The 113,549-nt window shown below is 36.2% G+C and overlaps 8 protein-coding genes and 1 long non-coding RNA gene across 15 annotated transcripts; 3 read left to right on the forward strand and 6 right to left on the reverse strand.

Annotated features, from left to right (window-relative positions):
• The first annotated feature begins 8,137 nt into the window (after positions 1-8,137).
• On the forward strand, positions 8,138-30,658 carry LOC131425097 (protein trapped in endoderm-1). Of its 2 annotated transcripts, none has more exons than XM_058586688.1 (6): positions 8,138-8,607; positions 22,602-22,747; positions 22,808-23,011; positions 23,070-23,272; positions 23,335-23,565; positions 30,486-30,658. In XM_058586688.1, exons 1-6 carry the CDS (start codon positions 8,532-8,534, stop codon positions 30,589-30,591), a joined length of 966 nt encoding a protein of 321 aa, XP_058442671.1. In that variant the 5' UTR covers positions 8,138-8,531; the 3' UTR covers positions 30,592-30,658. The 2 variants fall into 2 exon arrangements, with proteins under 2 accessions (XP_058442671.1, XP_058442672.1); XM_058586689.1 differs by lacking the exon at positions 8,138-8,607 and adding an exon at positions 8,663-8,975.
• A 137-nt stretch (positions 30,659-30,795) lies between these two features.
• LOC131425095 (dual specificity mitogen-activated protein kinase kinase 6) lies at positions 30,796-46,912 on the reverse strand. 4 transcript variants are annotated; one of them, XM_058586684.1, is made up of 8 exons: positions 46,593-46,862; positions 46,443-46,508; positions 46,183-46,369; positions 45,733-46,123; positions 45,539-45,671; positions 31,538-31,618; positions 31,359-31,480; positions 30,796-31,307 (listed from the first exon to the last, which is right to left on the reverse strand). In XM_058586684.1, exons 3-8 carry the CDS (start codon positions 46,251-46,253, stop codon positions 31,086-31,088), a joined length of 1,020 nt encoding a protein of 339 aa, XP_058442667.1. In that variant the 5' UTR covers positions 46,254-46,369; positions 46,443-46,508; positions 46,593-46,862; the 3' UTR covers positions 30,796-31,085. The 4 variants fall into 4 exon arrangements, with proteins under 4 accessions (XP_058442667.1, XP_058442670.1, XP_058442669.1 ...); XM_058586687.1 differs by lacking the exons at positions 46,443-46,508; positions 46,593-46,862 and adding an exon at positions 46,894-46,912; XM_058586686.1 differs by lacking the exon at positions 46,443-46,508.
• Positions 46,913-50,664: 3,752 nt separating this feature from the next.
• On the reverse strand, positions 50,665-51,735 carry LOC131426913 (uncharacterized). Its single transcript, XM_058589680.1, has one exon. The coding sequence runs from the start codon at positions 51,733-51,735 to the stop codon at positions 50,665-50,667; it is 1,071 nt and encodes a 356-aa protein (XP_058445663.1).
• A 3,835-nt stretch (positions 51,736-55,570) lies between these two features.
• Positions 55,571-56,641, forward strand: LOC131426919 (uncharacterized). Its single transcript, XM_058589695.1, has one exon. It carries the CDS (start codon positions 55,571-55,573, stop codon positions 56,639-56,641), a length of 1,071 nt encoding a protein of 356 aa, XP_058445678.1.
• Positions 56,642-60,155: 3,514 nt separating this feature from the next.
• Positions 60,156-76,747, forward strand: LOC131425098 (uncharacterized). 3 transcript variants are annotated; one of them, XM_058586693.1, is made up of 4 exons: positions 60,157-60,389; positions 60,447-60,743; positions 76,209-76,287; positions 76,351-76,747. In XM_058586693.1, the coding sequence occupies exons 1-4, from the start codon at positions 60,309-60,311 to the stop codon at positions 76,680-76,682; spliced, it is 789 nt and encodes a 262-aa protein (XP_058442676.1). In that variant the 5' UTR covers positions 60,157-60,308; the 3' UTR covers positions 76,683-76,747. The 3 variants fall into 3 exon arrangements, with proteins under 3 accessions (XP_058442674.1, XP_058442676.1, XP_058442673.1); XM_058586691.1 differs by having other exon boundaries at positions 60,156-60,389; positions 76,212-76,747; XM_058586690.1 differs by having other exon boundaries at positions 60,160-60,389; positions 76,209-76,747.
• On the reverse strand, positions 76,712-91,536 carry LOC131426924 (mpv17-like protein). Its single transcript, XM_058589708.1, has 5 exons — positions 91,495-91,536; positions 87,846-87,885; positions 85,408-85,541; positions 76,969-77,100; positions 76,712-76,907 (listed from the first exon to the last, which is right to left on the reverse strand). Exons 1-5 carry the CDS (start codon positions 91,534-91,536, stop codon positions 76,737-76,739), a joined length of 519 nt encoding a protein of 172 aa, XP_058445691.1. The 3' UTR covers positions 76,712-76,736.
• LOC131425099 (uncharacterized) lies at positions 77,387-83,800 on the reverse strand. The gene is made up of 2 exons (XR_009228942.1): positions 78,289-83,800; positions 77,387-78,188 (listed from the first exon to the last, which is right to left on the reverse strand). It is a non-coding gene; the product is annotated as an uncharacterized LOC131425099 (long non-coding RNA).
• A 78-nt stretch (positions 91,537-91,614) lies between the features above and the next one.
• Positions 91,615-104,832, reverse strand: LOC131425100 (mpv17-like protein). The gene is made up of 4 exons (XM_058586694.1): positions 104,522-104,832; positions 101,184-101,317; positions 92,050-92,181; positions 91,615-91,988 (listed from the first exon to the last, which is right to left on the reverse strand). The coding sequence occupies exons 1-4, from the start codon at positions 104,652-104,654 to the stop codon at positions 91,818-91,820; spliced, it is 570 nt and encodes a 189-aa protein (XP_058442677.1). The 5' UTR covers positions 104,655-104,832; the 3' UTR covers positions 91,615-91,817.
• Positions 104,833-109,456: 4,624 nt separating this feature from the next.
• On the reverse strand, positions 109,457-111,715 carry LOC131425101 (mpv17-like protein). The gene is made up of 5 exons (XM_058586695.1): positions 111,546-111,715; positions 110,979-111,141; positions 110,793-110,926; positions 110,133-110,264; positions 109,457-109,836 (listed from the first exon to the last, which is right to left on the reverse strand). Exons 2-5 carry the CDS (start codon positions 111,100-111,102, stop codon positions 109,657-109,659), a joined length of 570 nt encoding a protein of 189 aa, XP_058442678.1. The 5' UTR covers positions 111,103-111,141; positions 111,546-111,715; the 3' UTR covers positions 109,457-109,656.
• Between the last annotated feature and the right edge of the window lie 1,834 nt (positions 111,716-113,549).

The following is a 113,549-nucleotide window of genomic DNA, read 5'->3' on the forward strand; positions in this document are numbered from 1 at the left end:
AAGGGTTCTCACGGTTTGACATTTGCATTATGAATGTATGATGGGAACTCAGCAGGGCAACCAATTTATCACCATTGGTGCCAGTTTCACGGAGGACCGTAGATGTCCGCCAAAAAAAGTTCGTGACTGTCATGTCTGGAAATTCGTTTGTGGTACTACCCACCCGAAAATTCCAAAGGTGGGTAATAGCCCACCTGCAGTTTCAAGCGAAAAACAATGCTAATATTTGTATTGTTATATAAATAAGAATATTTTTATTGTAAATGAAATCAAAATTATATAGAATGCTAGTACTCAAGGTAGAGTAAGGGTTTGAAGATATACAACAGTAAGGTGAGACGTGACAAGGTTCATTTGAGCAAGCAGAAGTCGTTTGATAATTAAACATTCACCTTCTAATAGAGGAGTCAAGCTTAAGCGTCCGTACTCAATCATTTTTAACTGATTTTCGATATCATTATACATACTGCTTGGAAATGCATTAATATTGATATTATATAGATATAGAAACTTCAATTAATAACGAACCATGTCTAATTTTCTCTCTTTTCCAAACCATTGTCATTGGCTCCCATTTGGAAAAGACCATTTTGATGCCCAGATTTTCGCGTAAGATCGAAAAAGCATATTCTGTTGATGTGCTAACCATCTCAGCACACCTAATATCACGAACTTCGATTTTGCGTTCATTACGATTATCAAAATTTGCCTAATTTTTTCCGGATGACAGAAATCTTTCTTTTCAATGGATCCAAGTGCGAGTAACACTTCTCAACTCATTGCTGAGTGCTGGACTCTCCCTTTAAGAAGAAATATTTTATCAATACAAGGACTTCGTTATTTCCATGTTTTCGTAAATTAAATACGTACTTAATCCACCTAGCAGTGAGATGATACCTTTTTTTTATCAATCCGCATGTGTTTTTTGCATGAATATTCTAATATTCTAATGCCCGTATATAATAACTCTGTAATGTCGAAACTGCAAATCGGATCGAATTTGAATCTAAAAGTGTAACAATCGATTAAACATTCCATGATATGTCGAAGTAATTTCCACTTTAGAGTTTAGGGTAATTTAAGGTACTTCCAGAGCCTGTATTCAGAAACCAGCATAACCCAAACCGATTCGTATGGCCATACACAGAAAGAAATAATTAAATTTACACGAGATGTAAATCAATAGTAACATGGAATAGACATGAGTTGAATCGAAACTTTGATTGAAAACCTTCATCGATGTAAAAATAAATTGAATTGCATTGAATTTTCAATGAATATAACTGTATCTTTCAATTAACGCTTTTTTTTTTATTTCAAAGATATTTTTATTCAGGCCTATTTGCGTACAAGCTTTACGTGGCCGATTGAGCCGATTTTTTAAATAATTTTTTTTTTTTTTGAGTTGGATCTCGTTGTCACCCTTTTTCTAGGGGGAGAGGAGCTTCCATTTCCTCCTTCGTTCGTGGTTCGTCTCGTCATCCATTGCCGCATCGATGGTATTGTTGTAGGTTTCATTGCTAGTTGGAGATGAGCCTTGTTGTACATTATTTGCAGTTGCTGGTTGGTTGGATGGTAAGTTGTTAACTGCAGCTAATGTACTTTGTTATATAGGGGATACGTTGGATGGTTTCGTTGAACGAGATGCTTCATTGTTGTTGGCGGCTGTCAAAGGTGTAATGGGGTTGCTTTGAGTTGGTGTGAAGGAAGCACCGTTGTCCTTTGGTGTAGTTGTCTCGTTGTCCAGTTTATCACATGGCTTACCGTAGTGAACAGCTTTTTGGCAATATTGACATGTGGCCATCTGATTGTCATAAGTAACAAGTGATTTGCACGGAATTCTTGTATCTTGACCGAAAATCACATAAGAAGGCTTCTTCAAGTGTATGCGTAATAAAAAAAATTCTTCAACTTTTCTTTTTCGATAGAGAGAATCTCTCCGTATTGGGACATAGTTTTACGAATATAAGGATCGATGACGCTTGAGGGAAGATCATGCACACGCACTTATATAGCACTGTCTTACATATATTCTTGAATGTTGTACTTAATGCTCTCATGCTCTACATAATGCACACTATTATTGTCTTTTGCGAATTGAATTGCATCCAACTCTTTATAAAACTGGATGTAAACAACATTATTGGTCTTATTGCATTGAAGTAAATGCACACGTTTAATGTCAAGATGCATTTGCTCCTTAGGCCATCCTTCAAGTTCTCGTATCGAAGGTCAAATTTTGCACTACCTGAAGTCAACAACAATTGTATTCTTACGTGTCGGCGGTACCTTTTGTTCGTTTGGTTCACTCATTTTCGAGGTCTATTGTTCACTACACAATACAGTACTTGGTTTTTTTTCTGTCCCCAACGTAAGCGGTTTTGTTTTATCGACTGACTTGGATGAAATGTAAAACCGAACTGAAATTAACGCTTATTTTGCGATTAAATTGTATTGAAACGTAAATTGTAAAGTAATTTTATGTTTAATTAGCTGCTCCAAATATGTGCATGAAAATAGATGTAAATTCACAAAATATTTTTATCTGTGTATGACGAATAAATTGCAATATTTTTGAGTCCAACTTTAAAGCTTTTCGGGATTGTCATCTTCTACATCGCTTTGAATTTCAAAAATTCATCATCCTACAATTCCAGGATTGGAAGTCAGAATTGGATAAAATTGGATTTATTTTAAATTGAACTTTTGTTTCTGAAATTCGATTTGGCTTTTTTTGAGAAAACGATTGAGCTTTGACAAACGATTCGATACTGGAACCGGAATTCGAAAATCGGTGTAGCCGAAGTCAGACAAATTCACCTGAGTAGCTGTTATAGTTTACATTTGTTTCAAAATGTTTGAAAATCAATGTAGACATCTTCGAGGAATCGTAGTGCGAATTAAATTTTTGGGTACCTTTGGGTACGAAAACTGAATACAACCAAAAATGAAATAAGTTTATTTGGTTATCGACTATCCAAATATGCTAACCCGATAAACCTGATTAATTTATGTGAAATAGACACTTCTATACTAATCACCCTGTATCTCCGAAACCGGAAGTTGGATCTGACTGAAAAACAAAATGTTTTACAGAATCTTAAAACTTTTCATTTGAATCTTGGATGATTCTTAGATTTAATTTGAATCTTAGATCGGTTCAGCCATCTACGATAAAAATGAGATACACAGTTTTAATTTCGTTTCCCATATCATCCTGTAGTTCCGGAACCAGAGGTCGGAACCAAACATAATTCAGGAACCTTGTTTGGGAGAAAACCGAAAAAAATTAAGTGAAATTATTTGTCACACGCATTTGCTGATCTCGACGAACTGATTCGAATGGTATATGGCTGTTATGTTCTTCCAGCATTTATTGCTGTAAGTAGTTTAAATTAATATAATTTATAAATTGCCTTCAACTCTAAAATTCTGCCATTATCTGGTTTACATATGGCAAATTCGAATGATTATGTTGCCAAAAACGAACCGTGCTAAAATCGGTCCGAGGCAAAATATCATGCTGTACACAGTCTTTTGGGTACTTAGAAACAATTGTATGTTACAGTATAAAAAATCGTGTTTTATGTTGCTCCAAAGCATTTTTTTGCCAGGCAGCGCTCAAAACTTCTACTGCCGGAATAGGGGAAAAAGTCGCTTACACAAAAATTTCGATATCTCCGTTAAAAATGGACGGATTTTAACAATCTATGACTTGTTGGATAGGTATTACCGTGCGGAATCTAAGTCTGAAAATATATTCTGTTTTCAAGGTCAATTGTGACAGATACTGTCAAAAAAACAATTTTTGACATAAAAATTCGTATAACTCGGGGAGACCTTTCATTTGCGACTAGTTTGATCAAAATCGGTCCAGGCATCTCTAAGACCTCGACCTCTTAGTTGACAGCACACATGCAGACACACACGCATACACACACACGGACATTTGTTCAGTTCGTCGAGTTGAATCGATTGGTACATGACATTCGGCCCTCCGGGCTTCGGATAATTTTTCTAAAATTTGAGCGAATTCTATACCTATTTTTTATATTTATAAAAAAAGGTAAAAATAACGTAACTAACGTAAAAGTAACTTATATATCGGTAGGCTTAGTGTTTGTGGAACGATTGACGTAAAAATTTAACACATGAGATTGCTACTTTCGAAAAATAAGGTTTGTTTGACATCACAAATGTCATCTTTGGGTCAGTCCCGGGACTCTTTGAACAATGTGTTATGTGATTTGTTTCGTGCACCGCTCGATACGCACGAGATACATTTTGATCGAAAATCACCTATTTCTTCGTGTTTCGAGGAAATTCTCGATGGTTTCGATCATGGGTTGGCGGTTCAATGCATATGGCGCTGGTCTTACAAGCCAGTTATTGTTTGTTCGAGTCCCGACCTGGAAGGATTCTCATGGCGTTTTGCATTGAAAAACACTGGTGGCCAGAGTTGCCAGTTGATTTTTTCAAAAATCTGTCTCTGATTCAAAAACTACAAGGATCAGCCCCATGGGGTTGTTCGAGCCGTTGATGTGGAACAAGGCAACCAAAATTTCTAATGATCTACAATCAAATAGTTCAATCAATCGTCACACTTGAATTCGCAAATGCACGAGAGACTGCTCAGATTGATCTTTATTAGGAACCAAAACCGAACACGCGAACCCAGAATATAGACTCTATTTGTCGTGATTCGTATTTGTTCTGTAGCCGACGAAATTACATCAATAGCCCAAATGTATGCAATTATATGTTTGTACACTCTAGCGATACGGATATCGATATTTAAGCTTATTTTCGCCAAATTTGTGTTCAAGTTTTGTATGCAAGCAGTTATTTTTATAGCGTTTCTCTACCATTACTACCATTCTGCGATTTCGGTTGAAGCGATAAACTTTTTCTCATTATCAATCGAGTTCATCTTATATAAATTGGAAGTTAATCTTATGCACTCCAAATTTACCCTGCGGTAGTTGTCAATTTCTCAGGCGAAACGGTATAACATGGAATTTCATCCGAGCTTGCATAACACAAGATCAGAGCATACCAATTAAAGCTTCAAATTGTTTTATGGCACTTTTTGTCTTGCTGTCTAGCAACAACCTACCTCTAGCAAGCTACTCGTAGCACTGAAACGTTAGCTATAATTTCGCTTCTATTTACAGATTCGCGTGTTTTCAACAGCTTCGCTTTTGCATCGATTGACCAATCAGCGCGATGCATTCCCTTTGATATATCGCTCACTCCTTCAAAAGCGTCGTCTATGGCAGGGAAATCCGGAATGCAGGAGATTTTTTGCAGACAAAATAGGACACTGCTAGCTATTAATCAACATTTAAATGATATAAAATAAAAAAAATACCTGGCTATTAACATTCAAATCAATACGTAGAAATATTTCCAATCATATGGTGACATGATATTAATAATTGATACAAAATTGACTGAGCTGTAATTGTTCAAAACCTGACCACATTTCTACGTGTAGTTTTTCTTGAGTTTCTTATTTGCATCACTATATAGAAAAAAAAGATGTGTTCCACATCAAAATTTATCTGGATTTGTCTGGATCTACTATATACAAGGAAATTTTGACCGGGCTTCATTTTCAGCGAGCAAAAAAAGGTCTCACCACCTATCGTATAGAGGCCAAAACCCATAATGAACTGGAAAATCTGACAAAATCTGGCAAAAGATCTGGTTAGTTAGAGTGTCTGACGAAGCGAGAAAAATCTGGTGAGAACGCCAATAGAAATGTAATACCAAGGCATTACTTTTCGATTATGAAGTACTGGATCAGTGATTTTGAAACTAGTTATGTAGTCTTACGTCAACAGCTCGAACAACGCCACAGTAGTTTTAGGTCGTATTCGATCTTTAAATGCGCAATTTTGTTTCAAGACAAAATACCAAAAACGCTTCAGATTTCGAATTTTCGAGTCTCATGCAAAGTTACACCGAAACAAAATTTTAATCAAAAATCGACCTTTCCCTTTTAAAGGATAAATATAATTATTACTTTTACAATAATACTTCGAAATGGTGGGTCGTTCCCCCCGGTACGAAAAATTACCTACGATACTTACAGGTCGGGGCTCTTACATACGACAATTGGCTTGTAAGACCAGCGTTCCATGCATTGAACCACTAACCCGGGTTTGCGTTACTATAAATCGAAATAAAAGTAGTATCAAAATCGACCTTAATCGAAAAAAAACAGTATCAAAATGAAAGTAGTATCGAAATTGACCTTGCAATTAGTTTGCAAGACACTGTTTTATTCTTAAAAACAAACAAAAATGTATGATTTTAATAAACAAAATAGTTATTTTCGATAACTAATCGTTTTATATTAATTTATTTCAAATAAAAAGTAAGTTTGTAAATTTGAAGCACTACAATTATTTAACGTATCCAAAGTTCGTACATTAACAACTGATTTTTCAAGTTGAATTTGCTGTTTAACTGTTTCTCGACAAATTGCAAGAACGCACGACTAAAATATTAGTTATTTTTATTAAAATATTGATTGAAACGAACAAATAAACAGAGAAATATTTTTAATCTTGTTTTGTAGTTCAAACCAGATTTTCTTTGTTCACTATTCCAATAAAATAAATCGTTATTTCTACAAATCTTTTCTCTGCGTGTACGACTCAAGAAAACAATGAATGAAGCAAAGTTGATCATCAAACAAACATAATAATCTGTAAACGAGTGCACACATCTGGTGATTTATGCTTGGGGTCCTCGCACGCATAGTACTCTATACTGGTCAAAATAGCGCTCCTCACCGCATCTGAAAATGGCTTAATCATTCAAAGTTTTTATAACTAATGGTTTGCATGATATATAACGTACAAAGCTTGCGGATTTTTGGCAGAAAGGCGCGAATTGAATAAATATGTAGCAGTATGCTCAATTTGACTCCAGTATGATCTGGAGGCGATGAACAAATACAGTAAGTTTTGTAAGTTTTCAGCTTTAAACGTCCCTCTTAAATATACGCGAAGTAAATGACGTCACATGAACGAGGCGAAATTCCTCAAAGCAATTCGAAACGGGGCAATATGCACTTCGAATGTGAGTTTTCGTTAGAAGATATCCTAAATCTTTCAATACTTATATACTCAGTTCGCAAAAATGACAATTTATTTCGCATGAACTTTTTTTTTTATAAAAAAGTTAAATTTATTTTTGAATCATAATGAAACATGCAAGAAAGAAGTAAATTATAAATGAAGCACTGTACTAGATGTAATTCGTTATTGTATTATATTTAATTTAATTTAGTTAATATATTAAATATATTAGAAGTAATCTGCACATTGGAGAAGAAGTTACATATAACGACAATAATTAGTTGACAATGATTCACAGCAATGACTTGTTATAATGAACCTTCAGATTCTTTGAAGAAATAGCAACAATTTGAAATAACTTGACAAATGTCTGTTTTGCCTCAGATGTGCATAACTCTAGGCATTCACAGGAAGCAGCTGCACAATGAAAAAATGCTCTCCTCAAGCGTGCAAATTGTGCTAATCCTTGAATATGCTACTGCCTTCTTTACCTGTTATGCACACATGAAGGGACACCGTGATTTGAGGCTTCATATTTGAAGTTGAAAATTAGAACTTTTAGGCGGCTAGAAACTAATAACCGTCATGGACTCTATTTTGCAGAAAAAAGCTTGTAGGACGTTATTAGTTTTGTTATTCTAGGATCAAAAAATCTGACAGACAATTAGGTTTTCAATGCTACTACCACGTGTGCCCTTTAAAACGACACGCAGAAAATAAACTGTAAAAATTCACAACTTTCGGGTCATTTCAAAGATGGAAACGTGTATTTTAGATAACCGCATTGTGATTTAAATCTATTATACACTGCTTTGAAGCAACTTAACTTTGGTTCGATGAACAACTAATTGTTTTATCGTTTTAAATAAGCAGGATTTTTCTGCGTGCATGTGCTTGTTTTTATCTGATTCATAAATAAGAATCCCTTTTGATTTGGGTGGTGACGAATGGTTTACTCACCATCAAGCTGCACTGTGGTAAAAGTGTATAGGCACACACATCTTTAATTCCAGCGACCAAAACGTTTAGTCAGGCAGGCAGCCTAGTGTCATCAAGAACGTTCACCAGTTTCGTTCCGTATACCCATCATCGATGCAGCGGGGTGTGTACGTGGTTTAGTTTATGCACATACTGATAGACCATGCTAGGTCGCTCTGCGAAGGGAAACGCGTCTGGATTTGTTGCCTGTGCAAGCGCTGTTTCTCTGTGTGATTGGGGATGTTTGTGACGACCGAAGAGCGCGCGCAGCTCAGTTCAAAGCGATCGGTTATCATGTAAAGTAGGCATATGGTGCGGTCGCGAGTGTTGCTTTGACTGGTGTGTTTTGTTTTTTTTTTTTACCATAGTGAACAACTGAAAAACGTGCCAAAACGGATATTGATCCTTTTAATCCTAAATGAGCTGATCGTAACATAGGAGAGCCGAAGAAAATCTGCGAAAATGGTTGTCTATTCATATAGCATTTCAATATTCGCTACCATCAGTGCTGGATTGGTCTTCGTGTTCGGAATCATAGGTAATGACGAATTCATAAGAAGTATTAGACTGATATAGAGTGACGCTACAATCAATTGGCTGATAAGAAAACGGAGAATTCAATGTTGACAATTTGAACTCAAAGTGAAAATTCAAATAGCTGTGTTATACAAGAGAGCTTTTATCAATATGAGACACGTTTTGTGAATGTTCAAATGTTCAACCTGGTTGCTTCTAATACAATTTTATCAGAAGAGATGTTACACTGCTTTATGGATAACGGATAGAGTTGGATTGTACCCCAATTTGTTTGAACATTCGTATTGATCTGAACAGTGTTTCATAAAAACTGGTGAGGACAGTTTCATATAATCTGGTTGTGCTAAATTTGACTTCAACATAGCTAACGTACGTATGAAGATAAAACTAAGTCACATAAATCAAATTCAAAATTCATATCCTTTCCAAATAAATTTTAAGTATACGTTATAGTTCATCGTACATATTGTGACCAAAACAATTGTTGCAGTGTATCTGGTTTGGTGATATTGTCTAGAAGGGACATTGTTGAATCTCAAAAATATTATTTAGTCTTTATGCTGGAAAAAAGCTCCAATACTCAACTTCTGTTTGCATCTTACATCTACAAAAAATACAGTACACAATTAAATTTCAACTGTAAACACTCGTTTATTGCTCGCGAAACAATTTCCTTGCTATGACCAGACCTGTGCTACTTTCATGTACATCATGTTCTCACACCAAAATTCACTGTATTGCAAATTTCAAATTCCTAAGGTATTAGGATTATTCGATGGAAATAAAATTCTGTGGATATTTGAAACTTTCCAAAAACACTAACTCAGTGGTGACTATATAAATGGAAACATAGATCACACAAACTTCCACTACAATCAGACTTGTACCCAGGATTTCGTTTCAGGAGGGTTCCTTAGATAAAAAAATAATGTTACTGAAGATTATGTGTGTACCTAATTCTCGGTGAGCCTTTCACCGGCGCTTTTCAGAGATACTTAAAATTTTCCACAGGAACTATCATTTATGACTATTTAAAAAAATTGGGAATGTGCCCGAGAGAAGGTTATTGTAAAACATTTATTAGAGTTTACTGGCATACCATCTATGCCACACATGTCTAAGACCTTCTGAATATCCTTTTATAGAGCACAATAATCCACAAAACTTGTGATGATGCGATAGATGCTGAGCAATGGTCATCTTCTAAATTTGTAAATCATATTAGTTGATGGCCTAATAAACTTACTTTGGTTATACTGATTTCGGTTTCAGGTTGTGGAAGTAGCGATCTAAAATTCCAAAATGAAACTCACATCGAATCGCAGAGATGACTTGAGGTTTGGGAACGGGTAATAGTTCGAGGAAACCAAATCAGGTGAACAAAGTGGATTGGCACCCTAAACTGCTGATTTTAACCACAGTAGCGATGCTCATGTGCCTCATGTAAGGTCATTTCACAGTGATTTCGGTCTTTAATTGCTCAATAAATGCACGCTAATACTTATATTTTCTCTGTTTTGAGTTAGTCATCCAAAAGTATACTGTGACAATCCCAGAAAACCGGCACCATGATCTTTCCGACCAATTTAGCCTCTCTTCGAGGCACTCGTGCTGCTTTGAAGCATGACTTCTGTCCATTGTCGGGTAACCATTCTGGACTCTGATGTATAATAATAGATCTAGCCTAATATGTATTCGAAGTGCGCTTGCGTTCGTTTTTTTAAGGAGTGTATCGATAAGTAGTGAGCAACATTCAAACAGTTATTACTCGGAAATGGCTTAATTTTTTGCAGCGTGTTTTGCGGTGACTTGTTTGTTTACATGTCAATAACAGCTGCGCAATCGATTGGTTTCGGTACGGTTTATCGTTTCAATGATGAGTCGAATTGATCCGGAAACGCGAAAGAAAATTCTGCACACTTGGTGCTCAGAAAGTGGTGTCACGTACAACGAAATTGCAAAACGGGTGAAAGTGCACCACACCAGTGTCAAAAATATTATCGAGAAGTTCGGTAAGAACCTTTTCATGAAGGATTTGCACCGATCCGGTAGGAAAACGGGTCCCAGCCAGCCCGGCCGGGACTTAAAAGTGGTTGAGTACATCAGGAAAACCCCATCGGCGTCGACGCGGGATTTGGCCAAGCAGTTCAACACCAGCATTGGGATGATTCAACGGATCAAAGTTCGGAACTCCCTGAGAACGTACAAGTAACAGAAGGTGCCGTAAAAGTCCCTACTACAGCAAGTTCAGGCCGAAACAAGAGCGCGAAAACTGTATAACCGGATTCTGCAGAATAAAGACGGATGCATCCTGATCGACGACGAAACCTACGCCAAGGAAGACTCTCGAGCGCTGCCCGGATCGCAATATTATACGAAATCGGTGTACCAGGACCTGGACGACGCTGACACCACGGTGGCGATGGAAAAGTTTGGGCAGAAGATGTTGGTCTGGCAAGCAATTTGTACCTGTGGTTTGCGGTCGTCGATTTTCTTCACGAAGGGCACAATTAACGCCAAGGTGTACGAGGAAGAATGTTTGAAGAAGAGAATGCTGCCACTGTCCAGAAAGCATAAGGCTCCTCCTCTCTTCTGGCCGGATTTGACTTCAGCCCACTACGCCAACTCCGTTCTACAGTGGTTGTCAAAAAATAATGTACAATTCGTGGATAAGGACATCAACCCACCGAACTGCCCGGATCTTCGGCCAATTGAAAGGTATTGGTCTATTGTCAAGCGGCACTTTCGGAAGGAAGGTACAGTGTCTCAAAACATACAGGAGTTCAAAAAAAAAAACTGGACAGCTGCCACCAGGAAAGTCACAAAAGTAACTGTGCAGAATTTGATGAAGAATGTAAAGTCCAAAGTGCGAGCGTTTCACAGAAACTAGGATTTTCTTCAATATAATCAGTGAAATGCATAAAAATGTAATTCATCTACAATATATCGAAAACTGATGTCAAAATATGTTTTTTTTCGCTTTTTTATTCAAAAATCAATGTTGCTAACTACTTTTCGATACACTCCTTAGTCCTAAATATGTGCAGGCAATGCTTGCAGGCAAAACTAATTAGATTATTGGTTCTTAGGACGTTAGATCAGCGGTTCTCTATTACTCAAAGCAAAGTCTTGGCATTACATTCCTTTTATGGAATTTGGCCTTTCTGTTTCAACAGACTTTCCCCAAGGAAAAAAAATGTTACTGAAGATTACTGATGTACCTAATTTTCGGTGTGCCTTTTACGGGTGCTTTTAACAGACACTTTAAAGTTTTCCACTGGAACTGTTATTGTATTACATTTCTTTACGTTTAATGTCTCGTTATTTCTGTAACACATGTCTGAGAGCTTCTAAATAATTAAATATCTGTTTTTGATATCGGGAGGGGCCAGGATCCCCTCGCTCCCCCCCCCCCCCCTTTTCCCCCTTTGGATACGTGACAGCAAATAGTCATTTTACACAGTTTCCACAGACATCGTAGCCGATTCAGGAAGTACATCACCGTTTGGACAAATTTGATATTAGTCGTCGATGTCTTCGAACTCATCCTTTCCTACGCATTCCTGCGCCAGAACCAACTATGACCACAACGAGTCATTTGTCAGTATGTGCCGAGTGTTCAATCGCTGTTCAAACCAGTTCGACTTTCATCTAACTCGTGATACTAGCAGAAAATTGTTTTGTCGAACACTATAATATTTAATGATATGCAATATGTTATAATAGTAAATAATATGGAATGTATCATTTGGATATTCTGTAACCTGTTGGTACAAAAGATGAGGAGGTTTTATGCCTAATGGAGACATAGTGAAAGATTGATAATAACTTATCTCTAGTGAGCTTTTCCCTGCTCCAGAAATTTGACAAAACGGTATTTTCTTCTAAGTTGACAAAACGGTATTTTCTTCTCATGTATTTATTTTTATTCCATCAGTAAGTTATCATGTCTGTCTTTTCATAGGGTGATTCTAGAAAGTTAAACATTGTCTGCGTACTCATGCAAAGCGTGTGTTAGGCATACATAACAGCTATTCTGTAAGTTAAAAAAACTGATGAATAATTTACAGAAGAGAAAGTAAACAAAGAAAATTTGTCATTAACTTTTAGGCCCTTCTGAAATGTTCACGTCGAAATATGAATTGATAAATACAGAAAGATGCCATCAAATTTACCGCGATGATTAATCAAGTTTAAAATCGCCCAGACGAAACTTTTCGAAATAATGTCTTCGTAAATGAAGAAAAACTCACCTGAACTCACTTCGTCTTTTTTCCTTCAAGGGCACTATTGAACATTCCACAATTGTATGTATATGGGCTAAATTATTAAATCTATGTATTGAACCGTCAACTCGGTAGACAAGAAAGTATACTAAGGCTGTGAACCATTTCGCGGTTAATTTTAACTTTCGGTTGAAATCTGACACTTGAGTGGTTATTTTGTGTTTTTTTTTAAATTTAACTAAATTTCAAAATTTGACGGACGGAGCTAAAGAATTAATATTAGAAATTTCATTTGATGGACTGTAGAAAGAAGTGATAGTGGTTCGTGGTTCAACATAAACCGATGAGCAGACGAAAAGTTGAATCTATTTGCACCTGAATGCAATAGCGTCTCAGACGAAAACAATATTACGACTCCATGGCTCTAAGCATATGGTTTAGAAGTACCTCAAGAGTGCTCAGTGCACATGACCAGAGCTGCAAATTTTCAGTCATGTCAAATGACCTTGACAGACTGACAAAAATCATCGTGAAATGTAATCGATATGATCAAAGTGTCTGTCAAATGAGATACTCAATAGTATCTCATTTGACAGACTCTATGACCAAATAGAAGTATACTCAGTCAAAGACAGGCGACTGTTTTGTTTCTCTCTCTCATTATCCTATTCCCTGTTGAAGTAAAATAATTCCATGAGAGTACGAACATAAACATAAATTGATAAAGTTCATTGTTCTTCGCAAAAAGTTATCGGATTCCGGAGTTTGTTGGTGTAAAGAAATTTAAATCAATGTTTAGCTGCTTGATTAATATTTAGTCACATCGTAATCAAGCAGTGACAGGAGAAATGAAGATAATATCAATCGCATCGGCAATCAATGAGCGTCCTGGTGAGTGTAATATCAAGAGAATTTAAGTTATGATAGATCGGCTCTCAGACACTCAATATATGACGATTGGTAGAGCTTGGTTGGCAGCAGTCCAGTGACATAAGCATTCCAATCATCGTCGTGCAAAGTTGCTAGTTGATAGTGACATTTAGAAAAAATTTCAAATTTTCAAAATAATTCAGAAAAAAAACTTTGAAAAACTGATCTCAAAAACATAATTATTTGAGACTAGCAACAGCCAATGTGTTTTAGGTGAAAAAAGTCAATATCACATCATTAAGATTTATAGAAATATTTCAAATATGAAAAGTTTTATCGAAGGCTGATCCAGTATTGGATACAAATATTATGCACGAGATAGCTGAGTACATCTGTGTTTGTTTTTTTAAAAGATATTTTTATTCAGGCCCATTTGCGTACAAGCTTTACGTGGCCGATTGAGCTGAGTTTTTAGCTAAAATTTTTTTTTGTATTGGATCTCGTTGTCACCCTTTTTCTAGGGGGAAAGGAGCTTCCATTAACCTTCTGCAAGGATTGAGGGGCAGTTTGTTCGTGGTTCGTCTCGTCATCCATGGCCGTGGTATTGTTGTTGATTTCGTTACTAGTTGCTGTAGATGCGCCTTGTTGTACATTGTTTGCAGTTGTTGGTTGGTTGGATGGTAAGCTGTTAACTGCAGCTGGTGTACTTTGTTCTATAGGGGTTACGTTGGATGGTGTCGTTGAAGGGGATACTTCACTGTTGTTGTTGATGACTGTCACAGGAGTACTGGGGTTGCTTGGGGTTGGTGTGAAGGAAGCACCGTTATCCTTTGGTATGGTTGTCTCCATGGCCATGGTTGTTTATCACATGGCTTACCGTAATGAACAGCTTTTTGGCAATGTCAATCATGTGGCCATCTGATTGTCATAGGTAACGGGATTCTTGTATCCTGACCGAAAGTTACATAAGAAGGTATAGGCTTTTTCAAGCGCATGCGTAACAAACGTACGCCATTTAGAATAGCGGGGAAAAAGTTCTTCCACTTTTCTTTGTCGATAGAGAGAATCTCTCCGTATTGGGATATAGTTTTACGAATATAAGGATCGATGACGCTTCAGGGAAGATCATGCACACGCACTTCTATAGCACTATCTTCCATATATACTGGAATGTTGTACTTAATGTTCTCGTGCTCCACATAGTGCACATTGTTATTGTCTTTTGCGAATTGAATTGCATCTAACTCTTTATAAAACTGGATGTAAACAACATTATTCGTCCTATTGCATTGATGTAAATGCACACGTTTAATGTCAAGATGTATTTGCTCCTTAAGCGAACCTTCAAGTTCTCGTATCGAAGGTCGAATTATGCACTGCCTGAAGTCAACAATAATTGTGTTCTTTCGTACCGGCGGTAGCTTTTATTCGTTTGGTTCACTCATTTTCGAGGTCGTTCTATTGTTCACTACACAATACTGTACTTGGTTTCTTTCGTCCCGAACGTAAGCGGTTTTGTTTTATCGACTGACTTGGATGAGATGTGAAAGCGAGCTGAGTACATCTGTTAACTAACCATATACTGTCCCTGCTTCTGAGTGTAACTGTAGTTAATTTTTTTTTTCTACCTAACCATGACTTGGCAGATAAGTTCAAACCCAATTAATAGATTTAGTTTATTTCAAAATTTTCTGTATATACGAAAGTTTCAAAATTTTATTTGAGAAACAATTCGACTAACTTATTCATTCCATAAAGCATGGAGAACTGAGGTCACTTCTTGATCGTAATTTAACAATGACCACGATCTTGTGTAACAGATTGTACAAGGATTTTTTTTAAATTCAGTGTTTCAAAGTGAAAAATCACTTCTAAATATTAGATGGATTCAATGATCTGCTACCCCCCTTCTAAGATGAAAAAAAAATCTAAACGGAAATCCTCCGTTCGTTCAAAACGTTGGACCATTGATTCGATGAATGTCCAATAAATCATCCAACTGGAGACCGATTCGGGACTTTCGTTTACCGATTTTGAAATAGACCATTTAACTGCGCACCATTTTTTGTTCAACAAACTCGACAGACGGAGGCCCATTGTTGAGACATTTTCACTATGAAGAGTTGAAGCCCAGTTGGACTAATTTAATTGATCAATTTCAGAAGTTTCTATCTATTTTTTTTAAATAAACACTACATACCTGTAGTGTAGAATAACAACACAATTTCTTTTTATGTGAAGAAAACACCAAATTTTCACATTATTTTTGTAGAAAAAGAACAAAAAACCGTTCCAACAAACTGAACGAATATTTCGTTTAGTATGTCGTCGAACAAACACTCAACGCCCTACAAGATCTAACAGTAGTATTTATCGAGACAAAAACAAAGTAACAGCGTTATACACTCAAATCTACATGAGATATACATCATAACCTGCATGAGTTTTGGCTAGTCATTCGTTATTATTCAAAAATATGATTCACTTTGAGGCTCTTCAGATGAACTGGGGGACATCTACTGCACCTACATATTATACGAGTGACCGTTGGGTCAAGTGCCAATAACAAGTAAATAATTAATTAATTGAGGCTATATATATTTTCAAACCATGTACAGTAAAACTATCTCGTTTCAGAGGGACTAGAAGCTGAAAGTAACATCGTTCAATGGGATCGTACATAGTTTAGTAAACAAGAACAAACAGTTGGAACAAGGTTTTATTCACGAAAATTACGAAAATGCTATCGCTCATCTGGAGTTTTAACAAAGGAAAAACTTTGAAATTGAATACTTTTCCTTCGTAATATGATACCAGAAGCGCACAATTCACAGTGTCACTCAGCAATTTAGAACGTAAGAGTGCCATATGAATCATTTATACATACATTAAACATACAGTAAGGCATTGGCGGGATTCCGGCTAAGATTACACTGGAAAATGTTAAGCAAAGACGAACTCACGACCGTTGATGATGCAGTAAACAGACAAAATACAAAGAAAGTGACTGTGTTATTGGAGCGGCGTTTAGTTTCCATTGCATTACTGTGCGGGAAACCATTTAATTTCGGACTCGGATGGATGTGTGTAGTATTATCTCACCACTTGAGCTCAGCTAGCGAGTTAATAGCGGCTCGAGCTACACGCGAATGAAAACCCACTTATCACAACACTGCGAGGAGGTATCCCTTGTCTTTTTTTTGCCGAATCTAATGCAGACTTGCTGGATACTGGGAAGCTGCCCGGGCACTCGTTGTGTGTACATAGTCGTTTATATTTTCGTTGTAATGTACTCTAAAACTAGGGTGCAAGTCGCGAATGTAAACAAATTAATGTTAATATATCGCTTAATAGGTTTGCAGAAGACCTATGATGTGACCGATATAACACATCCCGGATTTCCATTTTTATCCCTCGTAGCATGCGTCTGGCAACGCAGATTCGAATAGCTGTATTTCGATCCAAGACTGCGCGGCAATGTAAAAAAAGAACCCTTTTTGCCTCATGTATTCGGTGCAACTATTCTGTATAAACCACATTGTCAACTATTCAGAGCGGAAATGATAATGAATATTTCCTGCATAATTTCGCGTACCGCAAGTTATATTATAAAAGATTTACTTTCACCGATTTTGTTTAATTTAATTCCACTTTTTCGTTTTTTGATAGATGATATCACTCACAAAAAATGCAATTCATTTATATATAACAAAACATAATAATATAGGGTAGCTTTACTCCCATTCATCTCGGCTTTAGTTGTCATCCCTGTTCGATAGATTAACTTTAAGGGTGATATGAAAATAGGTGCATTCGCTTCGACTTTTCGCATCGGTTTAATTCACACCACTCACTTATAGAATGCCAGCCGATAATAACTCATCGCATAAATAATACGTTCTTAATGTCCTGCTTATAGTTTCTCATTGACACATCTGGTAATCGAAAATATGTCATAAGCATGTCACAGACAATAGTGATTCAGTTTTGCAGTTATTGTGATTCAACTATTCTATGACTCACTCGCTCTCTTCGCTGTGACACTGTGAATCACCTGGAGTTCCATGCTTAGGCTTATTAGGTTTTTTACCGTCACTGCTAACCTCAATCGGATGAACACATTTTGACAGTTCAGCAGTACTGTTTGTAAACAGAAATTTCTTTTGTTTGTTTATTGACAAATTGGATCAGACCATTTACGGTCCATATCGCCTAAATAAAGTTTTAAAACATTTGTTCACGATTGAAAACGGTTCGTTTTTGAAATTTATTAAATAAAAGTGACTAGTTGCAAAGTGTAAAGATGATTGTTTTAGATGTGCTCTTCGATTTTTGTTTAAGCTTGTTTGTACTGTCTGCTGAACTGTCAAGGATGAATACTTGTTCATTTGTGTCGTCACGATAAAAACCTAATTGTAACTTTACCGTTAGGTAACACATGTTCATTTATCAGACTGTAGGAGTTTTGCAGCTATAACATATTTTCTAGTTCTTGGTAACGTAAACTTGGTAAACGGTCAGTTGTGTTAACGTTTCGTGAATATCGTCAACAATAAGAGAATAAGTTGTTTAGCCTTTTATGAGCCAGTATCCTGTATACTGAGTTGTATTTCCCGCAAAGTTATACTTCCGCTTCTTTGAAATCTATCTTTCTTTAAATAAAGTTCAGCTGATGAAAATTTCTCTCATCTTTCCATCGGTAGAAAACTTTGAATTGTACAATGTACGATATATCATGTTTTAAATCTACATACATACATTTTTTCGACAACATTCTTGTACAGTAGCTACAATATTTTAGTGATACAGTTTATACCTTAACATCTATGGTGTTATTTGTTTAGTCTATATTAAGTTTTATTTCTTATTGCTTCAGTTTTACGTAGTTAGTGACTTTTATTTCATGTTTGGATTTTTTTCATCATTGGAATAATATTTTATCTACTTAACCTAAACTAACCTATCCTAACTCTAGCTGTAAAGCACTCTAATAATGGCGTGTTCAGAAGATGTCCATTTAGTTTTTATACTAAACTAGCTGACCCGTCGAACTTCGTCTCGCCAGAAGAATTTTCAAAAGACTAAGTGGTCAACGTTTCTCTCCATTATTTTTCTGATTACTTAACTTACAATCAACGGAATTCGACACACACTCGCTTTAGCTCAAAAAGAAGAAATATCACCAAAGATTAATGTGAAAAGATGAAATACTTCTGTTAAGCGAAAATTGAACAAATGCACAGATTTCTATTCTGAACAGTCCGTTTTATGGAATTATTCATACGTGAATGTTCACCCGACAGAACAAACTTTTAAGCAAATTCTTATACACAAAAAATTTCTATTTTTGTGTTCGGTAATATTTTTTGCGCAACGATCTGTAAAATATTATTTTTACTGAAAGATACGTAAAATTTATCCAACTCCCATGTAAAAGTTACGGTTATTTATTATTTACTGACACGGTCTGTGAACTCTGAAATGTCTTTTCTTTTGACGAACTCAGTGGAAGTTCTACCAATATTCGGAAAATCATTAAAAAATAATGAAGAATTTCAGTAACCATCACTATACATTCAGCAGAAATACAGATCTGTCAAATAACATAATTTTCGGACGTAAAAATGTGAAAATTTCTATATTTGTTGAGTAAAAATAGTGGAGCGAATTAATTACTTGCGAAAAATAGATAATGCTGATTCCTAGCGGTATTTATTCATTTAGTGAATATATTCAAAAAGCCTTTTACAACTTTCTATTTCAGCACTCTAAAAATATGAAGGGTGATCCCATATTCTACAGAATTGCATCCGAAAGATATCTGATCATTTTATTTGAATAAATTATTTCTGGAGAGCAAATGTAATTCAATTCATTCATCACAAGCAAATAAATTAATTAATCGGATGGAAATATATTTTGAAAACTAAATTGCTCCTTCCTTTCCCAGATATCTAATACAATTTACCTAAAAACAGTAATACTTTACGGGTCAAGACGTTTACATATTTCTTGAATTGTTTTGTAAATTTTGCCGAACGTCGGTATTGAATGATGAAGAAGTGATTAGAATTATGACGGATCGAAGTTCAGTGGAACTGTACCGATCATTCAGCAAATAAAACTTTTACTGAACGGATTACCGAATATTCAGCTGTATGAAAGTCAGTAAAACTGTACCGACATCCATAAAAATAATTCGATGTGTACAGCTTTTAAGCAGTGAGAAATTTTTCTCAGAATCTGTTCTGTACGTTCAAGTTATCAAAAAGTACCATGCGTATTTCAGAACTATAATAAAGTGGATATTTTCAGGTATTGTGGAACTTTTGATTGCTTCTAGACGACGCTTAAATTGTAATTTGATATCGTTCTTACCAGTTTGAACATTCTTCACAGAATATGCAACATAAAATGACAGTCTCAATTCATTATGGTAATCATCTTGAACATTGATATCTAATAACCACTTACTGTGTGCGCTTAGTCTAATCTAAATCATTAGAAAGAAAAATGCAAGGAAAATCTCTTAGTTTGACCTTAGCGCTTCTACAGCACAATCTTTTAATTGATTCATTAAAAAATTTCCTGATTTGTAAATCTTGCCCCCGCAATGACCAATACTATTCATCTGTCAAACCGTTTATTTGAAATCAGTTTCGAACCTAGTTTCAACGTTGTTGAACTGAAAATCGAGTCAGTTTCGAACCTGATTTTTAAATCAGTTTTACTCAACCCCCATTTGCTAAGTGCGAAATCAACACAGTTTCGTAAAAAGTGTTTGTTTGATGAAACTACCTTGGGTCAGTTTCAGTTTTTTCAAACGAAAACGACATTAGTAAGCAATAGTTTTGATACCCATTTAATCACGTGGTTCGAAATGACGAATCATATCCATCAAGTATGCATGTGAAATCTCCACACAAAATATCTCGTAGAGCGCCTAACAATTTTTTCAAAGATCTAGTATTCTTTCCTTAAACGGCCAAGCACTTATGCAACTCGTTGCGCGCCAAACATCAATCGTAGATCTAGCAAGCATAGACAACTTTTTCAACGGAAAATTCCATTGTCAATGCAAAATAATTTTATTGATTTTTCCCACTTTTCCGGTGAATTTTTCTAATTTTTTTTGATCCATCCATCCGTTCTTGTGTGTTCTTTTCACATTTCTGCTCGAACGATTTGAAGCTTGTATTTGTGACATTTTGCGCAATTTTTCCATACCGGAACTGCATACTCCATGACTGGATAGACTAGTTGTCTATAAACAGCAAGTTTGTTTTGAGGTGACAATTTAGATTTTCTATTCATCAATGGGTAAAGAGATCTCAGTAACAGGTTGCATTTTATAACTGCGACCTACAGAGAAATTTGCTATCCATGGTCAGTCCTAGGGGACCGTTCATAAACCACCTAGACCAAAATTAAGTTTTTTTCATCTTTACCGATTTCTAAAATTCTCTCCTTTACCGATTTCTAAAATTCTCTGAACATTTCACTTGTCAGAACGCACATGGATTGCAGAAGCAATTGAATTATCTTCATTTTTCCTTGACTGCTTGATTACGATGTGACTAAATAATTATCGGAAAGCATAAAAATTGAAATTTATTCATTTACTGCAATAAACTTAAAGTCCGATGACTTTTTGCAAAGAATAATGAACTATTTCAATTTATGTTTATGTTAGTACTTTCTTTTTTTCACGTCGATAGGGAATAGCAGAATGAAAGAAAAAACAATAGAGTCGCCTTTCTTTGAGTATACTTCTACTTGGTCATAGAACTACGGAGTATCTCATTTGATAATCACTTTCACAGTACAGATTACAGTCGACGATTTGTTTAGTCAGTATGTCAAGGTTATTCGACGTGACAAATTGCAATTTTGCTCTCAAGCATCATACATTTGGTTGAATACGCAATTTAAACTGTCTCTTTGATCAATCGGCCGGGTAATTAAACTAAGTAAATTGCTTGACCCCCCTCCCCCTTAGTGAGTCTACGTGGTTTATGAACAGTCCCTAGATAAACTACCTCATTTTACCAGTCTATTTCAGAGCCGTTGATTTTAATTTTATTATTCTCAGGCGGGGACAGTCGGGAAGATTTAGAGTGGGAAATATAACAGCTTGAGTTTTAATTAGGTTGACGCATATTTTCCAACTGCTAAAATATTCAACCAATAAATTCATTCCTATCTGCAGTTTGGTTACTAATGAACGAATTACGCGGTCTTTGAAGATGAGGGAGGTGTCGTCGGCAAACAACAAAATCATTATTTCTGAACCGTTTAAACCATCTTGTATGTTGCTTCTGATAGAGCATGTATCTTAAAGCTCGCTCCTTACCGGTATTCTTGGTATAGTAAAGAAAGACGTAGTACTACGTTAAAAATTTGTTTTCTTTGTCTCACCAGGGCTTTTTGACCGACGTGTTATCTTAAATCAAAGATCCATAAATATATATAGGGTAATGGTTCCAGTAGTCATCAGTTAGAGTGAGATCTGCTGTTGGACAGGATAAGATGAAAATAGGTGCATTCGCTTCAAGTTTTCGCGTCGCTGTAACAGTAATATTGAACAATTTTCGAACTGTTTTTTTCTGGGGTATTACTTCTTGAAGGGTAGTTGAAGCATTGCCTCAGTGTATTCGATTTTATCTCAATTCGTTTCTTGAAATTCGAGTAATCGGCAAAATAATATGGAGACTCTACTAATGAGATGACTATTGGTACAACAGCCCTGTCTACAAAAGTTTGAAGAATCGGTTATACATTAACCACTTTATTTCTTGAACGTTGAAAAACGTTCGATTCAATCTTCAAAATATGCAATAAATCTCTTGAACATATGAATTACTATTGTACTGAAAAACCCAAATTATCTTTTTGGCAGGAAATCTCCTCACAGTAATAGCGCTCCTAAAATATCAAAAATTACGAAAACACCCAACAACAGTGTTTGTGCTGTCTCTCAGTATATCTGATCTCTTCTTTTGTGCAGTAAATATGCCGCTTACAGCAATCAGGTTCCTTAATCAGGTAGTTATGACATATTGTATTCGCATTTGTTCCATACTAAACTCAGTTCTTTCTTTCTAGCAATGGACTCTAGGCCCAGAACTATGCAAAGTGTTCCCAGTGTTTTTCTACGGTAACGTTGCAGTATCAGTACTGAGTATGGTTGGCCTGACCATCAACCGATATACATTGATACTACACCCAAATCGGTATTCTGGGATATATACTCCGATCAGTCTGTTCTTCCAACTGTTTTTGATATGGGGTTTCTCATTTGGCATAATGGTGACAATAATAGATCATATAATAAAAAAAATTCGATTACGAATTCCATCTTTTTCAGTTGCTTCCATTATTCGAAGTATGGGGTCGATTAGGACTCGACGAGGAAACTTTTTCCTGTACCATTCTCAAGAAGAATGATAGCTCACCAAAGAAATTCATTTTTCTGTTTGGAGTCTTGGTTCCATGCATAGTCATCTCAATTTCCTACTCCTGTATATTCTACGCGGTTCACAAACAAAGATCGAAGTTAAAGGCACATAAGTAATTTATTCATTAAGATAACTATGTGTATGTTGTTATTCATAATCGTTTTTATGTTACAGGGCATCGGGTAGAATCGAGTCCTTTTTCCGCAACAAAGAAGACTGTCGGTTAACAGTGACACTTCTTACAATATACCTATGCTTTCTGATATGCTTCTTTCCACTAATGATTGCTAATGTGATCGAAGATGATGGTTCACATGCTCACCTGCACGTATTTGCCTCGGTGCTCGCGTGGATGTCAGCAGTTATCAACCCATTCATTTATGCTATCGGCAGTCAGAATTACAGGTAAGGTCATGTATAAAAAACGATTAAACAAATTTTTACAAAGTTTGTAGAATTAATCAAAACTAGAAAGCTTAGGAAAATCTGCCACTGTTCAGTTTTATTCAATTTCGAAATAAGGTTCTGAAATTACACACGGAACGACCGAAATCAGCTCTGCGCCTAATTCGTATTACTGTTTTTGAATTAGTTGATTTTAACAACAAAATTTCCAAAACAACTATGAAATTAGCATTTACTTTGATGAAAAAAAACTCTTATTTTTAGAGAATGTGTTTAGTTGGCGAATATCCTGGACACAAACCAGCAATATTTCAATCCAACACGAAATTCTCATTGACAACTAATTTTGTTAATAAAATCAGAAAATTTGTTTCTATTTATCTATCACCATCATTGCTGAAGGACAGTACAAAGAAAACAAAAATGAAATTGGTTTTATTAACAAGTTTATTAGCCAAAAACTCATGAGAAGTCCATTAAAAAGCTAAAAAAACAGTCTTGTTGAAACTGTTTGCAAATTGTTTTGATGTTTTTCGCATGTATTACGATATATCCATATATAAATTTCTAAACCGATATGTAAAAATGACGTAAACTCTTAGTGAAAAGTGTATTTATTCTGAATTTGTGCGCATTTGAAGCGATTGTGCGTAATAATGTTTTTACGCGGAACAATTTAGAAGGAAGCGATTTAGAAGAAAAATTTTCTAAAAGAAGTTTATATTTCGTTTATGTCTTTTTCTCCAATACAACATCGTATTCATACCTGCCAATATAGAAAGGACAACCGCGACTGAAATTTTTTTCGGTAATAGTTTGCCATCTAGTGGCTAGTAGTCTTTACGGTGTTAACGTTTTTTCGGTGACAGTGCGCAATATAGCTGCAAATTGCAGAAGCCAATTCAACTATTTATGTTGGTTGAAAACAACGTTTTATTTCTCTAATTCTACTAAAAAAAATAGTTGAATGGAAATGATGTATGCTTTAGCTAAGAAATGACAGCACGTTTAATTGGTGAAATCAACTAAAAAAATAGCAATTTCAACAAATATTTTATTATTATTAAGGGAATGAGAATTAAAAAATCTAAATTAGTGATTTTAGTTAGTTACTTTTTGAGACAACTAAAAATATCTTACATTTGCTAATTTAGATTTTTTAATTCTCATTCCCTTAATGATAATAAAATATTTTTTGAAATGGCTATTTTTTTAGTTGAATTCACCAATTAAACGTGCTGTCATTTCTTAGCTATGGCACACTTCATTTCCATTCAACTAATTTCTTAGTAAAATTAGAGAAATAAAATGATGTTTTCAACCAACATAAATAATTGAATTGGCTTCTGCTATTTGCAGCTATATTGCGCACTGTCACTGAAAAAACGTTAACACCGTAATGACTACTAGCCACTAGATGGCACACTACTACCGAAAAAAATTTCAGTCGCGGTTATCTTTTCTATATTGGCAGGTATAAATACGATGTTGTATTGGAGAAAAAGACATAAACGAAACATTTTTTGAATTTTTTTTTCTTTTAAATCGCTGTTTTCTTCATTCGACTTCGCGAAATCGACTCTCTCACTAAAAACTTGGAGCACTCGGAAAACAAAAACCGATCACAAGTAGTACAAAAAAGATACAAAAAACATCATTTGACATATACAATTAAAGTGCAACATTCGAATCTCACTTCACTGTTCCGCGTAAAAACATTATAACGCACAATCGCTTCGAATGCGCACAAATTCTGAATAAATACATTTTCCACTAAGAGTTTACGTCATTTTTACATATCGGTTTAGAAATTTATATATGGATACTAGCTGACCCGTCGAACTTCGTCTCGCCTAAAAATTATTTGCTCGAGTTTATGTTTTCAAACAGCAGAATTGTCAAACGACTAAGTGTTAATATTTCTCTCCATTATTTTTCTGAATACTATCACCAACTGAGAAATGTCATCAAAAATTAATGTGAAAATGTGAAATACTCCTAATAAGCAAATTCACAGATTGTCATCTCAATCTCAATGCACTGAACAGAGTTCTCTTTCTAATGGCTTCGACATAAACGATATAAGGTGCCACGTTTTCTCTTCCAGATGTGATTCTTGCTTTCGGTAATCGACAAAAAAAAGTCCTTAACCAGAATTTTGTATTGATAAACTTAATACAATGTTGAAGAATCTCTCTTCTAGGGATGTTTATTCGGTAGAGTAGGATGTATTTACAATTTGTATTTAGTCCAACTAACCAGAAGTTCGTAAATGAAGATTTGGCTTATGAAGCATACAAAGTATTTAAAGAAATTACTCAATTGAAAGAACAAACTTCGAAGCGGTCCCTTGTACAGCTTTTAAGCAGCGAGAAAGTTTTCCCAGAAATTTTTCAGTGCGTTCAAGTTGCCAAAAAGTGCCACACGTACTCTATAGGTCTAATAAAGTGGATATTTTTCAAGTACTGTGAAACTTTTGGTTGCTTGGAGAGACAACGCTTAAATTTTAATTTGATAATTATCATTCCAATTCGAACATTCTTCACAGAATATGAAATATAAAATTGCAGTCTCAATCCATTATGGTAATCATCTTGAACATTGTTGTAATTGCCACTTATTATGTGCGTTTAGTGTAATCTAACTCATTCTATGGCAAAATGCAAGGAATGTCTCTTAGTATGACCTTAGCACTTCTACTACACGATCCTTTCGTTGATTCATTCAAAAATTTTCTAATTTGTTGAACTCACACTCACAATGACCAATATTATTCATCTGACTCCATTACACAGAATTCATTAACTGGTGAACAATATCAGTACTTTTTCTCCTGCTAGTTTCGAACCTAGTTTCAACATTGTTGAGCTGAAAATCGAATCTTTTTCCAACATATTTTGTGAATTTACATTTATTTTCATGCACATATTTGGAGCAGGCAATTAAACATAGACTTACTTTACAATGCTGTACGTTTCAATATAATTCAATCGTAAAGCTAAGCGGTTATTGAAAGATACAGTTCTATTCATTGAAATTTCAATGCAATCCAGTTTAGTTTAACAACGATGATGGTTTTCAATCAAACTTTCGATTCAACCCATGTCTATTCCATGTTGCTATTGATTTACATGTCGTGTAAATTACATTATTTCTTTCTGTGAGGCTTGCTCAGATCCCATATACTAAATGCGAAACCAACACAGCTTCGTTAAAAGTGTTTGATGAAACTACCCTGGGTCAGTTTTAACTCTCAGAAGCGAAAACGTCATTAGGAAGCAATAATTTTGATACCCAATTAAGCACGTGGCTTGAAATGAATAATCACATAATTCAAGTACGCATATTCACACAAAACTACTCGCTGCGCGCCAAAAGATTCTTTCAACGATCTAGTATTTCTTTCTTCGACGGCCAAACACTTATGCAACTCGTTATGCGCCAAACACCTATCGATCATCTAGCAATCATTGGCGACTTTTTCAGTGGAAAATTTCATTGTCCATACAAAATAACTTTATTGGTTTTTCCCACTTTTCCGGTAAGTTTTCCTAATTTTTTTGATGTACGAACCCGGTGGGGGTAAAAACTGATCAAACAAAAAAAAAGCATCTCAATCCGTCCATCCGTTCTTACGTGATGCGATTACAAAGAATGATCTCTGCATTTTTATATATATAGATATCGTAATACATGCGAAAAACATCGAAACAATTCGCAAGCAGTTTCAACAAGACTGTCCTTTTTAGCCTTTTAATGGATTGTTTTGCTTTGACACTTCTCATGAGTTTTTGGCTAATAAACTTGTTGATAAAACAAATTTCATTTCTGTTTTTTTGTACTGTCCTTCAGTAATAATGGCGATAAATAAATAGGAACAAATCTTTTGATTTTAATAACAAAATTAGTTGTCAATGAGGATTTCGCGTTGGATTGAAATATTGCTGGTTTTTGTCCAGGATATTCGCCAACTAAACACATTCTTTAAAAATAAGAGCTTTTTCAGCGAAGTAAATTCTCAATTTTAACTAATTTCATAATTATTTTGAAAATTCTGTTGTTAAAATCAACTAATTCAAAAACAGTAATACGAATTAGGCGTAGAGCTAATTTCGGTCGTTTCGTGTAGTATATTGCACTACTGCAGGAAAGTATTTCATTAGAACGATTCTAACTCCGCCTTCACGGCATCCGCGGCTTACGTTTAACTTTCGCGGACTCTCTGAAACTGACTAACTGAACTGTCTACGGGTCGACGCCCGAGACTTACGGCTATTTACCGCGAACTCTTTGAAGCTGACTGACCCCTAACTCTCCCCAACTAGGGGTTTTTAAACTCTTAACATTTACTTTCGGGTGAATTCCGAAGATTTTAGTACAAGCTGAGCTTGCGATTTTAAGTCGAAAGTTCATCCGACTTTCTCCCGAAGTTCTGCCGAAGAGCCGAGACCACGTCACTATGCCAGTGGCAGTGACTAGTGTCCGTGAAAATTTGTTTCTACAACATCGTTGCGCTGAATAATGCTGGCAATGTCCATGCTTCTATAACAACGCTGCGTTTACGCTGATATGAGGGTTCGCTTGACAAGTTTCCTTCATAGGAAGTTATGATTGTTTTTAATAGCAAATTCAAAGGAAAATTTGCTAAGGGCGCTGCAAATAATACATCGGACCGAAACCTTATTGGACTGGATATAAATGCACCGGAAACAAAATACTTAGAGGGAGGAGTTCTAAAGATGAAATACTACGCTACACGCCAGGAATATTGATAGACTGTGACGATATTCAAGTTGCTGATAGGTTTAGACATTAGGCTTTGAACTGTTCTTGAAAGAATTGTGTTGCAAACCATTTATGGCAGAGTGCACATGGACAACGGAACCTGGAGTCGGCGTACAAACCACTAATTCCAATAACTGTTTGGAGAACCATTTATCTTGTTGCACTTCGTGATTGACCGAATGAGTGGAAATGTACAATGAACTAGGGGTAGAAATAAGCAAATTGTTTGATTCACAGTAAATAAAAATAGTCAGTATTATCTTTTCACATCACATATTTATTGTAGATATCAAATCAATTTTTAAATGAATGATTTTTGATAAGATAAATTTTGGTTTTACTTAGAATTTAAAAAGGTCTTCAATTTCATTTCCCACAATTTTAAACATAATCACAATTTTAGTTTTGTTACACAATTTTTAAATTCACGGTGTTCGGTTTTTTGATTCACATTTTCATGTGCAAAATGGGCTTATTTGCACCTCTGCAATGAACAAGAAAATGAAACTTTGGAGAAGCAAAACATTTTCACTGTACATACCCACTCATTCCTAACATATCATTAAATGGTCAATAACGGACATCGGCTACGACCAAAGGCTATGCTACTGAGGAAAAGGAAGGAATGTTAGTCCGATACTCGTTGTTTCTAGAGACCGCGGGTACCACTATATCTCCACGAGCATCCCGGGATAAGAGATTTGTTAGTAGGAAGGAAAAGAGAACCGGATATGTTTTGGTAAACAATATGACCTCAACAAAACCTGATTTTCGATACTCAGGAGAAATATAATAGGGCATTATAAGTAAGAAAAATATAAAATATCTCTATGGAACGATCTCTCCAGTATCCTTTTTCTCCTATTCGCATTGCGTTAACAACGCGAGAGAAAACAAGACTGCTGAAAGAATAAAATAAAATAAATACTCGCGAATGGGTTTACTGCAGACCAATTCTAGATTTTCACCTTGATTGACTTGTAAATTTTCAAGAACTACATGAAGACGTTTGCTAGATACGGTAAAGAATACAACAGGACTAGGTTGATAGTTAGTATCTATTGAATAGGTAAAACGATGTATTTTTGCTGAAGATAGAATTTTACGCTTCACTGGTTTGCGGGAGATGAGAATATTGAGCCATTCAGTAACATTTTAAAACCGTAAAATATTACTCGAAAGTATTTTTCAATTCAATAATCTTACGAGGCCTTTTGTTTTGCCTAAACAGTTACATGCATAATAGTTACAGTTTTTCAGAACGATCAATTGATATCAAAGAATTGAATGTTATCCTAATTTACAATCAATGCACCCTTCATTGTTTACATAAATTTCATTGAATTAATTGCATGATTATTGTTATCGGTTTTACACACATCACGTATTATGTTTTTACTTACACCAGAATATTGTATTTCTAATCAGAAATGCAACATCAGACTATTCCAAAATGAGGTTTACCAAGAAAAAATTAAAAAACTTATGAGAAAACAAATATTTGTTTGGAATCGATATTCGAATTAAGTTTACAAAGTTAAGTTGTTGATTTCTTCCGTATACATTAACTGTTTAACAAACCTAAAAGACCTTTGTTCCTTGCAGTTTTTTAAAGAACATAATGAACTGAAACTTCCATATATTCAAGAAATGTGAATCTTAAGCTTTGAATGAAGCAGAATAATAGTGACCCGCAAAAAATGGTATTTGCTTTAGTTTCTAATTTCATATCTTTTCTATTGTACATGGATAAACATTCGAAACTAAACGTACAATATGCCACATATTAATATTATTATTATTATTATTATTATGTTCATTACTTTGGCTCTGGACTAACCGTTCATTTCGTTCGTCGGGGAATGTGCTCAATATTTATTTTTTATATTGTGTTTTATAAATTTTTTTTTATTATATAAAAGAAATTTTGCAAAAACTAAGCACATTTTGAATATTATTCTTTTAGACCCATTGCTGTTCCAGTTATACATGGTTACGTTTTTGTTTATATTTCTTCGATTACTTTATTTTGATTCATGAGTCTCACCATCAAAAAGAACAAATTATTACTATTCGCACACATTCACACATTTTCGATTTAGATTTTGTAACCTATATTTTTTGTACATTCACAGGCACGCCTACACAAAACTTCTGTCGGAAATGTGTTTCTGGAAGACAAACGTCGAACTGCGTTCATTCGACGAGATCAACAAGTCCCGAACGGTTGACCATTTATAGCAACATGAACTGGTGATAATTGATGCAGCGAATAAAAGACTTAGCTATATTTTAGTTATCACAGTTATCGAAGGTCATTTGATGTTATGGTTGTGATATTGAACTATAAAGAAAAAAACCCGCATAAAGAACTTGTCAGCTTACTATTATTTTAAATATCATTTGAAGACACATTCTCGGATGAAATAGTTTTTTCCGATGGGTATTTTGGGACGTAAAATTTTCGAATTTACGTATATGAAAGGAAGTGATTTTCATGATTAACTAATTAAAGTAGAGTTGATCATAAAAACTCATTGAAGTTTCACAGTTTTGCATGATTTTTATTTTTCCTATCGTACAGAAATATAAAGTTTATGAAAAATCAAGGAAAAACACAAAAATATGGCAAATTATTTGTGGCAAAATAATTCATTACAATAAACTGTAATTGTTTGTTTCTTAGTAGGATTCTTAACGTATAAAACCCTCAATTAAATGTATTTATAGTTTTATCACTGGGATTGTTGGACCGTAGCGGCCAAATCTAAAACTTCACTCACAAAGCACGCGACATCCGTTGTTTTTTCCGTGTGTTCCTGAATGAATGGGTGATTCAAAAGTTGTTCGTAATTATACCGATTGTGGAAGTTTTTCTGCAAGCATGCAATTATAAAATTTTTGAACACATCACTAAAATCGTCTGACTTTAATCGAGGTGGTTCATCCTTGACAACCTACGGGATTCAAAGTTTATATAAAAGATAGCTATCATCTCAAACACTTACCTGTTTGAGCTGTTCAAATGGAGATCCCCAAGTGCTGTAAGGAAAATTCCCAGTAGCCATTTCAATCATGCTGATTCCCAAAGACCAAACATCTGACTTGATGTTATACTCTCCGGGGTTGCCTAATTAAATACAAATTATTCTATTATTTTGCTGGAGTGTTAAAATAAAAAAAAAACCTTGAGGATCTATCCTTTCGGGGGCCATATATGGTTTGCAACCAGCGTCTATAGTTTTAGCTACTGAGTCAACTAAGTAACCTATCCAAAATAAAATATGTTGCTATTAGACAATATTTGTAAATTTGTATGTGAGGAAATCAATTTACAAGTGATACGTATGAATGAGATAAAAACTACAAACATTCATCTTTAAATCATGATGCAAGCTATATGAATTATTTTCTTTTTTTTATCAGTGAGTAGACTGCTACAACGGCCATCCTTCATTCGTAACCAATTGCTTGCGTAATAAGATCTGATTTGCCACAGATCTCTATGCGAAAGTGTCTTCCAATGTCTTCCTCATCGTTCGATGACTTTCTTTGTCCCGGACGATTTCTAGGTACTCGTCGCCGACAAATCTTACCAGAAACGATTTCACTTTTGGCCCATCCCATTAAGAACTTGTCTCTCGGTTCACCTTCAGAAGGAAAACTCTCCGCAAGCATTTTAAAAAATGTCTTTATTTCTGGTTAAGCCACTTATGTAATTCTTGAAAGAATTTGAATTGTATCCTTGTATTAAACACAAAGAAAGTCAGGATTCTAGTACAGGAACTCGGATAAAGATAAAGCTTGTCCATATAATATAAGAACATTTGTTTAATTCATTAAATTCTTTTCATTCAATTTTTCACTATCATTGTCAAATCCATATGATGTTTATGAAGTACCAACGTTCAGAATCCTATGAGTCAATCATTTAAAAAGAATGATTTCAAAACAATTTCGTGTGTTAATTTATCATTGCTTTTGAGCTGAGCAGAGCTGAAGTAGATCGCCCGTAGTTGCACTTCGTGATAGACCGAATGAGTGGAAATGTATAATGAACCAAGAAAATGATGCTTGGGATAAGCAAATCATTTTCACTGTACATACCCACTCCCTTCTAACCTTTTATTAAATGATCAATAACGACGCTGGCTACGACCAAAGGCTTTGCTACTGAGGGAAATGAAGGAATGTTAGTCCGATACTCGTTGTTTCTAGAAACCGCGGGTACCACTGTATCTCCACGAGCATCACGGGATAGGAGATTTGTTAGTAGGGAGGGAAAGAGATCCGGATATGTTTTGGTAAACAAAATGATCTAAACAAAACCTGATTTTCGATTCTCAGGAGAAATATAATAAGTACGAAAAATATAAAATATCTCCAAGGAACAATCTCACCAGTATTCCTCTTCTCCTGCTCGCCTTGCTATCAGCAACGCGAGATGAAACACGACCACCGAAAGAATAAAATAAAAACACCGACAATGACATGCATACGGCGCTTCATCGTCGCGCTATCATCGTTGAATTTTGGGGCGGTAAGTTCTCAGCATGAGCATCTTTAGTTACGCGGATCAATATTATTCAATAAATAGAACTCTGACTACTAGAAATACACTTGCTACACTTGCACTATCACTTAAAATAACTATTTCAACCTAATTTTTAACCATACGGATCAAACAACACATTGAAATTATACTTTTTTTAGAGCAGCACCAGGACACCGCATCGGTCTCCCAGTGATGCCAACTCTCCTATCTGTGTTAATTTATCATTGCTTCTTGAAAAAAACTCAGCAATGACTACAAAAGTATTATCCGGACTCTTTCTCAATATTTTTCATAGTGGAATTTGAGGGAACTTTATTTTTTTTTAGCTTAGTTTCATTACAATAACCGCTCAAACCCCAAACATTTGTTTCGGTTATTTCACATCTGCGAAGATAAGTTACAAATTTAACTACGTAAACATTAATTTACAAAGTGAGCCGAGGAAATTTATCACAAGAATTGGAATACTGTATTGCGGTCAACACACTTCGAAAAAATCGTATGATTTTATATCTTTCTAAATACACATAAATGGACGACCCATAAAACCGGTTGCAAAAATGTAAAATAAAACAAATCGATTTCCAAGAAATATCATACAGGTTGAGCCATTTTCACAATAAAATGCATTGAATTTATGTTTTTCTTGAAACTATAGAAAAAACGCAATGAAATAAAATGCAACGTTTAATTCATTCTTCATTGCACATTTTTATGAGAACTTTCGCCAGAACTTCAAGACGTGCATTTGGAATCGAACCACATTCCGAGCTATTTGAAAATCAAAACCTGGGCGGTCATTCTTCCCATCATATGAAGCTGAATCTGAGCGGGATCGTGCTTTCTTGAAAAGACGACCAGATCTGTTTTCTCTGCGACGAATTCAATACCCAGTTCAACAACACAAACGGACAAGTTATTCAAGGTATCTTGCAATGGTTTTTGCAGATTACCAGCTTTGGTCCAGTAACTGATTCCACGCCATTGTTTGCCAATTGCTTTAGTGTGCATGGGATTACTAGACAGCTGTCAATGTCGTTCACGAAAAAATTATAGAGAAGCAGATATGAGCCTTGCGGGCAGACCCGGTAGATAGTATGGGTAGCTGGGTAGTAGTCCCCACTCGTAATCCTAAAGAAGTTTTCCGATTTATTGCAAAAAAATGTATACTTTGTATACTGTCGAGCCGTATCGTGCCAATTGTTGAAAGCATATATATAATGAAAAATATTACAATGCCTAGAGAAAAGTTGAGAAAATCATCAAACTGTTTATGAATATCTATAACACTTAGAGCAAATTCAGCAGTTAGAAGTTTTATATGGGAGATCTATAATAGAACTGAAACTGGAACAAATGTTTTCCCAGCAAGCCGTTCTAGTTTTATTTATTCGAACAGTTCTTCTGTCAAATTAAAAACTGGCGTACGATACCGTTCTATTATGTCGTGAATACGACTTACATTACTATGGGGCGCCTTTTCAAAATTAGCCATATGGAAGAATGGGCAGAACTTAATCGTGAATATCTCGACTTGTATTGACGGCAGCAACATAATTTTTTCACTATTTCATCAAAAATATGATCAGGAAAGGAAAAGGAAAGGAAAGGAAATTTAAAACAACGCGGAAAACTCTTTACTTTTGCTTGGGTTTTTCGCGCAAGGACGAAGATTTTGAGGTAGTCAGGCACATATCTTCAACTGAACGTTATAAAAGGGGAACCGTGATCGAAAATCGATCATTTCTTCTTGTGCGTTCGATGAAAACATACGTCGGGGCCAGAAGACGCATTCAAACAGCGGGAGAGCGCACCTTCTGCGTGGTTAAAAACCTCAAACGCTCGGGTCGCATTAAACCAGGTTCGCATCATTTGGCACTGCGAGCGGATGTGTCGGTTTGTACGCAAAGCTAGTTTCAATTCAAGCAATAACGATTGCATCAGCATTGGAGAGAAAGAAAACAAGAAACGAAAAGTTGACAACATTATATAAAATCAGCCGTTCTAATGGCTCTAAATGTTATCTAAGGAACTATTAAGATTACTCTTTGCAAATCGAAGGTAGAAATCATCAGAAATAGTGAAAATCCAAAATAATTTAATTTGTTCCGTGCACTTTTCGCTGTGCGAAAATCGTTCGAGATAAATGTTCCGAACTGTGCTAAATATCGTAGAGAATTCCACAATTTGGTCCTTCTAAAAGGCAGAAATGAATCCTGTACAGCATCTTGATAGTTTCTTCCAATGAAATATGCAAATCCAAAATGAGTTAATCGACGTCACAATTCACACAATCGATCAGCTATCAATTCGAATTCGATAGTATGAAGAAATCGTGTCAGTTTCATTCGTATTCACGACATCCAGTTATGTCTCTGACATTACACACCCGTACTTTTTTCTATATTTGAAATACGAGTAAAACACTACTGGGGCTGTCACTTTTTCTTGTTATAAAATCCAGATTTAAATTTTAAAACTGATATAAATGATGCATCTACAACTAGAAAACTACTGAATTTGCCCTTAAGCTGTGAACCATTTCGCGAATTATTTTTACAGTTATTTTGTCGTTGTCAAAAATAACCCCACCCGAGAGCATGGTTATTTTTGACAGTTCGACAATTATTTTCCGACACTGAAAAAAATCTTGAAGAAGAATTCCAATTTCTGAGTTTTAGTAAAAATGTTTTCTGTGTAATTTCTTTTAATACTTTCAGTCTAACAAAATACCCCAATAAAAAGTTTCAATATACTGCCAAATGAAGTAAATTTTTCTCGAATTTCTTCTTCTCTGCATTGAAATTATTATACCCCTTCTATAATTTCATTTTCAGTGCAAAATAAATCTAAATAACTTTCCATACATCAAACTTAGAACTGGGCCGTAGATTTAGTTGAATTTAACAACTCGATAAAAAACTACTATCGAAATGTCAAATTTTAACCAAAAGTAAAAATCATTAGCGAAATGGTTCACAGCTTTAATGGAACTGATTTTTTACTTGGTTCATAAGTTCATAACATAGACAAACAGACATGACACTTCAGCTAAGTTCTTGAATCATTTTAACGGTCATTTCGAATATACCGTTAGTTGGCACAGTAGTCACATGTGTCATGATGGCGTCACTAACACATTCGTTCCCCCATCACAACAGACATGTCCACTATACTGTTAAGAGCAGTTATTTTGTGCTTTTTCTTGTTTCATTTTCAGTTTTGTTTATGATAAAGAATAAAAAATAAATCAGATGAAAGTGTTTTTTTTTGCACACCGAACTTCAAAACAGAAAAGTTGCTCCGTCTTCCAATTTTGACATTTTCACATTGTGTTTTATAATAACTTTACGAGAGCAGAAATAAAGTAACCAACCTCTGGACAGCTAAATATTTCGCCTTGTGTGGTTTTATATCAGCTTTACAGTAACATGTAGTGCTGATAAGGCTTTGATGGAAGTTCCAAATTCTTATACAAAGAAAATATACAAGTTTGTTTGTTGCTTATTGGTCACTTGGGTATACTACAGCAAAAAATTTGAAAAATTGATCGTTCTGTGGACACCAAAATCTACAGCGCCATATCAGCTAAAGCGTCTGGGTTTTATGATTAAGTGGAAAGGTTCGAGTGTGTATATCACTTGAATTTGCAGAGTGAAATCTTCGATCGTGTGGAAATATTAAACAAAGACTTGCAAGGTCTATTCGAAAATGATTTTTTCAAACTTGAAAAAATTTGCAGGGTGTCAGCCAGCAGATATCGATGAAACTGGGAGATTTGGATGGATTAGAAGGCTTGCTCCAGAGTTTGACGAGAACGACTGAAAAATTCATTGAAGCAGATTGGTCTTTCATTAGTTTCACCTTGTAATGCACCCACCTTGGCCAGTGAGTCCGCCATCTCATTGCCCCTTACGGAACAATGTGATGGGACCCAAACCAAGGTAATCCGGTATGATTTTTCTGATAAAGCACTCAGTTGTTCCCGTATTTTCACCAGGAAATACGGCGAGTACTTTCCAGGCTTCACTGAGCGAAGAGCCTCGATAGAACTGAGACTGTCCGATACAATGAAGTAGTGGTCTGTGGGCAAAGTTTCAATGATCTCAGGGGTATACTGAATTGCAGCTAGTTCTGCGACGTAAACTGAAGCCGGATCACTGAGTTTATAGGAGGGGGTGAAATTTTCATTAAAAATACCGAAGCCAGTGGACCCGTCAAGATGTGATCCGTCAGTGGAAAACATTTTATTACAGTCGACTTCTCTAAATTTGTCATTAAAAATATTTGGGATCACTTGAGGGCATACGTGATCCGGGATTCCAAAAATATCTTCTTTCACGGATGTGTCGAAAAACACCGTAGAATTAGAAGTATCATAGAAACGAACACTGTGAGGATTGTAGGAAGAATTATTGTTACGTGACATGAAATCAAAGTACAATGTCATAAATAGGGTCTGAGAATCAAGCTCGACTAGCCATTCAAATTTATCGAAAACCAACGGGTTTAAGACGCTACATCGAATGAGTTGTCGATATGAGAGATCCCACAAACAGTTTTTCAACGGGAGAATTCCCGCCAGCACCTCGAGACTCCCCGTATGAGTCGACTGTATACAACCCAAGGCTATACGCAAAAAAAACGATACTGGACTCTCTCCAGCTTGATGAAGTGCATTTTCGCGGCTGAACGGAAGCAGAAACATCCATACTCCATCACTGACAATATTGTTGTTTGGTACAGCCTTATAAGATCTGTTGGGTGAGCTCCCCACCAAGTCCCGGTCACTGTACGGAGAAAGTTGATTCTTTGTTGGCATTTTCGTTTCAGATACCTAATGTGAAATCCCCAGGTACCTTTGGAATCGAACCAGGCTCCGAGGTATTTGAATGTGAAAGCCTGAGTTAGTTGAAGCTGTAGTTGTGCAGGTTAACGCTTCCTGGCAAATACTACCAACTCAGTTTTCTTCGTTCGATACCCAGATGTAGAGCCCATGTAGACAAAGTGTCTAAGCAGTGTTGGTGATTGCCGAAAATTTGGCAGAAGCTGCTATATTGCTATCTATATGGTATACAACATTTTCAATCCGGTAGAAGATGCTACAAGAACTGGAGTCCCTCAATGCGCGAGAGAATTTTTCTACATTTCTTCGCTCCACTTCATACTCTGAGTATTTCACGGCCCTTAAAAAAAATTACAGTCTGATAATGATTGACACTGTGTGGAATTTCCCGGTTCGCAAGTTGACAATTATCGCAGAAAATCGAAGCGATGATTCAACTTGATGATTCTCATACTAGGTTGCAATATTTCAAAACCCTTGTGTGGAGCATTCACAGACATTTTCATAGGCACTGATGTCTATTCTATGTTAAATGAGCGATGCGAGGTTTTTGTTGTTGCGATGATATACGTCTCTCTTCGATTCAATCGTGTGAAGAGTTGCTGGTGAGCGTTCTTTGATACGATAAAAGCCATCCTTGTGTCTAAGGTAGTTTGTAATGGTACTTGCAAGTCGGTAGACTTGGATCAAATATATTATATATCAATATGGATCACTTTAACGAATTCAATACAAATCGAAAAGGACATCACAGTAACACCATCTCGTGACGCTCAAGGCTATTAGTTCAGTCAAATTTAATAGTCTGCGTTTATCGTGCACCCAGAAGTGAAATGTCACAACTAATTGAGCATGATGCCCAAATAGAGGTGTGAACATTTTCATGTGTTTTTCTGACGAAAGTAAATATTGCCTATAAATAATGTAGAATTACGTTCTTTAAGACCTATCGTCTTAATCACCAATGAAAATGAAAATTTTCGGAGGATGTTTCACTTTCTTCAATTTCATTTGTAATAAATGTTCATAGTGGCAGCACTGTGTAATTAAAATCAGCCGTTCTTCTTTCTAGTGAATTAATGTGTAAGCAAAAAAGATTTGTTAACTGTAAACTTACTATGATTTCGACTTGTTTGTCTCACGGATAAACAGTAAATTAAAGACATAGAGCAATACCAGTAGTGCCAACAGCATTACAAACAATAATATACCGTAGTATTACATATCTGCTGTTCAATGATATGCTCTGAACAAACTGGACTGGAATCGGGAATCATTATCACAGTAAACCTGAATACAAATGGATTAAATTTTCAAATCAAGAAATTGCAATACTTAATTCGGAAATGTTGGTAAAATTTTGGAATTAGCATTAAGATTAATTCGTTTAGTTCTGCGTTTACATTTCACACTCATTTATATAAATAGGGAATTTTTATATAACAATGTGTTCTCTTCCGAGTTAGTATCAGATTGCAATTCTAAACCGTATTTACAGCTTATTTTTTCGTGCAGTGTATATCGAGAAATATTCCGTATATTTGGGTTTGTTTGATTCAGTGTACTGAATCCATGGCTGTCATATGTGCATTAAAAAATTTGTAGTGTATTAGTAACCTTTTTTACCACCGCACTTTACTGTGATGTCCCTCGTGAATCGCAAGAGTGATGCATATTGATATATAATATATTTGCTTGGATCCTGTAATAGACACCACGCCATCATCTGCAAGTTGTCTTAACGTGCAAGAATTTTCAAGACATTCATCGATGTCATTGACGTAAAAGTTATAAAGAAGGGGGCTGAGGCATGAGCTCTGGGGAAGTCTTCATGTGTAAAAAACATGTGCTTTTCCGATAATAAGTTGTGCAAAAATTTGTTAAAAAGCGGGGAAAGACCATGCTTGTGCAGCTCCTCCGAGAGAATTTTTATGGAAATTGAATCAAAAGCCCCCTTTATGTCCAAGAATACTGATACCATTTGCCTCTTGTGAGCAAATGCCATTTGAATTTCTGTAGAAAGCAGCGCAAAGCAATCGTTCGTTCCTTTGCCATTACGGAAGCCAAATTGTGTATCTGAAAGCAAGCCACTTGTTTCCATCCATTCATCGAGACGAAACAGAATAATTTTTTCCAGCAGTTTCCGAATACAGGAAAGTATTGCAATCGGCCGATACGAGTTGTGGTCGGAGGCTGGTTTGCCCGGTTTCTGAATAGCGATAACCCTCACTTGTATCCAGTTCTGTTCGACGAACTTGTTGAACAAGTTCAACAGACGTTTTTTCGCGACATCGGGAAGATTTTTAAGCAAGTTGAATTTCATTTTATCACCCCCTGGGGCATTGTTGTTGCACGATAAGAGGGCAAGAGAAAACTCCGTCATCGTAAAGGGGGTATCGTTTTCAGTGTATCGAGAGGACGCGACGCGATAGGTATTCGATTCCCGAACAAAATCCGGGCAAACTTTCTTGGCGAAGTCAAATATCCAGCGATTTGAATATTCTACGGGTACGCTATTACTGTTTGCATTTCTTATACGACGGACTGTATTCCACAGAGTGGTCATCGATGTGCATTAATCAGATTTTTCATGGTCTTTTCTAATGATGCATATTTTTCGTAGTCTTCGCGCTTTCCACTGTTCCCGATTTTTTTATACGCGGATGATTTTGTTTTATTTATTTCCGAGCACTATTTGTCCCACCATGGGGTTGAAGGTCGCGTAGTGATTGTAGTTTTGGGTACTCGTTTGATCTGGGCTTGAATCGCGGTGTTGAGAATCAAGTAAGCTAGGGATTTGTATTCTTCTAGAGAATGTGGTTGTATCCTTTCGAGAGCTTGGGATATCGCGGTCGAGTAGGAATTCCAGTCGATGCTTTTTGTGAGATCATATTTCATATCGACTGATGTCGATGTTTGTTCACCAGTGGATATTGACACCAAAATCGGCAAGTGATCACTACCGTGGGAATCAGAGATTACCTTCCAATTGCAATCTAGCTGTATCGAGATCGAGCAAAGGGATAAGTCCAGCGCACTAGGGCGTGGTGGCGGTTTTGGATTGCGTGTCATTTCACCCGTATTTAAAATGGTCTTATTGGAGTTGTCGCACTGATCATAAATTAACGAAGATCGGTTATCATCATATGAACAGCCCCACCCCGTGCCATGCGAGTTACAGTCTCCTAAAACTAACCGCGTGGTGGGAAGAAGCTCAATGATGTCTGCCAGTCGTCGATAACCCTACTCCATAGGAGTCTCCTCGAACCAGGCGTATAATGTTGAAATTGTGGAAAACAAAGTTTATATTTGAAGTAAACCATGTTTCACACAATGAAAATACGTCGCAGTTACGCGAATTTATCAAAAATTTGAAAGAATCTAATTTTGGGATGATACTTCTGCAATTCCACTACAGTATAGTGATCATATTTTTGATTTCTGTAGGTATTTCAGCCATCGATTGATACGATTGCTGCAAAAAGGGGCCATTGTTCTGTCAACTGATTTAGAAATGCTCTTACTGTCGGTAGTAAAGCCATTAAAATACCTTTTAGAGGATCAGTGATATTGAAGGCTGTTAATATCCAGTCCACGATATCAGAAAATTTGAGCAACCCTGAACTTATTTGACTTTCTGGTTGTGATTTGAGGTCACTTGGGTTTTTCAGTGTCCCTGGAAGCGCTGGAAATTCTTGGTTGTAATTCGATTTTCGAAATCCAGGAGGTATTGGCTTCGGCTCTGTGACGTTGTTGTTTTGGTTCCGTTTTAATGTTTTAGTTTCTAGTATTTCAAGACCTTTGCGAGGAAGCTTAGGAGAGGACATAATTGGTCGTTTCCTGTTTGTTCCTAGCTGAACAGAAGGTCCTTCTTCGGGGTCATTTGAAACATCAGCGTCAGTCGACAAAAAAGCGAATGGGTTGTCAAGGATATGTGGAGTAGCTCGTTTGAGGATTTCCGCGTAAGATCGTTTGCAATGCTCCCTCACGGTTCGCTTGAGCTTTTCCTCGCGTTGCTTATATTTAGAGCAGTCAAAAAGAGCATGCGGATTCTCACCACAGTAAATACACTTTTCGATTGACTTCCTGCAGGAGTCATCTCCGTGTCCCTCACCACATTTACCACAACGTGGTTTGTTACAACAGACTTGAGCCATATATCCCATCTGTTTGCAGTTTGAGCAGTGCACCTTCGGTACATACAACCGAACAGGTAGACGAACCCCTCCCACTACAACGTAATTCGGAAGTTCACTGGTTGAAGGTCGGGATTTTTGAAGCGGCCAACCCCATCCTTCAACAGATCTTCGACAGTTAAACTTTCTTCGCGGACCACACCGTCGATCTCCACCATCCGAGAAGGTACGTTGGCGCGATATTCCCTCGTGAAAACCTCATTGCGGGGGAGCGGGGATATCCATTTCAGATGTATCACTATCAGTATATTCATCCAAACGTTCCTCATCTCTAGGTTTATCATCATCTTCCCCGAGGTTCCCCTCATCGGAAGACATTTTTTTTATGCAGAAAAAAAAGAAAAAAAGAAATGAAATATAAAATGAAAAAAAAACTACTTCACCGGTATGGTTTGTTGAGCTAATGGGTGAATTGGTCCTTTGATTCGATTATTTTTTCGCGTGACCTTGATGATCCAGTCACTCACTGCTGATGCCGATGCTATTAAAGCGACATGTAGAAATGGTCACAAGCAAGTTTGTACACCACTGTCTGCTGCCGGTGTCTATCACTCGATCAACCACTAGATCTAAGAGAAACAACAAAAATGGGAGTAATATCGAGGGTACGCAAGTGAAACTCCTTCGGTAAATCATATGGGTCAGGCGATTTCCTGGACGCACTTGCACGAGTAGCATTCAACATATCCGATGTTATAATTTTATCCATGTTAGCTGCATTCGTTACATCCTGCTCAGGTATGACTCTGTCACAATGGACATGACATGCGTACAGCTCAGGTAAGCATTTCCGATTTCAATCGATTGATACTTGTGAGCATATTACGGTTGCAATAACCCGTAGAGATGGTACCGTTTACAGTAGCAACTATCAAAGACAATTTTTGACTTCCATCTGTAGAATGATTTGATTTAAAGCTTGATGTACGACAGCCAGACGAGCCCAGTATTGCCACCATAGCATAAACTCGTCGATATTTTCCTCTGTTAGGATGTAGAGGCCAGTATCCTCGGCCGTGTAGTTTGTCGCGAAGAAGGAGGCATATTTTAAAGGCTTGTTCTGACATATATACGGTCCAACCAGGCAGAAGAATTTTATATGATGTATAAGTTTACGATCTTGTTCGGATGCAGCTGTTGCCAAATATCTCGAAGATGCAAATACCCCATTTCCAAATGTGCGTCATGTAGACGGGCACCTAACCTACACTCAAACCGCCTCAATCAAACCCGCATTTGTAAAGCGGGACTAGGATTCCTGTCAGTGGCATCAGCTGATCTTGTCACACAGTTTAAATCGCCCCCGAGAATCATGTACGCAGTGCGATGACGTTGTCTCTCGTAACCCACCGCGGTGTATTCGTCGTTAATTGTTACAATAAATGTCACTTTTTATTGTAACGAGGGAAGTCACCTTTAATTGTTTTACTACCATTCGGGCAATCCGAATTCTCGTCTTTATGCTTTCGAACGCACCATAGCGATTGTCCCACAGAAGATCCCGAATGTTTAGAACCTGACCGTATTCGACTAGAACAGTAACGATTCCATCGTTGGTAGCGTCTATGGGAAGGTCGAAAATCTGCTCCTCAACTGTCACTCGTAGTTTGCGCACCACTCCATCAAAATTGAACATTGGACTTGTTTTCGTGTTCTTCTACGACATGGCTTCACGAAGGTACCACCACATGGCTTCACGAAGGTACATCTAAGCCTCTTGTTTGGCTGGTTTTGGAGAACATTTTCGTGAGTAAGACCAATATCTTTCCCGACAAACTTAAAGATCGTATCGTGAGAAAGGTGATTCGGGAATTGCGAATAGTCCACACGAAATGTACTTTCCGATATCACAGAAAAAACAATTGCGGTATTTTCAATACTTGATACCGGTCGCTACGAAAGTTTACTGATATCTAATATTGTACATCCAGATTGGCAAGTATACAATGCCCTGCAAGTCGGCACTTTAATTATGTTATAAATCCCGCGAAGATACAATGCTGCATCTTAACCGCGACCAATCTCCTTGAAAGCAGTATGTAAAATGTGAATTCTACATCGTGTAAAATATGTGAATATGAATTCAACACCGTGTAAAATATGAATATCTCCGAACATCTCATCTAGGTTTTAGTAATCCATTTTAATTTCCGCTGCCCATTTCACATTATGACCATCCACTGATACCTAAATGACTTTTCTCAAAGGAATGGTGTCGATATCGTCTTTAAAAGATCTTTAAAAGACGCGTAAATCCGAGACTTGGGTCGGTTTGAACATTTGAATGTCAAATATCTAGTTGTTAATGCGTCCTTCGCTGGATCTCAGCAATGAATATTAATGTACATTTGATGTGTTTTGGTAATTTTGTTCAACGACTCGTTAAAACCAACTACTACTTTGACTTCATTTATCTATTTCATCGAAAGCATTCAAGTATAGAGCAGTTTCAATGAACAACGTATAGGTGATCTTTTCCCACATTTTGACCAAAATTGAATTTTGAAAAAGGCTGTCAAAATTTACAGCAATCATAGGGAGCAGCTATAGTTAACGCGGTTTACCAAGCGATAATGTGGGCGTGTGAGCTACGTGAATTTCGGATGTAAATTATGGGGATTACAAAAAAAAAGTATCATCTCAACCAAATGTTCAAATATTTATTCCAGTTGCCGAAATAATAGTGGGAAGCATGGAACCACCAATGACTTTGTGGTTCAGGCACGCATCACCGTTGCGTTGAATCGAACACTGGTTAAAACATAGTGCAACCACCACGACGTCACACTTTAGTATGTGGCAACTATCACTAGAATTATAATTGCATACATTTAGGCTATTGCGTCAGATACAAACCAAACACATATGAAGACGTACAGTATATGTGCTCTTGGTTCGCGTGTTTGATGTTTTCAAACTGTCTGGTACTGGAAAAGATTCCTAATGTGATCAAGGATCTTCCCGAGTTGGAAATTTACTTGATTCACCATGGATAGTAATTCGAAATATTTGAATGTTCTTTTGTTGTCAGTCATTCTTTTGAAGAATCTCCACGCTGTTAGACTAACCAGATCTTTTTTTTTGTTTTTGTTTACTGGTTGAGATGTGTGCTAAAAAATAATTATCATCTAGATAACTCGTTCTGCTCACACCTTTGTAGGGGTATGAGAAAGGACCATCATCATCATCAAATATTAACAGAATAACTAAATGTTTCGTATTATGCATAAGCATCGATCAACCTTTTCAATACTGTGCTCGTTTCAATTCATATTTTTAATGGAGTAATGGAACAATTATATGATTTAGGCGGTTTCATAAAATAGCTATCAAAAACTATTTAAAATTTTAGTAACCATTTTTTATCTCGAACAACCCCAAGCGGCTGCTTTGCAGTCTATTAAATAAATATTATAAGGTTTTTATCCATTGGTAAAATGTAGATAACATTTTGATTTTATGTACATCACTAGTAACGAACAACAGACGAAGAGAAAATATGCATAAACTATTTCATTGACACAATTTCAAAATTCGGAAAACATACTGTACTCTGTTTTCATGACCGATTTGGGCGTTTAATCAACCTACCTGAAATTCCAAAATCGCACATTTTTACATCCCCCACCCTGTTTATCAATATATTGGATGGTTTGACGTCCCTATGAATTACACGCAGTTTTGTGTAGAGATAATTAAGTGCGTTAACGACTGCGACCGCGATCTGTAATTATCAAATGCTGTAAAGTTGTCATATTGCGCCATCGGTAATAAACTATACGTACTTTACCAAGAATATCTTCAGGCATTTTCCGACCGTTTTTAAATACGATTGGGTAAAATTTGTCTATACTAGTATCCATCACTTCCATGCAAATCCATACATCGCCCTCGCGGAAAAGGGCTCCATAAAAATGGACAGTGTACTGACAATCACTTGCTCGCATTGAAATGTCCAAGTCCATCAATAATCTTTTCTGCTCTTGCGTTTGGCCAGTAGCAGTAATTCTTTTGACCGCCATAATAGTATTCGTTTGTTTGTGGCGCATTTTTTCCACGATTCCGTAAGCTCCTCGGCCAAGATCACATATCTTCTCTAGATTATCGGCCTCAACAACAAAAGTATTACTTCCAATTGTGATGGTAGCAGTTTTGTCTAGGTTTCTTGGTGGTGTTCTACAAGATAAAAGAAAAACATTTCACTATTATATTAAAACAGGATTCGGTATAGTTACACTGGATTTGAGTTAGATGGTTCTTCAACTTTGATTTTCAATCCCGGACCTTTCAAGCGACGTTTGGACATTCTATAGGATTAGAGGTTATGCCTCTTGAAAATCTTTGAATACTAAACTCCGTTGAAAGCACAATCCATCCAAATTGTCTTAGATGTACAGCTATTTCGTTTTTGTTGATCGTTTTCTGATATTGAATGAAAGAAACACTATTTAGCTAGCTGTTTTTCATGTGGAATTATATTTTTCTGACAGATTACCGTGATATATGAATTAAAATTTCAATACTTGACTTTAAATCTTGTTTTATGTCATTAATAAGTTTTCTGAAATTTACATAATATCCTTGAAATTTGACGTACAAATCAAGTAAACTCAAAACAAAAATCAAACAATTGAACCAAACGTACATAACAAACTTTATCCACTACTAACTAGTTTCAAATACACAAGCCTTTCATGAATTAAGTTACTTTATATCCAGCAAAAAACATTTTTATAAGTCAAACATCACACATAAGCCGTTTTTGGAAACACGTTCTGATATAGAGATGCCAGAGCAAATTCAAAACGAAATCAAAAATACGTGAATTGAACTGATGTAAAACGAATGCGAGAAAGATTGATTGGTTTAACTAGCAAAATAACAAGGCTCGAAGAAATTGAAAATTAACGAATCTTAACAAAATTCTCAAATGCCACAAATAATACCAGGAAATTAAAAAATATGGAAATTGCAAAGAAACAATCTAAAGCGCACGGTGAAAATCTTCAAAAGCGACATCCTTGCTTTATTCACTTATATACGAAATGTCAAAAAATGACCGCAGAAGAACTAACTAAGATGTAACAGTACGGGTGGTAAAACTTTTTTTTTTCTAATTTCGATTATTCCATAACTCACGGATTATAATCTAAGAGCAAATTCAGCAGCTGCGAGATTAGTGGCCCTTACACGATCATTAAAAGTGTCATTACTAAGTAATGACACTTCTGCTCAAACGCTCGTCATTACTGCATTACTGTACATCATTACTTTTTAGCATTACACGTTCATTATTAATGATGAGTATTTGTAACTACTCCAGCAATAGAAATAGCAATATTTTTATTTTCGTTGAGCTGAAAATAAATTTATTTGCCATTGAAACGTTAAGGGTAATGAAATAATAACAATTTAAATCTACACTTTGTCATTTTTTCGCGTATAGTTCTAAAAGTATTTAGCACTTCCACAAAAAAAATAAGAAGAAGAAATAATGTTGGTAATGATGGAAAATCCGCAATTCCATCATTACTGAACTCGTAGACCTTACACGATCATTAAAAGTGCCATTACTTTTTAGTAATGACACTTTTAATGATCGTGTAAGGGCCGCTATTCATATGGGTGTTCTATAATATAACTGAAACTGAAACAAACGTATCCCCAGCAAGCCGTTCTAGTTTTATTTATTCGACCAGTTTTTCTGTCAAATTTAAAACTGGTCTACGATGCCGTTCTATTTTTTGTATATTTGAAACACGAGTAAAACACTGCTGGGGCTGCCAGTTTTTCTTGTTATAAAATTCAGATTTAAATTTTGTAACTGACATAAATTATGCATCTAGAACTAAAACACTCCTGAATATGCCCTAAGAAAAGAAAAGACAATCTAGGCATGTCGTAAGAAATATTTATTCGATTAGTTTGAATCTATTATTCGATTATTGAGCTATTTGTCGTCTGTATTACTTATCCCGATGCAGAGTGAGCAGATCTATTCATATACGAAATTAGAATGTGTGCGAGCCGAGGTCAAAGTTTGTTGTGGGTTCCATCTTACACAGAGGTAAAACATTTTTGACTCATAATCATACACTGCGGAAAATGCATAGAGTTTCGTAAGCTATGAACTTATGAACCAAGTAGAAGACAGTTCCATTACGTGTTGTAGAGTTTCAGAAACGGTTTTATGCCTTTCTCAACTGTTCTCTTGGCATTGTAGTATTTTTTATTGCATGTATGTCTTCAATAATGGGTTATTTCGAGATACTCAAACTAGCATTCGCCACACAACCGCTGAAAATAGCCAAACCAACACATTCACACGAGGATTGGACCATAGCAATATTCGAAAAATTAATCGAGTAATCGATTAATAACCCACATGATCGATTATAATCTAATCGAATAGTTAAAAAACTATACTCAATTATTGAATAATCGAGTAATTCGAAAAATGCGACTTCACTAGAAAAGACAGCTCAGGAGCCCATTTGAGGTTATTGATGTTGTACAGTTTTCATTACCACAGCGTTATTCTCATCGTATTTCGCAGTGTTTGCAGCAAGATTACTGAAAATGCCTTAGGGATATTCTAACTCAAAATAAACTGAATTCAACAATGCAATAATTGTTTTCTTATACTGAAATAATCAATACAGCTTACGAATCAGCATCAATAGTCAACATACTACATACTACTGTGTAAATTTTGGTGCTACTTTGTGATCGATTTCAAAAATCTGTGATTTATTTCAGAGTCTGTGGAAATCTGTGATCATTTTCAGAAATCTGTGCCATTTTTGAAATCTGTGCAGAAAGTTGAAAATCTGTGAAACACAGATTAATCTGTGAACCTGGCATCCCAGTTTCCGAACTCCGACAAACTGAGCTTGTATGGGCCGCTTAACCAGAGATGCCATTTATACAGATTTATCTGTATTATACAGATTTTTACATGCGCATACAGATTTAATACAGAGTACAGATTTCCTACAGATTTCTTAAATTTAATACAGATTTATACAGATTTCACCAAAAGTATTAAGGAAAAAATTAAACTATCTATTAGTATTTGAGCTATCTATTAGTATTTGATTGCAATGACGAGATAAACGTTTAGGAATCAACGTACAAATCACTTTTTTAAAATATATATTTTTTGTGCAGATATTTAATGAAGAACACTGAAATCCATTTGTATTAAAATTTGTAACTAAATTGAACTTAAAAGTTAGACAAGTCTTGGCATCATGGAACATTATTGTCAGACTGACAGTTGTATTACCTGACTTGACGTTGCATATTGGGTTTTGGAAATCCATCTCAACTTATGAAGTGAACATTCTCAAATTAGACAAGTATATGGCACCATAATTCAATTGTTGTTGATAGGAAAAACTATAAAATTTTGTCGATTAATATAATATAAGATATGAAATTTAATCTACCACTTTATAACCATAATCTACTGGAATAACACCTTTTAACCTAATTGTATTGTAGAAATTTCATTTTATTAGCGAATACAGATAAATACGGATATTTTATACGAATAAATACAGATTTTCTATGAAAATATCTGGCATCTCTGCGCTTAACAGAGTCTCTAGCCTAATAATAAGAGAAGCCAGGTCTGCACATTTGTCTGCAAATAGGCAGATTGCTAAAATAAGCTGCAGATATGTTCTAGTTGCATATTTTATGCAGACTTTTGAAAATCACGATTCTCGCATACTTTAGTAAAAATAAACTGACTTTTAAAATCGCCTCGTGGTCAAAGATGCCAGGTAAAAATATTATATATCTTCAGACAGGGTTGTAAAAGTCTGTGTATCCGAAAAAAAAATCTGCAGTTTAGGAATAATCACACATTTCAGTTCCGTGACGGTTCAGTGAAAGTGCCTTCAGTGCACCATCAGTGTTCTTTTTTATCGGAACCCTTCCCTTCCGTTTCCGTGCTGTTTGCGTCCCGGCACAGCCAATGGAATGACATATCGACTTCAGTGATAATAAAAAATATCGGTGGCGACGAATTTGAGTTTGCCGGACGGACGCTACACTGACGACGAGCTGCACTGAAACGGCACGGTGCCGGATAGGTGTAAATGCGCGCATAGAAAACGAATGAAATAATATCAGTATCCGTGCACGGTGTCGTGCCGGCACTGAACCGGACCGGATATGTGTGAGTAGTCCTTTATAGTATGTTCACATTAGCGCTGATATCAAGTGATATACTGATATACTTTTAAATAAAGAGATGGCTTCTTGGTCAATTGGTTTCTCGTCAAAACATTTATTTTTCGTTAAAGGCCAACGTTTCGAAGGTTATACCTTCATCTTCAGGGCAACTGTAATTTTATGTATTATTTAGTCACAAAAATTTTTCCACAAAATATAATAATTTTACAAAATGTACTCACAACGACTACAAATATTTTTCGTCAAGTATGGTGTAACATTTATAATTGTCGATTGAAAAACGGCTACTCTACACTAAAACACAAGAACGAGACATACGAATTCAATTTGTTTAGAAATTTTGATTCGAATTATTTGTTTTGCCAAGAACTTACACAAGCACTTCCCACGCACATCGACTTCGATTGAGCACTGAAATATTGCAAGCAGCGAATATGGAAGACAGTAGAGCAAAAATTAGAGTGAAACAGATGAGAAATGATAGACAGCGAAATCGGAGGCGAGATTGACAGTTAATGTGTGAGAGAGAGCAACAGACCGGAGTATACAGCATTCAAATTATGCGTGTCGGTTCTGAAGTTAATGGTTGAACTGTCAGTAAAAATATGGCACATTTCTAATATTTGTAACGCATTAGTTCTGTTTTCTTGATCGAGAATTCTGGTTTTGTTCAGATCAAAACTGTGTTCATTGTCGATCATATGAACCATCAATGCGGTTTTTTTGAACTCATCTATATTGCTCTCTGTCTTTTCGGAATCCGATAATTTGAATTTTTTATATCGTTGTATTAATGAACGATGTCCAGACAACCGTTGTTTCAGTTGCTGTGTAGTCAGACCAATGTAAGAACTATCGCAATCAATGCAGGGAATGCGATAGATCACATTGCGTCTGATAAGTTTCGGTGTCGGATCCTTCAATTTGGAGAAAAGAGATGCGTTAGTTTTCAAACATTTACAACCTAAACGCACATTTCTCTGGTTTCGTTTTATAATTTTTGCAAGCGCCGGGGTGAGGGAATCAACGTGATGAAGAGATCTAAATACCGTCTGATCACCGTCCGTTCGGTTGTCCACGTTGGGTTTGTTTACAAATCTATTGATTAGTCTATTAACTAGCGAGCTAGGATAGTTGTTGCGGAGTAAGTATTCACGCACTGTTTTCTTTTTCTCCACAATAGATTTGCACGTCGACAACCGAAAAACTCTCCCAATGAAACCGGTAGCCGTGTTTAGTTTTTGCGAGAGCGGGTGGAACGAGAAAAAATTCAACAATCGTCCCGATGCGACGGGTTTTTTGTACCAGTCGGTGACAATTGTTTGTTTCTCCGTTCTGATTAGAACCATATCCAAGTACGGCAATCGGTTATTGTTCTCCACTTCGCATGTAAATTGAATATGTGAGTTGTACGCATTAAGTGCACATCTCACATGTTCAATTTTGTCTTTTGGGAGAGCGGTGACCAAATCATCGACGTATTTTTTCAAAAACGGAATCGGTATGTCGATCGTCTCCATCACGCGATCAAGTAGCGTTTCCATCACCAAATCGGCAAGTGCAGGCGACAATGGATTACCCATTGCTGTGCCTGATGTTTGCCTGTAATAAGCGCCACGGAAAACAAAATAGCTGGAGGAGAGATTAAAGTCGACAAGTTGTGTGAACAATTCTCGATCTTTTATGGTTGTATTTTTCTCGATCAAACTCCAATTATTTTGCACCGCTTCGATTACTAGGTCTCGTGGTATGCAAGTGAACAAACTTACTACATCGAAAGATACCAATACATAGTTTGGTGGTAGAGAAACGTTATTTATGAATGAACAAAATTCGTAAGAATTTTGTACATTGTACTTGTTTTGGTCTATCGAGTGTCGTAGAATGCTTGCGAGATATTTTGATAAGTCATATGTTGGGCAATTAATGCATGATAATATGACCCTCAATGGATTACCCTCCTTATGGATCTTGGGAAGACCGTAAATTCTCGGGCATGTGGCATGATATGTAATCAATTGAGACCTAGTTTTTTGGTCGATCATTTTTTGGTCGTGCAACGCATTCACCAGTTGATTGTTTTTCGTTTGTATTTTGTTAGTCCAATCCGAGTCAATGCGTTCGTATGTACTCTGGTCGCCAACAAGAGATAACATTTTGCTTTCGTATTCTTCCTTTTGTATTATAACAGTTTTATTTCCCTTGTCGGCTGGCAAAATACACACTTCAGGATTGTCTCTGATGAACTTTCTGCTGATGTGGTATGCTTCGACCAAAAAACGGTCAACGGCGCTGTTGGAAGGGTTGAAAATACCATTTTTTCTTTTGTTCACGTAATTCTGTAGGATGTTAGTGAACTGGTTCCGGCTTGCCGTTTGTAAAATTTCGTCAGGTTCGAGTTTTAGAATGGATTCCAAGTCTGCTATAATCTTGAAATAAGGAATTTCTTGATTATTCTCGTAAGGTAAAGCAAACTTGGGACCATAACCCAACAATATACTTGTTTCTTTTGGAACAGCTACGTTAGTAGTGTTCCTTATCCAATCATCGTTAACTTTGAAATCTAATTGTTTTTCAATTTCAAGTTTTGTTAGTAGGCGCTGAAACTTGCTTTCAGTGCTCACTTTTTTCAAACGGCTTTGCCTAGTGAAATAAGCCTCTTGTGTATTGAAAAAGGAAGTGTAAATATGCGGTGGGGTTACCTGTGTAATTTGGCTGGTAAGAACTGCTTTTGACTTTTCTAGCTTTTTGATTTTGTGATAGCTGTCCCTAACTTCTATGTTAAGTATTGCTCGTTTGAAACGGTCAGTTGTCTTCTGCAGTCTTCCTCGGAACGGGCTAGCGTCCTCCAATAATCCATTTAAACATCGAAATGTGTTCTGTATATGCGTTGGGTAGAGTCCGAATTTTTTGCATCGGCGAAGAAAATTCTTTCGGCTGAGCTGTGCACATAATTTGTCTATTGTGTGTGCATAGCTTTTGTACAATCTGCGGTGTGATGAAGGAAGGTTGTTGTAGAAAGAAGCGTTGCTCTGTGTTTCACTTAGCGCCATTGTTGTTGAATTTGTTTGATGCGGGTGCGACCAGTTAATGTTGTTTTAAATAAAGAGATGGCTTCTTGGTCAATTGGTTTCTCGTCAAAACATTTATTTTTCGTTAAAGGCCAACGTTCGAAGGTTATACCTTCATCTTCAGGGCAACTGTAATTTTATGTATTATTTAGTCACAAAAATTTTTCCACAAAATATAATAATTTTACAAAATGTACTCACAACGACTACAAATATTTTTCGTCAAGTATGGTGTAACATTTATAATTGTTGATTGAAAAACGGCTACTCTACACTAAAACACAAGAACGAGACATACGAATTCAATTTGTTTAGAAATTTTGATTCGAATTATTTGTTTTGCCAAGAACTTACACAAGCACTTCCCACGCACATCGACTTCGATTGAGCACTGAAATATTGCAAGCAGCGAATATGGAAGACAGTAGAGCAAAAATTAGAGTGAAACAGATGAGAAATGATAGACAGCGAAATCGGAGGCGAGATTGACAGTTAATGTGTGAGAGAGAGCAACAGACCGGAAATAATTCGAATCAAAATTTCTAAACAAATTGAATTCGTATGTCTCGTTCTTGTGTTTTAGTGTAGAGTAGCCGTTTTTCAATCGACAATTATAAATGTTACACCATACTTGACGAAAAATATTTGTAGTCGTTGTGAGTACATTTTGTAAAATTATTATATTTTGTGGAAAAATTTTTGTGACTAAATAATACATAAAATTACAGTTGCCCTGAAGATGAAGGTATAACCTTCGAAACGTTGGCCTTTAACGAAAAATAAATGTTTTGACGAGAAACCAATTGACCAAGAAGCCATCTCTTTATTTAAAACAACATTAACTGGTCGCACCCGCATCAAACAAATTCAACAACAATGGCGCTAAGTGAAACACAGAGCAACGCTTCTTTCTACAACAACCTTCCTTCATCACACCGCAGATTGTACAAAAGCTATGCACACACAATAGACAAATTATGTGCACAGCTCAGCCGAAAGAATTTTCTTCGCCGATGCAAAAAATTCGGACTCTACCCAACGCATATACAGAACACATTTCGATGTTTAAATGGATTATTGGAGGACGCTAGCCCGTTCCGAGGAAGACTGCAGAAGACAACTGACCGTTTCAAACGAGCAATACTTAACATAGAAGTTAGGGACAGCTATCACAAAATCAAAAAGCTAGAAAAGTCAAAAGCAGTTCTTACCAGCCAAATTACACAGGTAACCCCACCGCATATTTACACTTCCTTTTTCAATACACAAGAGGCTTATTTCACTAGGCAAAGCCGTTTGAAAAAAGTGAGCACTGAAAGCAAGTTTCAGCGCCTACTAACAAAACTTGAAATTGAAAAACAATTAGATTTCAAAGTTAACGATGATTGGATAAGGAACACTACTAACGTAGCTGTTCCAAAAGAAACAAGTATATTGTTGGGTTATGGTCCCAAGTTTGCTTTACCTTACGAGAATAATCAAGAAATTCCTTATTTCAAGATTATAGCAGACTTGGAATCCATTCTAAAACTCGAACCTGACGAAATTTTACAAACGGCAAGCCGGAACCAGTTCACTAACATCCTACAGAATTACGTGAACAAAAAAAAAAAAGGGAATTTTCAACCCTTCCAACAGCGCCGTTGACCGTTTTTTGGTCGAAGCATACCACATCAGCAGAAAGTTCATCAGAGACAATCCTGAAGTGTGTATTTTGCCAGCCGACAAGGGAAATAAAACTGTTATAATACAAAAGGAAGAATACGAAAGCAAAATGTTATCTCTTGTTGGCGACCAGAGTACATACGAACGCATTGACTCGGATTGGACTAACAAAATACAAACGAAAAACAATCAACTGGTGAATGCGTTGCACGACCAAAAAATGATCGACCAAAAAACTAGGTCTCAATTGATTACATATCATGCCACATGCCCGAGAATTTACGGTCTTCCCAAGATCCATAAGGAGGGTAATCCATTGAGGGTCATATTATCATGCATTAATTGCCCAACATATGACTTATCAAAATATCTCGCAAGCATTCTACGACACTCGATAGACCAAAACAAGTACAATGTACAAAATTCTTACGAATTTTGTTCATTCATAAATAACGTTTCTCTACCACCAAACTATGTATTGGTATCTTTCGATGTAGTAAGTTTGTTCACTTGCATACCACGAGACCTAGTAATCGAAGCGGTGCAAAATAATTGGAGTTTGATCGAGAAAAATACAACCATAAAAGATCGAGAATTGTTCACACAACTTGTCGACTTTAATCTCTCCTCCAGCTATTTTGTTTTCCGTGGCGCTTATTACAGGCAAACATCAGGCACAGCAATGGGTAATCCATTGTCGCCTGCACTTGCCGATTTGGTGATGGAAACGCTACTTGATCGCGTGATGGAGACGATCGACATACCGATTCCGTTTTTGAAAAAATACGTCGATGATTTGGTCACCGCTCTCCCAAAAGACAAAATTGAACATGTGAGATGTGCACTTAATGCGTACAACTCACATATTCAATTTACATGCGAAGTGGAGAACAATAACCGATTGCCGTACTTGGATATGGTTCTAATCAGAACGGAGAAACAAACAATTGTCACCGACTGGTACAAAAAACCCGTCGCATCGGGACGATTGTTGAATTTTTTCTCGTTCCACCCGCTCTCGCAAAAACTAAACACGGCTACCGGTTTCATTGGGAGAGTTTTTCGGTTGTCGACGTGCAAATCTATTGTGGAGAAAAAGAAAACAGTGCGTGAATACTTACTCCGCAACAACTATCCTAGCTCGCTAGTTAATAGACTAATCAATAGATTTGTAAACAAACCCAACGTGGACAACCGAACGGACGGTGATCAGACGGTATTTAGATCTCTTCATCACGTTGATTCCCTCACCCCGGCGCTTGCAAAAGTTATAAAACGAAACCAGAGAAATGTGCGTTTAGGTTTTAAATGTTTGAAAACTAACGCATCTCTTTTCTCCAAATTGAAGGATCCGACACCGAAACTTATCAGACGCAATGTGATCTATCGCATTCCCTGCATTGATTGCGATAGTTCTTACATTGGTCTGACTACACAGCAACTGAAACAACGGTTGTCTGGACATCGTTCATTAATACAACGATATAAAAAATTCAAATTATCGGATTCCGAAAAGACAGAGAGCAATATAGATGAGTTCAAAAAAACCGCATTGATGGTTCATATGATCGACAATGAACACAGTTTTGATCTGAACAAAACCAGAATTCTCGATCAAGAAAACAGAACTAATGCGTTACAAATATTAGAAATGTGCCATATTTTTACTGACAGTTCAACCATTAACTTCAGAACCGACACGCATAATTTGAATGCTGTATACTCCGGTCTGTTGCTCTCTCTCACACATTAACTGTCAATCTCGCCTCCGATTTCGCTGTCTATCATTTCTCATCTGTTTCACTCTAATTTTTGCTCTACTGTCTTCCATATTCGCTGCTTGCAATATTTCAGTGCTCAATCGAAGTCGATGTGAGTGGGAAGTGCTTGTGTAAGTTCTTGGCAAAACAAATAATTCGAATCAAAATTTCTAAACAAATTGAATTCGTATGTCTCGTTCTTGTGTTTTAGTGTAGAGTAGCCGTTTTTCAATCGACAATTATAAATGTTACACCATACTTGACGAAAAATATTTGTAGTCGTTGTGAGTACATTTTGTAAAATTATTATATTTTGTGGAAAAAATTTTGTGACTAAATAATACATAAAATTACAGTTGCCCTGAAGATGAAGGTATAACCTTCGAAACGTTGGCCTTTAACGAAAAATAAATGTTTTGACGAGAAACCAATTGACCAAGAAGCCATCTCTTTATTTAAAACAACATTAACTGGTCGCACCCGCATCAAACAAATACTGATATACTTGATATCCGATGATATTATGTGCGATATCACTTGATATCCCATACAATTTGATGTCAACGCGTATAACCATTTTGGCATGATATCCGGGATATCATGTACGATATCATGTCGAGTTGTCAAAAATCGCAACTAGCAACACGGATAATGGTATTGAACGCACTCATTTATGAACGTCACTTTGAGAGTGACAATAAACAATCATTATAATTTCAAATTTTTCAACGAATACTGGCGTTCGGAGAGCATTAAATGCAATACTTCAATCAAATACAAATTATAATACGGAGTACTCCGACAAATTTTCAAGAACACATTTGGAATCGTGCGGTACATTGTCATGATACACTGTCAGAGTGACAATGTACTTTAACGAATTTTCTGTAAAACTAGCAACACTGAAGGGTAAGAACAAGTTCACTATAGTTACTGTTTATTATAGTGAAAAATATGTAAACATATTACTTACATATTTTGATCCTTAGGAAAACTATGGAGCTAAATTTCGGACGACCCTGTTCGTGTGTCACATCCCTCTACTAAGCAACTTCTCACCATTTCGAAAGCTTCTCGGTTTATTAGCCGGCGATATTTAGACTGATTGTTGCAGTTTAATACAGCAACGATAAACAAACAAGTTTGTTTTGCACCGTAGCAACTAGCATAAAGCGTTGCCAGAAACGATCTCCTTTCACATTTTCACGCTATCGCAACGAAAGGAAGATATTTGCTAGGCTTACTTGGGTATTATTATTTGTATTTGCTTCAATAATTGATTGAATTGTAGGAGAGAAAAGCAATATTATTGATCTTACTCCTAATGGGAACATTCAATATGACAATTTTATTGTCAAACGATATCATTTCGATCGTATGTGAACACACCCACGTGATATGCATATCATCTCGGTACATGAAGTGATGAAAACGCTAATGTGAATATGGTATTAGCAAGTATGTCTCTTGCTGGAAGCAATTTCTCTATAAAGTATGGTACGCTAAACTGACTTGGCGAGCAAAAAAAAAAAGGTCGCGACAATTTCAAAAGTCTGTAAATTTTGACGAAAATCTGCGAAAAATTCGATTTTCAAAAGGCTGCAAAAACCTGTTCAACAAAAAATGTCTGCAGCACTATGTGCGAAATCTGCAGATTTACAGACAAATCTGCAGATGTGGCATCTCTGCTCGTGGTCTTTCTCCTTATATTTTGCTCGCTAAACCAATTTCGTGAATCAGCCAACATCTGGGGCATTTGGTTGGCAATCAGAGCGCTCAAAGTATGGTAAACAAACATTCGAGCATCTCAATTCGAGTAAAATCTTAATTTCCTTATCGTACCTACTTAGAAAAAAACGTTCAACGGTGGTCCTTCATTGGTCCAATACGTTGGATCATTGGTCCAATGAAAGTCCAATCAATCGTTCAACGGGAGGCCAACACGGGACCTTCGTTTGTCGATTTTGAAACAGACCGTTGAACCGACGACACGACCTGCCACTCGTCTATATCAGCTGTTTTTCAAAGAAGGACGTATCTTACAAAAGTAAACAAATCGAGGTTATCTCTCCTACCAATAAATGCTTCAAAATCCTACAATTTTGTCTAAAAATTCGTATTCTACAAAAATCTCAATCTTGATAATACCAAGAACTATAAAAGGCGAAACTGTCATTCCATTTGTTTACGCAAGTTTCGCCCTCCGTGTTCCATGCCAACAAACAGGGCGATACTTCAATTGCTGGTAAGGAAGGGCGAAACTATTTATTTTCTTTATTTTAGATAGTTACCGAACCTTTTATTACTGGAAATAGTAAAAGAGACAGTAAAACTACTCACAGATTTGTCTTAGTAGCGAAAACCAGTCAATTTCGTGAAAAATGCGCAAGGGCGTATCTTTATAATTCACACAGGAAGTATAAAAGTAAACAAATCGAAAAAGGGCGAAACTCTTTTTATGTTGATTTATTCAATGGATATAGAAGGAAAGTGGTAACATTTGCGTGCCTTTTGAAAATAAACTAACAATTCATCGACTAATCATAAATTGATCAGAGAATATACGATAATTTCTAAACACGATTTGAAACCGAAGTCGAAACATTCATCGATGATTTTCTCCATTTGCTGTCAATGTTAGATTCGCCGTTCTTTGAAAAACAGCTGATATAAACTGTATCGAAAATCTAACTATCCCTCAGTAACTGGTAATGTCAAAACGAGGTTGCTTGAAAATCTATTGAAACTGGCAACAAAAGTCGAAAACTGTAAATAACCACAAAATTAAAACAAGTTATATCTGTAAACCAAAAGAAATATGGATTTCTGTTAACCGAAAAAAAAGGATCAGCATAGCATTTACCTTCGCCCAGAACACCCCGAAAAGGCAGACATATAGAAGTTATTTGACTAGATGTTCATAGCGCAAGGTGAACGGGCGGCAGAAAATATAGCATTCGATCGGATTGCCATTGGGCGCAGATTGATTAGAAAACAGTAGCAGGGCATATTCGCTTGTACTAGAACGTGTACGATCGCTATTTTTTCCGCATACGAATATTCTTCGCTTTTCTCGGCGAGCGAGATAAGACCAACGGATTTATTCATACCGAAGCAAGCTGTCATGTGTTCTTACGGCCTTTTGAAAAATCAACGAGATAACTTACAAAAGTGAGTAAGAATTGCTCACTTAAGAGTAAAACTGAACGAGCGTGTATATTTATTTTGAATTCTCGGTTGATTTTTCAAAAGGGCGTTTAAACAAGTGACAATTTCTCTTTGTTTACTTTCTCTTTTATTAATTACCAAGCACTTTCCACGTTTATCACTCAACTCTTTGCATGAAATGATACCCGAAATTTTCGACTTTCAAACAGAATAGTTATATAAAAAGAAAATCTTTTTAATCACATCACAATAATCGTCTGAAACTGTCACTTGCTTATACGCCCTAATGAAAAATCAACCGAGAAATCTGGCAAAGATCTGGTTAGTTAGGCCGTCATTCACCAGCTCAGCACAACTTTTCGTGCCCACTCTGCCTACGGCCTTAGAGTGTCTGACGAAGCGATAAAAATCTGGTATTTGTCAGATATATCTGGCAACCTGGCAACACTGGTCAAAGTATAAATACAAGTAATTTTGAAATCAAGGTTGAAGATGAGAAACTGCTTCATACCAAAATGCGATTTGCTTAATAAAAACAATCCCAAACGAGCAATGTTCAACGTTCCAATAAAGGTACGGCGTCGTGTTTGCAATGGATGTTCTGGTATGTTTTTAATATTCGAATTTTAGGACCCGGTACTCCTCAAACAATGGGAAGCTGTTCTTCCCAAACATCGACCATTGAAGGAGTTTGATCGAGTCTGCGAAAATCATTTTGCGGAAGATGACATTTTACGTTACTGGGAACACACAATAAATGGTCAAGTAGAAAGAATGGAGCGTAAAAAACCGGCACTACGGTCAAACGCAGTTCCTTGTTACATTGAAACAGCGGAGAGTGCATTTTATGAAAACCTTGTAATCCTGAATCGCACTGCGAAAATTAAACGGAAGCAGTGTGTCAAAGCACATAACGCAAATAAAAAGGTAATTTTCAACGTTCTTGAACATTTTGAAGTCTTATTCCTTGTATTAAAATAAAAGGCCTTGTATTAAAATAATTGGCCTTGTTTTAAACTAAAAGTTACAATTGTCTAGACCATAAACGCTTAGCGAAAACGATTTTGTCGTTAATACAACTTACTTTACTATGGGGCGCCTTTTCAAAATTCACTTTCTGCGAGAGTGATAAGATTTTGATTGTGAATATCTCTTGTTGTATTTATCGTTTCAACATAATTTCTGCTACATGCCATCGGAAATATGATAATAATTTTATGATAAAATTTTCAGTTGTATGACATAATCTCAAATAATTCAAAATGAAACTTTTCTGAAATTTTTGGTATCAACGAGTATTTCATAGCTCAGTGATCTGTAGAAGAATTTATATAATCTAACTACCAAAAAATTCGAATTTTTTCAACTTGAACGTGTATTGCAACAACATTGATATGTTCCAATAGTACACTGTTGAAAAACCTGTCTGATTTGACCCATTTGAGCACCAGTCAATCAGAACGCGTTGTGAGGAAGGGAAAATATCTGGTGCTGTCAACTGCATCGCTATAAAAGATGAACATGAACACTTTTCCCCATCATTTTCTGAGCAAAGCTTGTCGAAGCGACATACCGAAGAGCAACATCGAAGACCTCAAACTTTTGAAATGAAGCGAACGCAATTTGAGTCGGAATTCATTGTGAGTTCCAAATCCACCTACTGATTCTACTCGAAATGGATTGTTTCATCTTCTTCGGAATTCAATTGGAAATCAATGAATTCCGAGTCAAATTTCGAACGATTTTACCGGGTGTACACGCCAAGGGCCATCTCAGATCTAAATGCTGATCATGTTGGTCGTGACAATTAAAGGTATTTCTCCGTCCCACATATCATCATTAAGAATTATTTGAATTTTCTCCGTTTCCTACCCAAAGCATCAGATTCATAAAAATGAACGGCAATGCGAAAATTAAGGTATTGATGTAGAACACATCTCTATGTCGTTTCGAGATCACAAAATGTCTGTGTGTATGTGCCAAATAATGCCACTCAATTTTCTAAGAGATAGCTGAACCGATTCTCACAAACTCAGGTTCAAATAAAAGATCTTATGATGCCATAGACTGCTATTAAATTTCATCCCGATCCAACTTCCGGTTCCGGTATCACAGGGTGATGTGCACAAAAAAAGGAAAAAATATATTCACACACGTTTCTTAGAGATTTCTTAACAAACTTAAATTTAAAAGAAAGGTCTTATTTCATTTGAATCCGACTTCCGGTTCCGGAATTGCAAGGAAATATGTGAAAATTTATGAAAAATGTGCACTAGATTTTCTCGGCGATTTCTTAACCGATTTTCACAAACTAAGAAGTATATAAAATGTCTTGAAATTCTGTAAAAAGTCCCCAAAAAGTATTGAAGTGAACAACGACAGTCTTACCCCTCATCATTTGATTCTTGCTTGATGTTCTTTTATTTTATTGTTCGCAAGTTGCCAATGCGACCATTTCCTTTTTCTCATTCTCAATATCAATCTATAAATGTAAACCTCGTGTGTGGACAAAATAAAGACAATCCGTTAGTTAAGCTCAATTGCTTATTTCTATCTATTGAACTGTGCAGACCCTATAGGTTATGGGCCCCGCGTGATGTGAAAATTGAGCTAATCGCGAAGATGTTTATTTCCTTCGAACTTTGTGCGTAGTTGCTGAAATAAAAATTAAAGATGGCAGATTCCAAAGTAGCGATCGAAAAATTGAACGAGCAAAATTATGTAGTATGGAAATTCAAAATGGAGCTTCTTCTGTTAAAGGATGGCCTGTTGAAAACAGTGACCGAACCAAAACCGGATCCTGAAACTGCGGACTGGACCATGAGAGATGGCAATGCCCGGGTGATGATATGATTGGCGGTGGAGAACAGTCAGCTGGTTCACATTTGTCGCCGGAAAACGGCGAAGGAAATGTTGGACACATTGAAGGACATTCACGAAGAGTCGGCTATGTGTAATACACTCCATATTTTGCGAAAACTATGCTCTATGCGTCTGAAAGAAGACAGCAACCTCTTAGAGCACTTGAACGAGATGACAGCATTACAGAATCATTTGGAAATAAACGACGAAGGATTAAAGGAGAGATCGTTTATGGGACTTATTTTGTCAAGCCTCCCACCGTCGTACGGAAGCCTAATAAATGTGATTGAGGCACGTCCGAAAGCTGAGTTGACGTTAGATTACGTCAAAGGTAAACTGCGTGATGAATGGCGGCGCCGACGTGATTGTATCGAAAGCGAGCAAAATGATGAGAGAGCGCTAAAAAGTTCCGTGCGTAATATTTCTAAATTGACCGACAAGAAGAAAAAGAAGAAAGTCGGTGCTTGTCACAACTGCGGGATAGTGGGACATTTCCAACGAGATTGCCCAAAGCAGTTAAAAGAAAAATCGAGTTCGTTCAAGGCGAGATGTGTCTGGCTGCTGGTGAAGAATGTGGTAGTAATCGGTGGTATTTGGACTCTGGTGCCACATCCCACATGACCAGTGATTCATCGCAACTGACTAACGTGGATATTTCGAAGCAGGCGGAAATCTGTCTGGCGGATGGAACAAGGATCAGATCCAGTGGCGCAGGCGAAGGAAAATTAATGTCTGTGACGGGCAGTGGTCTTCGAATGTCGGTTAAGCTGGCAGATGTGTATCATGTTCCGTCGCTCGCTGGGAATCTTCTTTCTGTCAGCCGAATCTGTGATTTAGGTTACATGGTGTGTTTCAACAAAACCGGATGCAAAGTGACGCGGGGTGACGAAGTTGTGCTTGCTGGGGAAAGAAGCGGTGGCTTGTATCGCCTGAAGCATTTTTCGGAACGAGCCTTGATTTCATTATCAGAACCTCCAGAGTTGTGTGAGCATACCTGGCATCGTCGTTTTGGTCATAGGGACCCCGATGCAGTATCTAAAGTTATTCGAGAAAATAATGGCTTCGGCTTTAAAATGCAAAAGTGTAATATTAAGTACACCTGTGCAGTGTGTCTCGAGGGGAAAATGAGTCGAAATAGCTTCCCGAAGGAATCTCTCAGCAAATCTAATGCTGTAGGGGATCTGATCCACACCGATGTAGGAGGTCCCATGGAGGAGGCCACGCCTAGCGGTAACAGATATTACGTGATTATGATGGACGACTTCAGCCGCTTTACAGTGTTATATCTATTGAAAGCAAAATCTGAGGTGGAATCGAAGATCAGCGAATATTGTTGTTTGATGAAAAATCAGTTTGGATATTTTCCGAAAATTGTTCGCTCTGACGGTGGCGGGGAATACTCCAGTGCTACTTTAAAGAAGTTTCTAAATGATAAAGATATTGTTCTACAGCAGACAGCACCGTATTCCCCTCAACAAAACGGTAGAGCGGAGCGAAAGAATCGGTATTTGGTGGAGATGACTCGATGCCTACTGGGGGAATCTGGATTGCAGAAGAAATACTGGGGTGAAGCGATTTGCACTGCTAATTATTTGCAGAATCGTTTACCCACTTCAACCGTAATCAATACACCATACGAGTTATGGTATCGAAAGAAGCCATCGTATGCTCATCTGCGAGTTTTTCGGATCAGATGCATACGTACACGTACCAAAAGAGAAGAGGAAGAAACTTGATACAAAAGCTATAAAGATGACTTTTGTCGGTTATGCGGAAGGGCGGAAAGCTTATCGTTTTTTACATCCGAATGGTGACTGGGTTGTTATAAGCCGTGACGCCAAGTTTCTGGAGATGAACGACGGTAAAGGAGCTGTCCAAATCAAAAACAACGTGTCGTTAAACGAAGCAGTGCAACCTACAAACAATCGAACGGAAACGTTTGATGTTTCAATAGGCAGTAGCGAAAAGTGCGTTCGCGATAATACGACTGAACCTCCACAGGATGACGACGAAATTACGGAAACGACGTCAGATTCTGCAAGTGCGGACAATGGTGGAAGAGATAGTTCAGATTTGGATTCTTCCGTGTTCGAGAATGCTACAGAAGGAGACTCGCCCTTCGCAGGATTTCCTCTGGACGAAATTGCTCGGCGCTCGAAACGATTCACAAAGGGTGTACCACCACGTAGACTAATAAATGAAACTTTTGTGGCAGCTGCAATGAATGACGAAGTGGAACCGACGTGTTTACAGGAGGCATTACAGTGTGACCAAAGTATGGCATGGAAGAACGCCATGGAAGATGAATTGAAGTCACATGCCGAAAATGGAACCTGGGACTTGGTGCCACTACCTGCTGGCCGAAAAACTGTCGGCTGCCGATGGGTTTATAAAATTAAACGGAATGCAACTGGCGAAGCTATCAAGTATAAAGCCCGTCTGGTAGCACAAGGCTACTGCCAGAAGTTCGGACAGGACTACGATGAGGTATTCGCGCCGGTGATCAAACAAACGACTCTGCGAGTATTGTTGGCGGTTGCTAGCAAAAGAGATTTGCTACTGCGGCATTTAGATGTCAAAACTGCGTACTTGAACGGTGTGTTGCAAGAGGAACTCTACATGAGACAACCGGCAGGTTTTGTGAAGAAGGGTAAAGAGAATCTTGTATGCAGGTTAAGGAGGAGCATTTACGGACTCAAACAATCAGCCCGATGCTGGAACCAAAGACTGCACACTGCACTCGAGCAGATGAATTTCAAACGGAGCTCTGCAGACCCGTGCCTCTACGTGAAAACTGTCAACGGAGATCACATCTACCTGCTGGTTTACGTAGATGACATTTTAATCCGGTGCCAGTATGAGGAACAAATCGAGAAAATCTACTTGTTACTTAAGCAGGAATTCAAGATGACTGACCTCGGCACAGTGAACCATTTTCTTGGACTTGAAGTCAAATGTCAGGATGGTAAATATGGAATATCCCTTGAAGGCTATATCGACCGTGTAGCTAAACGCTTTGGACTCTCAGATGCTAAAAATGCTAAATCTCCAATGGATGAAGGATTTACCAAGGTTGCTGTGGAAAGCCCCTCATTTGAAAATATTACGGAGTATCGCAGTCTCGTCGGGGCGCTTCTCTATGTAGCAGTTTGTGCAAGGCCAGACATAGCACTTAGCGCGTCAATTCTCGGACGTAGTGTCATAGCGCTCACACAAGCTGATATGGTAGCCGCTAAACGCGTTGTTCGTTTCTTAAAATCAACAAAATCTTTGTGTCTGTGGTATGGCGATCCAATCGGCAAATTGGTAGGATACTCTGATGCTGATTGGGCTGGCGATTCAAAAACGCGAAAATCTACGACTGGATCAGTTTTTCTCTATTCTGGAGGAGCCGTTTCTTGGGCAAGTCGTCTCCAGCAGTGTGTGACCTTGTCATCTATGGAATCGGAATTTGTCGCTCTCTGTGATACGAGTCAGGAAGCAGTTTGGATTCTTAACCTGATAAAAGATTTCGGCGAAGCTGTAGATACACCGCTAACTATCAAGGAGGACAACCAAAGTTGCATAACATTCGTTACCGCAGAAAGAGTGACACGACGATCAAAGAACGTGGAAACCAAGCAATGCTACGTGAAGGAACTTTGCGAGAAGAAATTGTTACATTTGGAATATTGCCCGACCGAAATGATGATTGCAGATGTGCTCACCAAACCTGTGGGAATCACGAAGCACCGAAAATTTTCTGCAATGCTTGGATTATCTACATGTTGTAGTGGTCGTTGAGGAGGAGTATTGAAGTGAACAACGACAGTCTTACCCCTCATCATTTGATTCTTGCTTGATGTTCTTTTATTTTATTGTTCGCAAGTTGCCAATGCGACCATTTCCTTTTTCTCATTCTCAATATCAATCTATAAATGTAAACCTCGTGTGTGGACAAAATAAAGACAATCCGTTAGTTAAGCTCAATTGCTTATTTCTATCTATTGAACTGTGCAGACCCAATAAAAAGTTGATCCAGATCCGACTTCCGGTTCCGGTATTACAGTGCGCTTAGTGAGTATTCTTTCAAAAGCGATGGCGAAACGAAAAACTTACTGCTAAATTCATCTAATTTGCAGATCTTATTAGTGGATATATAAAACTACTTTGGGTCTACTAGTCCCCGGTTTTCGCTTCTGAAAGCACCGATAATAGTGAAGAATAGCTCCAAAAAAGAAACTCACTTAGATTTCTCAGCAACAATTAAACCGATTTTCAAACTAAAGCTCTCATTGTCTTAAAATAAAAATTTCTATACCCAGTCGGTGTTGAACAGTCGTTCGAACCGCACGCTGTCTGGCTACCTAGAGTTTCATTGATTCAAGGCTTCAGTCTTTTTCAAGGCTACCTAAACCACTAACAGTCTTTTTGAAGACTAACAATTAGCTTTCCTCAAGGCTATACAAAGAGTGATATTCTAATATAATCAGTTTTTTTTCAAGACTAAGAAATTAATCAGCCTTTTTTAAGGATAGCTATTTAAAGAACTATTCTTCGAACTAATCAGTCTTTATTAAGACTACCACAAAATCAGTCTTTATCAAGACTTTTCCAAACTAGGAGTCTAATCGAAGACTAATTTAGCCTAGTTAATTTAATTTCGAATTTCATTCATTTCAAGAATGCCTGCGTCCAACCGGAGAGGCAACAAGCCCAAGGCTAAAAATAATTCAATACGGAATACATCACAATCCGTCATTCAACATTTTTCTAATAACATTCACGATCTTATAGAATCTGAATGTAAAAATAAGAGATAACGGACGGACATCCCTTCCGTTGATTCTATGCCGTTTAACAATATTTACGAGATTCTTCCTGAATCCGATTGTAGCGACATAGAAGAAAATTCTTCTAAAATTCCCAAAATGCACGCTTGTCGTTCTGGAAAAAAACAACAATCTATGCCACCAGTGACGGTGATGATTTCCGAATTCAAAGCATTCCGTACTGAGCTTTCTACTGTTCTCCCGGAAGTAAAAGTTTCAAATCGGACGAAGAGGAGAATGTCGAGTCTTGGTTGATGGATTGGAAGATTATGAACGTCTTATCCGATATTTGTTCGAGAAACTTCATAAATTTTATTCATATGATATAAAATCAGACAGACCCTTCAAGGCTGTCTTGAAAGGCTTATCAAATGATCAAAGTACTGATGAAATTAAAATTGAACTAAAAGAATTGCTTGGTTTTGCCCTTTCCCAAGTAATACTTTAAAAAAAAGAGCGAATGGTACTTCTAAACTACGCTCTTGAATTTCCCATGAACTTTATCTAATACACTTCAATTGAAGTGATGTAAACAATTTGAAAACTAGAAAAAGGTACGTTTCATTTCCCACATTAAAATTCATTGAGAACATTATAAACGGCATAATGGTATTGCAAACTTAACGCAATGTCGTCGTTGCCAAGGCTTCGGCCATGGAACCTACAATTGCCATATGGATATATGGTGTTTGAATTATGGTAAATCGCATTCGAAAGACGTTTGTCCAATGAATGAAACCACTGATAAATCCAATTATTTGAAATGTCCTGTCAGGGAAAACATTTTAAACACTCGTTCGCTTAGACAACAAGTCAAATCAACGACCTTAAATTTACAGAACATACCTGAAAATCAAAAAAAACCGTTACGAATGCCACGCCTAATTCTTATTTATTCTTATTTCTTCGAATTTAAAACAAAAAACAGGCACACCTTCCAATTTGTCTTCTAACGAAAACAATTTATTGACAGGTAGATAGACCACGTCATCATCTTCTTCTAATGACAGTTACTCTTTGGTAACAGGTAGACAAATATCTCTTAATTCTTCTAATGTAAATAATCAAAACACAGGAACGCCTTCCAGTTCATCTTCTAACGAAAACAATTTATTAATAGGTAGATCTTTCAAATCATCTTCTTCTAATGGCAGTTACACTAGCGTAACAGGTAGATGCCATTCGCTTCTTTAACTTATGTTACCTAACAGCTATAGGCCTGGGGTGTCCTTTGTTGTATCAAGCATATGTCTCCACATAACTCGGTCCATGGCTGCTCGTCGCCAGCCACTCAAGGCACGGATGCTTCTGAGATCACCCTCAACTTGATCGACCCACCTTGCTGGCTGTGCTCCTCTTCTTCTTGTACCAGTCGGATTAGATTCAAGAACCATTTTCACTGGGCTGTCGTGCGACATCCTTATGACATGCCCAGCCCATCGTAGACGTCCGATTTTAGCTGTCCGTACGATGGGTGGTTCTCCTAGCAGCTGTTGCAATTCGTGATTCATACGCCGTCTCCACGTTCCGTCTTCCATCTGCACTCCGCCATAGATGGTTCTCAGTACCTTTCTTTCGAAAACACAGCCCAAATACACGAACTCGTCAACCACCTCGATATCGTCACCGTCTATTAATATTCGTAGTGGAAGGCGTAGTGTTTCTTCTCTAGAGCCTCTTCCTCTCATGTATTTTGTTTTTGACGCATTTATGGCCAGTCCGATACGCCTAGCTTTAGCTTTCAGTCCGATGTAGGTTTCCGTCATCTTCTCAAGGTTACGTGTCACAATATCAATAAGCGAAACCAAAAAGTTGTACGTACTTTCGGAAGATCGTGCCACTCGCGTCGATCCTCGCTCTTCGAATCACACCTTCCAGGGCAATATTGAACAAGATACAAGAAAGTCCATCACCTTGACCTAGCTCTCTCCGAGATTCGAAGGGACTCGAGAGCATCCCAGACACTCGGACGTAGCACATCACTCTATCCATCGTTGCTTTGACCAATCGCGTCAGTTTATCCAGGAAACCGTATTCGTGCATTATCTGCCATAGCTGTTCTCGATCGATTGTGTCGTATGCCGCTTTGAAGTCAATAAATAGGTGATGCGTGGGTACGTTGTATTCACGACACTTCTGGAGTACTTGTCTTATCGCGAATATGTGATCCGTAGTGGCGCGGGCTCCAGTAAATCCCGCTTGGTACGGCCCTACGAATTCCTTAGCTATTGGTGATAGGCGACAGCAGAGGATTTGGTAGAGTACCTTGTAGGCGGTGTTCAGCAATGTGATTGCGCGGTAATTGCAACAGTCTAGCTTATCGCCCTTTTTGTAGACTGGAGATACCACTCCATCCATCCATTCCTGCGGTAGAATCTCCTCCTCCCAAATCCTAGAAATCATCCAGTGCAGCGCTCTAGCCAGTGTCTTTCCTCTATGTTTGAGCAGCTCGCCTGGCAACTGGTCATTTGCGTGGTCTTTCTGGTGGCACTTTTTCTTCTGGAAAACCGTGTTCTGTCTGTTCCGTGCCTGTCTGTATCGTTCCTCGTTCGCTCTAGTGCGGTGTTGTAGCATCCTCGCCCTTGTTGCATTCTTCTCTTCGACCAACTGCTGATATTCGCCGCCAAACCAGTCATTTCCTCGATTCGATAACCTCGTACCTAGTACGGTTGAAGCAGTGCTACTCACGGCGGATCTTATATTCCTCCAGCCGTCTTCAAGAGTCGCCGCGCTAAGCTGCTCTTCCGTTGGTAGCACTAACCCCAGTTGTTACGCGTATTCCTCTGCAGTACGAATGTTACGTAGCTGCTCGAGATTGAGTCCCGGCGTTCCTGTGCGATCAGTATTGTGCACCGTCGATAGTTTTGAGCGCATACAAACCGCGACCAGGTAGTGGTCAGAATCAATATTGGCACTGCGGTAAGTGCGGACATTGATGACGTCGGAGAAGAATCGCCCGTGGTCGATTTGATTTTCCGTGTGTTGATCAGGTGATCTCCAGGTGGCTTTGTGGATATCTTTGCGCTTCTTTAAACGAAGTCGATTTAGGCGATATAACGGAAAATATAATGGTCTACCTATAAGATCAACTTTTTCAAATTTCATCCGAATGAATTCGACTTCATCACTTTTTGAAGCATTTCAAATCGGATGGCAATTTGCAATTAATATTAGAATGAATTTAAAATTTAACAGTGATGTTAAACAGAGATGGCATTTCACCAGAGTGATAAACGCTAGAGTCAGATTTTTGCCACACCAAAGATGAAAAAACGAAGCACCGCACAAAGAGGAAAGCGCACTTCTTCTCAGTGTCGAATAGACAGCATTTGAGTGTGTGCTTGTGGTTAAAGCAGCTGGCGCGAGTGAAACACATTCTCTTCGCATGAATCGCTCACACGCGCTCTCGTCTAAATACACCCAAGTGACCACTGGCGCGTGACGGTGAGCGAACACTTCTGTGAACTTCAATTAATAGAGAGTAAATCTGGCCTGGCTATGAAAAATTTGCAAGGAAAATCGAAAATTTTACGATAAATTGTTTTATTTTGCTGATTTTGCGTGTCCACGCTTCATCTACGAAAACCATACAGCAGAGTGCTCACCGGCGTGTACACCTCTGTGAAAGTATCTGCATCCACCTCGGAGAATTTATTAGCTAATGCTCTAGCACTTTGGTGCGATTCAGTGGAAGAGGTAAAAGGAAATAAACAAACGCACTCATGATGTGTGCACACTCTATACAACAGTGGTGTATAAATGTGAAAGAGAAAAGCTCTCGTTGAAGTTGTCAGTGCGAGGGGAGAAATTTTGCTTGCTCTTCGTCACACAGAGGAGATAGACATCTCTGATGTTAAATAATTATTTGAATGTTTTAAATTGGAATGCTCGATCATTAAAATCGAGTGAAGATGAATTTTGTAATTTTCTAAAAGTCACAAAATTCATATTGCCATTGTGACAGAAACTTTTCTTAAACCAAATGTCAAATTGAAAAGCAATTCACATTATGTGGTTCATCGTTTTGACAGGTTTACTGTAATGAGTGGTGGAGTTGCCATTTTTGTGCAACGGCGAATTAAACATCGAATTTTACCTTCTTTCAATACTAAAGTTATTGAAAGTTGAAACCACTGTCATCGATGACAATTTTCAACTGCTCATTCGGTTGAAGAATGTTCGTCGACGACAATATCAACATTCTCGTGATCCTGCTATGAAGTTAAGGATTTACAAAAAAAAATTATACATAGGTTTACTCTTTTGCGAAATTAAAATTTCGCTAAAGAAGTTGAACAAATTAAACCATATTCTAAACCTTTCTGGAAACTTTATAAGGTTCTTAAGAAACCTCAGAAACTAATTGAATAGCCTGTATTCTGCCGCGCAGTTCGAGCGGCGTGCGTCGAGGATTGAAGGAGTGTTTTTCACAATTAGAAAAAACTAATTTTTTCTTCTGTTCTTCTTTAAGCTTTCATTTACTTTTATTAATTCATAATTAAGACTTTTACACAGTGGTAGCAAACTACACAATGGCAGCAAATTGTTCGCCAAATCGTTATCACTGGTTATCTTTTTTACACTAAAGTGGATCTACGCTTCTTGTGCTGTATGTTTTGTTCACGAAAAATAGCTATTATCCCTCAGTGAATGTTTCTTCTTCCACTTGCTACCATCAGGCTATGTGCTGACAAATCCGATATTTACTTTTATTTATCACTGTTCAAAACTGCTTTTCATGCTTTTCTGTAGAGCCACATTTAGCGGATTCTTTTCTTACAACGATATTGTACACGGAATGATACTACTTGAGAACTGACTATTAACACGAGAACGACCTTTTTCCTTTTAGTGTAATCGCGCAATTAATAATATTTTCATTTCGTTCTTAAATTTCATTGACTATGCTCTAAACTATCAGGTGTACAACTTTGCTTCCGCCGTTTTCCGATAGATGGCTGTACCGGCTGAGGCTGGTCAAAATACATAGATGATAATGCCTTTAAAGTGAGTGTGTACAGTGCCTAACGAATTGTCATCGCCATTTCAGTGACAGTTGTTCTTGTTTTCGTATTTATTAAATGTCTGTTTATGTGCCCAATTCTCGCTATTTGCGGGAAGTTTTACTTTTCTGTTACAATTCGAAAAAATGCAGCTGAAGCGCATCGAATGCTCTCAGAAACTTTCGGTGATGCTGCTCTGAGTAAAAGAACGTGTCGGAAGTGGTTTCAACGTTTTAAAAATGGTGATTTCGATGTCGAAGACAAACATGGTGGCGGAAAAGAAAAAACCTTCAAAGATGAACAACTAGAAGCATTGCTTGATGAAGATTCGTGCCAAACCCAAGAAGAGCTTGCCGAATCGTTGGGAGTGAGTCAGCAAGCCATTTCAAAACGTCTCAAGGCCCTGGGCATGATTCAGAAAGAAGGAAACTGGGTGCCGTACGAGTTGAAACCGAGGGACATCGAGCGCCGTCTTTTTGTATGTGAGCAACTTCTTCAAAGACAAAACCGTAAGGGGTTTTTACATCGAATCGTAACCGGTGATGAAAAGTGGGTTCGATACAATAATCCTAAACGCAGAAAATCATGGGAAAGCCCGGGCATTCTACTTCGTCGAAGGCAAAACCGAATATTCACGGCGCTAAGGTGTTGATTTGTATTTTGGGGGGATCAGCTCGTGATTTACTACGAGCTCTTAAAACCGGATGAAACCATCACAGGAGATCGCTACCGAACGCAACTGATGCGCCTTAGTCGCGCGCTAAAAGAAAAGCGGCCACAATATCAAGAGCGACATGACAAAGTCATCCTTCAACACGACAATGCTCGGCCTCACGTTGCAAAAGTGGTCAAAAAGTACCTGTAAACGCTGAAATGGGAAGTCTTGCCCCACGCGCCGTATTCCCCAGATGTCGCCCCTTCTGATTTCCATCTATTCCGTTCGATGGCACACGGCCTGGTAGATCGACATTTTCAATCCTTCGAAGAGTTGGAAAAATGGATTGCTTCATGGATAGCGTCAAAAGAGGACTCCTTTTTACGAGCCGGGATCCGAAAATTCCCGGAAAGATGGGAGAAAGTTGTCGCTAGCGACGGACAATACTTTGAATAATACATCTGTAAGCACTTTTTCGCAATGAAGCTTTTAACTTTGTTGAAAAACTGCGGAAGCAAAGTTGTACACCTGGTATGACAACCGTGACTTGCGATTGATAGACCACTGATTGACGGACTACTATCCGTGCACTTTCCGAAAACTGACTGACTTGTCTACGTTGTGAGTGCCATTGAAAATGAAGTCTCACTGAAATATGATCATATTTCAACTCAAGTGTTATTACCAAATGGCATTATAGAGACGAATTTTGATGAAATTAAGTCAATCATTAGGAAACTTAAAAACATGATGGCTCCTGGTAATGATATAATTTTTAATATTCTTATTAAAAATCTTCCCGATGTGCCTTGAGACTCTTGGTTAAAATTTTCAACAAGTGTTTGTCTTCCCAAAAAGATGGAAAAACGCTAAAGTGATTCCTATCCTCAAACCTGATAAAAATCCAGCAGAAGCATAAATTTATCGACCAATTAGCTTACTTTCTTCTATCAGTAAACTTTTTGAAAAATATATCTTGTTGAGAATGATGTCTCATATAAATGAGAATTCATTTTTTTACCAGAGCAGTTTGGATTTCGTCATGAACATTCAACTACTCATCAACTTGTAAGAGTAACGAACATGATAAAAGCAAATAAATCTTCTGGGTTATCCACTGGAGTTAGAAAAAGCATTCGGCAGTGTTTGGCACAAAGGTTCAATAGCAAAAATGTCTGATTTCCAGTTTCCTATTTATTTGATCAAAATGTTTCAAAATTATTTAACTGATCGTACTCTTCAGGTTGGCTATCAGAATTATAAATCTGAATTGCTACCCGTACGAGCCGGTGTTCCGCAGGGTTCGAGTGTAGCTCCAATCTTGTATATAATCATCCCGATTCTTCAATCCGACGGATTTATGATACGAACGAATCTACACTTTCGTTCGAGTTCGAATTTTGCATTCTTTATTCCGTTCGACTTGTATGATTCGATCGACTCTCGTTCAGGAACACTTGAAATTTCGAACACTAACCATCAAAGCTGTCAACACTACTCACACGTTCTATATTATTTATATTATTAATTTCTTAATCAACGAAACCGTCACACTTGTATAAACAAATTAGAACGATTCTAAACCGAACAGAAGTAATACGTACGCAAGTCGCTTGAGTAATGTTCGAAATGTGCACAATTCGAACGAATGATATTCGAGTTCATACCCAACTCGATCGGAATGCAGAATGGAAATTGCACATTCGATCGGAATATTTCGAATCGATCGACGTACAGAATAGGGGTGAATATTTTCACTTCTGATCTTCCAAATCTACCCGTTGGTTGTCAGTAATCGCTATTCTGTGACGACACAAGTCTGTTAGCCACAGGTAGAAATCTAAGAGTGATCTGCAGTCGCCTACAAAGAAGTTTAAATATTTTCAGTGATAATCTGTCAAAATGGAAAATTAAACCAAATGCAGCAAAAACGCAATTAATTATCTTTCCTCATAAGCCAAGAGCTTATTTTCTTAAATCAAGCAATAATCACATTCTCAAATTGAATGACTTGGAATTGACATGGTCTGATCAAGCGAAATACTTAGGTTTGACGTATGACAAAAAAACTCACTTTCAAGGATCACATTGAAGGAATCCAGGCAAAGTGTAATGAATATATTAAATGTTTATATCCTCTTATAAACAGAAATTCAAAGCTCTGTCCAAAAAACAAATTGTTAATTTATAAACAAATTTTCAGACCAGCCATGCTTTATGCAGTACCAATTTGGTCAAGTTGTTGTTCCACCAGGAAGAAAACGCTTCAAAGAAAACAAAATACACATAATTTAATTTAAAACAAAAGTTGCTACATATGAAAAATAGTTGGATATAATATTCTTATCGATTTATGATGAATTTTTTCCCGCTGATTTAGATTTCACGTACATTTTTAATAAAGATTATATGTTTCTATATGACTTCCATGAATTGTACGATGCATCCGATTCATATGACAAATCTAACGAATATAAATTGTTTTATTATTTCAAAGTATAGTTTGGCGGATTTTTGCACTGATTTCCGAAGTTACGTGTTTTTACGTGGATTTCCGAGTTTTTTTTGCGCGTTTTTTTGTGCTGTTCGTATCCCCCACGTAAAAAAGACTTTAGTGGTTTGATATTCTAGTACGTGAAGGGTGTTTTTTAAGTGTCACTTCCAGGGCCGGTCGCCATCGAGAGAAGAAAACGCGCCCAGGGGGATTTCAATACGGGCCCCTTCGTTTAGTGAGTAAAAAAACGACTTTATCTTCGGGGATTGAACGAGCAAAAAATAGGTCCCAAGCGATGATATGATTATGAGCAATAAGAAATATTTTTTAATCTTCGAATTTTCGGCTTTCTGAACATGATTGGTTCTTATCAATTATATTTGAGCGAATTGCTTCAGTTGTATTCATGCTATCTATGAAAATAAAATAATGCTGTAGATTTTTTGTGTAAAAAACTGTGATGGATATTGTATTGCATGTAGTTTTCATTGAATAATAATCTCTAATTAATTACGAATATGTATCAATATTAGAAACAACATTCAAATAATTCTGTTATTTTTCCAGAAGAAAAAAATGGAGCAAATGGAAGACAATCAATCAGTGACAAAAAACAATGAAGCTGAAAAGGGTAATCTCGATGTCGGTAATATTCAAAATAAAGATAAAGTTGATGATGAGGTAGTTGAGCAAAGTGTTTCCATTGAAGTAACTCAGCTGGCGACCTCAGAGTTCGAAGCACTATATGACGATGTATACGAGGTGGAGTTACCATCGACGCTTTGGGGTATTCACAGAGACCTTGAAAAGACATTCATAACTTTCACGGAGTTCAACAAAGATTCAATGAACATCAGGAAATATCTATATATTGATCAGCAACTACAGTATCGTATGGTCGTCGGGCAGCGAATAATGAAAAAAGGCACTCTTGAAAATGTTTCTACGGAGGCTTTATCAGAATTGCTCTCTACCTTAGATAAAATAAGAGTTCAAAAAGTTATTATAAAAGGAAGTTCTTCTGTGTTCAAAGAATCATGATTTTTTTTATTAATTAGTGTAAGCAAAATCGCGGTACAGAAATAAAAACTTTTATCATTGGTAAATGGATTCCTTGTTCTGTAGTTTCTCCAATTCCAATTGCTTCATGTATGCCAGAAAAATAGTCCAAAGCAAACTGCACATACTAACAAAAGGCACGCGATTCTTTTCTGGGACAACCGAAAAGTTAAATGTCTGTAGAAGAGGCCAGATGCAAAGAGCGACCTGAAACAATAGTTTGCGTAATAGTATTCGAAAATTCGAGTATATAATTTGTTTTTCTTACCTTGTATGTTGGGGGCACTTTAGTTTTTACTTCCAGAAAAGACTCTTCAATCGTTTTAGACTCCATTAAACTCATGCCAAAATAAAAACATGTCATGGCTAGTGGTGTGTAGCTGACTTGTTCGGTGAGCGCCTGCAAGGAATTAAAATTACAAATGTTTAGTATTCCTACTATCATATTCTACAGGAAATTAGAGGTTAGTATTGTTACACCTTATTCCACAGCAAGCGACGTCTACCAAAAACATTTGCCACAAAAAGAAAAACCAAACCCAAAAGAAGTTCCAAGCTTTTTTTAGTTAACGAAAGAGAAATCTGACTATGGAAACGGTTAATTTTTCCTGTGTCTCATTACAATTTTTTAATTACTTACTGCCCTTATATTATGCCCTATGGATTTTCGTCTTTTTAAATTAGTATGACGACTAAAATTCATCCTTACTTTATTTTATAAAATGGCTATAATAGTTTGTTTAGGAAAGTGTACAAAAAATTTCAGTTGATTTTGGGTAGATCTCTGCGAATGTATGCCATCTTAGTTTCGAATATTTCGCGTATTCGAGATTCGTTCGTACGAACGAAACATCCCATTTTTGTTTACACATCCTCAAACGAAATGTAGTGGTTTGGATACGTCAGTTCAATGTTGCATGCTTGCATTGAAAACGGTTCAATCGATTTTTAACATTTTTCCTTTCTAATGTGAAAGTAATTTGCAATCAAATGATACATTTAGTAAAAGACTTTCTGTGAAGCCTTCGAATATTTGCATGATTTCGAAATTTTTTTCGGAGAGTGTTTCAGAACATGTTGATTAATTTCCATACGATTGGAAATGTTTATTAAATGATTTGAAAACTTTTTGGTTTCAAAGACGTTTATTGGAAATTATTTAATTTATAATTGACTTAAATGTTTAAAGAGGAGAATAAGTATATGATAATTTCTTGAGTTTCATAAGGTATCCGAATAATAATAGAATATGATAGTTTCAGAAGGTATTCGAACCACTAAAGCACCTCCTTGTTTAACATGCTTTTAAGTGCATGAGTTTAACAATGTAATAAATATGTAGACTATCGAAAATATTACACAAATAATTGCAATTATCACCTACTTAGGAAGCGATTATATTTTGTTGGTCGTGAAGCGTTTGTTGAACGGCATGCTGCTCGAAATAATCGTTCAGTTTGCAGGGACGGTTTGTTGTTGTTTTTACTTCTACAGAAAAAGTGAGGATATTGCGTGTTATCTTGATATAGAAAGAAAATTTGTTGTTATTCTACATGAAGTAGAAGTACTATACCGGTATGTTACATACATGTTACAGTAGTGTTTATTAAAAAAAAGTGGATAAAAACTTCCAAAATTCTCCAGTAAAACTAGTCCAATGGGGCTCCAACTCCTCATATTAAAAATGGCTCCACAATGGACCTCTGTTTCAGTAGTATGATACGTCCAAAAGTAACTCAAAAGCGGCCCTTACACGATGATTAGAAGTTCCAGTGTTGGTGATTGCCGAAAATTTGACAGAAGCTGCTATATTGCTATCTATATAGTATACAACATTTTCAATCCGGTAGAAGATGCTACAAGAACTCGAGTCTCTCAATGCATGAACCACGAGAGAATTTTTCTACATTCCTTCGCTCCACTTCTTACTCTGAGTATTTCACGGCTCTTAAAAAAAATACAGTCTGATAATGATCGTTGCTGTGTGGAATTTCCCAAGAGAGAATCGCAAGTTGACAATTATCGTAGGAAATGGAATCGATGATTCAACTTGATGATTCTCATACTAGGCTGCAATATTTCAAAACCCTTGTGTGGAGTATTCACAGAAATTTTCATAGACACAACTTATACAAAGATTATATGCACATAGTTAGAATAAGCGGCAATAGTAAAATGATTTTATCGCAATTATCAACTGCCTGTATAAATTCGGATCGCGAAACGAGAATAAGCGACCGTTTGTTGCATCAGAGAAGATCCCCACAGCAGCGTGCTAACCTTTGATTCTCAGAAATGTCATCGAGAGAAATTCGCTCTCGCACTGGTGTCGATTCTATGTTAAATGAGCCATGCCGGGTTTTTGTTGTTGCGATGATTTCCAACTCTCTTTAGCGGACCTTACACTATCATTAAAAGTGTCATTACTAAAAAATAATGTCATTTTTATGAACGTGTAATGGTGCAGTAATGACGAGATTTCTATCAAATTTAAAATACATCATTACTTAGACATCATTAAAAATGACAATAATAATGCTCGTGTAAGGGCCGCTTTTGATGGCACTGATTCAATCATTGAAAAGTTGCCAGTGAACGTTCTTTGATACGATAAAAACCATCCTTGATTAGAAAAGTCATTACTAAAATGTAATGTCATTTTAATGAACGTGTAAGGGCAGTAATGATGGATTCTACATACAAGTTTTGAATGTCATTTCTTTAGTAATCAATTAAAATGACATTAATAATTCTCATGAAAGGGCCGCTAAAGTTTAAGTTTTGCTATGAACGAGCATTAAGGTAAAATTCAGTGCCAAAATAAGGCACGCAAAATTCCAAACACATGAATTGAACGAATCATCGCACAAAGAGTATCGTGCAAAACCGACACATAGAAATAAGGAATATTTTTAGTGATTGAGTGCTGTGGGCTTACGGCACATTTTGTTCGCTAGTAAAGCAGCCCTTTTCTGTGGATAGTTATAAACCATGAGTATTTTTAATTGACTAATATGAGGGAGACATGTTTGAGCATGCTGTTTAACACGGTCAATTTTGTCGTTCAATTCATTACCAAAATGGTCCTATAGCAAAATTGTTTATTTTTTTTTGATTTCAATGCTGAATGTGATACTTGTTGTTGTCGACTAATACATCTAAGTAATTCCTTGAAGACTTTTTAGAACTCAGATACTTGGAAGTTCCCATAAAAAATACGAGTTCTAGAAATTTGGGTACTCAAAACAATACATTACAACTTTATCAGTTGACAAATCCGATCAGCTCTTATGAATCTCATAAAATGCTTCTTTTTTAAATATTATGTTATTATGAATTTCTAGTTTCCAAATTCAGATGTTTCAGATTAGTTTCTTACAACGCTTAATTGAGCTCAAAAATTTGCAAAAAAGGAGAAAATCTTTAGGCGAGCGCTTTTGTTGTGTTGTCAGGAGTAATTCACGCAGTACCGGAAGTCTGCATTTTATACATTTACACTCCAACTGTTAAAAGCGGAACTTCGGAAAAAGTGGATTATATCAGTGCGTCTCATAGCGTAAATAGTAATGGTTTTTCCATTTTCAATTCCAGTATATATTTTAGTGTTTTGGTGATGAATAATTTGAATTAAAGAAAAGAATTCCTGAGATTTTCTCTCGAATAATTTTTAACACTTCAACCAACAAGGTTAAGCGGGGAGTAGGGGATAATTTGAATCAAAAACCATTTGATTATTTTGATTTCATCACCGTGGCATATTTAAGCTAAAATCGCCTTCTTACGTTAAAATTTCCGCCAATTTTGAGGTGAAAAACAACTGTAATATGATAAAGGCAAAATTTCAACGACGTAGAGGGGAGGCATTTTATACCAAAAAAGTATGTTCCAGTTTGGAAAAGAATCGGTTAAGTAGTTTTGCTGGATCGTGTTCATGAACTTCGAAAAATTGGTTTTCAGAAAAATGAACCAAAAAATATTTTTGGTAACTTACACTGAATCATCGATTCAATGTCCATTACTTGGATTAGACTTGCTATTAATGTATTCGCATGCAAGTTTTTGATCTAATAAATCAATATTCAAAAATATTTTCATGTTGAGTCTTTTGATTTTCTCACAACAGTGACCACGCTCTTATGTAACAGACTATAATAATAAATATATTTTTCAATTATTGTACACGACAGTTTGTACATGTACTTAAAACGATAATGCAATGAAAAGTGTATTATTTCTATCATTTTTAATTTACAAAAAGACGAGAAAAATTTTGAAAAATAAATATTCTCGATTCGTGGAATAAAGTCCTACAGAAAATCTTCGATTCTTTCCATTTTCAGCAAAATCTGTGGCGTATGAGAATCGATAAAAATTGCATTTTTTTAAAACCGTGACAAAAAAATTTGTTGCAGCGTTTCAATAGAAAGCGCTCGTTTGCGCTCGCGCTCATATAATAATTTAAATTGTTTTTCACGGAAAACGTTCAGAGTCTATATTTATTTTAATCGGTGTAATTTTATATCGCTGACAACAAATAAGTCGACGGATCGAAATCCACATTGATATTTTTTTTGTAACAATCTCTAATTTCGAAAGAATTTTTTTGCGACTCTAATATGTCAGGGGTGTAAGCTTGAAATTTTCATTTCAAAAGGATTTCCTCGATGGTGCAACATTGTTTCACGTGTTATTCGTTCCAGGAGACAAGCGTAAAATTTTTCCTTGGATGAAACCCAAATCACCTCGACGTGACGTGCTTATTCAGAAATAGTTTTTCAGGTAATTTTGTCGGAAACATATTTTTTGGTAGGGTGGTTCTATTAATTTTCATTTTATCTGAATTTTGACTAAAAAATTAAAAAAAAATCAGATGTTGGGAAGGTTTACAATCTTTTAAATATGTATGTCTTGGCTTTTAAGCATATATTTTCATGCTTCCAATTTTGGTACCACTCAGGGTTTTTTAGTAAAAAATAAATATTTTGGAATTGTTAAAGTGCTTCGGTTTCATTTTTTTAATGTGGAAGACCACAATATTCCATTTTTGCCTTTCTCATATAGGAAGGTTATGCAATCACTGGGAAAACCGACTTTTGAACCGAGGCCCGGAGGGCCGTGTGTCATATACCATTTGACTCAGTTCGTCGAGTACGCAAAATGTCTGTGTGTATGTGCGTATGTGTATATGTAACGTTTTTTGGCACTAAGTTTTCTCGGAGATGGCTGAACCGATTTTCACAAATGAAAGGTCTTATCGTCCCATACAAAATTCCTGAATATTATTTCGATCCGACTTCCGGTTCCGGAATTGTGGGGTAAAATGTGCAAAAAAATGTGAAAAAAAGTGCACTAACTTTTCTCAGAGATGGCTAAACCGATTTTCACAAACTTAAATTCAAATGAAAGGTCTTGTAGTCCCATACAAAATTCTTGAATATTGTTTGAATCCGACTTCCAGTTCCGGAATTATGGGGTAAAATGAGCAAAAATATGAAAATATGCGTTCTAACTTTTCTCATAGATGGCGCAACCGATTTTCACACTTAGGTTCAAATGAAAGGTCCTGTGGTCCAATACGTAATTCCTGAATTTCATCCGAATCTGAATTCTGGATCCGGAAATATAGGGTAAAGTGTGTTAAAAATTTTATACAATCACTGAAAAGGGCGAAAAATGCGTTTTTATCAGTAGACGGTCAAGCAAACCGATTTCGGTTATTTTTTTTAGAATATAAGAGAATTATTTTGAAGAATACCACAGTATTTTAGATGATAGTATGATTGATATGAGAAAGGCATCATTACACCACTAGGTGGATTATAACAGTTTTTTTTAGATTAGGATCACTCTTCTCATACAAATAGGCAGCGCAAATGCCAAGCACTAGTTTAGAAAACGTAACTTGTTGCTTTGACTTACGAAAACACATTAACTTACGCACTAAAATGGTCACGTTGCCTGGAACCAAAGATATCATATTAACAAGATATCCAGCTCTCATATTTCCCGAACAAATCTTTGGCAACATCCTTTTTCGCGACCATGGCGCCCTCAGGCGAGTCCGCATCGAATCACGTATACATAGAAGTATGGGAGAGAAATTTCAAATTCGTACGCGCCAAAATAGCAGCACTGCGCACCCATACAATTGACATGACATGTTGAATGAGACGCCGTGTGATGGCGTTGCTGAACTGAAGATTGCGATCGCTCCAAGCTGACAGGGTCTGCTGGAACCAGAGATGCCAGGTCTGCAGATTTGTCTGTAAATCTGCAGATTTGGGGTATAGTGCTGCAGACATTTTTTGTTGTGCAGACTTTTGAAATTCTCGCAGATTTTTGCAGACTTTTGAAATTCTCGCAGACTTTAGTTTATATTTACAGACTTTTGAAATTTCCGCGACCTTTTTTTTTTTGCTCGCCAAGTCAGTTATGCGTGTCATACTTTATAGAGAAATTGCTGCCAGCAAGACATACTTGCTGATTGCAGATTTTTTTTTCAGATTTACAGACCCTGTCTGCAGATATTTGAAATTTTTACCTGGCATCTCTGGCTGGAACCTAGCCAGTAATATATGAACGTCACGAGTATCACACAGATCATCTGTTCATCTGCTACAGATAAAAGCCGGCTACAGCAGTCGAGAGTTGGAGTGGGTGTCAGAAGTTAGAAGCAGGTTGAGCTGCCCAATTTTTCATTGTTGAAAAAAACCCTTCATGAAAATTTCATTTCAGTGTCAAATGTAACTATTGATATTTTGATCATGTTTTATAGAATAGTTAAATAGCATATGATCGTTGCACAGTGGAGTCTCGTACAACGCAGATTCCATTTCGCCGTCATTACTTATTACTGGAAACTATGGAATTTCAACTGATTTAGCTGTGAACGATTATCTCGGTTCTGTCAATAGTTTCATTACACAATTTTAGGCAAACTTATTGTAGTTTTTCAGACTCGAAATTTAGATCCATCGGGCAGACAATTAGTTAAGAACTCCTCTACCACGAAAAATGCACGAAAGTATACATTTATTCTCAAATTTCAATTTTCTAGTTTATCTTTACCCAACTAGCAATAGACAACTAGTTCTGATACGACTAACTCCAAACTATCAGTTCGTGTTAACACTTCATCCTTTCGACACAGACTAACAGACATGACAGTATAAGTAACTTCTTATAAAAATAATTTTTCGTGATGCACTAGTTCCACCTGTATTGTACTGCGCGAACTATTTACTATCTGTACACCCCTTGTTTTTTTACTAGTTGGTTTCCCCTCGTTCGTCAACACCGATCAGCTGCTTGCAGGGATGCCTGATTTTATCAAAATATTTGAAAATGAATCGTCACATTAAATTATTGGATTACGTTGATAATATATTTAACTTTTTCGCGGAAGGTAACCATTTATTTGACTCAACGTTGTTCATCTAGACTATTTTTTATTGTGTTGGTAGTTTCCACCCAAAATAAGTGGCGGCAGACCAGAAGCAAGTAAATATTGTAACAAAACGGGTTCGATTTTGTCTTGCGTTGGAGGATGAGAAGTAGGCACAATTATGTATATAGTTTTGGCAATATGTATTAAATCTGTATCCTGCATGAAATTCGCATGGACGTATACAAATCAATACATTATAGGTAATTCTGTATGAATGGCAACTCTGTTGATAAATGAAAAAAATAAACACAGTCTAGATGACAGACAGGATGTTTTTGATAGGGTAACGTGGCGCCATCATGACACATGTGAGTACTGTCCCAAATAAAGGAATATTAGAAATGACCGTTAAAATGATTGCAGAATCTAATTTGAGTCTGTTAGTCTGTGTTCATATTCAATTCGTATTGATTTCAAGTGCTACAAAAGTTAGACCAGCAGCAAACGAAATTGGAATCTTACTAAAAGAACGGTTACATCTAGACGTATAAGATGTTTATGACATGCAATTCAACAAGGCTTGTAACTCAGTGTATATTATGTTTAGACATGAACGAAATGCAATTGCATTCGCTTCGGTTAACAACTAGGTGTACAGTGTTGTATATGATAACCTGAAATAGGAAAATCCTTTCGTACGTGGTAGGTGCAATAGAAGTGCTTGTACATGACCTTCTCCGGCAGGTCAGTGAACATTACATTCGATAAAATATTTCGTGGTACGGAATAAAGGAAAGTGTGACGGAGTTTTCCTGTATATCTGTTATCTGTGATATAAGTAAGAAATATAGCTCACAAAAAACAAAAAATCTATTCCGCCAAAGTTCGAATAGTGCAAAAGTTGTACAAGTGGGTTAAAATTAATTTCATTTTTCTTAGAATTCCAACCATATTCAATATAATTTTTCTGGCCACTAAGAAGTACACTGAGACCTATAAAATTAGTTTATTATTAGTTTCGTTAGCATTGTATGTCTTCGATTTTTTAATCTCAAAGCAAATGTGTGCGAAATATAATCTGAAACAATTACAAAGAAGTAATTCATTAAGACCAAGTATTGTAACGGGATGATGCTTTCTTGGAAATGCTGCTTTTTGCAACTAGTAACTTTTTTTTCTTTTTCGCGGAAAGTCTATTTCGGGTATTTTAGCAAAGTTTTGTTTGCCGCTGTCAATCGAGAATTTTTTCTAGCTTCTATGTAATGACATGATTTTGCTAAATAAGTTATAATTTACTCATAATGAAAGTGTTACAATTACCTTAGCAATGGCAGACCTGAGGCTTTGCGCTGGCCACATCAATGACGCCAACCTAATCCAGCAGTAAAGAGATGGCGCAACTATGAATCCTCCGTATATGAAGAATCTAAAGCATTTATTCCAGTCATAGTTTCCTATAATAGAGTTAGAATGAAACGTACACACTTAGTAAATTTCGCAGAATTCAGTAATTTTTATCGAATTTTCAACAGCTGGACGTTCGATAATTGAATTGATTGCTGATCATTCGGTAATTGCTGAATTGTGAAGCAACCACCGTAAACTTTAAACCAAATGGATTTAACGAATGGTTCGGTAATTTTTTAGTGTTTATTTTCTTTTGCTTAAAATTATATATATATATATATATATATATATATATATATATATATATATATATATATATATATATATATATATATATATATATATATATATATATATATATATATATATATATATATATATATAAACAAATATGAAAGACCCAAAGAGACCCCCAATGTCAGAGCCATAACTGGATGTCGCGAATACGAAAATAACTGACATGTTCCCTAACACTTCCGAATATCAATTAGTTGATCAATTGTATGAAATTGTATGTAGAATTTGAAACGATGCACCTGAACTAAAGTACAGATTAGTTACATTTAACATTCTGAAACACAAATATTATGAAATACCCAGTATAGTTCTTTATAATAAAATAATGGTGTCTCTGAAAAGAGCCTTTTATAAAAGCGTTCGTGATGGAGAGTGATGAGTTGAATTCAAATTCGGATGAATGCCGCTGACTTCCGTCATCTAATTCCAGGTTGTTTTTTTTATCAATGCAAATGACTGGCAACTGTGACGTAATCGCTCTTGTCGGAAGCGAAACTAGCTTTGCAAACGACACAAAATACATCTGCTCGCAGTGGCGATAGAATCCAAACTGATCCAATTTTTGTGAGGGGCTTTCTTTTTACGTGATTTCGTTTGTAGCTTTTTCACTAATGGGCGGTTTTAACGGCTATAAAAATAGCCGCATACAGAGTTTTAATGTCGATTGATTCATTTTGGATTTGCATAATTTATTGAAAGAAAATATCAATATGCTGTAGGGATTCGTTTCTAGCATTCAGGAGGGTCAAATTGCGTAATTCTCTACGACATTAAACTCTGGAACATTTTTCGCAAAAACAAAGAAGGCTCCACTTAATCTCGATTACTGTGAATTTCACACAGTGAAAAGTGCACAAATCTAACCAAACTGTTCTAAATTTTCACTAAACTGAGGATATTTACCTTCGATTTGCGAACAACAAATCCTAATAGTTCTTATGAAAACTTTTGAGCCATTAGAACGGCTGATTTTGTGTAATGCTCTCCACCGTTGTTTTTTTTATCAATGCAAATGACTGGCAACTGTGACGTAATCGCTCTTGTCGGAAGCGAAACTAGCTTTGCAAACGACACAAAATACATCTGCTCGCAGTGGCGATAGAATCCAAACTGATCCAATTTTTGTTAGGAGCTTTCTTTTTACGTGATTTCGTTTGTAGCTGTTTCACTAATGGGCGGTCCTAACGGCTATAAAAATAGCCGCATAAAGAATTTTAATGTCGATTATTTCATTTCGGATTTGCATAATTTATTGAAAGAAACTATCAATATGCTGTAGGGATTCGTTTCTAGCATTCAGACGGACCAAATTGAGGAATTCACTACGATATTCATCACTTTTCGGAACACTTTTCTCGAACGATTTGTTGTACAGCAGCAGATATTTTGTTCTCTTCCTCAGAATGCGTTCTGATTGGTTAGTGTTGACATGGGTCAAATGAGACAGGTTTTTCAATAGTGTACTATTAAAATACTTCAATGCTTTTGCTATACAGGTTTAAGTTAAAAAATTTCGATTCTATTGGTAGTGCAATTATATAAATTATATAATTTTATGTTGATTCGTTAGATACAACAAGAGATATTCACGATCAAAAACTTATCACTCTCTCAGAGGGTAAATTTTAAAAAGGCACCCCATAGTAAAGTAAGTCGTATTCACGACAAAATTATATTCATCCCTCAAAATATCCATATTTCAATCTCATTTACCTCGTATCAAGATTCTTTTTCATTTTTGTATGTACTTGCAGGATTGGCGAATATCAAATAGAGTCGAACAAAAAAAAACGGAAGATAGATACATTTCTATTTAATTCAATGATAACATAATCAACAGGGGACCTTAGACGAGGATCAGTAGTGTATTTGAATATGTAATGAGTAGCAACAATTAAAAAATCACCATCCCAAAATGTAATGTAATGGCTAATTACAATGACATTACTCGATTGTAAGGACTCTCGATGATTAACTAAATCAATCAATCAATTAAGCTAAGAAATATCAATGATACGATTTGGATTCATTTCAATTGCTATCAGCATAACTACCTATGAACAAGCACACTTCGGTCTTCCTTTCGCTCTTGCTCTCTCAATTCACTCTCTTTCTGTGTGGGCTGTCGGCATAGTGCGAAAAACTCGGTGAGGAATATCGGTGGCAAGCAAATGGATTTTATCCCAGGTCCGGGATTCCAATACATGCACACGCCGGCAGCTCAGTCATCGCCGATGAGGAAAAAAAAACGTCCCGGATAGTCCCGGACGTCCCGGTATAGTGCGAGCAGGCTATAAGCAAGACACGTCCGGCGAGAGCAACCAGTCTTCTGCCGGTTCGATACGATAATCCTAAACGCAGAAAATCATGGGAAAGCCCGGGCATTCTACTTCGTCGAAGGCAAAACCGAATATTCACGGCGCTAAGGTGTTGATTTGTATTTTGGGGGGATCAGCTCGTGATTTACTACGAGCTCTTAAAACCGGATGAAACCATCACAGGAGATCGCTACCGAACGCAACTGATGCGCCTTAGTCGCGCGCTAAAAGAAAAGCGGCCACAATATCAAGAGCGACATGACAAAGTCATCCTTCAACACGACAATGCTCGGCCTCACGTTGCAAAAGTGGTCAAAAAGTACCTGTAAACGCTGAAATGGGAAGTCTTGCCCCACGCGCCGTATTCCCCAGATGTCGCCCCTTCTGATTTCCATCTATTCCGTTCGATGGCACACGGCCTGGTAGATCGACATTTTCAATCCTTCGAAGAGTTGGAAAAATGGATTGCTTCATGGATAGCGTCAAAAGAGGACTCCTTTTTACGAGCCGGGATCCGAAAATTCCCGGAAAGATGGGAGAAAGTTGTCGCTAGCGACGGACAATACTTTGAATAATACATCTGTAAGCACTTTTTCGCAATGAAGCTTTTAACTTTGTTGAAAAACTGCGGAAGCAAAGTTGTACACCTGGTATGACAACCGTGACTTGCGATTGATAGACCACTGATTGACGGACTACTATCCGTGCACTTTCCGAAAACTGACTGACTTGTCTACGTTGTGAGTGCCATTGAAAATGAAGTCTCACTGAAATATGATCATATTTCAACTCAAGTGTTATTACCAAATGGCATTATAGAGACGAATTTTGATGAAATTAAGTCAATCATTAGGAAACTTAAAAACATGATGGCTCCTGGTAATGATATAATTTTTAATATTCTTATTAAAAATCTTCCCGATGTGCCTTGAGACTCTTGGTTAAAATTTTCAACAAGTGTTTGTCTTCCCAAAAAGATGGAAAAACGCTAAAGTGATTCCTATCCTCAAACCTGATAAAAATCCAGCAGAAGCATCAATTTATCGACCAATTAGCTTACTTTCTTCTATCAGTAAACTTTTTGAAAAATATATCTTGTTGAGAATGATGTCTCATATAAATGAGAATTCATTTTTTTACCAGAGCAGTTTGGATTTCGTCATGAACATTCAACTACTCATCAACTTGTAAGAGTAACGAACATGATAAAAGCAAATAAATCTTCTGGGTTATCCACTGGAGTTAGAAAAAGCATTCGGCAGTGTTTGGCACAAAGGTTCAATAGCAAAAATGTCTGATTTCCAGTTTCCTATTTATTTGATCAAAATGTTTCAAAATTATTTAACTGATCGTACTCTTCAGGTTGGCTATCAGAATTGTAAATCTGAATTGCTACCCGTACGAGCCGGTGTTCCGCAGGGTTCGAGTGTAGCTCCAATCTTGTATATAATCATCCCGATTCTTCAATCCGACGGATTTATGATACGAACGAATCTACACTTTCGTTCGAGTTCGAATTTTGCATTCTTTATTCCGTTCGACTTGTATGATTCGATCGACTCTCGTTCAGGAACACTTGAAATTTCGAACACTAACCATCAAAGCTGTCAACACTACTCACACGTTCTATATTATTTATATTATTAATTTCTTAATCAACTAAACCGTCACACTTGTATAAACAAATTAGAACGATTCTAAACCGAACAGAAGTAATACGTACGCAAGTCGCTTGAGTAATGTTCGAAATGTGCACAATTCGAACGAATGATATTCGAGTTCATACCCAACTCGATCGGAATGCAGAATGGAAATTGCACATTCGATCGGAATATTTCGAATCGATCGACGTACAGAATAGGGGTGAATATTTTCACGTCTGATCTTCCAAATCTACCCGTTGGTTGTCAGTAATCGCTATTCTGTGACGACACAAGTCTGTTAGCCACAGGTAGAAATCTAAGAGTGATCTGCAGTCGCCTACAAAGAAGTTTAAATATTTTCAGTGATAATCTGTCAAAATGGAAAATTAAACCAAATGCAGCAAAAACGCAATTAATTATCTTTCCTCATAAGCCAAGAGCTTATTTTCTTAAATCAAGCAATAATCACATTCTCAAATTGAATGACTTGGAATTGACATGGTCTGATCAAGCGAAATACTTAGGTTTGACGTATGACAAAAAAACTCACTTTCAAGGATCACATTGAAGGAATCCAGGCAAAGTGTAATGAATATATTAAATGTTTATATCCTCTTATAAACAGAAATTCTAAGCTCTGTCCAAAAAACAAATTGTTAATTTATAAACAAATTTTCAGACCAGCCATGCTTTATGCAGTACCAATTTGGTCAAGTTGTTGTTCCACCAGGAAGAAAACGCTTCAAAGAAAACAAAATACACATAATTTAATTTAAAACAAAAGTTGCTACATATGAAAAATAGTTGGATATAATATTCTTATCGATTTATGATGAATTTTTTCCCGCTGATTTAGATTTCACGTACATTTTTAATAAAGATTATATGTTTCTATATGACTTCCATGAATTGTACGATGCATCCGATTCATATGACAAATCTAACGAATATAAATTGTTTTATTATTTCAAAGTATAGTTTGGCGGATTTTTGCACTGATTTCCGAAGTTACGTGTTTTTACGTGGATTTCCGAGTTTTTTTTGCGCGTTTTTTTGTGCTGTTCGTATCCCCCACGTAAAAAAGACTTTAGTGGTTTGATATTCTAGTACGTGAAGGGTGTTTTTTAAGTGTCACTTCCAGGGCCGGTCGCCATCGAGAGAAGAAAACGCGCCCAGGGGGATTTCAATACGGGCCCCTTCGTTTAGTGAGTAAAAAAACGACTTTATCTTCGGGGATTGAACGAGCAAAAAATAGGTCCCAAGCGATGATATGATTATGAGCAATAAGAAATATTTTTTAATCTTCGAATTTTCGGCTTTCTGAACATGATTGGTTCTTATCAATTATATTTGAGCGAATTGCTTCAGTTGTATTCATGCTATCTATGAAAATAAAATAATGCTGTAGATTTTTTGTGTAAAAAACTGTGATGGATATTGTATTGCATGTAGTTTTCATTGAATAATAATCTCTAATAAATTACGAATATGTATCAATATTAGAAACAACATTCAAATAATTCTGTTATTTTTCCAGAAGAAAAAAATGGAGCAAATGGAAGACAATCAATCAGTGACAAAAAACAATGAAGCTGAAAAGGGTAATCTCGATGTCGGTAATATTCAAAATAAAGATAAAGTTGATGATGAGGTAGTTGAGCAAAGTGTTTCCATTGAAGTAACTCAGCTGGCGACCTCAGAGTTCGAAGCACTATATGACGATGTATACGAGGTGGAGTTACCATCGACGCTTTGGGGTATTCACAGAGACCTTGAAAAGACATTCATAACTTTCACGGAGTTCAACAAAGATTCAATGAACATCAGGAAATATCTATATATTGATCAGCAACTACAGTATCGTATGGTCGTCGGGCAGCGAATAATGAAAAAAGGCACTCTTGAAAATGTTTCTACGGAGGCTTTATCAGAATTGCTCTCTACCTTAGATAAAATAAGAGTTCAAAAAGTTATTATAAAAGGAAGTTCTTCTGTGTTCAAAGAATCATGATTTTTTTTATTAATTAGTGTAAGCAAAATCGCGGTACAGAAATAAAAACTTTTATCATTGGTAAATGGATTCCTTGTTCTGTAGTTTCTCCAATTCCAATTGCTTCATGTATGCCAGAAAAATAGTCCAAAGCAAACTGCACATACTAACAAAAGGCACGCGATTCTTTTCTGGGACAACCGAAAAGTTAAATGTCTGTAGAAGAGGCCAGATGCAAAGAGCGACCTGAAACAATAGTTTGCGTAATAGTATTCGAAAATTCGAGTATATAATTTGTTTTTCTTACCTTGTATGTTGGGGGCACTTTAGTTTTTACTTCCAGAAAAGACTCTTCAATCGTTTTAGACTCCATTAAACTCATGCCAAAATAAAAACATGTCATGGCTAGTGGTGTGTAGCTGACTTGTTCGGTGAGCGCCTGCAAGGAATTAAAATTACAAATGTTTAGTATTCCTACTATCATATTCTACAGGAAATTAGAGGTTAGTATTGTTACACCTTATTCCACAGCAAGCGACGTCTACCAAAAACATTTGCCACAAAAAGAAAAACCAAACCCAAAAGAAGTTCCAAGCTTTTTTTAGTTAACGAAAGAGAAATCTGACTATGGAAACGGTTAATTTTTCCTGTGTCTCATTACAATTTTTTAATTACTTACTGCCCTTATATTATGCCCTATGGATTTTCGTCTTTTTAAATTAGTATGACGACTAAAATTCATCCTTACTTTATTTTATAAAATGGCTATAATAGTTTGTTTAGGAAAGTGTACAAAAAATTTCAGTTGATTTTGGGTAGATCTCTGCGAATGTATGCCATCTTAGTTTCGAATATTTCGCGTATTCGAGATTCGTTCGTACGAACGAAACATCCCATTTTTGTTTACACATCCTCAAACGAAATGTAGTGGTTTGGATACGTCAGTTCAATGTTGCATGCTTGCATTGAAAACGGTTCAATCGATTTTTAACATTTTTCCTTTCTAATGTGAAAGTAATTTGCAATCAAATGATACATTTAGTAAAAGACTTTCTGTGAAGCCTTCGAATATTTGCATGATTTCGAAATTTTTTTCGGAGAGTGTTTCAGAACATGTTGATTAATTTCAATACGATTGGAAATGTTTATTAAATGATTTGAAAACTTTTTGGTTTCAAAGACGTTTATTGGAAATTATTTAATTTATAATTGACTTAAATGTTTAAAGAGGAGAATAAGTATATGATAATTTCTTGAGTTTCATAAGGTATCCGAATAATAATAGAATATGATAGTTTCAGAAGGTATTCGAACCACTAAAGCACCTCCTTGTTTAACATGCTTTTAAGTGCATGAGTTTAACAATGTAATAAATATGTAGACTATCGAAAATATTACACAAATAATTGCAATTATCACCTACTTAGGAAGCGATTATATTTTGTTGGTCGTGAAGCGTTTGTTGAACGGCATGCTGCTCGAAATAATCGTTCAGTTTGCAGGGACGGTTTGTTGTTGTTTTTACTTCTACAGAAAAAGTGAGGATATTGCGTGTTATCTTGATATAGAAAGAAAATTTGTTGTTATTCTACATGAAGTAGAAGTACTATACCGGTATGTTACATACATGTTACAGTAGTGTTTATTAAAAAAAAGTGGATAAAAACTTCCAAAATTCTCCAGTAAAACTAGTCCAATGGGGCTCCAACTCCTCATATTAAAAATGGCTCCACAATGGACCTCTGTTTCAGTAGTATGATACGTCCAAAAGTAACTCAAAAGCGGCCCTTACACGATGATTAGAAGTTCCAGTGTTGGTGATTGCCGAAAATTTGACAGAAGCTGCTATATTGCTATCTATATAGTATACAACATTTTCAATCCGGTAGAAGATGCTACAAGAACTCGAGTCTCTCAATGCATGAACCACGAGAGATTTTTTCTACATTCCTTCGCTCCACTTCTTACTCTGAGTATTTCACGGCTCTTAAAAAAAATACAGTCTGATAATGATCGTTGCTGTGTGGAATTTCCCAAGAGAGAATCGCAAGTTGACAATTATCGTAGGAAATGGAATCGATGATTCAACTTGATGATTCTCATACTAGGCTGCAATATTTCAAAACCCTTGTGTGGAGTATTCACAGAAATTTTCATAGACACAACTTATACAAAGATTATATGCACATAGTTAGAATAAGCGGCAATAGTAAAATGATTTTATCGCAATTATCAACTGCCTGTATAAATTCGGATCGCGAAACGAGAATAAGCGACCGTTTGTTGCATCAGAGAAGATCCCCACAGCAGCGTGCTAACCTTTGATTCTCAGAAATGTCATCGAGAGAAATTCGCTCTCGCACTGGTGTCGATTCTATGTTAAATGAGCCATGCCGGGTTTTTGTTGTTGCGATGATTTCCAACTCTCTTTAGCGGACCTTACACTATCATTAAAAGTGTCATTACTAAAAAATAATGTCATTTTTATGAACGTGTAATGGTGCAGTAATGACGAGATTTCTATCAAATTTAAAATACATCATTACTTAGACATCATTAAAAATGACAATAATAATGCTCGTGTAAGGGCCGCTTTTGATGGCACTGATTCAATCATTGAAAAGTTGCCAGTGAACGTTCTTTGATACGATAAAAACCATCCTTGATTAGAAAAGTCATTACTAAAATGTAATGTCATTTTAATGAACGTGTAAGGGCAGTAATGATGGATTCTACATACAAGTTTTGAATGTCATTTCTTTAGTAATCAATTAAAATGACATTAATAATTCTCATGAAAGGGCCGCTAAAGTTTAAGTTTTGCTATGAACGAGCATTAAGGTAAAATTCAGTGCCAAAATAAGGCACGCAAAATTCCAAACACATGAATTGAACGAATCATCGCACAAAGAGTATCGTGCAAAACCGACACATAGAAATAAGGAATATTTTTAGTGATTGAGTGCTGTGGGCTTACGGCACATTTTGTTCGCTAGTAAAGCAGCCCTTTTCTGTGGATAGTTATAAACCATGAGTATTTTTAATTGACTAATATGAGGGAGACATGTTTGAGCATGCTGTTTAACACGGTCAATTTTGTCGTTCAATTCATTACCAAAATGGTCCTATAGCAAAATTGTTTATTTTTTTTTGATTTCAATGCTGAATGTGATACTTGTTGTTGTCGACTAATACATCTAAGTAATTCCTTGAAGACTTTTTAGAACTCAGATACTTGGAAGTTCCCATAAAAAATACGAGTTCTAGAAATTTGGGTACTCAAAACAATACATTACAACTTTATCAGTTGACAAATCCGATCAGCTCTTATGAATCTCATAAAATGCTTCTTTTTTAAATATTATGTTATTATGAATTTCTAGTTTCCAAATTCAGATGTTTCAGATTAGTTTCTTACAACGCTTAATTGAGCTCAAAAATTTGCAAAAAAGGAGAAAATCTTTAGGCGAGCGCTTTTGTTGTGTTGTCAGGAGTAATTCACGCAGTACCGGAAGTCTGCATTTTATACATTTACACTCCAACTGTTAAAAGCGGAACTTCGGAAAAAGTGGATTATATCAGTGCGTCTCATAGCGTAAATAGTAATGGTTTTTCCATTTTCAATTCCAGTATATATTTTAGTGTTTTGGTGATGAATAATTTGAATTAAAGAAAAGAATTCCTGAGATTTTCTCTCGAATAATTTTTAACACTTCAACCAACAAGGTTAAGCGGGGAGTAGGGGATAATTTGAATCAAAAACCATTTGATTATTTTGATTTCATCACCGTGGCATATTTAAGCTAAAATCGCCTTCTTACGTTAAAATTTCCGCCAATTTTGAGGTGAAAAACAACTGTAATATGATAAAGGCAAAATTTCAACGACGTAGAGGGGAGGCATTTTATACCAAAAAAGTATGTTCCAGTTTGGAAAAGAATCGGTTAAGTAGTTTTGCTGGATCGTGTTCATGAACTTCGAAAAATTGGTTTTCAGAAAAATGAACCAAAAAATATTTTTGGTAACTTACACTGAATCATCGATTCAATGTCCATTACTTGGATTAGACTTGCTATTAATGTATTCGCATGCAAGTTTTTGATCTAATAAATCAATATTCAAAAATATTTTCATGTTGAGTCTTTTGATTTTCTCACAACAGTGACCACGCTCTTATGTAACAGACTATAATAATAAATATATTTTTCAATTATTGTACACGACAGTTTGTACATGTACTTAAAACGATAATGCAATGAAAAGTGTATTATTTCTATCATTTTTAATTTACAAAAAGACGAGAAAAATTTTGAAAAATAAATATTCTCGATTCGTGGAATAAAGTCCTACAGAAAATCTTCGATTCTTTCCATTTTCAGCAAAATCTGTGGCGTATGAGAATCGATAAAAATTGCATTTTTTTAAAACCGTGACAAAAAAATTTGTTGCAGCGTTTCAATAGAAAGCGCTCGTTTGCGCTCGCGCTCATATAATAATTTAAATTGTTTTTCACGGAAAACGTTCAGAGTCTATATTTATTTTAATCGGTGTAATTTTATATCGCTGACAACAAATAAGTCGACGGATCGAAATCCACATTGATATTTTTTTTGTAACAATCTCTAATTTCGAAAGAATTTTTTTGCGACTCTAATATGTCAGGGGTGTAAGCTTGAAATTTTCATTTCAAAAGGATTTCCTCGATGGTGCAACATTGTTTCACGTGTTATTCGTTCCAGGAGACAAGCGTAAAATTTTTCCTTGGATGAAACCCAAATCACCTCGACGTGACGTGCTTATTCAGAAATAGTTTTTCAGGTAATTTTGTCGAAAAAAATATTTTTTGGTAGGGTGGATCTATTATTTTTCATTTTATCTGAATTTTGACTAAGAAATTTAAAAAAATCAGATGTTGGGAAGGTTTACAATCTTTTAAATATGTATGTCTTGGCTTTTAAGCATATATTTTCATGCTTCCAATTTTGGTACCACTCAGGGTTTTTTAGTAAAAAATAAATATTTTGGAATTGTTAAAGTGCTTCGGTTTCATTTTTTTAATGTGGAAGACCACAATATTCCATTTTTGCCTTTCTCATATAGGAAGGTTATGCAATCACTGGGAAAACCGACTTTTGAACCGAGGCCCGGAGGGCCGTGTGTCATATACCATTTGACTCAGTTCGTCGAGTACGCAAAATGTCTGTGTGTATGTGCGTATGTGTATATGTAACGTTTTTTGGCACTAAAGTTTCTCGGAGATGGCTGAACCGATTTTTACAAATGAAAGGTCTTATCGTCACAGACTAACAGACATGACAGTATGAGTAAATTCTAATAAAAAATATTTTTCGTGATGCACTAGTTCCACCTATATTGTACTGCGCGAACTATTTACTATCTGTACACCCCTTGTGTTATGTAAAAGTTTTTTTACTAGTTGGTTTCCCCTCGTTTGTCAACACCGATCAGCTGCTTGCAGGGATGCCTGATTTCATCAAAATATTTGAAAATGAATCGTCACAATGTTTTATTGGATTACGTTGATAATATATTTAACTTTTTCTTGATGTTGGAGGGTAACCATTTATTCGACTCAAATTTGTTCATCTAGACTATTTTTTATTGTGTTGGTAGTTTTCACCCGAAATTAAGTGGCGGCAGACCAGAAGCAAGTAAATATTGTAACAAAACGGGTTCGATTTTTTATTGAGTTGGAGGATGAGAAGTAGGCGCAATTATGTATATAGTTTAGACAATATCAAAGATAAACTCAAGATAGAGTAGTCTGCGATTTCTTAGGTATCATTTGAATAGGACCCCTCGATGAGCTCGGTTCACTGTCAATTTGAGTATTTTGAAGCAAAACAACAAGTGTCTGATCACTAGATGCGTCGTAACTATGACAATGATTGTTTATGTTTGGAAAAATATCAAGTTACAGTATGAACGATATTGAGAAATTTCGCTTTATATCAGTGATTCTTAGAATAAGAAAGTGAAAACTACTTAGAACCATTGTCTAGAATTTATTTAGTTTGTTATAGCCTCATCCCATGAAGCATCAGTTGTGGCAAGAAATCATTATATGCTGAATGTAAACATATGTGTGCTTCCTTTCTAACTTGTATTGTTTCCATGGCATTTTGTCGGAACTAGTCGACGCTTGTTAACGGAGGGTCAATAAAATTACATTATTACTGAGCCAACTGGTTCACGATTACTGACCCAACATTTTTCAATGAAACGTATGGAACATTGTAATCTTCAGTTTATCTTTGGCAATATGTATTAAATCTGTATCCTGCATGAAATTCGCATGGACGTATACAAATCAATACATTACAGGTAATCCTGCATAAATGGCAACTCTGTTGGTAAATGAAAAAAATAAACATAGTCTAGATGACAGCAAGGATGTTTTTGATAGGGTAACGTGGCGCCATCATGACACATATGAGTACTGTCCCAAATAATGGAATATTCGAAATGACCGTTAAAATGATTGAAGAATCAAATTTGAGTGTCCTGTCTGTTAGTCTGTGTTATCGTCCCATACAAAATTCCTGAATATTATTTCGATCCGACTTCCAGTTCCGGAATTATGGGGTAAAATGTGCAAAAATATGAAAATATGCGTTCTAACTTTTCTCATAGATGGCGCAACCGATTTTCACACTTAGGTTCAAATGAAAGGTCCTGTGGTCCCATACGTAATTCCTGAATTTCATCCGAATCTGAATTCCGGATCCGGAAATATAGGGTAAAGTGTGTTAAAAATTTTATACAATCACTGAAAAGGGCGAAAAATGCGTTTTTATCAGTAGACGGTCAAGCAAACCGATTTCTGTTATTTTTTTTAGAATATAAGAGAATTATTTTGAAGAATACCACAGTATTTTAGATGATAGTATGATTGATATGAGAAAGGCATCATTACACCACTAGGTGGATTATAACAGTTTTTTTTAGATTAGCATCTCTCTTCTCATACAAATAGGCAGCGCAAATGCCAAGCACTAGTTTAGACTAGAGTCACTAGAGTTGAAATTCTCGCAGATTTTTGCAGACTTTTGAAATTCTCGCAGACTTTAGTCTATATTTACAGACTTTTGAAATTTCCGCGACCTTTTTTTTTTGCTCGCCAAGTCAGTTATGCGTGTCATACTTTATAGAGAAATTGCTGCCAGCAAGACATACTTGCTGATTGCAGATTTTTTTTTCAGATTTACAGACCCTGTCTGCAGATATTTGAAATTTTTACCTGGCATCTCTGGCTGGAACCTAGCCAGTAATATATGAACGTCACGAGTATCACACAGATCATCTGTTCATCTGCTACAGATAAAAGCCGGCTACAGCAGTCGAGAGTTGGAGTGGGTGTCAGAAGTTAGAAGCAGGTTGAGCTGCCCAATTTTTCATTGTTGAAAAAAACCCTTCATGAAAATTTCATTTCAGTGTCAAATGTAACTATTGATATTTTGATCATGTTTTATAGAATAGTTAAATAGCATATGATCGTTGCACAGTGGAGTCTCGTACAACGCAGATTCCATTTCGCCGTCATTACTTATTACTGGAAAACTATGGAATTTCAACTGATTTAGCTGTGAACGATTATCTCGGTTCTGTCAATAGTTTCATTACACAATTTTAGGCAAACTTATTGTAGTTTTTCAGACTCGAAATTTAGATCCATCGGGCAGACAATTAGTTAAGAACTCCTCTACCACGAAAAATGCACGAAAGTATACATTTATTCTCAAATTTCAATTTTCTAGTTTATCTTTACCCAACTAGCAATAGACAACTAGTTCTGATACGACTAACTCCAAACTATCAGTTCGTGTTAACACTTCACCCTTTCGACACAGACTAACAGACATGACAGTATAAGTAAATTCTTATAAAAATAATTTTTCGTGATGCACTAGTTCCACCTGTATTGTACTGCGCGAACTATTTACTATCTGTACACCCCTTGTTTTTTTACTAGTTGGTTTCCCCTCGTTCGTCAACACCGATCAGCTGCTTGCAGGGATGTCTGATTTTATCAAAATATTTGAAAATGAATCGTCACAATAAATTATTGGATTACGTTGATAATATATTTAACTTTTTCGCGGAAGGTAACCATTTATTTGACTCAACGTTGTTCATCTAGACTATTTTTTATTGTGTTGGTAGTTTCCACCCAAAATAAGTGGCGGCAGACCAGAAGCAAGTAAATATTGTAACAAAACGGGTTCGATTTTGTCTTGCGTTGGAGGATGAGAAGTAGGCACTATTATGTATATAGTTTTGGCAATATGTATTAAATCTGTATCCTGCATGAAATTCGCATGGACGTATACAAATCAATACATTACAGGTAATTCTGTATGAATGGCAACTCTGTTGATAAATGAAAAAAATAAACACAGTCTAGATGACAGACAGGATGTTTTTGATAGGGTAACGTGGCGCCATCATGACACATGTGAGTACTGTCCCAAATAAAGGAATATTAGAAATGACCGTTAAAATGATTGAAGAATCTAATTTGAGTCTGTTAGTCTGTGTTCATATTCAATTCGTATTGATTTCAAGTGCTACAAAAGTTAGACCAGCAGCAAACGAAATTGGAATCTTACTAAAAGAACGGTTACATCCAGACGTATAAGATGTTTATGACATGTAATTCATCAAGGCTTGTAACTCAGTGTATATTATGTTTAGACATGAACGAAATGCAATTGCATTCGCTTCGGTTAACAACTAGGTGTACAGTGTTGTATATGATAACCTGAAATAAGAAAATCCTTTCGTACGTGGTAGGTGCAATAGAAGTGCTTGTACATGACCTTCTCCGGCAGGTCAGTGAACATTACATTCGATAAAATATTTCGTGGTACGGAACAATTTTTTCCATCGAAAGGAAAGTGTGACGGAGTTTTCCTGTATATCTGTTATCTGTGATATAAGTAAGAAATATAGCTCACAAAAAACAAAAAAATCTATTCCGCCAAAGTTCGAATAGTGCAAAAGTTGTACAAGTGGGTTAAAATTAATTTCATTTTTCTTAGAATTCCAACCATATTCAATATAATTTTTCTGGCCACTAAAAAGTACACTGACCTTTAAAATTAGTTTATTATTAGTTTCGTTAGCATTGTATGTCTTCGATTTTTTAATCTCAAAGCAAATGTGTGCGAAATATAATCTGAAACAATTACAAAGAAGTAATTCATTAAGACCAAGTATTGTAACGGGATGATGCTTTCTTGGAAATGCTGCTTTTTGCAACTAGTAACTTTTTTTTCTTTTTCGCGGAAAGTCTATTTCGGGTATTTTAGCAAAGTTTTGTTTGCCGCTGTCAATCGAGAATTTTTTCTAGCTTCTATGTGATGAAATGATTTTACTAAATAAGTTATAATTTACTCATAATGAAAGTGTTACAGTTACCTTAGCAATGGCAGACCTGAGGCTTTGCGCTGGCCACATCAATGACGCCAACCTAATCCAGCAGTAAAGAGATGGCGCAACTATGAATCCTCCGTATATGAAGAATCTAAAGCATTTATTCCAGTCATAGTTTCCTATAATAGAGTTAGAATGAAACGTACACACTTAGTAAATTTCGCAGAATTCAGTAATTTTTATCGAATTTTCAACAGCTGGACGTTCGATAATTGAATTGATTGCTGATCATTCGGTAATTGCTGAATTGTGAAGCAACCACCGTAAACTTTAAACCAAATGGATTTAACGAATGGTTCGGTAATTTTTTAGTGTTTATTTTCTTTTGCTTAAAATTATATATATATATATATATATATATATATATATATATATATATATATATATATATATATATATATATATATATATATATATATATATATATATATATATATATATATATATATATATATATATATATATATATATATATATATATATATATATATATATATATAAACAAATATGAGAGACCCAAAGAGACCCCCAATGTCAGAGCCATAACTGGATGTCGCGAATACGAAAATAACTGACATGTTCCTTAACACTTCCGAATATCAATTAGTTGATCAATTGTATGAAATTGTATGTAGAATTTGAAACGATGCACCTGAACTAAAGTACCGATTAGTTACATTTAACATTCTGAAACACAAATATTATGAAATACCCAGTATAGTTCTTTATAATAAAATAATGGTGTCTCTGAAAAGAGCCTTTTATAAAAGCGTTCGTGATGGAGAGTGATGAGTTGAATTCAAATTCGGATGAATGCCGCTGACTTCCGTCATCTAATTCCAGGTTGTTTTTTTTATCAATGCAAATGACTGGCAACTGTGACGTAATCGATCTTGTCGGAAGCGAAACTAGCTTTGCAAACGACACAAAATACATCTGCTCGCAGTGGCGATAGAATCCAAACTGATCCAATTTTTGTTAGGAGCTTTCTTTTTACGTGATTTCGTTTGTAGCTTTTTCACTAATGGGCGGTCCTAACGGCTATAAAAATAGCCGCATAAAGAATTTTAATGCCGATTATTTCATTTCGGATTTGCATAATTTATTGAAAGAAACTATCAATATGCTGTAGGGATTCGTTTCTAGCATTCAGACGGACCAAATTGAGGAATTCACTACGATATTCATCACTTTTCGGAACATTTTTCTCGAACGATTTGTTGTACAGCAGCAGATATTTTGTTCTCTTCCTCAGAATGCGTTCTGATTGGTTAGTGTTGACATGGGTCAAATGAGACAGGTTTTTCAATAGTGTACTATTAAAATACTTCAATGCTTTTGCTATACAGGTTTAAGTTAAAAAATTTCGATTCTATTGGTAGTGCAGTTATATAAATTATATAATTTTATGTTGATTCGTTAGATACAACAAGAGATATTCACGATCAAAAACTTATCACTCTCTCAGAGGGTAAATTTTGAAAAGGCACCCCATAGTAAAGTAAGTCGTATTCACGACAAAATTATATTCATCCCTCAAAATATCCATATTTCAATCTCATTTACCTCGTATCAAGATTCTTTTTCATTTTTGTATGTACTTGCAGGATTGGCGAATATCAAATAGAGTCGAACGAAAAAAAAACGGAAGATAGATACATTTCTATTTAATTCAATGATAACATAATCAACAGGGGACCTTAGACGAGGATCAGTAGTGTATTTGAATATGTAATGAGTAGCAACAATTGAAAAATCACCATCCCAAAATGTAATGTAATGGCTAATTACTATGACATTACTCGATTGTAAGGACTCTTGATGATTAACTAAATCAATCAATCAATTAAGCTAAGAAATATCAATGATACGATTTGGATTCATTTCAATTGCCATCAGCATAACTACCTATGAACAAGCACACTTCGGTCTTCCTTTCGCTCTTGCTCTCTCAATTCACTCTCTTTCTGTGTGGGCTGTCGGCATAGTGCGAAAAACTCGGTAAGGAATATCGGTGGCAAGCAAATGGATTTTATCCCAGGTCCGGGATTCCAATACATGCACACGCCGGCAGCTCAGTCATCGCCGATGAGGAAAAAAAACGTCCCGGATAATCCCGGAAGGTCCCGTCCGGGACGTCCCGGTATAGTGCGAACAGGCTATAAGCAAGACACGTCCGGCGAGAGCAACCAGTCTTCTGCCGGTTGCCAGAACTCCTCACAAGCGGGAATATTCTCGTCAGCTTAACATCGTGTTCGGTTTCGCAGCCGGTTGTGTAACGTGTACTCTACGCTGTGGTACGGATTCTGATTTTGTACACTGTTTACAATAACAGTTTCGAGTACACCAGCAAGAAACACAACCGAAGCTGAGTTGTGTTTTGCGCAGTGCTGTATATAGGAGAAAGAGGAGACGAGGGGAGGTGTTAGGACTCACTTGGTAACGAATATCAACATGATCAAAATCAATTACAATTGTTGACGCAAAATTCCCAACACATGAATGAACGACTCATCGAACAAAGCGTATTGTGCAAAACCGACACATAGAAGTACAAAATATTTTCAAAACCGACTCATAGAAATACAATATATTACGTGGCAGTTCCCATAGACAATACGAGTCATGAAAATTTGGCTATTCATAACAACACATAACAACTTGATGAGTTGAAGAATAAGATCAGTTTTTATGAATTTTACAAAATGCTTTTTGCCTTTCTTATATAGGAAGGTTATGCAATAACTTGAAAAATCGACTAGTAAAAATTGACCCGGAAGGCCAAGTGTCACATACCATTCGACTCAGTTCATCGAGCAATGGTTGTGTGTGTATGTGTGTATGTATGTGTCAAAAAATCTCACTAGATTTTCTCGGAGATGGCTAAACCTGGTTTTGGCAAACTTACATTCATATGAAAGGTCTCGTGGTCCCATATAGAATACCTGAATTTCATCTAGATCCCATTTCCGGTTCCGGAGTTATATAAACTACACAAATCGATAGCCATTATCAGTAGGCAGCTAAACAAACCGTTCTTGGCTATCCGGGCTCCTGATTTTCGATTAACGACGGGAGAAAATAGTCATATATAGTCGCACATCTAACGGTATTTAAAACTAGCTAGTAAAAAGCGTGTGCCAAAGAAATTTACGTTATTTTGGTACCGTGCCAAGATCATTGCCAAGGTGCATAGTAGATGAGTTTGGGTGAATTTTTATGATTCCTTCCTAGTTTGATTCGATGGATGATTATGTATACAGTACATTTATTTATCTTTAAAACTGACTGTTCAAAAAGCACCAATACGATAAACTACGCACTCCAATCTGTTCCAGCAATAGTCTGTTGCACCAAGCACCCTGTAGGCCACATTAAACTGTATGTCAACATCCCTCGAGCCACCGGATAACGGTTGAAAAACACTCGCGCGCTTTTTAGCCATATGTTTATCATTATACTCAATTCTCTACAATTGTTACTTCAAGCAATAGTTGAATAGTTACGTAAACAATACACATATGCAATGCTTAATATTTTCAATTTTGTTCGATTTAAGAAGCGCTGAACTACTGCTGTCGTTGAATGTAATACAGAGTCAGTTCACTACTTTTCACTAGTTTGTGAACTGCACATGCGAAGTGAAGCCAATTTCCTTTTCTTTATACCTGTACTTGAGGAAAAAGAGTTGTCTTTGATTCACTACATCGGGTTGAGTAGTCTATCGGGTACTAGATATAAGTCGAGAAGTAAGATAAGTTGCTCATACATTTAAAATGGTAACAAATTGCAATGGTTGGATTAATATATACACCCTGGAAATGACCTGAATGTAGATTCTCGCTTGTTCAATATTCAACACGTTGGTCGGAAATTCCCCACTTTGACAAAGAACACAATACTTTTTTCCAAGCTTCGATTCCTTGAAAAGAAATAAAACTGTTCCAACGGTGTTTCAACATTCTTACATCACTTTAATACCATATTGTAGTGATGACCTCAGCATTCGATGCAAATCTTTTCAGTAAGCTTTTTACAATCTGAAAACAGAAAACAGTTTTCGAGGGCTAAACCTGGTGAATATTGTGTGTGCTGTAGCAACAACAGAACAGAGAAGATGTTTGGATATGATATACTGGTCGTGAGGCGGGCTAGGATTTAGAACATGTTCGATATACGCTAATCAAACTTAGTCGTGTGCTAGAGCCGTGTCTATCACACTGCTTAATGTAACGAAATGGTAACGCATATGCACGGAATGTATAGGGACGCAGGTTCGAGTCCTGTCTCTGGTCGTATCTTGAAGATTATCTTTTCTGTGAATTTCTCGTTCATTTGACTTCTCTAATATATGTTTCCACTTAGTCATTGCAAAAAATTAACCTAGTTATGACGATAATGTCAATAATGTTTGATTTGCTTGAATGTTTGATGTTTGATTTGCTTGAAGCAAAGTCGGATATTGTTTATCGAATCATTTCATTGCTTAAACAGTATTTTTCATAAAAAAACAGTGTTTTTTCAAAACGCGAAGATAATTTTTCTTCATTGTTTAAAATTTTCCTAACCTACACTGAGGTAAAAACATTTTTGACTCATGATTATACCCTGCGGAAAAAGCATATAACATAGAGTTTCGTAAGCTTTGAACGTAGAAACCACGTAAAAGACAGTTCCATTACGTGTTGTAGATTTTCATGAACAGTTATATGCCTTTTTCATTATTTCTCTTGGCATCGCAGTATTTTTTATTGCATATACGTCTTCAATAATTGGCACGATGCGGCTCGACAAAATTCACTGGGTATTTGCGATAAACTCAAACTAGCATTCACCAAACAACCACTGAAAATAGCCACATTAACACTGTTAAAAGTTAGTTCCTAAATAGCAACCGAACCTGCCTAGTGATAATTTCAGTTCATTGATATTTTGCAGCAAACGTCAACTACCAAACTTACACAGCAGTAATATTCTACGAAAAGATAGTTTTGGTGATAAAACTTTTTTTCAGCAATGTTTTGAACGCTTAAAATAGGAAGGAGGGGTATTAGTTAGCATGGGCGCAATATACTACTCTATACATTTAAAACCGATTCTCTAGCTCGGTATTGGATCGGAAACTTGACATTTTACTAATTGTTCAGTAATCCGTATAGTTTGATACGTTGGTAAAGTTTATTTTCTGCCTGAATTTGGCATTTTTTGTATTCCGAATTATTTTTTTTAGCCATTGAATAATAATTATCAAATCACAATAGTTTGAGTCCCAGCCGATATTTTGGCCAAACGTGGTACTATTGAGGGTGAAATTTATGAGAGGCCGATTGCTTTCAACGAATTCTATAGCGCGTCTCGCCAAAGAACACTTGCTAGCTGGCAAGCATGGCAAGAGATGACCTGGGTCGGTGGATACACTGAATTATTCCTAAAATGTCGACAAAGGCATAGTTCAGGGGACTGGATGTGAATGGGGACTTCATTCGTGTGATGTCCAGACTCATGTCCAATCACTACACGCTAGATGCACATCTCCTTCGATTTTGACTTTCCGGACTAATCATTGCACAGTGGTACGGATCCACCATTTAGAGGGGACAAAAACATTTGTGGCTTAGCCTTATACTTTAGAGCTATGATGTCTTCAGAACAAATGATCAGTGAAAGATAAGCCATATTTTGAAGGTATTAGGGTGGTTCTAATTATTAGGGTGATGCAAAAATTATTTTCCGTATGTGTTGAAATAGAGGACTGCATCCTTTGGCAAAATTGTAGGAAAACTTATATCAAGCAACTTTGCCGAAAACACTATTGTAGTATCTCTAACGGTGTTAGTGTTACAGCTATTTTATTAGAGCAACTTAGGGTGTTCCTAAAAAAATAGGATTTTTTTCTCTAGCTTTCTTAATTTTCACTTCTCGATTTTGGTGTCTTTGAATATCTTTTAGAGTTTGTTCAAACCAATTTTTTCATGACTAGCGCATTCAGGTAGCGTTTTCTGAACCGAAGTTATGAGCAAAACTAGTTCAAAAAACAGATCATTTTTAAACTGCTATATCTAACATTGGAGCAAATGAAAAAAAAAATCGGTTTCTTTCATTTGATAGAAAATACTTTCGAGCATGTAAAAAAAAATGGCTGAGGAGATATTTTTTTAAATTTTTTAAATTGTGTTCAAACATTGGGTTTTTTCATTGAAAAATGCTCTTTCATGTAAGACATTTATTAGCTATATATATTAAAATAAGGTACTGCTGTCTTCTAGCGTGTTAAAACTAATTCACCTGCATAATCGGGAAAATGGAGTACACTCACGTTGGTTGTTACTCTATTCGATAATGCTATTACAGGATCAGACGTTAAAAGAAATCGTTTGAATACATCCTCTAGATTCACTAAACGATTGAATTTCTGCGGATGAAACTGCCTATACTTGCGAATTGATTTATTTCTACTCTCTTGCGAATGGTAGAGCTGAGATGAATGGTACCTTTACTGTTAGTCTACATCGTTATTTTTATGCACTCAATTATCTCAGAGATTCTAAGCTGCGGAGTTGATGTTACCGGAGATAGTGGTTTCCAAAACTAAACTCACTTCACGTTTTCATAGATGGTTCATTCGATTTTTCTAAACTTAGATTCAATTGGAAGGTGTTATAGTCACAGACTAACAGACAGGACACTCAAATTTGATTCTTCAATCATTTTAACGGTCATTTCGAATATTCCATTATTTGGGACAGTACTCACATGTAACATCATGTCTGTCATCTAGACTGTCTTTATTTTTTTCATTTACCAACAGAGTTGCCATTCATACAGAATTACCTGTAATGTATTGATTTGTATACGTCCATGCGAATTTCATGCAGGATACAGATTTAATACATATTGCCAAAGATAAACTGAAGATTACAATGTTCCATACGTTTCATTGAAAAATGTTGGGTCAGTAATCGTGAACCAGTTGGTTCAGTAATAATGTAATTTTATTGACCCTCCGTTAACAAGCGTCGACTAGTTCCGACAAAATGCCATGGAAACAATACAAGTTAGAAAGGAAGCACACATATGTTTACATTCAGCATATAATGATTTCTTGCCACAACTGATGCTTCATGGGATGAGGCTATAACAAACTAAATAAATTCTAGACAATGGTTCTAAGTAGTTTTTACTTTCTTATTCTAAGAATCACTGATATAAAGCGAAATTTCTCAATATCGTTCATACTGTAACTTGATATTTTTCCAAACATAAACAATCATTGTCATAGTTACGACGCATCTAGTGATCAGACACTTGTTGTTTTGCTTCAAAATACTCAAATTGACAGTGAACCGAGCTCATCGAGGGGTCCTATTCAAATGATACCTAAGAAATCGCAGACTACTCTATCTTGAGTTTATCTTTGATATTGCCTAAACTATATACATAATTGCGCCTACTTCTCATCCTCCAACTCAATAAAAAATCGAACCCGTTTTGTTACAATATTTACTTGCTTCTGGTCTGCCGCCACTTAATTTCGGGTGAAAACTACCAACACAATAAAAAATAGTCTAGATGAACAAATTTGAGTCGAATAAATGGATAAATGAATGAATCAAGAAAAAGTTAAATATATTATCAACGTAATCCAATAAATCATTGTGACGATTCATTTTCAAATATTTTGATGAAATCAGGCATCCCTGCAAGCAGCTGATCGGTGTTGACAAACGAGGGGAAACCAACTAGTAAAAAAACTTTTACATAACACAAGGGGTGTACAGATAGTAAATAGTTCGCGCAGTACAATATAGGTGGAACTAGTGCATCACGAAAAATAATTTTTATTAGAATTTACTCATACTGTCATGTCTGTTAGTCTGTGTTATAGTTTCATAGGTTGTTGTAGTTTTATCCGGATCTGACTTCCAGTTCCGGAAGGGTGTCAAGTTAAAAAAATCCGTCATCAAAACCATCAACTGTAACGGAGCCTTCCTCCACCCAAGAAACTCATATGTGGTTAAGCCGGACGAATTAAATTTTTATAAGGCTGCAATTAATTCGAGTTTGTAAATGTGCTTAGAGATGACGCGGTAGAGATGATTTGGATAAAAAACCAATTTTAATGGATGTTTTTTCAATTTCTAAAAAGTGTCCGATTTAGCCCCGGTCTCCCCTATATTATGAAAACCGTCTCAAAAATTTTTTCTGGGTACACGCCTGGTATGTATGATAATGCATCAGAAGAAATTGAACTATACCAATAACTTTTAAAATATACTATATATTTTGAATTACTATTTTCATAACAAGGTACATTCAATTTAACTATAGATATCATATAAATATTCATATAACAATTAACATTAGTATTTTAAAATGCTTCGATAGTTTTAATGCATTTGATCAATTGTACTAAATCATATTAACGATTCCTTGTCTTTGGTAACCACTAAAACATATTCTAGTCAAAGTGATGAATTTCTGGTGGATTTAGTGACTCTTTCGTTGTTGTTCGTTGCTTCATGTACGCCAAGAAAGTTGTCCATAATAAACTACATACACTCACGAAGGGAACTCGATTGTGCTCTGGTATAAGTGAAAAGTTTATAGTTTGAATTATCGGCCATACACAAATTCCAACCTTAAAAATATAAAACATGGAAAGACATTCATTAAAGTAAACATATATAGGGTAACAGAAGTACTTTGGCCCACTTTAGGGTTGATTTTATTTTGGCCTACTTTGTGAAAATATCCACCAAATGCTGTAAAATCTTTGAAAAACCCTTCCGCAATAGGTAATTTAATGTGGCTTCAAATTGATACAAAATGGGTTATTTAACATCGATTAAATCCATAAAGTTTGTTAAGTGGGCCAAAATATATGAAGTGGCCAAAATACCTCTGTTACCATAGTACTACCCCATTTAAACAAACCTTGTAAGTCTCGGGAAATTTGGATTTCACTTCCTCAATAGATTCCGTAACTGTTTTCTGCTCAAGTAAACTCATTCCAAAAAAGAAACTTGTTCCAGCAAAAGGACCGTAACTGAACTGCTCCACTATGGCCTAAATGGGTTGAATATGAATATAGTTGAATTTAGTTAAAAATTGAAATTAACTTTGTTCAATAATTTATATCAGAACATTTGGCTATGGTTCATAAACCATTTTCAATCGGCCAGATAATAATTAAGAACGTTGGTTTCGAGCAAGATATTGTTGTGAACATGAGGGATATATCGATATGAGTGAATCTAACAAACAAAAGCAGCAAAACCCTGTCCTTTTATACATTATCCACATTCAGATCTGGTGCTACGATGATGTGACCGAATTATTTGCATTTTTTATTCAAATATAAATGTCAAGATCAAATTTTATTTTCAACGTCAAATCGTTTTTCAATGTGTAGTAGGATCATTCAACTTTTAATAACAATAAGTTCTGATTCAGAGAATAGTTTTGAAGAAATATCGATTTTTTAAAAAAGTGCGACATCTCACCCGGAGATACCTTATATCTAATGACAAGTTATTTGCAGCCAGGTTAGAAAAACCTGGTAATTGAGAATATTCTACTTAAATTAACACTTACTTTGATAACGCCCGTTTTTAGGTTCATCGTTGGCCACATTTGACTTGAAATTTTAACCCATCCATACAAGGTTGGAGCCACGAAAAACGTCCCAAACAATGCAAAATTCAAGCATTGCCTATAGTTGAAAGTGCCTAAGAATCTAATATGTTATCATGAAATTACAATGGACTGCAAACGACTTACGCCAATCTTTTCCTTCAATGGTCTGTTGAATGAGGCTCCCTGAAGGCCATATAACGCTATACGTTATCATACCCTTCACAAGTGGATAGCTTTTGAAAACATTTCGTACAAATATTAAACTCATTTTTGTTCAAGAAGTGCACTAGAACAATGTACATAGTAACTGAAACAGAAAACAATATATTAATTATAACGGATTAAGCATATCTCGCGTGATAATGACGATTAAAGCGTCTGTCGACATCTATCTTGAAAAAAATCTACTTTGTTTTGAATTTAGTATATTATATACGCTAGTGGTATACTGACACGGTTTCTTTAAGTGGGTCATAAGAGAATAAACGAATACCAAACAAATTTTATCAACGCGTGACAAATTATTTACTTTACCATGCACGTGTTCTTTTTGTACGCTTGCAAACACTTTTAAATAGATACATGTAATAGAATTACGTCAAGCAACATTGAACTTTTCTCGAAGAAAAATGATCTGACCTTGCGAGGCAAGGATAGTGAGTCAATATTATGCTTACGTTTCATTTTATAGTAATTTCACCGTAAACTCACCTGCTACGATTAATTATAGGCGAAATAGATTAGGCGATTAGTATTAGAATTAAACTAATTTGTTCATTATATTGTCGAACAGAACACATTACAACACTACTAGAGCTAGAGTTGGCAAATCACTGATACCAAAGAGAACGCTAGTTCTAGGCAGAGATGCCAGATAATTTGATAAAAAAAGTCAGTAATACCCTATATACTAGTAACCCCACAACCAGAGATCAGTGAAAAGAAAAATCGTAGATCAGATAACGAGATAAACATAACAAAAATGCTAGCACCGCTTGCATTTGTTTTTGTGTGCGAGTGACTTTTTGAATGGTCGGGTTTGCTTGCTTGTAAAGTACAATGCTTGTAGCAAATGAGTTTCGCCTCGAACAGTCATCGTACGCGTGAAATGAGTTCACTACTGTCACATACTCGACTGTTTGCCGCGATTTTGCAAAACGTTCCACTTCGTTCCGGAATGATGACAGAGTTACGGGATGATTGCCTATGACAGAGTTACCTTGTCTATTACCAACACCAATGAGGAATACGCACTTTATTCCATTTTATTTCCATTTCAATCGGAAGACCGGAATAAAATTAAAATGAACTTGAGATTTTAATCTATTGATAAACAAAAATTAAGCGTGATATAACTGGAGCACTTAAAATAGTGTCTATTACAGCGACATCTCTAAATCTTTTCTAGGCTGCTTATCCAAAATTTCACACACAGTTCATATGCGAGCCTGTATACTTGCAATCTGTGATGTCACTGTATAATAATAAAGATTCATGATCTACATGAGCCCAAGTTCGAATGAGTGCACATCCAATATTTGCTCGAATTCCTAAAAATTGTTGGAAACAGTATGATCTGTCCATTGAATACAAAACTTTTAAATTCTCACGTTTAGACGAAAACATTCTGTTTTTTCTTCTTTTTTACTTTTCCGTGTAATCTGTACCGAATATAAACCTTCACTGATAAAAATTTGCACAAAGCCACGAACCGTGTCATGTGTACATAGCACTTCAATTTAATATGCTTTTTCATTTCAATATATAATCAAAGCGATTTGTTTTAAGATTTCGTTTGCAAATTCACTAAGATGCAACATTAGAATATTTTTCGCTTAGCTTTGATGTATTTTTCCCTTGGATGTGATGTGTTTTGCTATCGAATCGAACTGCATGTGTTCAACACTTCATTTTCTTGTGGAAATGAGTACTGCCTAAGTGTATGTGCAAAACACTTAATTCGGTTAACCGTGTTTCAACCGAAATCTTTATGGAAAACAATGTGGCATTCATATGAAATTCATGTAGAGTCTAAAGGTAACGATATTATCGTTTTGATCTGCATTTCAGATAAATGCAGCATGATTTCCACTAAATATCAACAGTTTGTACTCTCATTTTATGATATGTATATTATCGTGAATTTTATGTGTATATTTTCATGAATTTTATGTGTTATACATGTAGTGATAGTTCAAATGCTTTGCACATAATGCTAGCGTGCAAATTAATCTCAGTGTTGTGTTCTGAATTTGAATGAGCATATAAAAATGATAAAAAAAGGAAAAATTTATAAATACAGGCCAATGACAACATTTTTTTACAATAAAGGTTCTATTTGGATACAAATAAACAATCAACATTTGTTGGAAACAATCAAGCTATAGTCAATCGGGTTCTGGTTTTAAACAACAACACACTGGTTGAAACGAACAGATAGATTATGGATTGAAATTACTGCATATTGTCTTAAAAATAACTATTTTTTCATAAGCTACTAATCGTTCTGTTGTTTCAAACAATTTAGACCTTCCGGTGTGAATGAATGAGAAAAAGCTGAATAAATGGCATCTCTGATTCTGAGTTGAGACGATCCCGCTTGTGATAAATTCGGTAGAAACTTGAGTGGATTCCGCAGCTGTCAATACCAGAGCTAATAAAAGTAATTTTAAATGACTCCAAATAGATAAAAATTACGAGAAATAAATGGCACTC

The sequence above is a fragment of the Malaya genurostris genome, chromosome 1 (genome assembly GCF_030247185.1).
Source record: "Malaya genurostris strain Urasoe2022 chromosome 1, Malgen_1.1, whole genome shotgun sequence".
NCBI classification, from domain to species: domain Eukaryota; kingdom Metazoa; phylum Arthropoda; class Insecta; order Diptera; family Culicidae; genus Malaya; species Malaya genurostris.

Bases quoted from the DNA above. Each gene is read 5' to 3' on its own strand.
- LOC131425097 (XM_058586688.1), top strand. From the start codon at position 8,532: ATGGTTGTCTATTCATATAGCATTTCAATATTCGCTACCATCAGTGCT. The intron at 22,748-22,807 runs GTAGTTATGACA...CTTTCTTTCTAG, and splicing joins CAATCAGGTTCCTTAATCAG to CAATGGACTCTAGGCCCAGA. The intron at 23,273-23,334 runs GTAATTTATTCA...TTTATGTTACAG, and splicing joins TCGAAGTTAAAGGCACATAA to GGCATCGGGTAGAATCGAGT.
- LOC131425101 (XM_058586695.1), bottom strand. From the start codon at position 111,102: ATGAGTTTAATATTTGTACGAAATGTTTTCAAAAGCTATCCACTTGTG. The intron at 110,265-110,792 runs GTAAGTGTTAAT...CAACCCATTTAG, and splicing joins TAAAAACGGGCGTTATCAAA to GCCATAGTGGAGCAGTTCAG. The intron at 109,837-110,132 runs GTTTGTTTAAAT...TATATTTTTAAG, and splicing joins AATTTCCCGAGACTTACAAG to GTTGGAATTTGTGTATGGCC.
- LOC131425098 (XM_058586690.1), top strand. From the start codon at position 60,309: ATGAGAAACTGCTTCATACCAAAATGCGATTTGCTTAATAAAAACAAT. The intron at 60,390-60,446 runs GTACGGCGTCGT...TTCGAATTTTAG, and splicing joins TGTTCAACGTTCCAATAAAG to GACCCGGTACTCCTCAAACA. The intron at 60,744-76,208 runs GTAATTTTCAAC...TTATTTTTCCAG, and splicing joins CACATAACGCAAATAAAAAG to AAGAAAAAAATGGAGCAAAT.
- LOC131426913 (XM_058589680.1), bottom strand. From the start codon at position 51,735: ATGGGTAATCCATTGTCGCCTGCACTTGCCGATTTGGTGATGGAAACG.
- LOC131425095 (XM_058586687.1), bottom strand. From the start codon at position 46,253: ATGTCCAAACGTCGCTTGAAAGGTCCGGGATTGAAAATCAAAGTTGAA. The intron at 45,672-45,732 runs GTACGTATAGTT...TGATAATTACAG, and splicing joins CTGAAGATATTCTTGGTAAA to ATCGCGGTCGCAGTCGTTAA. The intron at 31,481-31,537 runs GTTTTTTTTTTA...GTATTTAATTAG, and splicing joins CGAAAGGATAGATCCTCAAG to GCAACCCCGGAGAGTATAAC.
- LOC131425100 (XM_058586694.1), bottom strand. From the start codon at position 104,654: ATGATAAACATATGGCTAAAAAGCGCGCGAGTGTTTTTCAACCGTTAT. The intron at 101,318-104,521 runs GTGCGTAGTTTA...ACTCTATTATAG, and splicing joins TATTGCTGGAACAGATTGGA to GAAACTATGACTGGAATAAA. The intron at 92,182-101,183 runs GTAACTGTAACA...AATTCCTTGCAG, and splicing joins TCAGGTCTGCCATTGCTAAG to GCGCTCACCGAACAAGTCAG.
- LOC131426919 (XM_058589695.1), top strand. From the start codon at position 55,571: ATGGGTAATCCATTGTCGCCTGCACTTGCCGATTTGGTGATGGAAACG.
- LOC131426924 (XM_058589708.1), bottom strand. From the start codon at position 91,536: ATGTCTTTTCAAGGTCTCTGTGAATACCCCAAAGCGTCGATG. The intron at 87,886-91,494 runs GTAACTCCACCT...GTGAATTGAGAG, and splicing joins AATACCCCAAAGCGTCGATG to AGCAAGAGCGAAAGGAAGAC. The intron at 85,542-87,845 runs GTAGTTATGCTG...ACTCTATTATAG, and splicing joins CGAAGTGTGCTTGTTCATAG to GAAACTATGACTGGAATAAA.